At 38.1% G+C, this 144,179-nt stretch overlaps 2 protein-coding genes, 1 non-coding gene and 2 pseudogenes across 4 annotated transcripts; 2 read left to right on the top strand and 3 right to left on the bottom strand.

Annotated features, from left to right (window-relative positions):
- Window positions 1–24,189: 24,189 nt before the first annotated feature.
- On the bottom strand, window positions 24,190–24,261 carry Trnae-uuc (transfer RNA glutamic acid (anticodon UUC)). Its single transcript has one exon. It is a non-coding gene; the product is annotated as a tRNA-Glu (tRNA).
- An 11,344-nt stretch (window positions 24,262–35,605) lies between these two features.
- LOC124986008 (uncharacterized) lies at window positions 35,606–35,696 on the bottom strand (annotated as a pseudogene).
- A 14,768-nt stretch (window positions 35,697–50,464) lies between these two features.
- On the top strand, window positions 50,465–51,971 carry LOC124985573 (60S ribosomal protein L10a-like; annotated as a pseudogene).
- Window positions 51,972–53,995: 2,024 nt separating this feature from the next.
- Nufip1 (nuclear FMR1 interacting protein 1) lies at window positions 53,996–94,374 on the bottom strand. The gene is made up of 10 exons (XM_047554601.1): window positions 93,939–94,374; window positions 91,679–91,761; window positions 90,262–90,360; window positions 89,009–89,071; window positions 88,267–88,343; window positions 78,141–78,233; window positions 70,184–70,377; window positions 62,081–62,197; window positions 56,254–56,486; window positions 53,996–54,606 (listed from the first exon to the last, which is right to left on the bottom strand). The coding sequence occupies exons 1-10, from the start codon at window positions 94,351–94,353 to the stop codon at window positions 54,490–54,492; spliced, it is 1,491 nt and encodes a 496-aa protein (XP_047410557.1). The 5' UTR covers window positions 94,354–94,374; the 3' UTR covers window positions 53,996–54,489.
- A 104-nt stretch (window positions 94,375–94,478) lies between these two features.
- Window positions 94,479–124,202, top strand: Gpalpp1 (GPALPP motifs containing 1). 2 transcript variants are annotated; one of them, XM_047553139.1, is made up of 9 exons: window positions 94,479–94,662; window positions 103,741–103,873; window positions 104,668–104,775; window positions 108,082–108,187; window positions 110,019–110,150; window positions 110,699–110,863; window positions 115,458–115,556; window positions 120,489–120,707; window positions 121,320–124,202. In XM_047553139.1, the coding sequence occupies exons 1-8, from the start codon at window positions 94,575–94,577 to the stop codon at window positions 120,705–120,707; spliced, it is 1,050 nt and encodes a 349-aa protein (XP_047409095.1). In that variant the 5' UTR covers window positions 94,479–94,574; the 3' UTR covers window positions 121,320–124,202. The 2 variants fall into 2 exon arrangements, with proteins under 2 accessions (XP_047409095.1, XP_047409094.1); XM_047553138.1 differs by lacking the exon at window positions 121,320–124,202 and having other exon boundaries at window positions 120,489–120,838.
- Window positions 124,203–144,179: the final 19,977 nt, after the last annotated feature.

The raw sequence follows: 144,179 nt of genomic DNA, 5'->3' as shown, positions 1-144,179 counted from the left end.
TTGAGCTGTGTTCCCTGCGGACAGAGAAGGGGGCGGGACTGTGTCACCTGAGTCTTGATAGAAATGTTAATTAAAAATGCATGCCCAGTCTGAAGAAGGACACCTAGTGAATTAGTGATGGTTCTTGATGTCATCTACGTTGCAGGGTTGACAGGAATCTAACAGGAGGCAGACAGTAGGGTATAAGCAGGGCCCTGCCAGGGAACAGCATAAACAGAGAGCCCAGCTAAGAGTCCCTCTCCAGCTGACTTTGGGCACAGTCATGGCACAACAGCCTCCAGTATTAGGTGTACAGGTAGGGGCAGAAGCTGCAGCTGCCACACACCAGGCCTTCTGTCCCAGAGTCTGCTGGATCCTGCAGAAAACAGCAATACCACCAAGGCCAAAACAGGGAGGCCTGAGCAGGAGGGGGTACCCTGCAGAGATGACAGCATGGCCTGTCACTCCCACCAGAACCAGTGACCTCTGTGACTCAGTGACCAGTGACCACTCTATGGAGTGGGTGCACAGCTGCTGTCCAGTTGTGTTCTTCTGTCTTGAGTCCTCAAAGCCAGTCTCTAATGGATCCTCACACCTTAAGAACTGGAAACCCAGCTGAGCTGCAAGGCACTGGCCTGAGCTTCGTGGTGAAGGTGGCTGGAGAGCTTGAAAAGAAAACCCCTAGGGAGTAGCCAGGGCACATAGTCTCTTGCTTCTCCTGCCCCTACCATGTTCCAGGTAGGTCCCCCAGGTCCCCGCCACACCTGTCCGCATACTCCATGTGGAAATATGGCCCGGGGATGCCGAAAACCACCAAGATTCCCCCCTCTGCTCAAGTCCTGGACTTATAGGAAAGTCAAGCTGGGTAAGGACAGATTACTCTGGTCACCCTGGTCAGATTGACAAGTCAGCCCTAAGCAACGGAGAGAGGAGGGAGTCGAGGGACAATTTGGCAAGAGGAGAGACATGTCAGATGACTCCCAGCTGGCAAGATGTTTGGGGGTATCCTGCCAGTTGGTGGACAGAGGGCTTCATAGATTGTGGGGTCATGAGTAAGAAGAGAGAGTAGGAACTTTGAGGGTGGAGGAGCTTGTACAGCAGGAGTCTGTCGACTGGGAAGAAGAACAACATCATTCTACAATGTCTTTTGCTGAGAGGCTGTGTTTCCTGGGCTGGGTCACTTTTAGGTTATTGGGAAATGCAATAGCACTAAGGACTGTCATATATAAAGTGTACAAAAATTTTAAATTCAATCAGAAGTCACTCCTCAGCATCTTCCAAGCTGTTATGTGCTAGAAAATCTTCTCTGACTCCTCCAGGCAGAAAAAGCATCCTTCATACCCTCCACTCGTCTTTTCTCTATTACATCCAGAGGGTCTTCATCTGCTTTGCTTTATTATGTACCCTAAGTGCCAAGAACAGTCTCTGGCACATGAGTAAATGAAAGAATGAATGGTTTGATCATGGCTTCCTACTAACTAGTAGCCCTATCTAAAATTTATTTCCATATCCCGATACCAATGCCTGACACACAGTAGGTGCTAAGTACATGGGGTATTTTTGGTTTGTTTGTTTGTTTTGTGTTTAGTTTTTTTTTTTTTTTTAATGAGGCAAAAGTTTCCAACACCAACTGCAAGCAGTGTTTGCTCTCTGGCTGCCCCAGAAATCATTTGCTCCCACCCAACACCCCCACTCCACCCCCTCATCCCTCGCCTAAAATCTAGATGAATTTCTGAGTTGTTCTCTTAACAAGCAATACATTCACTTCTTTCTCCTCCAAAAACATGTGTGCAAATCATTTGTTTTGGCTAAAGATCAAGCCAGGCAAATGTCTAGCCCCTTCCAACAGCAGAAAAATAAACACAGGATGGAGTAGGGACATGGCCTAAAGAAGGAGAAAATGTCTACCTCCTTGAGTTCATTTGAGGAGCTTATTTTATAAAAAAATGTGTATTTGTAGAATCATAAATGAGAACTTCCAGACCTCCCAGGCTCCCTCCTAATCCCCTCTGGAGGACATGGCTCACAGGACAGCACCTCCACCACCAAATCTGCATAATAGACATAATTACTATTATTAGGGTGATTGACAGCAACACTGCCATTAAAAATGTTGCGTAATCTTACTCTCTTGTTTTTGCCTATGGTAAATTAAGATCATTTCCATGTCCTCTTGAAAGGATTCAGCTGTCCAGTTTCTCTTTCTCTTCCCGTCACCCTCCCTCCCTCCCCTCTGTTCCACTCCCCCTTTCTCCCCACCCCTTCTCCTTCCAATTTCCACACCAATTATCCCTCCACTCCCAATATTTTTATTTGGGATTTAAGCAAAAGTCTCCCCCTTGCCCTTTTAATTTGGGGTCATGACATCTAAGACATGGTCACTACCCTTTATTTAGGAGATCCTATTATTCATCACCATTCCCCCCAGAGGGCTTCCAACTCTCTTGCCTTGTCTTGGGGTGACTGCCTTCACCCCAAGGTGAAGGAAACCTGCTGGTCTCATTGCATACAACTCTTTGATGCTTGGGAACTGAGCTTTAAGCGGCCATGTTTCAAGTCCATCCAGTGGTGGAGAAGCCTGGGCCAAATGCTAACTGTTTTGTTCTGAGAAGCAGGGGATCTGAGTGGGAAATAGTAAGCCCAGGTGTTAGTAAAAACCTACAGGTAAATATAAAATCACCACTGTATTCATTTCTTAGGGCTACGATCACTACAAACCACAACCTGAGTAGCTTAAAATAACAGAAATTTTTTCTACTACTACTAGAAATTTATTCTACTATAGATATGAAGGAGGTTTAAAGTCTGAAATCAAGGTGCTGCTCACTCAGAAGCACCGAGGGGAGGATCCTTCCCTGCCTCTTAGCTTCCAGAGGTTTCTGGCAATCCCTGCTGTCCTTTGGTTTTTCAAAGTGTCATTCCAGTCCTTGCCTACCTCCTCTCACAGCATCCCTCCTGGTGTGTTTCTGCGCGTTCTCACCCCTTTTAAGGACACCAATCATTGTGTAGGGCCCATTCTAATCTATATGATCTCATCTTGACTAATCACATCTGCAAAGACCCTACCTCTAAACCTGAGGTTCTAAGTGGACATGATTTGGGGAAGATCACCATTCAACCTGGTCCAAATTTTAAGAAACACAGGAAGATAAAGAGATTTTGAAAAAACATTCCTCTGGATTTCTTCATGTTTGCTTGTATAACTTTCAAATATCACCTGGGAGAGAAGGGTAACAATGAAAGAATGTAGTATATTTGAGGGGCAGTTTTCTTGTTTAATCCAAAAGTATCTAGAAAGCTAACTTAAATTTAGGGGCTTCAAAATTTTTTTTCAAAGCAATCCTCAAAGTTACTCTCAGCTCAGGGTACACATCTCAGCAGAAGAGGATCCTTTCCTTCTGGGTGTCCCATCTCTCACACCCAGGGACTGCCTTAGGGTGCTTCCCCACCTGAGAAAAGGAGGGTTTACCATGAGGACAGCAAAAAGTTCAGAGTCTGGGTAGGCGTGGTGACACACGCCTGTAATGCCAGTGACTTAGGAGGCTGAGGCAGGAGGATCACAAGTTCAAGGCCTAGAAAATCTCTTTAAAGCCACACATTGATCATGTTTCTCTCCTGCTCAAATGGCTACATGCTATCTTTGAGAATTTGAGCCTTTTGACCTTTCAGACCCTTACTCAAAAAAATAAATAAATAAATAAATAAATAAATAAATATGGGCTGGGGATGTAGCTCAGTGGTAGAGCCTCCAGGTTCAATGACCAGTACTGCAAAACAAACAAACAAACAAACACACAACCAAAAAACAGTCCAGCGACTGAAGTGTGTAGGAAAATCACTGAGGACTTTCAAAGTCTCATTTTAGAGTGACGTGAAGCCCTTTTGTATAAATTTCAAATAGACTTGTCTTAAACCGGAGTCCAGTAATAGTAACTAAAACTAAGGTTTCCTTCCTAACACATAAAAGAAATTTGCCATTTCCTGTGTCCACACAATCATAGTGAAAGGAGGCAAGTCAATTCTTAAGATGTTTCAGGTCCCAAAACCCATCTTTAAAAATAAACTGAATAAATTTATTTTTTAAAAAAATAACACACTGGTTCTCTGTCAGAAGCAATTCACCCACATTGGGCCACATCTGGAGACATTTTTAGTTGTCATGCCTCAGTGTGTGCTGCTGGCATGTGGAGAGCAGAGATGCGGCTCATCCTAAGTACACAGGATGGTCCTTCTCAGCAGAGACTTGTCTGTCCAGCCCCAAACACTAAGAGTGCCAGGGCCAAGGAGCTCCTGTCTAGCACCTAGAAAATCTCTTTAAAGCCACACATTGATCATGTTTCTCTCCTGCTCAAATGGCTACACATTATCTTTGAGAATTTGAGCTCTTTGGCCTTTCAGACCTTCTAGAACTTTCCCCAAGCTTCCCTTTCCAGCCTTCTCTCTTACTATTCCCCAACACAACCTGCCTATCCCCACCCTGGGCCTGCACACACATCACTCAAGGCCTTCACAGCTCTCCCGACTTTAAAAATGTCCCTACCAGTCTCATCTCTCAACCTCAGGCCTTCTCTGTCCTCCAAGGACTGGCCGAGCGCTACCTCCTTGCTACGACAGGGCCCAGTCCTCTCACCTTCTCTGTTCCGTCACACGTCCACCCCTCTCTACCTCAGTACACTCCAGGACTCCGGTCTCCTCACTGTCCCACAAAGGCACCAGCTCTTTTCCACCTCTTTCCCCCTGGTTCCTCGTGGGTCCAGCTGTACCTTAATCTTAGGTTTCAGCTTAAATATCATCACTTCAGAAGGGATCTTAGGATGTCCCATTCACTCGCTAAGGTCTCCGTCACCACTGGTTGATTGCTAGTACTAACTGTCTCGTAGAGCATCCTATCTACTTGTATCCTGCATTTTTTCTCCCGCTAGAATATTCCCACTGATGACAGGAACTTTTTAGCTTGTTCTTCAATATGTTCCAGCCCCTGAGTCAGATTCAAGGTAAGATTTCTATACTTATTTGTTAGATGAATGAATGAGCACTCTAACTCATACACAGGTGTTTGTTCCTGAACTCCTGGGGTACCTCTCAATCTCAAGAGCAGAGGTGCTCTGTCCTGGAGGACAGCATCCTGCATTGGGTGAATAAGTGTCTGCCACACTTTAATATCTACAGAGTTTCTTTGTATTTTATTTTATTTATTTATTTTTTGGGTACCAGGGATTCAACTCAAGAGAACTCGACTACTAAGCCACATCCCCAGACCTATCTGTATTTTATTTAGAGACAGAGTCTCACTGAGTAACTTAGCACCTCACTGTCGCTGAGGCTGGCTTTCAATTTGGAATCCTCCTGCTTCGGCCTCCTGAGCTGCTGGGATTGGGGTGCATCACCACACCTGGATTTTCCTTGTATTTTACATTGAGACTCCACAATAAGCTTGCTTCACAGATATTTCTAGATTGTTGATGGTGGAAGCAGGAAGCAGTATTCTGATTGGTTAGTAAAGTAACCTGCAGGTGCTATATTCTGGCGAAGATTTCAAAATTGCTCCATTTCTACTATTTGATAGCACTGCTAGACCTCACTCGTTATCACTGGGCTTTTATGCTCTTTCTGGGGATAAGTTTCCATTGGTCTGTTTATCACACTCTACCCAGTTCCTTGCTCTGCAAAAATGTGGCCAACAACTCTCCACGGCCATTGGGTTTTCCTCCCTGGGGCAGATGTAAAAGAGAACACATCCCCTAACTTCCTCCAGTCACCTATGGTAGAGAGGCCATCTTCTTCCATGGTGGTAGAATTTTCAGTGGGAGAGACCACTTAACTTAAAGATCACTTCTCCCAAACTCCTTTGCACTCAGGTATGGCCGTGAGACAAAGTTCTGGATCATGGGAAGCCAACAGAAGCTATGTGTGCAGTTTCTTCATGGTACACTTGCAAGATGAGTGCCTTCCCTTTCCCTCTCCTGGCTCAAATGTAGACATGGCAGCGCCGGTCTTGCAGATGAGGGCATTGTCCAATGATGGCAGAACAGTGAGATTAAAGGTGACTAGATCAACATCATAGCTGCCCTGATGAGGGGTCAAGAGAGTTCCATGCTTTTCTACCTTTTCCACTAAGAAAATCAGCAGCACCATTTTGCCAAACTGAGGTAAAGGAGTATGTGCATATTGTTCAATAAAACCAGGAGAAATTCCGGATGTAGAGCCCATATGTCCAGTATGTTCCTCAGCTAACTCTGCTGTCCAGGCTTCTCTTCTTTGACCTTCACTGGCCTTCCAACTTTTTTTTTTTTTTAGTACCACGGATTGAACCCAGGGGTACTCAACCACTGAGCCACATTCCCAACCCTTTTTATGTTTGTTTTTGTTTTTGTTTTTGTTTTTGTTTTGAGACAGAGTCTTGCTTAGGGTCTCACTAAGTTGCTGAGGCTGACTTTGAACTTGTGATCCTCCTGCCTCAGCCACCTGAGTCGCTGGGATTACAGGTATGTGCCACCACGCCTGGCTGGCCTTCCAACTTTGACCTTGTCCACAGGCAATGCTGAACGCGCACAAAATTATCTGAGTATCTTGATATCTTGAGAGGCCCTGAGCAGGCTTGTCTTCCACCAGTAGTGCTTTTTACATTCCCAGATGAAATTTATCCTTCCTTTTTCTCAGTTTTCCCTGAGGTTTCATTTACTGCAGCAAGACAAAAGTAGTTCCCTTGGTCCAGCCTTAGAGATGCCCCAAAACATGTGCTCTGAACTTGCTACTGAGGATTGTTTTCAGGTTATTAGACACCCCTCAAATATTAAAATTTTGGTGGGGGACTAGGATTGAACTCAGGGTCACTCAACCACTGAGCCACATCCCCAGCCCTATTTTGTGTTTTATCTAGAGAGAGAGTCTCACTGAGTTGCTTATCGCCTCACTTTTGCTGAGGCTGGCTTTGAACTCACTCTCCTCCCGCTTAGGCCTCCCAAGCCACTGGAATTAGAGGTGTGTGCCACTGCGCTCAAATATTAACACTCTTTATTCATAGGAGGGTGCTTTACCTCCTCCCATTCACCACTTGTTAAAAATAGATGATCAGGACTGGGAATGTCACTCAGTGGTAGAGCACTTGCGTAGCATGCCCTGGTCTGGGGTTTGATCCCCAAGAATGCAAAAAATAAAATAAAGTTGCATATGACTTCCATGAGGCAAGTGAGGGCTAACTAGTCCAGCCTGATGATGAAGAAGGAAAAGGAGGAGAAGAGAAGGGAGAAAACAGATGATTACCATGTCCCTAAGCAGTCTAAATGGAAGCAGCAATATAGGCAGGGAGTCAACTTATCCATGCAACAGATGTGAGGCACCTGCTCAGGTACTATCCTGGGCACCAAGGATACATTAGTGAATGGACAGATTAGGATTCAGAGATCCCATTTTACTTGGAGGAAGACAGACAAGGAAGAAACTGAGGAAGGAAAGAAGGTGGAGAAGAAAAGGGAGAACAGGAAGAAGAAAAATTGAGCCATTTCAAATTTTGATAAGGGCACTATGAAGAAAATATAGTGAGTCAGAGACTCTGAGCTAAGCAGAGGCTTCAGTGACACCAGGTCAGTCACAGGGATGATGGTCTGGGGAAGGAGGCAGCAGAGGCCAGTGCCCTGGAGTGGGAACACTAGGTGTGCTCAGGGGCCAGCAGAAAACACTTCGCTACAGTCACATGAATGGGGGGCGGGACATAAAATGGTTCCACTCATTCTCCTCCCAGCCCCTCAAAAGTCCACTCCTAGAGATGGGAAGATCAAGAAAACAGGAAACGGGAAGCCCACTTTTAACCAGTGTTCCTCCCAACAAGAAGAGAGGAAATGGAGGAATCTCTGGAAATCTGGGTTCAGGTTCTGAATGCCAGTGTGTCACTGGCCTTCAGAGAGCACTTCGCCCGCCATGTATCTGCAAGGTCATTGTGATCACGACAGTAAGTGCAAACGATGAACAGCACAGCTGAGCTTCACTGTTCAATGTCTCTAAAACACGTACCTTCTAGCACATGTGAATTCTGAAGTTTCCTTTTACTAAATCTGCATGCTTGATGGACGGAACCAACCTGAAGGCAGGACTGAGCATCTTCAAACAGAAGATTCTTGCCTTGTTGCCCTGCATTTATGACATAAAGCCCAGACAGCCCCGACTCAACTTTGAGTGATCCCAAACCAAGGGTTCCAGTCAGGCCTCTGGAATGGAGGAGGTGGGCTCCTGGGACTCGCTTTATATCCTTGGACTTCAGATTTTTTTTTTTTATTTTTTTGCGGTGCTGGGGATTAGAACCCAGGGCCTTGTGCTATGCAAGGCAAGCACTCTACCAGCTGAGCTATATCCCCAGTCCCAGATTTACCTTTGAAATGAACATTGATATCTCAGAGCCTGCTGTCAGCCAGTTGGAATATAGATTCTTGAATTTACCTTTCTTCTTCTTTTTTTTTTTTTTTTTTTGTGTGTGTGTGTGTTAGTCAGATGATAACTTGTGCCTGTTTCTGTGGCATTCCTCCTACTGTCCTTAATTTCCCAGAAGTTGCTGCTGAAGGTCCTCGGTCAGTTATTGATTCATTGCCTGTGCCATCAATGGGGATACCATGATGGATAGGCAATGGTCCCTCCCTTGAAGGAGCTTACGTCTAGTGGGGAACACAGATACTGAGCAATGTATAAGTGCTATGGAGGACAAAGTCAGGTCCCTTTGGAAATAGCTATCTACAATGTCCGGCCGTGGCCCAGGAGCTCTTGAGAAATTAGTTCTATTCTTTGAAGATTGTTTTGCTTCATGGTGAGCACTGAGGCAATAACAGAAGCTGTCTCTCTAAGCCTGGCTTCACCTCATCTTTCTTACTCAGAATTAAAATGTGCTTTCGAGCGATGTTAACACAGAACATGGCGGGTGGTGGAGAGAGCCCAGCATTTGGCCTGAGATGATCTGGGCTCAAATCCCATCTTTGCCTCTGAGAACTCCCTACACTCTCTTAGGATAATAACCCCCATCCCCTCTCACAGGGTTATTGTGAGGATCAATGTGATCATTTACATGAAAATGCTTTGCAAACTATGGTGCATTATTCTCATGTCAGCTGCGGTTCCACGAGTTTTAGCATATTCTGGACTTCAGCTCTTCCTGACACTAATATACAGATTCCAGCTATTCTTTTGTGACACCCTTCATTACATGCCCCTCCTTCCATCTTTTGTTTGTGTTCATATGAAATCCCAGAGATGATGGCTTTCCCTCACAGCCACACTGTCCCCTTAAATGCCACTCTCTTTTTCCTTGTGATTTTCTGTAATGGTACAGAAAGAGTGTCATTTAAAGCTTCAACACCTTCCTGGGATCTTTCAGAGTCATCCTCAAACCCACATCTCACACACTTCTCTTCCATTTGAACAACCTAGAGAACCAGAAGGTTCCTTTTAATCCAGATAAAGATTGTCTCTCTCGGAGTAGGGTCGAGCCAAGATCATTCTGGCCCTCAGCCTTCTCACGAAGTCTGTCCCGTCTGGTGGTGGCTCTGGAGGAACTACGAGGAAGCCCTGGGTCAGAATTCCTTGCAGTGTCTGATACGATGTTCGGAGCCTTAGCAGCTCTTGGTCCTCACACTCCAAAGTTTCCAGAGCACCCCCAGACCTACCTCAAAATAGGCCTAGTCAACCCAAGAAAGCCTTGCTCAGCTTGGCTTTGCTGGCTGCCATGTGCCCCTTCCCTGCCCCGACCACGGACCTTGACCTCAGCCTCCCAGGCAGGTTGCAGCAGAATGACAGACACAGCAAGCTTGGAGCTGATTTACACCTGCCCCCAGAGGCAGGTCACTTCTCCAGGACTCACAGGAGACAACACAAACACAGATCTTCTTGGGCCAGGAAGGTCACCATTGACCCTGGTGGCTAGGGACCAGCAAATTTACCTCCCACTCTGTTCTGAACTACATAGAGGGCTTTGAATTGGAGCGCTTGGAGTTAGAGCCAGCGTGTCATGATCCTCCACTTGGCAGCTTCCACTGGTTGCCAGGTGAGTTCAAGGAGCAGAGTTGAAGAGAAGCCTTGAGACCAGCAAGCAGGCAAAGGCTGCGGGTTCATTGGGTGTTTAAGTACAAACAGGTGAAAGGTCAAGTGTACAAAAGGGAAATGAGCGTCCCTTTTTCCCACATCATTTTGAGAGGCTGCTGGGTAACTGCAGTCCAGATGCAACTCCTTCGTTAGACAGGCCTTGCTTCTGGTGACAGGAATAGGCAAGCCAGCGGGTGGGATGACAAAACGCCAGGTTGTTGAGGTAAGGCGAGGAGCTAGCATGGCCCCTCCAACTCTGGGCAAATAAACTGGGGACCCAGCACACCTTAGCCAGGGTCCTCATCCCAGAGTCCACAGCTTTCTTTCCTGGCCAAGGCGGGGTGATAAACACAGAGAAACATCCCCAGAACGTTAAAAAGGATGCCATCCTGTGTGACAGTCCAAAGCCCAGCAGAAGAGAGGCAGCACCCCAACTCTCAGTCTCTGACCTTTGCCTTACCAAGCTACAGTTCCTTTCTTTGGAGTGACTTATGAGGAATCCTGGGGGGTGTGCATGTGTTTTCAAAGACCCAGGAGCCACTTGGTTACTGCACAGGACCAAGTCTTTTCTTTCTTTCCTTTTCTTTAGCCTCATAAATTCAATCTACCCATCCTCCACAGTCATTACCAAATGTCACCAAATCCCCCATGCCAGACAGAAAGTACTATTGTTTGCTTGGAACACAGGTTCGTTCATATGCTGGAATAGGACACATCTTACAAACAGCAAATCAAGAAGCATTCTGAAAAATAAACACTGGCAAGAGGAAAAAAATGTAACTTTATATTGTCCAAAACACTCCTGGGGGAAATACCACCATTTTCCATTGCTGCAATGGACTTCATCTTTCCAATTCTTGAGTATTTGTTTAAAATGTGTGTCCCTTTAGGTTCTGACAATGAAAGCCTGAGATCTTTTTGTGTTTTTGGTCATGATTTCAGAAGTGTTTAAGGATTTTCTTGGGCTTATTTAAGAAAGTGTACCTTTCTCTCTCTCTCTCTCTCTCTCTCTCTCTCTCTCTCTCTCTCTCCTTTTTTTTTTTTTTTTTTTTTGGTTTTGGTTTTATGGAAATGTTGACCCATCAGGATTTACTTAAATCCTCCTTGGTTATGGGCCTCCAAAGACAAAGCCATATCCATGGCAACCACAGGCCGCCAGCAGAAGAGAGCGACACATCCAGACACAGAGTATAATAGCTCTGTTTACTGATGACTAAGATCTTGAAAGCTCTACTGTACATTCCAACTGGCAGCTCAGGCCTAGCTCCAGGCTGTCCTCATCCTCCAGGTCCAGCATCTATAATCAGCCACAGAAAGAGACAGAAGCCCTTTTTCCCAGCCCTGGGGGCAAGGGATGTGCCACTTTTCCTAAGTTCTGGATGGTTCTGCAGGAAGTAGTAGGCCAAACTGAGAGGCAGGCTGGAAGAGGGCACCTCTGGGGACTTCTTGGTCAGGGGGGTTTCCTAACCTAGCTGCAGCTGGGGGTAGCTGTCTTCTGAGACCAAACCCTGTCCAGAGATAGGCCCTCAGGTCTTAGAGGCCCAGACAGCAGGAACAGGCCCACTAGGGTTCACTGGCAAGTGTTTGGCCTTTTACTCCGACCCTCTTCTTGTTCTAGTACATCTCACTCATTAGTCTTTTCCATGTGGCAATAAAAACCTGGGAAACACACCAACCCTAGGAAAGTACTGTGCACACCAAATGCCTCCCGACTTTCTGACACACAGGCACAAAACAAGTAAACACACAGTTCTCACCTCAAATAGCTCATTGTGATATGTTGGACTTGTATTTGACCAAATTTATGTGGGAACAATCGGTTTGGAAAAAGTACTGTTAATTCCATTTTAGTGCATATATCAGAACAATTTCCTCTTAACTAATATGATGCTCTGACTTTTGGTTTTAGAAATATCCAGGGACAAACTCTTCAGTTACATACATCTGAGACAAACAGTCCTAACTTTTTTTCCTGAAATAAATCCGCACAGCTCAGAAGTCTGTATGGTGGGAAAGGTCCTAGTGTGCAGTCTCAGCCACCCCTAGACACAGGATATTTCAGAGATGTCAACCTCCTATTAGCCTTCGTGTGTTGCTTTCGCCTTTAAATGTGGATGGTTGGGTTGATTCTTGAGTGGCAGGGCTGGCTATGAATGAAGGAACAAGGCTCTAGGCAAGTACCAAACCCCTTCCCCCAATGCAGGGAGAGGTGGGGGGGCTATCTTCTCAGTCTGAAAAAAACCTGGGTGTGCTGGGTCTTGTCACTTTAGCAGTCGGTGATATTATTTTACTTAATTGACATTGTTAACCATTCACAAAATGCTCTTCTCTAGAGTTTGAAGGTCGGTAAGTATACAATCTAGATCCTATTAGATCTTTCTCAACTGCATAAACACCACCCCTGGTCAGAGTGCTGCCTGCCCTTATTATTCTTTTGCAAACACAAATCAAGGTGGTTTAAAAAAATCTTGGAAGGTGAAGTTTTGATTTGCTCCCCTTTAGCTGAGTATGGAAGGCCCCAGGGAGACTTATGAAAAAGAAATTTCCATATTAAGAATCACAATCATTTGAGTTCTTATTTAAGGGTTAGCAGAAACAACTGGTACTTTCACATGCTAGAAGGAGACGAATGTCAGATAAGACAGACAAAACAATAAAAAGGGAAAATGAACGTCATTCCATATTAGACTCAGCTAAAACTAAAAGCATAATGAAAAGCTTGAATATTTAGAGAGAGCTTTGTACCTTCTAAACATGATCTTTGGACAGGGGATGTGGCACAATGGTAGAGTGCTTGCCTAGCACGTATGAGGTCTTGGGTTCAATCCCTATTATCAATCACTCAATAAATAATATGATCTTCTAGGGACAAGATATAAATATGAATGTGTATAATAATTTTGCTCCCAAGTAAATCAGACCCCAGGACTTTGTAACTGTCTAGTCTCCAATTCAATTCCTCTTTTCCTGAGGTTAGGTCCCTCATAAGGGACACAGACCCATAGAAAAGTCCACACCTCTTCTTTCAGGAACATTATTAAAATTTAAGTGTTTTGTGAGTCTATAATTCATTCAATATAGAAAATAAAGGAAAAGTTAAGTGAGAACAGTAAACATAAGGAGCCTAATGGATTATGTACATTCAGTCTGCCAACTACAGTTTGCCAGCATACCTAAGAGCACATGATGCACAGTGAAGTGAGATGGCTGATGAAGGAGAGGACAACTGGCTCTGGATAGGTAGATAGAGAGCACTTGGAAGGCCCGGAAGAGTCACTAGGATTCCATGACTCCATCAGCAGTTAGTGGAAGCAACAGTTTATTTCCTTGGTTGCTTAGTTTTAAGGGTTCAGGTGTAGACTCATTCCTCTGGTACCATGGTTGGATTGCAGTGTAGACACCTGGCCCTTGGATCCTTTTCTTCGCCACGGATTGGCTTACTTGTTTCTCCCAAGGCTAAGTTGGGTGAAACAAGTTCGACAAGCCTTGGGGATGTTCTGAGGGATCAAGTGTGCAGCCAATACAAGCTTCTTTTTTGAAGTTCCTGTCTTGAATTCATTCTCCAGCTTCTGTGTGGGCCATTAGCCACTGGCGAGTGAACTGAGCTCAATGCCAAGCAGAAGGCGTGGCTCTGAGGTCATGGTTCCTCCTCTGATTCTGCCCACCCTTGACGCTTCAGCTAAACCCAACCTTCTCCAGCAAGATGCCCGGCCAAGTCGAGATCCTTGGCTACCTCCACTAGTCTTGAGCACAAAAGCCAGTCCCTCTTTATAAGCGGTTGCCCAGCACACGGCTCTGAATAGAGCCCTTGGCAAATCCTTCTTGCTTGGCCTTGTAACATGAGCTCACACTCCTTTTCTGGCAAGGACAGTGTGGAAAATTCCCTGTACATAGAGAGCTGGCTGCATTTCCTAGCAATTCTACGAAGTTACCTCTGTGCTGGTAAAAAATGGAACACCCAAACCATCCCCAAGCACCAGGATCTAAAACAAAGAGCTCCTCTGGCACTGACAACAAGAAATAGGTCCCACTTTACAGCATGGGACTTTGCTGAGAATTTAGAATAAATCCGGCTGTGAGTCTAAGTCACAGTGCCTGCTGTAACTTGGAGCCTACCGGGACCTTACCAGGCCCCAGAGATTTCCAACGTCTTGGCAAAACTGTTGAGCCCATGTTACCTTTCTTCATGTCACCATTATCATTATCTGTAATTATAAGCAAACTACTTATTTTATAGAGAAATAAATCTGGGGAGGGTGCTGGGGGAAATCAGTTCAACCGGGGAGCAGCATCCACTTTGACACTCAACTTGGGATGACTGTCAACATGTGACCTTAGGAGAAATTCTGTATTTTCTTCGAATCCCACTTTCTTCACTTAAAAAAAAAGTAATGAATTATTTCAAAAAAATAGAAAACAAAATGCCTACCAGTTAAGGTCAACATGAGAATGATTCAATGAGTAATGTATATGCCTGCTTCACAGTAGGCATGCAGATATTCTTACCTTCCCTTGCTCTTCTCTTCCCATCCCCTTTTCTTTCCTCAAGCAGTGATTTTCAGACTCTTTTAATTGTTAGAACTTTTAAAAAATTCAAATAAATACATATGTTAAAGACAGAGATAAAAAGTAGATTACAAACGAAAGTGGTTATTGAATATGGAAAGAGAAAAATCCCAAAGTAGAGTGGGCTGAGAAAAGAGAACAAAAAAGAATGCCATCCATTGATAGTTTTTATGTCTTTCAAGATAAATCCTTTTCAAATGCTGGCCACTGGTGGAGGAAAAGTGTTTTATCAAACCTAGAATGATAGTCTTCTAGGAAATACTTATCTCTTCCAAGATAAATCCTCTCCAGATGCTGGCCACAGACCCCCATCCCCAAAATCCATACTCTTAAGTGCCCAAACTGTCACACTCACTAAATCATCTCTCATTATAATTTATATAAGCCCAAACTCCTCCTCTGGCCAATTGCTCATTTTCTACCAAGAAAGTGGGTCCATCAGAACCATGACTCTATTCCTGAATAAAGGCTTTTGATTGATCCATGAAGTTTGCGTGCTGCCTGGTCTTTTTTGTGCTAACAGCTACAAATGAAGCACCTAGTGTTGTCCCTTCTTCCTTGATAGTGGCTTCCAGAACTTAAACCATAGGGACAGCCTTCTCATTCACTGGGAAACCCTGGAGTGCAGGCATATGGCTGCTCCCACCTTCCCCTGCCACTTCCTACCTTCCTAGACCTGAGCAACTGAAATCTTCCCAGAGGGGACTCTGGTGTGTTTAGGATTGAAGTAGAAACCCTTTAGACCAGAGTTCTCTCCATTCTGGCGTTTTCTCTGATGAATTCACTTTCCAAAGGAACAACTGGGATAGCAGCCCGAGAGCTCTTCCCAAGCCCAAGACTCGATTGTTCTTGTTGAACAGTTGGATCAATTGAACAATTTGCCTCTCAGATACTCAATTGAAAAATTTGTTCCCAGATACTTGTACTAAAACATGATTACAAACACAATTACATACTCATTTCTCAAAAGCTGGAAAATTAAGTATAAGGAGGAGAAATTATACCACTTGTTTTCAACTTTCTGTAAATAGCCATTGTTGATATTTTGGTCCATTTTTCACTGCTTTTATGTAAATGTGCACTATTTACATAAACATATCAATAGGTAATACAAAGTTGGACTCAAACTATACATAAAGTTTGGGATTCTGCTTTATTCCATGTCATTAAATAATCTTGGATATAAATAATGCTAGCTATAAAATATTCTATTATATAGAAGCAAAATTTATTCATTCTCCTATTGCAGTTTATTTTGATCATTTTGAGCATTTTTAACTAAAATGATGCTATATGGAAAAGCATCTTTATCTTTGTCCTACTTTGATGCTTGATGTATCAAAGATATAGGTTCTAGCTGGGTGTGGTGACACACACCTGTAATCCCAGCAACTCAGGAGGCTAAGGTATGAGGATCACAAGTGGTAAGAGTACCCCTGGGTTCAATACCCAGTACCAAAAATAAAAATAAAAATATATAGATTCTAGAAGCAAGAAACACGTATATAGCTCTTGATATGCATTATATGATAGTTGTCCATGAAACTTGTATCAGTTCATCTTCCCAAAAGAGTAGACAAGAATCTATGTACACAAGAATTTATCATTCACCAAGAGTGTGCAAGAATCCATGTGCCAATATCAAACGCCCACTTGACAAAATTATCACTGAGTCTTTAGTGAGTCAGAATTTTTGACAGATTCCTCACATGATACAGCAATATCAAAAGGGATTGTAAAATTTGCAGGCTTTATTGATCAAGACTTATAAAAATGAAATAGCCTAACAAGCAGCCCAGAGCCCCTGTTGGCTCATAGGGCGCTTTTGCACAAATTAGAAAAAGTCACATCTTCTTCATGACATTTTCCTGCCATCTGCCTGAAAATGATCACAATAAAGATCAAATCTGCCTTAAGCATGACAGGATTGGGGACCTTTTCAGCCCTGTGGTACTCTAAGATGTCTGCCACTGCAGGTCTAGAGGTCATTATTCAAAAAGTTGCCTCTGCTCCCGCAGACCAGACGCACTAGGGAACCTCTCAACGCCTACCAGGTGTCCTCTCCACGCAGTCCCTCTCCACTACCCACGACTCGCTGCTTGCAACAGCCGGGCACTGCTCAGTTAGAAAACCCCTAAACCTCCTGTTTGCCTGGAAATTGCGACCGCCTCTGTAGGTGTCTGCTTTCACAGGTGTTCCAGCCTGTATTTCCTGTCCTCTTAGTTGCTCCATTTAGATATCCCAGCAGTGCCTCAATTTTGTCAGTGGAGACAAATCTCATTCTCTCTGCCCCACTTCTCTGCTCTCTGGGGATGCTTATCATCTTGGGGTTGTCAACAAATCCCTTCACGCCACACCACCATGCTGTTGCCAAATTCTGATTATTCCTCCTTCACTTCCCTTAGCACGTCACTCTCTCCACCTCCCTTGAATCCATTAACCCCAGGCAGGACATTAACAAGCACAGGTTATGGAAAATTACTCCAGCTCCTGATAACTGTCAGATTCTGGACTCAATGAACACATTCGATGCTTACAGAATCTCCTGCTTTGCTCCACAGCCCAAACTCCCTTTATTAAAGTTTAGAATGGAAAACAGCACAGGATACAGAGGTATCCAGAGGCAAGAAATGAATGCTGGGCTACTGCCTTTGCCAAATAGATTTGCTGAGCTTATGCACAGTGAGAGTCAGGGTAGAAGGAGATGGAACGGGACTGGTTGCAGGAGACTAGCCAATGTAGCTAAATCCACTGAGGGGGATCGTAATGACAAGGTAAGTTCCCCAGGTCTGCTGTCAAGTGCTGCAAGATCCAGAGAAAATTCTGACAGGCTTCCATGCACTGTACACACCAACATTCCAGTTCTGCAACTTCGCTTTTGAGCACCCACTGGAAATCCTATTGCAGGTGCCATCCCTTAAACTAGTCCACAATTCTGATGGGGCAAAAATTCCCAGCTGCAGACACACCCCAAGAATCAATTGTTTCCATTTGAATTTTTTTTTTTTTTTTTTTTTTTTTTTTTTTGTGAGGGGACTTCTTAGGATGTCTGGAAAAAAGATGGGAGCAAGGCAAAAGAAGCCAGAATGTCTGAATTGTCCCTTGAGCTGATCTCCTGAGCACTTACCGACCTATTTATCAACAGCTTATGGTCATAACTGACCCTTTCACCTCTGTCTCCATTGAGAAGAAATGATAACTGGAAGTAAAGACTTTGACCTTGCTCAAAGAATTTGGGCTTTGTCCTTGTTTTCTGGGAAGTCATCCCTGTGCTTCCTGGAAGAAGTATGCACCTTTCTTTAGGACAGGGACTGATGATACCAGATCTTAAGATAGGACTGGCCAAAATGATGTTGTTATGTCGTGTGCATGTACGATTATGTAGCAACAGATCCCATCATTATGTACAACTATTGTGCACCAGTTAAATAAAATGTTGAGAAAAAAGAAAGATGGGACTGGCCACACCCTATGGGTATTAGGGTGAGAGGTAGCCAGGCCAGAAAGAACAACATAAGATTTGAGGGAGCGGGGGTTGAACCAATGGGATCAGTCTACTTGGAAACTGAGTTCAATCACTTGAATTATCAATTATGCCTACATAATGAAGCACCAATAAAAACCTCTGGACAACAACGTTCAGGTAAGCGTTCCTGATGGGCAACAAAAACCTTGTCACTCATCTGTACCAGAAAGGGAACATGTTGTGACTCCATAAGGAGAGACACCAGACTTTTTGCATTTGAAACCTTCCCAGCCTCTGCCTTAAATGTTTCTTCCTTTGACTGATTTCAATCTGCATCTTTTCCCTGTAATAAGCCATAACTGTGAGTTCTACAGCTTTCAGGGAATTCTGTGAGTACTGCGAGCACATCATCAACCCTGAGGGTGGTTGTGGGAAGCCTCTTACAATTGTGGCTGGTGTCAGAAGTGAAGACAGTTTTGGGACTGTGCCCTTAAACTTTGCAGTTTGACTAACTCTGGGCAAATGGGCTGAGAGCAGAGTGTAATGTGATCTAGGTTAGTCCACAAGGAAACCTTTCTTTTACTACCAAGTTGCCAAATTTTGAAAATGAGGTTATGGAATCCTTCTCAAGAGACTTGCTAAAACAGTCTCATCTTCCTACAAAAGTGTGGTTTATGTTGCCCACAGCAGAGGACCAGCCAAGAACTCCAAAGACCATGGAGTTCAGGGCTGGAACTGGGGACAGAACCCTCGCTGCACTTAAATCTCCAGAGGTTTCCCATCACATTTAGGAAGAAATTTAAATTTCCTACCCTATTTATGTGTTTTGGGGAGTACAGTCCCCCACTATAATGTGAATTTAGATCAGTGCCAATACATAACAGGTACACTATAAATGTTTGCTAAATAAACCAATAGCCCAAGCCTAAAGAATCTAAAAATGTCTATTTGCCAAGATGATTTTAGCTCTGGCTTAATTTTCAAATAATTTTGTTGAGATGCAATTCATATACTGTAAATTTTAGTCATTTATAACTCAGAGGTTTTTAGTGCAACATTGTAAACATATTAAATCACCACTACATATGTGAAATCACCACTATTTAATTGTTCTGACTTTCTTTTAACTCCAGCTCCTCCTTCCTCTCTACATGTGATTCTGTTTTTTGTTTGTTTGTTTGTTTTTTTGGTACTGGGGATTGAACTCAGGGGCACTCGACCACTGAGCCACATCCCCAGCCCTATTTTGTATTTTATTTAGAGACAGGGTTTCGTTGAGTTGCTTAGCACCTCACTTTTGGCTGAGATCGGCTGTGAATCTACATGTGATTCTAAAGGAGTTGCCAATCGTATTACCCAGTAGGCATCAGTTGGGAGGGTACAGGGTCCAGCAAGGATTCATTCCTTTCTAGCACCTCCCAAGAGAAACTAAGGAAAGGAAGATCTTCTATCAGGTGGGGAAGCCACAAGGAATGAGTCCCCAGTTGCCAGTGCCCAGATCCCTTGCAGTATGGAAGCAACTAGACCATAAAAACTGAGGCTAAATCTGACCACAGAGAGTGAGGGGGAACACTGGCTCTGGTTGTCCCCAGGACCAGCCACACTACTTCCCACAGTTTGGTTATATAAACCAATAATTCTCTCTTGGGCTTGAACTGAAGTCCTTGTTCTGCTTACACGTTCCCTCACCACGGGTTTATAAAGTATCTCCTGTGTGCAGGGCACTGACCTTGGAACGTACCACCTAGCTGGACTGTGGCAAGCGCGGTAAATGCCATGAGAGGGAACGTGCAGACCTGAGCATCTCACCTACTGTCCAGGGCAGGAGGAACTTTAGGAAGAAATGACTTCAAAGACCTAAGCTTAGGGCTGGAGTTGTGGCTCAGTGGTAGAGCGCTTGCCTGACATGTATGAGGCCCTGGGTTCAATACTCAGCACCACATATAAAAAAAGATAAAATAAAAGATCCATTGACAACTAAAAATGTATTAAAAAAAAAAAAAAAAAAGACCTAAGCTTAGAAAGGAATAAGTATCAGAAGAGATCCCCAAGATGCTAAGATAAATCAGAAGAGATCACCATCAGTGGGAGAAGTGAGGGAAGCTACGTGAAGGATGTGACATTTAAATTGTGTTTTAAAGGCTGGATAAGATGCAGATCTTCAGAGAAAGGGCAAAAGAGCATTTGGGGGTTGAGGAAAAAATTGAGCAAAAGCCAGATAGAAAAAGCAGTGTGAAATTAACCAGAACTTAGGGTATGTGAAGGAAAGAGGCTGCAATTAGGTTGCAAAGGGACCTTGGGAGCACTCAGCAAGTCAAAGGCCTAAAGATTTAGAGCAGGAAGCAGCATGCTCAGCTCTGTGCTGTAACAGGCAGTGGAATATGAGATAGAAAAGATGGGTGAGATGGGGTCAGGGAAGTCAGTGTGGTGCCCATTACAAAAGCCCAGGGAACAAGAGTGTAAATCAGCACAACAACTGAGGAGACAGATATGTCAGTGCCATTGAAGAGGTAGCAATAAGATGCAATGCTAATGCCAGCAATCCCAGCAGCTGGGAGGCTGAGACAGGAGGATCTCGAGTCCAAAGCCAGTCCCAGCAATTTAGCAGGAGCCTAAGCAACTCAGCAAGAACCTGTCTCTAAATAAAATACAAAAAAGGATGTGGTTCAGTGGTTAAGTGCCCCTGAGTTCAATCCCCAGTATCACAAAAAAAAAAAAAAAGTAATGATATGATTAGATGAGGGAGTAGTAGAAAGAGGTGGAAGAGGAAGATGGTGGTGGCAGCCGCAATCAGCATTCCTTGACCTTAAACTGGACCAACACTTTAAACACATAGTCTCAATCTTCACAATCCTATAAGACATGTCCTATTATTTGCCCTACTTTAAACCTGAGGAAACTGAGGAACAGAGAGTCAAAATAACTTGCACCAAAAGAACTTCAATGACACTTAAGAAAATAAGGACGGGAGCAGAGGAGACTCAGAAAGGAGGAAGGGGTCGCTTCTGCACCTGAGTTTGAGCTGCCCACTTTCATGGAGCTGAGCCCCCACTGCAGTTTGAATGTGTCCCTGACAAACGGGAATGGTCTTACCTAACGTTTTCTTAATGAGTACACCAAAAGGGACAAGATCCCAGACTTTCGTAACTCAGGATAGATTATCTTGACCGCTCCCCCATCCACCATGCCTGTCACTCTGTGACAAAAGGAAATTAGATTTATCTGATAAGCTTTGTTTTTCACAAAATAATGTGGGATGATTACCCAGTACCCTGTGGTCTTCTAGGTGTTTGCAAATTGATTTTTTGATTATTTGTTCCAGTGATTTTCCAGGTATTCAGTGTTTTTCCAAGTTAGATTTACAATGTGGGTGAGCTAAAATTCATACTTGCCTTCCCTTTTTTGTGTGAATATGAATCTTTAAGGTTATTTAGGATATTTTCATGCAGCATCAGACATACTCTAAGGGAATATACATACAGACCTATGTGATATAAGTCCACTTTTGAGGGACATAAAGCAATCTTCCTGCAAAATCCCTCAGAGTTTATAATACATGCAAAACCAGAAATGTATTGAGAAATATGGTTGATTCAAAAACCCCAAATAAATTCAGTTCACTGCTCTCTAGAAATGTTTATATGATGAATTTTTTAAAATCTTCAAACAGAATGATTAACATGTTCATGTAGCTATTTTGTGAACACTGACCAAAAGCAAGATACAAAAGAATTTTATAATTTACCTTCTGTACACTCGGTGCCTCTCCCTGAAGCTAGGACTTGGAGTGGGTGGTGGTTTACTAGCTCAGAAATTCCATTTTTTTGTGGATACAATCTGCTATGGTTTTGGATATTATTTGAGTGTGTTCCCCAAGGGTTCCTAGACTGAAATTTAACCCACATTGGGAGGTACTAAGAGGGTAGAAATTTAATCCAACCGTGATGTTTAGAGGTGGGGCCTTCTTGGGGTAATGAGGGTTATGTAAGGTCATCAGGGTGGAGACCCCAGGATGAAGACTGGTGGCTTTAGAAGAAGAGGGAAACCAGAGACACATGGGTCCTCCGTCTCACGACATCATGCCCTGCGTCACCTTTGGACTCTGCCAACAAGGAGTCCATTAGGGCCTCTCCAAATGGATATGGCTACCCCATCAGGGAATTGCAGCCTCCAAAACTGTGAGTTAAATAAACCTATTTTCTTTATTTCATTCTGGTAACAACAACAACAACAACAAAACAAAACAAAAACAAAAACAAAACAAAACAAAAAAAACCAGACTAATACAAAATCTAAAGTTCAATACTAGAGAATTGGAGGAATAAAATCTGAGAATAAACCTTCCTTGGGTAAAATGAGGGCTCTATTAAAGACCACAAAGGATCCTTTCAGCTCAAATAGTCAGAATCTAAAGACTGGTTTTGAGGATGTTTAATGAAAATTATGGCAAAAGGCCATGAAGATTTTAACTATAACTTAAGTAACCATTTCCCTGCAACGTTAAACCTTGCAAACATATAAAAGATCACAGAGTACTGGGGAATCACCCAGTCTGCAAAATTAAGAACTTGTCCTTAGACATCAACTATGCTCTGAGTCCCTGAAATACTACAGACATCTAGAGAAAGCATTTGTCAAATCTGTGAGACTAAAAAATGCATCTTACGAAAATGAATGATTAATAAGATGAGGCGATCTGACAGTCTTCATATGAATGGAACTCACCTGCTGTCTCAGGGCAAAATTTAAAAGAAAAAGACAGGTAGACCTTGCCCTCGGATGGCCTGCCTGCCCTTGCCTCTTAAGAGCCAGAAGGCCTAAGGACTGCCTTATTCTTTGTTGTTTTCCTAACAAAAAACCCCTAAATAGCCCCTTTATTAAACATTTTGTTAGGCATGCATCATCAGTTGCCTACAGGGCCCCTGCCTGAAGGAGATTAACAATACTATCTAACAATAAAGTAAGGACTAAATCGAGAAAGTGTGTAAAATATTTAACCTTATTCATAATAAGTGCTCAATAAATATTACCTGTTATTATTATTATTATTAGGATTTTTATTTTCCAATTAATTCTGCTTCTTTCAAGAAATACAAATTATCTGCTGACCAGTTTCTCCTCTAAGCTAATAGAAATTTTAAATAAGCATATATTTTACCGACTATTTTTCTCATGAAGGATGACATTTGTTTTGTGTCCCTTAAACTCCCAAAGGAGTTTAAAAAGAGAACACACTGCCTGGCATTTTCACAGTAATTTCTCAGTGTTAACAGCATTCTGGGAACAAATCGGGGAAGCTTCAAAGAAGTCGGCATGAGTGGGAGAGAAACGTGGCCTCTGAACGCCTTGGAGTTTTTCCTATTAGCAAATGTTTGGAGAGGTAAGATGAACCACCACAGCAGAGGATGCACTTATTTGGGTAATACTGGGAAACTATCTGGTCACACGACAATACCAAGATTTCTAATTGTAGTTGAGTATATTTTGAATGTAGAAAGATTAAAAAAAGGAAAAAAAAAGTGTCATATGTCAGTGAGTGAAAACAAAGTGTTTTTTGCCATCACCTCGCTCCTCAGTATTTCTAATAACCTAATTTTCATTTTTCCCTCTTTCCTATCCTAAACAACTGGCTCAGTGAGTTGAATCCCAGACTGAATTGCACACTGAATTGTATTGCCCTTAATATCCTTTCTGGAAATCTTGCAGCCCTCAAAGGAATGGCTTAGGCAACTTAAGAGCCCTATTATGTTCCACAATTGCATCTTTTCTTTTCAAAAAAGAGCACTTTTGGGTCATTTGCAACATATTCACAGTGCAAGGAGAAATTATGGCAGAGAAAGTACTGGAAATATTATACATTTTAGCACTGCGACCTGAAGATCTGATTCCCTGCACCTGGGGCCCAATCCCTTATTTCAAAAGCGAACCTCTCACTTTCGGGAGCTCTTCCCTTTCGGCATCGGATTCCCGGTCCCAGTTCTGTTGACTTTGACCTGATTCGCTTCAGCCCCACTCTGCCCTGGACTGCTCTGAGTAGGGATTATAACTTTTACTAAAAACACATTTTTCCTGATTGCTTGTAGTACGCGTAAATTAGCTTTATTAAAAAGCTGACGTTCCCACACCGGGAGTCGAACCCGGGCCGCCTGGGTGAAAACCAGGAATCCTAACCGCTAGACCATGTGGGAGACGACGTGAGCGCTTGTGAGCTCAGACAAATTGAGTCTCTTCACCCGGTTTCCGCCAGCCCCGCCCTGGTCCGCCCCGCCTTCTTCAGGCCCGAATTGTCCTCTGCGCCTGCGCGAGTCCTGCAGCTCCTTAACCCGCTCTGGCCCACATTCAGTTCCTTCTTAGAGATCCTCAGAATCTTTCAGTTGTCTGCCCTCGCGCCTTTTGTGTTTTCATCCTGGTACCATGTCGACGGCGACGTGGACATTGGAGTGGATGAACCGTGGTTCATAATCCCTCTCTAGAACTCCCACACAGCACACACGGAGCTGCGTTCCAAGGTTAGAGCCTCGTGAAGAAGCGACCACCAGAGGGGTCATAAACCCACCGCCCGGGGCCCACCGGGACCGGCCGGCCCCCGAGCTCATCAGGCCACCAACCTCCAGTGCCTGGACCCTGCGTCTGCGCCGCTCCTCTTTTTCTGGTCAAGGCTGGCCACAGGCACCATCCTGTCCCCAGAAAGTTTATCTTTTCCCCTGAAGAAACAGAAACAGGAATGAGGACTGCCTGGAAGCCTGGAACATTCCAGATTCTGTTGACCCAGTGGCTGAAGGCGAGATTTGTGTCACTGAAAGCAGGCTTGGCGGTCTGGAGAAAGGCCCCAACTGCAAGCCTTCAGGATGGGTGGAAACTCCTTGTGGTTTCCAAACCTCTTCTCGATTTGAAGCAGCATTTCATGGGGAGCAGTTTGTGCTTCAGCGTAACTTTATGTTTGGATTAGAGCAGTACAAAGAGTCATTTATAAGGAAGGGCCAGGGTGGGAGAGCCATGGCTCTGGCGTCCTTGTGGCTTAAGCTACACACAGTTGTTTTATTAACAGTGGACTCTTTGGAGCCTCTGAAGGCTAAGATCCCTCTTGCTCCCCACCTGCTTCAGGACCTGAGAAGGTCCTTGCTGCCTCTCTGACGGAGGCTCCGTAATGGTTTCAGTTGTGACACTTCTCATCAAGAGGGGAGGCTTGGGACAGACAGGAAGTAGAAACTTAGGCTTTGCACTCATTTCCACGGCAACAAGCTCCCTGGCCAGGAGTGAACACAGTCCAACATAATTAAAAGTTAAGGTAGCTCTGAAGAAAAACTAGAAGCATTGACTGCAAGCCAATTATGCATATTAGACATCTTCAAATGTGTTTGCTCCCTGATTCTTACAATATAACTATGAGGTGGATCTTACCCACATTTTAGGTGGCTTTTCTTGTTCTGTCTTTGAATAGTTTCATTGCTGCTTTTTTTCTGTGGACATCTACTTTAGAACACCTAAGAATCCTCTCCAAAACCAACCTCAACTACAGAATACCCTGCATCCATGCTTTTCTTTTCGGATGCCCAGAGATTTATTGTACTGAAACTTTGCAGTTTTGTATTTCCATGTGATGATAAGTCTTTTTGAAAGGTACCTTACCAGTTTTAAAGATAAAATTTCTCAGTGTTACCATCCACAGACTATGACCCAAATGCAAGTTTAACTTTTGTCTCTCACTATCCCTAAGCTGAAATTTAGTCCATTTTTCTTTTGAACGCTGAATGAAAACAGTAACAGAAAGCCTTATGGTCACTTGAAGTAATATAACACAAAGATAATATGCCATTTGATAACTCAGTCTTCTAGATAGTTTTTCTCCCACTCCATCCCATCCCCAGCAAGATTTCAGGTTAGAAGCAGTGGTTTGCTGGGTCTGGCTTATATTGGTTCACAAGAGCCAACTGTGGGCTTCCTAACTCTGTGTTCAGTGACATTGCACTGGTGATCTGAGCTGAGAGTATTTACACCACGGAAATCCACAAGTGATATGAGGCCAGGGCTTCTTTCCTTGGCAAGCTGGCAAGATTGTTAAAAAATGGTGGTGTGTCAGTTAAATATTTATCATATGAGGTATGATCCACTTTCTTTGGCCTTTCTCCCTTGGAGGCTCCAGGGCTCTCCAAGATTGAAGTGTAGGGAGGGGAGGAGAAAGAAAAGACTGAAGTTCCTACTCAGCTGCTGGTCAGTCACCTTCCTGCTCTCTGAACCTGCACTAGTTTTAGGGCTCTTTTTCTCAACCTATTCAATGGGTTCCTCATAGGCTTCCCTGCCTGGGTCCCTTGGTCAGTATCTCACTGGGAAGCCAGCAGTGTTTGGTCTCAGACTAGTGGTACCAATATTACTAGTGACTTTTAATTCAGATTCCCAGCCCTGCCCACCCGGGAGACTTTCAGGGAGTGAGGCCTGGGAATCTGAATCTTAACAAGCACCTTCCTATAAATGATTCTGATACCACTAGATTTCAAGAAACACTGAACCACAAAGACTTCAATCTATAAAAGCCCATTATCCCAAATCCCAGTATCTCTGATTGGTTTCCATCATTCCCCTTTCCTGCTCAAAAGCCTGTAAAATATGGCTTCTGGCTGTCTGCTGTGTAAAAATCTAAATTCCCTGGCCAGGCCTTCCCAGCTTTCCATACGCTAGCCCTAGCACACCTGCTGACATTATCCTCTGGTGCCCTTCTTCAGGAAGGCCATATCAACTTGTCTGCCTGCTCTGCCTCACCTGTTCTTTTTCTCTGCCTGGTTCTTTCCTCATCTGACCCCAATGCCAAGGCCAGCTCAGCCCCTCAGCTCCTTCCAATCACAAAGGCATTCCATTTCCTCTGAATTCTAAATCACCAGCCTTTAAAAACTGGTGATGGAAGTTTATGCCTTGCCACCCTTATTAGTTATTTAACAGGAAGGTCTATGAATAAAAATCAGATTCCATAATCCCCCTGGGAACCTAGTCTTGCACTCAATCATTCTTGCCAAGTAGTCCTTCCTTTTATCTAACTTAAATACTTCCTGTTGTACTTCTATGTGAAAGCTGCCACCTTTTAACCAGCAGCATGAACAAAATGTTCCTGGGAGGTGGGGTGAGGGGGACCACGAATTTTTGAAGTTTAGCCAGACCAGAAGTGAGCTGCATTTCTTTAGACACACACACACACACACACACACACACACACACACACACACTTCTTGTTGACACAAGGAACAGTTATTCCTGTTCCCATGCATCTAAGACTGATTCTCTCTGGGCAGCTCTCCCATTTTATTCACCATTCGGTACTGGGGGAAAAGGCCTCTAACATATTGTACTTGCCAGACATCTACATTAGCCAAAGTGATGTGGGTGTGATTGAAGCCTGTGTTTGCCAGCCGTTTAGGACTAAGGAAGGTTTCCATTGCAGCGGGGCCAAGAGTCATCATTTATAAGGACATCAAAATAAGGACCAATTAAATTCCACTCTCCCCAGGAGAGCTCTGGTCAGCACAGAGTCTCAGTCTATGGCACAAAGTTAGGCTCAACACTCTTCTGGGTAATAGCACCTGCCCTGCTGACCAGGCAGGGTGAGTTAATCTTCATGGCCCAACCCTAGGATCAGTTTCTAAAATTGGGTCTGATCTCAAGGGGCCACTGGGCTGATAGAGCTTCCTCAAGAACTTATTTAAATCATATAACTCTGCTCCTCACCTCCATCCCATACCTAGAGTGATGGGCTGACAGATCTGGCTCCATGAGAATGTTATAGGCCAGACTCTAAGGGAAATGACTAAAAAGACTCCATTTTGCTCTGAGACTCTATATTATGTAGTTAATAAGCTTCTCCCATGAGAACACCCCACCTCTGTACCCATCATCAGTTACTTTGTGTGTATGTTTAACAACACAGAATGACAATTCCTATGTAAAGAAAAATTGCTCTCTTCTGATTCCTATTGCTCCTAAACAACGTACCATGTGAATAGTGATTGTGTGGATGTTAGTAGCCATTCTTTAGTTTGTACCTAGGTAAGGGTCGTTTTGACCCACTTCCCTCTTTGTCGATGATCTCATGATGTTAATGTGTAATTTCGAATCATAGCCACAGACATTTATGATTAATGTAATTTTTGGTATAAAAACCCCTACAACCCTTGGTCGGGGCTGTTCTCCCAATAGCCATTTTTGGGGGGCATTGTGTGAGACAGTCAACAGGCCGGCTTAATAAAGACTCTCAACTTTGGACTTCTCCGTGGTGACCGGTCTGTTCTTAAGTTGCGCCCCATAACACTAGCAGCTCCTATCTGTCCTGTGACTAAGGGCAAACATCCTGAAGCCCTCACACTGGGTCAGGTGCTTATTCTGTGCACCCCCACTGTCCACCAGGCTGGGCCTATTTCCCTGCTTCCCTCCCCATGGGAGACTGCATGCTCCTTGATCATAGAGTCCAGCTCTGTGGTACCCCAGCTTCTAGCACAGTGCTTAGCACACTTAATTACTTAATGAATCAATGTCAAAATGCCTTTATTTCTTTGAGGACTTTCCTATAAAGTTCACTTTTTTCCTTGAATCAGCACATAACAAGAGGAAACTATTCCTCAGCTAGGTAAATATTTCCACAGCATCTTTCTTGACATATGGTCACTACTAACTGTATGTTTGAGTAATTGATCATTTGATTCATTCACTTTTTTTTTTTTTTTAACTGGAGATTGAACCCTGGAGCACTTAACCACTGAGCCATATCCCCATTGCCTTCTATTTTTTATTTTGAGACAGGGTCTCTAAGTTGCTTAAGGCCTTGCTAAGTTGCTGAGGCTGGCTTTGAACCTGCGATCCTCCTGCCTCAGCCTCCCAAGTTGCTAGGATCACAGGTGTGGGCTACTGCTCCCAGCTCACTCCCTTGATCAATCTCAGAGGAATAGTCTTGGTTTCTACTTAGCACCTACGTGGCACAGCAACTAATTGAGAGTCTCAGGGCCATGATTTTAAGATTTGAGTACTACAACATGAAACAAGAAACCACATCTGTGTCTCCTAATGTCCCTCACACACACTTTCTCCCATACCTTCTCTTCATTGGTAGGGTAACACAAGACATTGCCAGACCATTGGGGTGCACATACCCATCTGTTTGTTCCTACCAGGGCTCAGGCCTGGCATAGATGTGCTTTTCTTGTTTTTTTCTGCAACCACTTTGGGGAATGGTGAGTCTTTTTACTGGCATCTTGAAATTTGCCCACCACGGTAGCTTCTTTTTCCAATTTGCTCAAATATTGAAATCTTGGTGCTCTGAGACTCTCAATTAATTTGTTTTGTTCCCCAGATGCTAGGAAGAAATCAATTTGGGCCTTTTATGAAAGGTTAAAATTATTTGTTTCCTTTTAGGACTTCCCACCAGTACTTCCAAGTTGAATGAGTTTTCTAAACTCATTTTCTTCTTTCCCTGTGAGAAAATCAATCTCAATTATGATCAATAATAGATCCATAGATAGGGATTGTGTCAACTTCAGTGTTCATCATGGCATCCAGCGTATATTCACCCAGTATATATTTGACAGTGCTTGGCATAAAAGTAATAGCTATCACATATAGGATTCACTATGTGCCAGAAAATTCCGAACGTTTTAATTTATTTAATATAATAATTTATTTTAATATAATAATTTTATATTTATTTATTTTAATATAATAATTAATTTGTTTATCTTAATATAATGATTTATTTTTCTCATAGTGTCCTAGTAAGATAGGTACAAATATTATTCTAATTTTACAAATAAAAATATTGAAACACAATGTTGGCCAAATTATATTGTTATATTGTGTACATGTACACATATGTAACAATCAATCCCACCAAGATGTAAAATTCTAATGCACCAATGAAAAATACAGAAGACGATATACAGGCGATTAACAAATATATGAAAAAGTGTTCAACATCTCTAGTAATTAGAGAAATGCAAATTAAAACAACTCTAAGATTTCATCTTACTCCAATTAGAATGGCTATTATTAAGAACACAAGCAGTAACAGGTGTTGGTGTGGATGTGGGGGAAAAGGCACACTTGTACTTTGCTGATGGAGTTGCAAATTGAAGCAGCTACGCTGGAAAGCAGTGTGGAGAATCCTTAGAAAACTTGGAATGGACCTACCTTTTGACTCAGTTATCCCACTCCTCGGTTTATACTCAAAGGACTTAAAATTAGCATGCTACTATAACACAGTCACATCAATGTTTATAGCAGCTCAATTCACAATAGCTATATTGTGGAACCAACCTAGGTGCCCTTCAACAGATAAATGAATAAAGAAACTGTGGTATAATCGACAAATGGGCTAAGGAAATGAATAGACACTTCACAGAAGAAGATCTACAAGCAATCAACAAACATATGGAAAAATGCTCAATATCTCTAGTAATAAGAGAAATGCAAATCAAAACCACCCTAAGATTCCATCTCACCCCAATTAGAATGGCGATTATCAAGAATACAAGCAACAACAGGTGTTGGCGAGGATGTGGGGAGAAAGGTACACTCATACATTGCTGGTGGGGCTGCATATTAGTGCAGCCACTCTGGAAAGCAGTGTGGAGACTCCTTAGAAAACTTGGAATGGAACCACCATTTGACCCAGCTATCCCACTCCTTGGCCTATACCCAAAGGACTTAAAATCAGCATATTACAGAGATACAGTCACATCAATGTTCATAGCTGCTCAGTTCACAATAGCCAGATTGTGGAACCAACCTAGATGTCCTTCAATTGATGAATGGATAAAGAAAATGTGGTATATATATACAATGGAATATTACTCAGCCATAAAGAATGATAAAATTATGGCATTTGCAGGCAAATGGATGAAACTGGAGAATATCATGCTAAGTGAGATAAGCCAATCTCAAAAAACCAATGGACGAATGATATCGCTAATAAGTGGATGATGACACATAATGGGGGGTGGGAGGGGTTAGTGTTAGGGTTAGAGTTAGGGTTAGGGAGGGGGGCAAGAATGGAGGAAGGAAGGACTGTATAGAGGGAAAAGAGGGGTGGGAGGGGTGGGGGGGAAGGGGAAAAAATAACAGAATGAATCAAACAACATTACCCTATGTAAATTTATGATTACACAAATGGTATGCCTTTACGCCATGTACAAACAGAGAAACATCATGTATCCCATTTGTTTACAAAAAAAAAAAAAAAGAAACTGTGGTATATATACACAATGGAAATCATTCAGTCATAAATAAGAATAAAATTATGGCATTTGCAGGTAAATGGATGGAACTGGAGAATATCATGCTAAGTGAAATAAGTCAATCCCAAAAAAACCAAAGGCAGAATGTTTTCCCTGATAAGTGGATGATGATACATAATGGGGGTGGGGGAGTGAGGTAAGAGAAGAATGGAGGAACTTTAGATTATGTAGAGGGAAATGAGGGGGGGTATGAAAGATGGTGAACTGAGACAGACATCATTACCCTATGTACATGTATGATTATATGAATGGTGTGAATCTATATCGAGTACAACCATAAAAATGAAAAGTTATACCCCATTTGTGTACAATGAATCAAAATGCAATCTGTAAAACTTCCTGAGACTCACAAAAAAAAAAAAAAGCGAAAATAAAGTTGAAACACAGGATGTTATGTAACTTACTTAAAGTCTGACACTTAAAAAAGTCATCAATGCAAGATTCAAATCTAGGCATTTTGTTCTGGGACCTGAACTCTTAATATATCTTCATATTTATTAATCAGCCTGTCTCTACTACTATGAATACATTGCATAAAATAGGGAACTGTCATTAATAATGCCTTCAGCAACAATAACAGCAAATATTCTGAAGCCTGATGACATTTTCCCAAGAGAATGAGGAAGATGTTATGGGCTTTTCTAAATCCAGTGAAAATAAACATTTTGCATTCTAAGACTTCCTTATTATTGACTCAGAGAAGTCATCTGCCCCTGTCCCTCTTACTTATCTACCCATTTCAAAAGTATTACCTCCTTTGTGACTACTTAAAAATAATATTACCCTCTCTCAACCCAGCCTAGCCAAACAAATCTCATTCCCCCCAACCCTACCCCAGTCTCTACTGTCAGAGAAAACTTAGTTGGTGTTCACTGATTGATGGATTGATTGATTCATTCAGCCAACAAACCAGGTCAAAGGTGTATAAGGCATTAGACATTCTATCCTTCCAAAGCTACACTCTACTTGACATCTGCACCAGTCCCTCAGGAAACCCTCTTAGCTTTACCATGAAAATTTATCCAGAATTTGATCAGTTCTCCCCATGCTATGACCAAGCCACCATTATCTCTTATGTAGATTACTAAAAGTCTAACTCCTGCTCCTCCCCATCCCTGAAGCCTATTCTCAACCCTGCAGGCAAAGGGAATCTTTTAAAACAAAGTAGATCATGTCTTCTCTCCCGTGGTTTCCCATCTTGCTCAGAATAAAAATCAAAGTCCCAAATGTGACAACCCCCACTTCCCATTCACTATCCTCCCTGGTGTGCATGAACTTTGCTCCGGCTACACTACTCTCCTTGCCATTTTTCAAATCCTCTAGATATGTACCCACCTCAGGGCTTTTGCCCTAGTGTGGGGAGGAAAGAGCTTTCCAGAATGAGGGACCATCCTTACCCCTTGCTTCCTCACCTTCCGCAGGTCCTTTAGAAGTCATCTCAGTGAGAGCTTCCCCATCCACTCTAGCTATAATTTCAATAAACTGCATTTTCCTGCTCTATGTTTCCTCTTTAAAACTGACATTTGACATATTATGTGTCTTACATATTGATCCTGCCTACCTGCTGTCTTTTCTACCGTGTGCACGGTTTGCTATTTTGCTTACTGCTCTATCCCATCTTGAATGACACTTGATATTCAATAAATATTGGTTGAACAAATGAGTGAGCAAAGATGGTTACACAGGTGACTGCTTTCAAGAGCACTCTAAGTGGAATCAACAATGACCACTGAGAGAATTAAGAGGCGAAGGATCACTTCTGGTAAGGGTCATCATAGAAATATCAAAGAAGAGGTAGGATCTGAGATGGGCTTTTGACAATAAGAAACCTTTGGGTAGGCGTAATGGAGGAGAGAATGCAGCACCCCCAGGAAGAGGTCACTGTGAGACATGCTGTTGGGAGGTGGCGTGGAGATTCCCAGAGAAGGTGATGTGGAAGCTTTAGGGCTGGGGACTGAGGAAACTTCGCATGAAACCCAAGGAGCTTGGGCTTTGTGGATCAGTGTTCCACTCTGAGTCTTGATTCCTGCTTGATCTGTACATCCCATAACCAGAGTATTCGAAAACCACAGAGTATCAAATACCTAATGTGATGGCAGGGAGGGCACAAGGAAAGTAAATACCAGAATTTCTCATCAGTTACACAGTTATATTGACTGACCACTTGCTATTCACAGAACCTGTGTTATCAGCAAACTTATTGTTTACCAAGAACGGAAAGGCAACTTTGATCCCATATCTGGAGGCCAGGACTTCAAGCAATGCACATAATGAAGTTGTAAAAAGAAAACTCAAGGATGCATTGGAATTCCTCTTACAGTCAGGATATTATGACTTCCCTTATACTACTGTTAGGTTTATACAACTGGGACTTGTCAAATTAGAAAGCAAGCTAAGTGGATAGGACCCTGAACCTTTAAGCTAATGTGATTTGAGAGAGGGACCATTCATTAGAACATGTAGTTAACTTCTAAGAAGCTGATATTCAATTCCCTCCCACTGGAAACTGTTGAACAACAATGTCTGTCTTTGGAGCTGTTCTCTGGAAAATAGCATTGTAGAGATGGGGATGTACTAATGAGCACAGAGCAAGTCAACTATTGATTACTGGTCCCAAAAGAGTTGAATATCTTCTGAGCAATCTTTAAAATCAAAAGTTCCCATACCACATCAGAACAGTGTTCTCTCCCATTGCCTTTCTTTTGGAGCCTGTGTTCTTGCCACTGTACTTAGGAAACAAGCAACAGCATTTCCTAGTGACCCTCAAAAAGCAGACACCCATCTGCATTGCTGTTAATCCATCCATCTTTTCCCACTATTTCCTGGGTAAAATGCCAAGCAAGGGATACACAGTACTTGTTAAAGCAGAAGCAGAAATGCAAGAGTGAAGCTGTGCAGCAGATGGATCTGAACTAGCAGCTACAATATCCCTGTGGAAACCTACAAAGAATGGCCAAATGAGAAAGCAAAGGCTATTCTTTTTTTTTTTTTTTACAGCCTCTAAGTCATCATTTATTGATTTATAGAGCACCCATCACATGATTGATGTGCTTTACAATACAGTAAACATCACAACAGAACTTACATAGTTAAATACAATCAACAAATTACAGAACTAAAAAAACAAACAAAAAAACTGGAATGAAGCAATATTATGTCAAATTTCAAAGATGTTGAGAAGTGGCAGTACAAAAAAGGTAATTCTACTAGAGACCAGACAGGCAAAGATACACAGGCTTCACAACCTGAGGTGGGCTGATTTGTAGAGGGTGAGTGACCATATAAAATAAAAATTTCACAACCGGGAATGAAGGCCATTAAAGATACTATGACATCCAAGTGATCACAGAACCAGACGAATGACCTCACAAACATATTACCTTATAATGACAAGAAAATCAATTGCATATGGATCTTAAACTCAAAGAGTCCAGAAAGCCACTGAAATCATCCCTTTCCATTATGAACACAGGCTAAAATCTACAAGCCTCTCAAAAACTTGGGATAAATTTAGTAAAGAGCCAACAGTTCTATACCCAAAGGACTATGCAGACATTGATGATTGGCACGAGGTTGTGGGTGGGGGATCCTTTTCCTAAAGCAGAGAAGCAAAGGCTATTCTTTTGCTTACTCCCCATTTCCTGTCCAGGTACTGGGGATTGGACCCAGTGGTGAAAGAAGCGCACAGAGCCACAGTCCAAAGCTAATCACTGGAAAAGTCCCCTTTTATTTTAAAAATGCACACACTTATATAGGGCTGGGAAGAAGCTGATTGGTTGGGGCATGAAATGGGGTGAGAGTTGATTGGGAGAGCCTTGTTGCTGGGGGTCTGGGCAGGGTGTCGAGCTCTGATTGGGTGCGAGTTCACGTAGGCGGGAAGAAGTTATGAGGAGTAAAATCAGGAAGAGAAGCTCAGCCAGCACCATGTTGGCACCTAAGCCGGTCAAGTTGACCTTATAAGTGGTGCTTTACCACTAAGCTACATCCACAACCCCCTTTTTTGTTGTTGTCTTCCCCCACTTTTTATTGGTGCATTATAGTTGTATATACTGATGGGATTTGTTGTTACATATTAGTGCATGCACACGACATATAATCTAACAATGTGATTTGGTCAATATCACTCCACAGCACTTTCCCCCTCCCTCCTCACCTCTCACCCCTTGGTCCCTATCCCTTGTTGATCTCCCTTTGATTTTCATGGATTCTCCTCCATCTTTCTTTTCCTTTTTCCTCCTTAGCTTCCACATATGAGAGAAAACATAAAAATATGAAACACTTCACAAATTTGCATGTCATCTTTGCACATCTCTGTGTCATTTCAATTTTAGTGTAGGTGCTGCCAAAGTGAGCACACATAGCCCCTTTTATTTTTTTATTTTGAGACAGGGTCTGGCTAAATTGTCCCAATTGGCTTTAACCTTGCAATCCTCTTTCCTCAGCTTGCCAAGTCACTGGGATTAGAGGTTTGTGCCACCACGCCTGACAGCAAAGGCTGTTCTTTCAGAGCTAGTTATGGAGGGAGTCAGTTACTATCTCCTGCATTTGAGAAGGACTCAAAGGCATCAGAGGAGTGGGAAAATCAGAGAGTAGAAAGCAGGGAAGGTTTTGGGCTTTGTCCCACAGGGTGCTGTTGGAATGGGAAGCTGAGGTGAGCTACCTAGAAGGGGACATCCTATGGCGTTGGTTTGGGATGTGTGCTTGGCTTTCTCTGGTTGGTCCTAAGGTGGAGGTGAGGACAAACTTTGGGAAACTCAGTTATTAATCAAGTACTGGACATTTGGGGCTATTACAGACATCACTGTTTAGATTTCTGGATTGTTACTAGAGCCGTGAGTATGACTTAGAGCAGGCTGGCTTGCTGGGCTGTTGGTTAGAGGTAAAGGGTTTGGTTTCCTGGGCAGGTGGCTACAGTGTGGGTCACAGTTCTATTTTGGTGCATGGTCTGGCCATCATCCACATGAACACTCAGATTTTCCTTCCCTTATTCAAAGCTCTTTGCCCCTTCAAAGTTCTTCTTCAGGACAGCACACTCTAGCTTCTCCCCATTCCTTGCTTCCATCTGTCAGGCAGGCCCCTCACTGAAGGCCCAGCAACGCTGAAGCCTTCCTTCACTTTTTCCCTCACTGTAACAGCCTTCCTACCTTATTTATCTATTTGAGCAAGCCCTCTCCTCTCCATTTAAAGCCACTTAAAAATCGCCTCCAGGCAGTTATAGATGGCACGCCACCTCAAATGCTCCAGTCCCCCTTCTCTTTCTACAGTGTTTACGTGCTATTTATTTATTTACAAGTGCACTATGTATCATATGACATCAATATAAATGACAGTGACAATGCCCATTCCAAGACTGGGGAGGGTAGTGCCACATATGGAGAGGTGTTTGTAAATGGTTCAGAATGACTGACAATGAAGAGATGCCCGAGCAAAACAAAGCAATTCCAGCAGGTGACCTAGTGTCTCTGCTCATTTTTTTTTTTTATATAAAAAGTGGCAAAGTCTCTCTCTCTCTCTCTCTCTCTCTATATATATATATATATATATATATATAACTTATTTTTACATATATTATATATATTTATATATACACACACAAAATATATTCAGAAAAAACTTCCTCTGTACTAAACAGGTAGGCACTTTTGTCATTATTCTCTAAATAATACATTCTATTCTATTATATATCACCTAATATATGTTATATAATGCAATTATATATGTTTATTATACATAATTATGTTACATAATCTATTATATATAATCTATGATATTAGGTGTTATAAGTAATCTAGAGATTAAAGTATATTGGAGGATGTACATAGTTTATATGCAAATACTATACTGTTTCATATAAGAGACATGAGCATCAGATTTGGGTATCCATGGAAGACACCCTCAGATACTAAGGGATGTGTGTGTGTGTGTGTGCATAAAATATACACATGTATTTTATCTGGGTACTGATTTAATAAAATTATCACTTATGATAACTATTATACTAAAATCCCCATGGCAATTGCAAGAATGAAGTAAGGCTTCTACATTCACATTCAGAACTACAAAATAACCTGGGAAGGTATAATAAAGGCTAATAATACAACAGCATCCCATAATGATATAATAAATATATCATGAAGATCCAGATCATCTTCTGGAATACCTCAGTTCTTACAATTATATGTCATGAAAGCCTGATGTGGCCCAAGTCGTTGACCAATACCCCAGGATCACCACTATAATTAAGATGCACTCAAGTAAAATAAATGTTTTTTTTTTTTTTTAAGTTGTCCGTTATAAAACCTTCAAATACTTATATGGTTAAAGTCAGTTATTGCTATTTTAAAATGGCAACAACACACAGGTTAGTGTTTTGTTGATATTTTTGTCCAGTTTATCTGGGCCTGAATTCTGGATGCAAAAAGAATGGTCAGGAGGACAGTTACTGACAAAATCTTAAGAGTGTAACCACTACTCTGTTAATTTTACAAGTTCTGGGTTTTGCTCTTTGTTCTCTTTCTCTCCTCTAAGATCCTCTCTTGAACACAGAAACCCATCACTGCTCTGGAACTTAGCCAAGGACCAAAGGAAATACAAATAATAAACACCACTGCTCATTTGCATCAGGATTTATAGCCTATAAATCAGCTCATATACTGAAGTCATGTGGGCCTCAAATCATGCATGAGATATAATCAAACATCTGTCATATTCTCTCTCTTAAAAGGTATCAGTCACCATCAAGGTGTGGTGCAGACTCAGGAATCTGTACACACTCTATGAAAGCCCATAAAATTGTATGCAATCTAATAAAGCTGCCAATGGACCTATCTCCCTGGGTTATAACAGCATGCTTCTTTCTGCCTCTTCCAGGACACCTTGTAAAACAGGTCAGGTAATCACCTGTGGTGCTGAGTAATAATGCAGGATTTCCAACTCAGTCATTTCTGGCTACTTCTTTCCCTAACCCAAGAAAGATATTAAGTTCAAGTTTAATGCTGGAGACCTTTCAGGCAACTGCCCACCTACTTCCCAGGTCATGAATCCTTCCTCCTACTTCCTAACCTCTAGTCAAACAGACTTTTTAAATCCTTGCTGGTTGTTAATGTCTTCCATAATGCTGGGGTGGGACTTTAGTCCATGCCAATAGGGGGCACTAGAGGAAGAGTGAGAAGCTGTTGGATTCCTGTTCTTGAGAGTGTGACTTATGACCATAGTATCTCATTCTAGCAGCAGTGGATGGCTCAACCACCAGCAGTTACTTACAGTTTTTCCACCAATTCCAAAACCAGCCTCATCCCTGCCTCCCCTCACTCTCTCCCTGCTCAGAGACCCCCACACTAACTAGCCAGCATGCCCTCCTGAGAGGTCTGAGTTCCAGCTCCACAGTCTCCCTGTGATGGTCCTAAGGAACCAGGGCCAGACAAACAGGACCTCCCCCAACCTAGAGCTCTGGGTCTAGCCCTACAGGGCTGCGTTCCCTGCTGCTAAGTGTCAAAAAATCCTAGCTTCTTGATTTTGTTATCCCAGGCCTAGAAGTGATTAACATTTCCTGTCATTCTTGTTTCTGTGACACCTGAGTGATCCCCTTTGTCATTTCTTTTTCCTAATACCTGATTAACAGTTCTTTGTAAAAGTTCTCTGATAAATACTTGTGATTTCTGTCTCCTAACTGTACTCAGTACAAGTCCAATAAAGGAACTCTTTCTACCTTGTTTCATATCAACAATTTTTTTTTTTTGGTGCTGGGAATCGAACCCAGGGCCTTGTGCTTGCAAGGCAAGCACTCTACCGACTGAGCTATCTCCCCAGCCCCTCATATCAACAATTCTTTAAGAACACAGGGGCTGGTTGTTGTATTCCAGGAAGTCTTTAATTTTCTCTATTAAATCATGCTCCAAGAATGGGTCTTCAAATTGCTAAGCTCAGAAATTGACTATGTCATCATATTAGAGGCAAATTTGTCCCTCGGAGCACTGCCATGAAGGAGACATGAGTCTGCATGACCACAAGTTATTCTGCCAGTTTCATAAATACTAGAAGACACAAGATCTCTGGGTCAGAAACAGAGGGCTTATTTTAGTCAGCAAGTCTGCATTTACACTGGTTCCTTAAGCCCCAATTTGTACTTGACAATGTGAAAAGGGTTAGGTGATATCTGCACATGCAGTGGGCTGAGTCACAGCAAAGAACTCCTGATCTTGGGGAACCTAGATCTTTTATAATGGGCAGTACACATGCCTGCCCTAATCTCCACAATGGCCGCTTATTCTCTTTTCCAAAGACATTTGCTATATGAACATCCTTGAAAAGATAGCCCAGAGCAAAGGAAACACAGGGGAAACTGTCTGCCAGCATTCATCTGAGCTTGCATGTGAACTTAGAGCAATTAATTATCCAAATTAATTGGATAATTCCGTTGCTTGTGTTTATATACCAGGGGTCTCTATAGGACCTAGGGTAGTTTTAGTGCCATTGTGTCTCTCTAAATATAGATATTTCTAAATTACAGGATATCAGTTCATTTTTTCATTGACATATATATAGTTTAGATATACAACTATTGTTAGCCCAGTCTTGCTCTGGCCAATAACTAAACTATCCTGTGTGTGCATTTTCAAAATATTGCCACTTATGAGATTTAGAGGACAGTTGTATCTAGTAATTGAACATTATCTTGCTATCCTTCAGCACCATCTATCCTCGATGCTAAAGATCTACCTTAGAGATCTAGTCTGAGCGTAAACTTCCTTCCTGTTTTTCTGTAATATGAAACTAAGGAAATACATCTTCTATATCTATAGTATACATCAGTTTTTAGAATCTTAACAAAAAAGATTGCCCTAGACATTGGTAGACCAAGATGAGTGACCTCCTAGATCAATGTTAATGTGAGATTAGAGCTGATGCCTGAGATATATAGCAAGCACTCAATAAACAGTTGTTGAATTGGCAGATAACAGAAATGAATTTGAGTACAGTTGTATAAAATAGATAATTTACTGTAAGAATGACATAGTGTCTCCTAGAACACGAATAGAAATATGAACAATTTTGGAATACCTACCACTATGGTTTGGATGTCATTAAGTGTGTCTCCCAATGCTTCAAGTGTTGAAAGTTTGATCTCTACTGTGGCAATGTTAAGAGGTAGTGGAATCTTTAGAAACTGGGGCTGGGTAGGAAATTATTAAAATGTCCTGCTGGGGGTATAACCCACAGAAGAGATTTAGTTCTTACAGAATCCTGAGTTAATTATTGTCAAAGAGCTGTTACAAAGAAATACACTAGCCACTTCCCAGAGCCTCTGGCTTCCAGTCTCACTGTGTGAGCTCACCCTCTCATACATGTTCTCTCCATGACACCATCTGCTACAGTGTCCTCACCAAGCTGAACCAATGCTGATGCCATGCTCTTGAACCCCAAAACTGGGCTATATAAACTTTTTAAATTTATAAGTTATCCTACTTCAGGTATTTTGTTATAGTAACAGAAAACTAACACACCAGCCCTGCCCTTGCTACTCTGTTTGTAAAATATGGCACCATTTACTGCTGCTCATTCTAGTACTATATGCCAGGCACAGTGCTTGAGACTGGAACACAACAGGAAACACAAACAGATAACAGGTTTTTTTTCCCTTTTTTCCTTATTTTTAACATCATAAGGCACAGAACCTACAGTCTAGTAGAGAGAGAAAAATCAAAATATCACATAAATAAATATAATCTGAAATGGTGGTAACTACTTAGAAGGGCAGGTGAGGTGCGGAGTATGAATAAAGAGGACCTGACCCATTTAGGAAAGGCTTTCCCAAGGAAGTGATGATTGAGCAGAGACCCAGACTTAAAGAGACAACAGAGAAAAGGAAATAGCTTTCTAAGCATGAAGAGCAAACACCTCCTGGCAGGGAAGTAGAGTGAGGAACCATAGCTGGAGCTCAGAAAGATTAGGTGACCTGCCCAAGGTCACAATAAAACCAAGGTTAAAGAACACGGATTTTAACCCAAATCTACACAACTCCTAGGCTACTTTCATTATACTGTCAATCTCCTCCACCAGTAAATATCACCTTCATTCCACTCAAACCTTCCATCAGAGATCTATTCATTAACACTCCCTCCAGACGAAAATAAAATCACACAGAACATGAAAAAAAAAATGCAAAGGCTTGCATCATGGAAACTAAAAACCTTACAATGGAATTCAGTTTCCTATTTCTTTGTTGAGTGTGGCCAGGAGTCTTGGGAATGGTCTATGCCAGTGGTTTTCAGTGTGGTCCCTGGACCGCCATCCTCAGTATCTCCTGGGAACTTCTCAGACCAGCAATTTCTCAGGCCCTGCTCAAAACTCATGAATCGGAAACTTGGGAAGAGACTTCTGCCATATACAGTGTCCTACATCAGGGTTTCCCAAATCTGTCTGATCATCCTAATCACCTGGGGATCTTATTAAAAATCACTAGGCTACACTCTCATATCTACGAAAACCAGGTATAAGTTCCTGGGATTATCAGACTGGTTTTGGAACCACTGGTGTACATTGAAATAATATTGTGTCTGACATAGTAAGCAATTAACTTCTAAATACCATTTGTCCTTACTGGGTAATTAAAAGTAGTAAGTATTTCAGGTTCTACAAATAGACTGATAGTTTGATTGATATCATACACCTTCTTAGCCCTCGGATTTTAAAACAATATCTTTCAGAATTTTCCTATTTTGACACTTACTGATAAATGTCTCCTTGTCTAACAGACTCATGTCATCATATCTACCACAAACGGTATGATATCGAACAAATGCTGACCAAATGTAAGTCTTGTTATTGTAGCCCCAATCTAAAAATCTGTTCTTCAAAACATCCCCAAGATTTACAATATCAAAAAGAAAAGTGTTCATTCTTATAATACCAACACTCGGGTCAGAATTTTCTCTTTTTCCTGTTTCTGGAAGTATATTTTCTATCATAGTAAGTTAGCATTGATTTAAATAAACAAATAAATAAGGGAGGTATAATGTTTATTTGTTTTTATTTTTTGACATAGGGTCTCAATGTGTTGCCAATGCTGACCTCCAATTCCTGGGCTCAAGTAATCCTCCCATCTCTGTCTCCAATTAGCTGGTGTACTACAAGGCACATGCCAACCACACCCAGTCAACATTATGTTGTAAAAAACCAAATAAAGGCTGGTGAGATAGCTCAGTTGGTAGAGTGCTTGTCTTGCAAGCACAAGGCCCTGGATTAGTCAATCCCCAGCACCACAAAAAAAAAAAAAAAAACCCTTTCAGAGCTGAAAGAAAAGGTGCTATCCTAGATTCATTTTCAAGAATTTTCCTGTCTTAGAATTTTTGTGGATTTGTGCAGCTCATATGCAAATAGTATAGACTGGTCTCTCATAAGTAATTTTACATTTCTTAGGAATTCTTAAGAAAAATAACAACGACAGACTTACTTCCATCAGGATAAAAGAGGGTCACAGACCCAAGGAGAAGAGAGAAAAAAAAATGAGTGGTTACTTTAACTTTTTTTTTAATAGGTCTAATTATTGGTTTGAATGTCTTCAGACAGTTTGGTGGTTAGGGCCAGCAATCTTGATTATGTAAAATCTGAGTTTGTGAAGTGGCTGCTGATACCACTCCAATAAAACAAGTAAGCATTTTCAGTAGTTCTAAGAACATGGAAAAGAGCAGAGGAAAAAAAAGGTAGCCTTGATTAAGTTATTCTGCCCTTGAAGATATCAAGATATCGCTTAGCTGCAAAACTGCAAAATAATGGTTTATTTCCTATGGTAGGGTGTCAACATCTTCAAAGAAAAGCAGAACACCAGAAATCCTTCAGTAGAGCACAAAACCTAGAAGGCAGTATTAAGAAGATAAACCATTTTACCTGTAGAAATAAGCGATTAGACCAAAAAAAAAAAAAAAAAAAAAAAAAAATGCCTTAGGCCCTCTTCTGTAAATAGGGAACTTAAAAAAGGGTAAGATTCCTATCTCATGCCATATGCAAAACAGATTGAAGACTGAAATTCAATATTACAAAAGTGTTAGGAGGAAAAGAATAATGTATTTGGGGATGACACCAAGATTCAAATCCATCAAAGAAACAAACAGATTCAACCTCCCCAGAAGTTAAAATACTAGCAAGAGATGAAAATATTTCACAAAAGATTGAAATCCATAACAAAATGAATAAATCAAAAAGACAAGCAACCCAAAGGAAAATAAAGGATTAGAACTGACAATTGACAGAATAAAATGACTAATAATAGTGATAATATGAAAAAAAAATGCATGGTCTTATTCCTATCAGGGAAATGAAAAAAAAAAAAAAAAAAAAAGCCCTTCTTCCACCTGACAGAGTAGCATCATTACTTCATTTGCTGTTGCAGGATGTTCTCATCCCTCAGTAGAATCATCTAAATATAACCAGTGTTAAATTTAGGAAGTCCAACACTGCAGAGTTTTCCCAGGTCAACCCCTAATAAACGGAGGAAATATTTAAATGCTACACACTGACGTACTTCACGCAGCAGCAAAGCCAGTTAGATCTGTCATGCATTGTTAAGAGCATGGGCAAAAAGATATTCTCATGCACTTGTCAAAGAATAATTTTCAAAAAGTCAGAAGTATAAAGTATGAACAGGTCAAAAGATTTATTTAAATTATTACTAAAGGACTTTCCCAGATGACAAAAAATGACACCACACAAGGCTGCTGGAATATTATGAAGTAAGATGTTGATGTGGTTAACACCCTAACCACAAGGCTAAAACACTGTAGCCTCTTTTGTACCAGAGAAAAATAACAGATAAGTATTTGAAGATTATCAATATTGTACAAGTTAACATGTAGCTTTACAGAGTCTGGTCCTGGACTGACAGCAAATCACAGTCAAAAAGTGTCAGTTAATCATTGGGTGGGTTTGTTGGATACAGCTCTAGAATATGGTTTCCTCAAACATTTTGGTTTCAGAACTCCTTCATGCTCTTTGAGATCATTGCCGATATCTAATCCTAAAGCTTCTGTTATGTAGGTTAAAATTCAATCAGGGTAAAAAGCATTAGAAATTAAAATTTAAAAATGAAACATAAATTCACTTAAAAACACAATAAGCCCATTTATATATTAACATAACATTTAACAGAAAATTCTGCTTTACAATACAAGAAATATTTTTGATATCATATTAGGATTTTTCAAATCACTGGGATTTCTAAATAACACTTATTAATGACAACAATCACAGAGTTGACAGAGACTATAGCAAGGATAATCAATCATGAATGTGTTTGACAGGTTTTTGTTGCTGTGACTAAAATATCTAACAAGAACAACTTTAAGGAGGAAAAATTTATTTTGGCTCATGGTTTCAATTGTTAGCAGGCTCCCTTGCTGTGGGCCTGAAGTGAAGTAGAATGTAATGGCAGAAGGGCATAGTGGAAGAAAGCTGCTCTACTCATGGTAGCCAGGAAGGAGAAAGAAAAGAGAGAGAGAGGTGGAGTGGCAGAGGAGTACCAAGGGCACACTCCCACTGACTTACTTTCTCCAAGTATGCCCCACCTGCCTAGTTTCCACCACCTCTCAGTAGGCCATTCAAATTATTGATCCATCAAGTGGATTAATTCACTGATAAGGTTAGAGCCCTCATGGTCCAATCATTTAAAGGCCCCACCTCTGAAAGTTGCTGCATTGGGGAACGATCCATCAACACATAAGACTCTGGGGCACATTACAGATCCAAACCATAATGGGCTAGTAAGAGTACAATAAAAGCACTGAGTGTCTCTGTCTCTGTCTCTCTCTGTCTCACACACACATTCTTACTCTACCACTTCAGAAAATTCTAGAAAATGTAATAATGAAGGACACTTTCCATTAGCTATTATTGTGATGACATCATAGTTTATGCAGCCTTTAGAAAACTCTATTGTGCACTCATAAAACAATGAGATTGAGGGGCTGGAATTATGGCTCTGGTAGAGTGCTTGCCTGGCATGTGTGAGGCCCTGGGTTCGATATTCAGCACCACATATAAATAAATAAAACAGAAGATCCACTAACTAAGAAAAATTTTAAAAAGAATGAGATTGAAAAAGGCAACTAATGCCTTAGAATGATGAAAATGGGTTTAATTTCACAGATCCCATAAAAAGTCAGGTCCCCATAAAAAGTCAGGTCCCTGGACCACACTTGGAGAACTATTATTCTAGAGTGACATTGAAAGGACATGCAGTAACCCATTTTCTGTATTTCAAGTTTTGATGAGCTTTTAAAATATATTTTTAATGAGAGTGTAATCCAATATAGCCTTTTAAAAGTCACTTGACTTTTGATCCTAAGACTCTCCTACAGAAATACACACACAGCATTTCACTGTACATTCAGCAGTGGTCACTGTAGTATAGTTAATACTGAAGAAAAACCCGGAACTAATTTCTCCATGGGGGAAGATTTAAAAAGTAAAAGCATATACATACATACAATGCATATATGCCATTATGGTTTAGATATGAGGTGTCCCCCAAAAGCTTGTGTATGAGACAATGCAAGGAAGTAGAGGTGAAATGATTGGGTTCTGAGAGTCTTAGCCTCTTCAGTGCATGAATATGCTGATCAGGATTAACTGGGTGGTAACTGTAGGCAGAGAGGGTATGGCTAGAGAAAGAGGGTGCCTTGGGAGTATATATTTTGTCCTTGTCAATCAGAGCTTCCTGGTGCCATGTTCTGCCTCACCTTGGGCCCCAAAGAATATGTCAGCCACCTTTGAAACCATGAGTCCAAAACTTTTCTTCCTCCAATTGTTCTTGTCAGGTTTCTTGGTCACAGCAGTGAAAAAGTTGCCTAAAACATGCACACACATACACATTTATGTACACACATACACATTTATGTACACATCCATATTCATGGAATATTGTCAAGTGAAAAAATTTATAAAGCAGTATCTGATGATTAGCCTTGTTAAAAACAAAATTTATATGCACATATTTAGACACTTATAAATACCTTTTAAAAGTTAAACTGCTAGTAATAGTATCTCTGAGGAATATGATAGAAAGCAGTAAGAGAGGGCGAGACAAATTTCACTTTTTCTTATACACTACTGGATTCTTTGAGTTTTTACAAAGAGCATATTATTTTTGTCATAAAAACACCTGAACTAAAAACAAATGTTATGGTTTGAATAGGAGGTGTTCCCCAAAAGTTTGGCAGGAATAGCCAAAGTGAAATGATTAGATTATGAGAGCTCTAACCTAATTAGTCCATCCTAGTTGGATGGACTAACTGGGTAGTAACTGCAGGCAGGTAGGACGTGGCTGGAGGAGGTTGGTTTCTGGGGGCATGCTCTGGAAGGTTGCCTCTTCGCTGTGGCCCCTTCCCCTTTGTTTCTGTCATGCCCTTCCTCCATGATATTCTGCCTCACTTGGATCCAAAGCAATGGAGTCCACAACCATGGACTTCATCTCTGAAACCATGAGCCAAAATAAACTCTCTCTTCTCTAATTTGATCTTGTCAGGTATTTTGATCACAGTGACACAAAGTTGACACAACAAAGAATTAAGAGACATAATGACTGGATGCAATATATTATGTTACACTGAATCATCACAAAGGGTGATCAGCCTTAAAAACTACAATGAGATTTCATCTCGCTCTAGTCAGAATGGCAATTATCAAGAGTACAAGTAACAATAAATGTTGGCAAGGATGTAGGGAAAAAGGTTCACTCATACATTGCTGGTGGGACTGCAAATTAGTGCAACCACTTGGAAAGCAGTACAGAGATTCCTCAGAAAACTTGGAATGGAACCACCATTTGACCCAGTTATCCCACTCCTCAGCATATACCCAAAGGACTTAAAATCAGCATACTGTAGCCACATGGCCACATCTGTGTTTATGGCAGCTCAATTCACAATAGCTAAATTGTGGAACCAACCTAGGTGCCCTTCAACAGATGAATGGACAAAGAAAATGTGGTACATACACTATGGAATATTACTCAGCCATAAAGAATGAAATTATGGCATTTGCTGGTAAATGGATGGAACTAGAGACTATCATTCTAAGGAAATAGGCCAACCCCCAAAAACCAAAGGTCAAATATTCTATCTGATACGTAGATGCTGACTACAATAAGCCAAAGGGGGGTGGGGGGAAGAGAGAGGGATGGGAATAGGAAAAAACAGTAGAATGAATCAGATAAAACTTTCCTATGTTCATATATGAATACACAACCAGTGTACCTCCACATCATATACAATCACAAAATGGGAAATTATACTCCATGTACATATGTCAAAATACAATCTACTGTCATGTATAACTGAAAAGAACAAATTTTTAAAAACTAGATGAAAACAGAAAAATAATCAGAAAAACATATAGATACTAAACCGCAGCAACATGTTGTGACCCAGAAAATAGTGGCATTACCCACTAGCAGCCAGGGATGAGGACTGGCAGAAACTGGAATCTGGAAATCTTTACACAACCCACAAGTGAAGTGAAGGCAGTATAGTTCCTTCTAGGTCTGGATAAAGGCCGATTTACGTTGAATAGGTACAGAAGATAAATAGAGACACTACTTGATTTTTGAGATGATCCAAAAAAGTGCTCCAAACATTAGCCACAAATGGGAATAGGATGCATCAATGCTGGGCACAGTCCATGGCAACAGCTATAAACAGAATTCTAATTTGGGGTCTTTCCCCAGAGGTTGTCTGTACATTTGTAGTATTTATCTTATTCCATTTTCTGATTTTCTTCTCTCAGTTTTGAGGAAGCTATAATCATTAGTCTCTTGTTTCACTGCTCACTAGAAGCCTCCAGCTATGCTGAAGGAGACTGTTCCAGAGTAAATCAGGCCCCTGAAGCAGTTGCTATTTCTGCAGTTTGGTGCCTTGGCTCCCACAGGGACCAATCTATCCATTCCAGCTTTGCTTATCAGAACAAAGGGATGAAATAGAGTTATTTTCAAAAGCTAATCTGAAGAATGAGCTGTGGAGATTTAAATCCCATCACAAGAAAAACTGCCCTCGCCTTGTCCATCAGCATGGCTGTTCCTGTTGTCCACCTTCACCAGGACTTGCTGGGCTTGGCAAAGCCAGTGAACACTTCAGCGCTTGTCACCAGCACTTTCTCATTTAAATCAAAATACCTCACCCAACTTCTCATTCTGTTTCAGAATTTAGATATGTATTTTTAATGGAAAAAGAAGAAAGTGACAACGTTTGTAAATGTAGTGAATGAGATGTCCTTTAAATGTGTCCAAAATATAGTTTTCTGATATGACTCTTCTGATACATAAAACAAGGTACAAAATAAAATATTATAGGATGATCTTAACGATATTATCTTAAAAAGTTGTAAGAATTTAACTCGTTTGAATAGTTGATAGTATTAAGCAAATATAAATTCTTAAAGATATATTCCTTCAAAAAAAAGTTCTGATCTTCTGGAGCTATATACTAAAATAATTTGATGTCTGGGCGTTCGCTTCTAAATTGTCTCAGGGGTTAGGGTTGTTAGGTCAGGGGTAGAGCACATGCCTACAAAAAAAAATCATGTCAAGCAGGACAGAGCAGGTGAGAAGGAATGAGTGAACAGCATGTAAGTGAAAGCAAAACTGGTTACAGATTGATAGAAGTATTGAAGTTAAGTGTTGATTGGGAAGAGGGATATTATATTACTTTATATACATTTACATGTTTGAAATTTTCCAAAATAAAATGCTTCTGTAAAAAGGAGAAAAAAAATGTAAACAAAGATGCTTGTTTCAAAAATTCAGGAGTACTTGTATTACAAATGAAGAGATTCAGTCTGGATTAAAAGAATCCACTACCCTTCTCCTTTTGCACCAGGTCCCTTGCAGTGGTATATTTTAAAAGAACTAAAGAGCAGGGGCAATAGTGCATGCCTATAATGTCAGCTTCCCAGGAAGCTGAGGCAGGAGAATCTCAAATTCAAGGACAGCCTGGAAAATTTAATGGTGGGACTATAAGCGTGATTAGAATACCTGTACTGTTGAGAAACTTCTATAATTTTCTCAAAGTGGTTCTCAAAATGTGGTCCTCCAGAGAACTGCATCAGGATCAACTGGAAACTTGTTAGAAATTTGAATTCTTGGGCCATATCCTAAGGACTCTGGATTCCATGGCTCTGGGGGCAGGGCCTTGCAATCTAGGTTTGCGCAAGCCCTCCCAGAGGTTCAGATGCACAGGAAAGTTTATAGACCCCAGTAAAACTGATGGGACTGACAAGAAACAAGAGGGGAGAGGGTCAGGCCACACTAGCCCTGCAGACAATTTAAAAAGTCAAAGCAGTCCAGGGACACTCAGAGCTCAGTCAATAAATGACTGAAAGCTGGAGACCTATAGTTGAGTCAAGCCCTAATCTGCCCCACCTTCAAAACCAAGCGGTGGGTGGGAGTGGAACATAGCCCTGCCAAGAAGAGCTCCATCCTCAGAATAAAGCCCTTCATATTTTGGCAAAGATAAAGGAATGCAGGTGAGACCAGAGCTAAATCTCTGCCAACTCCGCATCTGGTTCTCCAAAAAGTCTGCCAGTTAACAAGCCCCCTTCTTAGTCAGAGCTAATATCTTTAGGAGAAATGCTGGGAAAATGCACATCAACTACCACTGTCAATCAAGTGAATCCTGGCTAACAGGGGACAACAGCCAGCAGTAAAGTTAATTAGTAAGTTGAGCAACCAACACTTGACAACATGGGAAAATAAATAATTCAAGGAATAGAAAATAATTTGAAAATTCTGATTGATATCTTGAGATGTAAGGATTCTACATTCATGAAAAAAGAACAGGAAAGCAATCTTGAATATTTAAAACAAATTCCTAAACTTAAAACAGAATAGACAAACTGCATAATAATGTAATAGCTATGTCTAAAAAGTTAATTAGTGATCTAGAAGATAACATCTGAAAAAATATTCCAGAACAGAGCAAAAAGAGCAGACCAAAAAACAACAAAAGCGGAGCGACAAAAGATCAAGTTAGGAGGTCTCACATTTATATGCAGAAAAATGGAAGATAAAACAAGAAAATGAAAAAATAATTTTTTCACATTGCTCTTAGCTTAAGAATGATATAATTCTTTAGGTGAAATGACCGAGGGGTGGGTAAGCAGAATGAATGGTAAACATCCCACATACTAGACACATGTTGGTGAAATAGGATTCTAAGCATGAAAAAGAAAATCCTAAAAGTTTATTGACAGAAAAACAGGTTAGTTATCAATAAATAAAGAGAAAGATAACCAGGTTGGCATATGACCTTAATCAGCAATTCTGGACACTAGCACACTAATCTGTTATAGCTTCAACATTCTGAAGGGAAATGATTTTGAGCTTAAATACCTAAACTAAAAAATAAATTTCAAATTCAGGATTCAAAATTTAATTGCTTGAAGATATGTTATAGCAAGCCAGAAAATTAATCCTGGGTTGCAAGAAAAAGCAAGTAGGAAACTGTAAACTCATAGTTGTATAATAAATATTTAAACAGAACATTAAAATATACACACACACACACACACACACACACACACACACACCTCTCAAGACAATAGATTGATTTGAAATTAAAATCCCACATGATTTCACTAGAAGAAAAGGTCTAGGTAGGGAAGTGAAAGAATGCTAGGGTTACTAGCTTAACTGGGAGATGGGTAGAAGTCATAGCAACCGAAAAACTCTAAATATAAACAAAAAGGATGACCACTAAAGGAATAGCAAAAGGTTATTTCCAAAGCACAAGAAGGAAAATGAGGGAAAAAAAAAAAGTCCAATCAAACAATTAAATGCTGAAATAAAAAGAAGCAGTAGTTATTACAGCACAAGGCACCACAGGCAGCGAAGTGTCTCTCAGCCCTGTACGAAGCTGTGCAAGAAGTCCTGCTTGGAACCAGCACAAGTACCAGAAGACTTTGGAAACAGTGGAGTTGCAAATCAGCCTGAAGAACTATGACCCTCAGAAGGACAAACACTCCTGGGTCACCAGATGGCTGAAGTCCACTCCCCACCCCAAGTTCTCTATGTGTGTTCTGGGGCCCAGCAGCATGTGATGAAGCCTAGGCTGTGAACACCCCCATGTGTACAATAACAAGACTCTGATCAGATATCACTTTTTTGTTTTCCTTGAAAGTGTGTGTATCTTAAGAACATAATATCATGATTAGGGTGGATAGGGAGACTGGAGAAGCCATTTTTCTTTGAAGATAAAAAGCATTCTGTATGTTATATAATAAAATGATTTTTTTTTTTTTTTTTTTTATAAAAAAAAAAAAAAAGAAGTGTCATGCCTTTCTGGCCTCAGAGCCTCTGATCAAGCAGATCCCATGAATCCTGGGCACATAAGGCTGGCCAAGTCCAAAACATTGAGGCCAATGATGGTGGATGAGGCAAAGTGCACCATCAAGTTCAGATGAAGAGTTCTCTCTGGTCATGGCTGATGGTCACGTAAAGATGAAGGACAGTAAACTTGTGTATGACATCCACACAACTTCCTCGTGTCACGTGAACTTCCTAGTCACTGCTCAAGAAGAGTTGGCAGGACATCTGGGCTTTCCACATGAAGAGCACTGTACAGGGAAAGCCCCGGTGCCTGCATTAAGGCACATCCTAGTAAATCCTACTGCTACCAAATAAACAACTAACCGAACAAAAAACAAACACAATCTATATGAAATAGAAAATAACAGAAATTATTATAATCCAAACATTTTAAGAATTTCAATATAAAGGACTGAATTCCTCAGAGATTCTTACATTGAACTGTCCAAAAGTTGTTTTGACTACATTAATTATGGGAAATTGGGGTTAAAGAAGATATTGAAAATAAAGGAAAGTATTTCATAGTTATAAAAGGCACAGCTCACCAACATGAGATATAATTTCATATCTCAGAAATCAATTGGTTAAATGAGCATTAAGATATGAATACAGAAAGTTTAAAAAATTAATAAGCTAAATCCAAAATACCTTCTATCCAAAACCAGGCACAGTATCCTCTACCCTCTAAAACACAGGATATTTACAAATATTGATCATCTATTCCATAGAGACATACCCGACTATACTGTATCCACTTGAAAATTTTAAACACTTTAAAATAATTCCTCGGTTAAATATAAAGAAAACTGAATCTAATTACTCATTAGAAGCAAACAATATTCTACACAGTCAGAGTGTCAGCTATAGCCAAGGCAGTAGGATTCAGGAGCATTTTCAGTCTTAAATACATTTATTAGAAAACAAAAAGTTAAACATAAAATTATCTATAGAATATACCTTAAAGTAGTGTTTGTCAACATCGAGAGAGAGAGAGAGAGAGAGGGGGGGGGGGGTTTCATGAAAATAGTTCAAGAGTCTGTGACTTCATTTGTCAACTCTAAGCCTATGGAATTTGCAAGTTAACCAGGGATAAAACTACAGACTGCATCACAATTTAGAATATCAACTCGGTTTGTAACATTAGTAGGTCATTCTGATGGGATGAATTGGGCTGGGAATCACATCACTGAATATATCAAAATGAAACTGAAGCCAGGGGTGGTGGCACAGGCCTGTAATCCCATGGGCTTGAGGGGTAGAGGCAAGAGGACTGTAAGTACAAATTTGGCAAGTTGGCAAGGCCCTAAACAACTTGGTTAGCTCCTGTCCCAAAACAAAAAACAAAAAGGGCTGGGGAATGTAGGCTTAATGATAAAATGCCCCTGGGTTAAATCCCCAGTAATACCCTCACCTCCCAAAAAACCAAAGTGAAACTGAGTTTCCAGAAGTCAGGCAAGGCCATTATTCACTTTTATACCTTTAATGCCCACATGGTGGGGCACATAAGTAAGTAGAAAATAGTGTTAAAAGAACTGAATTATGTACCAGGCAGATAATTTTCCAAAATACATGGGCTTCATTGGAGGAGTAGGGTGAGACAGATTAAAAGTTCTGCAGAGTGGTTACAGGACTGGGAAACAATGACTAAACATGAATCTTAATCTCAGGTCTGTAACGTCACTGTGTTCCATGTTCCAGGAGTCTATAGAGAACTGCATAATAAAAAGGAGCCTGCCTGAAGGCTGTTTTCAGCATTCTTAGTTTTTTTGTTTGTTTTGTTTTTTTCTGGCAGCAGGACTCATGAACTTCAATAATCACAATGCCAGATAAAATTAATTTTCAACTATAACAACAGACTAGTTTTTAAAATTCTAGCCCCTTTTAGCTATACGTCCAAAGGGTAGAATCCAGCTATAGCTAGCACAAAGTTAGAACATAAGATCAAATTCCCTGGTATTACAGGAGACAAAACGATCTCAGCTTTCACTTACTTAAAAAAAATTAAAGGATTCAATTACTTCCTTCATAGGAAAAATTTTAATTAAACCTTAAAATTGAGATGATTATCAAATTACCTCACAAACCACTCTTTCTGATACACAAAAACAAGTTGAACCTCATCAATTATTATACTTTACATATTTTTGGGGGGGAAGAGAAAGAAAGGGCCTGAATTTGAACCACACTTTAAAAAATACTTCAATTAAATCTATTCATATTCTGAAGACATTTATATTTCAAACATCTAATATATGAGCTATGTAAGTAAAGCTAGTATATACAAAGAATTTAAATTTCGAGACATTCTGGTTGTATTAATAGGATCTGGTTTATTTTTTTAAATGTCCCTTGTTACAGTTAAAGAACAAAGAACAACTCTGCATCTTCTGCATTAAAAACAAAACATATTTCTCTGCCTAATTTTGCTTACCTGAATTAAGCATTTTAAAAGTTTTCTTCTTTGCTATTAAACGAGTATCCTTAGTTCTTAACTGGCCCAATAGTAGTCTTACTTACATGATATAAATACATAAAAATAAATACAAATTAAAATTCCCCCAACAAGTACTATATATTATTCCAATAATACAGACACAATCTTAAAAAATTAACCTTGTATTTATTTGCACAGAATCAAAGGAAAGACTTGAAATTCCAACATAATATTCTATGAGACTTATATTTTACTAATTTAGTTTTGAAAAAAAAATGGTTTGGGTTTTCCTCCATTACCTTGAGGGTGGTATTATTTTACATATTTTATATGCATTAGTTACGTGTGCTGAAACATTATACATCTATACATCTTCAGTTTTCACAGAATTAGTATTAAGTCCGAAAAAGTCTTTTTTGATGATGTATCGAACACACTGAAGAATCACATTTCTTTCATGTCGAATGTCTGGAGCTAGAAGCTAAAAAAAACAATTAAAAAATTTAAAAAAAGATTAAGGTAAAAAACATACCTGGGAAGCAACAATTTAAAATATAAAGTGTGCCTTCCTCATAAAAAAATACAGAATAATAGTTGTGATTAAATTTACTGATTATTTTGCTAAAAAAAATGCAAAAACATTTGCTTTTCCTTTTAACTTACAACAAGATTATCTGGTTTTTTAAACAGCACAACTTCACACTTGGGATCCTCTTTAGGAATATTTACCAAAGGACAAGAAAACAGATCAAAGTGTACAATTATTTAATGTAAAAATGTGAAAGAGGATTCCCTCAATAGGGCACAGTGATGCCTGCGTATGATACCAGTTACTTGGGAGGCTGAAACAGGAGGATCACTTAAGCCTAGGAGTTCAGAGTCAACCTAAGCAACAAAGTGAGGCTCTGTCTATCTCTTAAAATCTATAAATGATGTAGAAACTGCTAAGTATATGTGTTAAATACAGTAACACTGAAAGTAGTGGTAAAAAAGTCTCAACATTCCTTGACTTTCCTAACTTCCCATTTTTATTCTTATTATAAATAAAAGAAAGTTAAAAATCCCTGATATTTTGAAGAAGTACATAACCAAAAAATCGTATGTGATTTTGCCAAGAAGATTTATTTTCTATTTATTTTCTGATGTCATTAATAGCTTCAGAAACATCACATGGGGACCATCAATGGAAAGATGATCTAACTTACCACTTATAAGGCAAAATTTTTTTTTTTTTTTTTGTGGTACTGGGGATTGAACTCAGGGCCTTGTGCTTGTGAGGCAAGCACTCTACCAGCTGAGTTATCTCCCCAGCCCTAAGGCAAACATTTTTAAAATGCAATTTAATATATAGAGAATAAAGAGCAGATTACTGATTCATTTTAATAAGCAACTGTATCTACATCTAACAGCACAAGGTATGGTCATGGAACACATGAGTTACACTTATTTGATGTCAAAAATGGACCTTTCACAGAACAACAATAGTTTCAAAACTTCACTAAAAAAATGTGAAATATTTCTATTACTCTTAAATAGGAAAATCTCTGATCTTTGTACAGCTCCATTTCTATTACTGAGAATCAAGAGGATATGTCATGTCCTCTCTAAATCTGAAACAAGTTTTGAGCAACTAATGCCAAAAAAAAAAAAAAAAAAAAAAAGCCAACAATGCACAAAATAAATGAAGGTATAGAAAAAGAAAAAGTAAAGACAGTTCTCAAAGACAGGAAATGGGGATTTTTAGAAAACCTTAGGTATTTTCTTTCCATTACTTTGTTTTTCAAGAAATATTCACATTAAATAAATAAAACCTTTCTTCCCCTTCAGCCTCCCATTGTATTTTGGTGTGCTTTCAAAGAGAACTTAGCCTTAATACATTTTTCCTTATTAACCAGTCAAACCTACATTCTTTGATTTTAAGCACTCTTGAAAACTGTAATTATATCACATTTACTAACAACAGCTATACACCAAATGCAGCTTTAGAATTAAGATACACAAATAGGTCTTCAACAACCATATACCTCTGGTAAACTGAAAACATACACACATGAGCAACAAAACCCCAGTAGCCCTACCTTAGTGATTTGAGGACACAAACGTGACAGTGCAAAGAAAAATCACTTACCATTTCCAAGAGATAAGGATGGTGTGTTCTTGGCTGAAATAATTTTTCATAGTTGGGACAGTCTTTTTTCCTTTTAGGATTTGTCTTTGTAAAACCTTTCTTTCGGTTCTCATACTTGGCTCCTGAGAAATTTCTAACAGCTGCTTTAACATCTTGTTTTGGACTCTTGGGAGGACTGCTATGAGCAACCTGTTTTTCTGCCAGAGCTTCTGTTTCAGTCTTGATAGGAGTTGCTAAGTGTGATGAAAAACAAACACAAAAATAAAAAAACAAACAAAAAACAGGTAAAACTTTCAAAAATAATGAAAAGTCATAATAATCATCATCCCAGCAATACTACTATCTACTTAATAACTTATAAATTATGAAAGGTTTTGCAAGGCATTTACAATGTATACTAGTACTTTTCAAATTGGGAACTATCACTGCCAAGAATTGAGGAGACTACTATGAAGAACTACAGAAAGTGATCTATATGAAGGAAGTAAGACCAGATGGAAACTTGAATCTACACAAAGGAATGATGAGTACTAGAAACAATAAGTATATAGATAAACACAAAACCTTTTTTCTTACTTGAAATAAATTTAAAAGGTAACTATTTCAAAAGAAAACTAAAGTGGAAAATAATAACAGTGATTGTTACACTGAATAATAGAATTTGTAATATCTATAGAAATAAAATCTATAACAATAGCACAAAGGAGAGGGAAGAAAACATTAGGTATATTACTGTAAAATTCTTAAATTATATGTAAAGTGAATAATATAATTTTAAAGTACACTGTGATAAGTTAAATTTGGATACTATAAATCCTAGAACAACTGCTAAAAAATAAAACAAAGAGTAACAGCTTCTAAACCAATAGCTTCACTAACCTAAACATATAAGATTAATCCAAAATAAGGCTGGGAAAAATGGAACAGATGAGACAAATAGAAACAAACCATATCAGCAAATACATCATATGTATGTAATGTAAGTTTAAACACCTCACTTAGAAAGCAGAGATGGTTAGACTAGAACTGAACTGAAACATAAGCATTCCTTGCCTTACTTACATAGTTAAAACTGAAATTAAGTCTCAGTTTCCAAGGAACCATACAAAGTAAGGACTGAAGATGACAATCACTAAAAAGCTGGAGTGGCCATATCAATATCAGACCAAAAAAGACACTTCAGAACGAGGAATATCATCAGCAATGAAGGAGGACAGGCTTCACACATAAGAACACAAAACAAGAACATCTAATAAGATTTTCAATACACATTCACAAAAACTCATGGAACCAAAAGAAGAAAAGGAGAAATCCATTATTAAGGCCAGAGACAAGAGCACTCTGATCTAGGGTAACTGAAAACAATTAGAAAATAAATGAATACAGAAGACCTGAACACCCCTAACAACTCAAATTGACAAAGAATACTCAACCTCAATATATATTCGTGTCAACTCAAAAGATATGTCCTATACATATATCCACTGGTATTCTTTGTAATATCTTTTATAATTTAATAAATTAGTAAATTTAAGTAAATATTTCTTTGAGTTGTGAGCTGCTTGCCAACTTAATCAAATGCAAGGAATGCGTATGTGGGAATACTGACTTATAGCCAGTCAGTCAGAAGCATAGGTAAAACAACTCAGGACTTGCAACTGGCATCTGGTGGGGGTGGGGAGAAGCCTTAGAGACTGAGACCTCAACCTTTGAGATCTGACACCACCTCCAGATAGCATCAGAACTGAATTAGTTGTTGTCTACTGCCAACTGATAGCTTGCTTGGTGTGTGGGCAAAACAATCCCTACATGTTTGGTCACAGAGGCCTTCTGTGTTGGTTGCTAAATAAGAGTACAGTAGAAAATGAATTTGATTTTTTTCCTAAATCTTCAAAATTACCCAAACATTAATTACCCATTACATTAAGAAACAGGTCACAAGAGAAATTAGGAGATATTTTTAAAATATATAAAAATGAAAACATAGCATGTCAATTTGGGGAATGCAGCTAAAGCAGCACATCAAGGCAATTTGACACCTTTGAATGCTATTAATTAGAAATGAAGAAAAGTCTAAAATCAATTTTTTAAGCTGCTATGGTAACAAGGTAGAGTGAGAAAAAAAGGAATAAAGAATAAAAAAACAATAAATTTGTGTGAATATCAATAAAAAATAGTAGACAGAAAAATCAATGAAGGCAGAAGTTGGTTCCTTAAAAAGATTAATACCTAGTAAGACTAATCAAGACAAAAAGGGGAAAAAAATCAACTAATGAAAAAAAAGAGAAGATATCATTATAATATCAGAGTTTTATGACCAAACATATGCCAATAAATTCAATAACTTAGAAGAAACAGAAAATCTCATCTGTTTGATACCTATTAAAGACATTTAATTCATAATTTAAAACCTTCCCCCAAAGAAAATGGTAGGTTCAGATGTCTTCACCACTGAATTCTACAAACAAGGAAAAAAAAAAAAAAATCAAAAGGTAGAAACCCTATAGAAGGGAACCAGATCCCAATCCATTACAATAAAAGTAAACCAATGTCTCAAAGCCCTCATGAGCATGCATGCAAACATCCTTAATAAAACACTAGCAAATCAAATCTCTCAATGTATTAAAGTGGCAATACACCATAACCAAATAGATTTTATCATAGGAATGCAAGTTCATTTGAGATTTGAAAAATCACTCAATATATGTCATCATATTTTGAGAATAATGAAGACAAAACATAAAACAGCTAAAAATTTACAAGTTTTAAGATAGGGATCTCCACCCCTACTCCCAAATGGGTATTCTATGTATTTATTTACCATGAATCAAAGTGATGTGACATGAAGAATTCTATCTTAGAAGTTGAGAGACTGAGTTCATTACTTAGGTTAAGAGTTGGGGAATCTAATCATATTTCTTAAAACCCTCCAAACTCAAGTATTACATAAGACTGAATGCAGAAATTACATTTCAAAGAAAGTATGGGTAAATGTCAAAAGCACAGACTCTGGTGCCAGACTGGTGGGTTCAAGTCTTGTTCCATTGCTTACTAGCTATGTAACCTGGGGGCAAACTACTAATGTCTGCCTAAATTTCCTCATTTATACAATAGAGATAAATAACGGCACCTAGTTCATGAGGTTGTTGCAATAAGTGAAAGAGTAAAGCACATAAAACAGTGCCTGGCACCCAGTAAGCACTATATGAGAATCTGCTGCAATGATACCTGTGATAATGTTTCTGCAAAGCGATGAGAAAAATAAAGAGAAATACAGCTATAAAAGAGTAATGCTAAGAATCCCTAAAGCAGTTTTAGGGCTGGAAACTGTACAAATAATAATTTAAAGGCAAAAAAGAAAATCCATGGCACACTTCCTATCATTCCCTTCCTCTTTAAGTATTAATCACTTGACCTAAGAACAAAAATGTCAAATGAGGACTGGGGAGATAGCTCAGCTGGTAGAGTGCTTGCCTTGCAATCACAAGGCCCTGAGTTCCATCCCCAGTACCGCAAAAAAAAAAAAAAAAAAAAGGTCAAATGAATCGGGGTTTGTATTGTCAATTTTCTGCTAAGGAATGAGGACCTAGGATCATTTACATTTTTCTCTTTCTTGAGATATACATTTCGTAGCTAAGTTGTGCTCATCAATTCAAATAAAACTTAAATACAGCATTTAGTTCTTTCAAACTGAAGTCACTCTTGAGGCCTTCAGAATTAGTTTTGAGCTTGGTGGTTTCCTCATCAATAGCTGAACCAGTTTAAAGACACAGGAGAGCAAACCAACCCATTTGGAAATAGTTCTCATGGAAATTTTCTTTCTTATTTGTGTATTAATGATTCTGACAGCCCCAGACCTGAGCATATCCTCTTCCTTTGCTTCAGTCTTGCTTGGGGACCCTTTCCTGCTTATCCCATCCTAGAACACAGAATTAAAACTGAAAGCTAGAGATTGCTACTGACTAGATGGCTTAATAAAGCAATTTGAACTACATAAAATAATTCTTAAGACTTAGAAATATGCTGTAAAGGCTTTTTCCTTAAAGCAAAACATTTTAAATAAAAGTAATTCATACAAAATCAAATATATATTTTATTAGATATTATCCTTTGTTATCTATGAAAGAAAAGGTCACGTGTTACTATTTAGGAAGACAGCAAATGCCACATGGAGAAAGGCTATAAAGAAGCAACATAGCTAGCTTCTTTAAGATTTTTAAGTCCCTAAACCTAAATTTTACACCAGCTGCACCACATACTAGTGTAGCAAATTTATCCTAAGCTTGAAGTATAAAAACAAAGGCCTGAGAGCACAAAGATCCCTTCCAGTTTCCTTTCTTTCAATTTAAAAATGGTAGCTAAAAATGGTGGCAGTCTCAAAAATGAAGACAGAAGTATAAAAGTATCAGATGTTTCATCTTAAGTGAGAAAAAAGGCATCAGTTAACCTTGTTTTTATGGGATTCAGTAATTTGGTAACAGCTTTCTTTCTTATCACCTGTCATAAATACAACTGAGAGGTGGGAATATAATATGTGTTTAAAGAACAACTCCACCTTCATATCAGTATATTGGAAACAAGAGTAAAAGATAAATGTTGTTTTTCTTAAAATTAAAATTAAGAAGAGGCAACCATCTGTTATGGAATCCTCTGATAAAGCCAAAGTAGCTTATATTTCAAAATATGAGTAGCTTTCAACAAGGTACCAGAATAAGCCACAGCCCATTAAAAAAAGAAGAAAAAATCCCCATGTTACAGATAGATATAAACACCAAGTTGCTTACTAAAGCCCAACTCTTCCTTAGTCAACATCCTCCAAATGCACACATGCTGATTATCTTTAGTCAACAAAAGTGTTGCCACCTATATCCAATGATGTTTAACTCTTCATTCTACAGCAACATTTTCAGAACCTGTATTCTCATCCTCGGTACAGTTACTATTTTGATTACACACCTTCTCCTGAGATACATACACAGGAATTCTCTCATGGTTTGCAAAGTCTAAATAAAATTATCATACAGATACAGGTTTCCATAATTGTAGGATCTTGGATTGTTCACTAAACATATGCTAGGTTATTGATATAAACACTGGATTAAAACTTGCCATACTTTATCAGATCAATACCCTACTCATAGCTCTTGCATGTGGCCCTAAAACAAATGCTACACGAGATTAAATTGGCTTATCATAATAAATTCCCAAATAAGGGCCCACACACCATCATCTGTGACATCACTTTTATTAAAAGTAAGTCATGTATCCTGAACATCACTGACCTCTCAGAAGACTCTTGAGGGAATTCCATTTCTTCCAACCTTTAAATCACATAGGCTAATAACATGCAACCACAAATATAGGGTTTCTGTGTTTTCCTAATAAGATAATTTATGTAAATGTGCTTATAAAAAGCAATACCCTACACACATTAAAATTTTTCCAATATCCTCTTTATCATCAAGGGCTTCTCTCTACCTATCAAAGGTGGATATAAACATGTTTTGACAAGAGTTCTTGATAGCAGAGAATAAATTCATTTTCTTTTCACTATTTCTTTTATTTCATTAGCGGATATTTTCTCTTTCCTTTTCTTTCATTATATTGTAATCACTTTGCCTTTTTCTTACAAGTAGCAATACATTTCTCTACTACTACAGTTTTTCTTTATCCCATGTTAATTTCACTTATGAATCAAAGGAAAAAGGAACTTGAAGATCAAATAAAGAATATGAATCTTGGACGCTATTAATGCACAGTGTGCACCAAAGGCAAAGGGCAACAAAATAAAACACACCTCACTGTAGTAACAGAGGCCATGACTTACCATCTGGCTCACTCTCTGACCCTGAGAGACTGCCATAGCTGCTCATTAGTGAACACAAGGCTGGTGTCACTTCCTTAGGTACAACTGTATGCTGTGGTTTCTCCTCCTTATCAGACTCTGAAATAAGAGGGGAAAGAACAAAGATTCAAATAGTGTACCCCAAAACATCTACCACTATAAAAAAGAGAAAGCTGATTGCCTTCCAGTCTTTCATGGTAAAAACAAATGAATTTCTGCTAGGTGTGGTGGTGCACACCCGTAATCCCAGAGGCTAGGGAGGCTGAGGCAGAAGAATGGTGAATTCAAAGCCAGGCTCAGTAACTAAGCAAGGCCCTAAGCAACTCAGCAAGACCCTGTATCTAACTAAAATACAATAAGTGGATGTGGCTCAGTGGTTAAGTGTCCCTCCGTTCAATCCCAGCTCTATCAAAAAAAAAAAATTTTTTTTTCTGATAATTTCCTTAATCTTCCCAAAAACAAAGTGCAAGAGACCTGAAAGTGTTCTCCTTAGTTTAAATCTTGAGCAAAGAAGTTATGTGCTACAGGGGGAAGAGAGGAACTAATGAAATTTGTAAACAACTCAGTTAACTTACTATGCTTCACAGGTTATGGAATCCAGGCCTTTCCTAAATTAACTGAATTACACAGGTTTTACTATTAATTTACAGGTAGTGGGAAGACCAAAAATTTATTTAACTTTAGGGATGAAGATCATTAACTCTGAAAATTCAATTTAGGAATTAAAAAATATCATCCCCTTTTGTTGACCCTTTTGTTGTTTTCAAGACTGGTTTTCAGGACCCAAAATAATATGTAAACCATATTAATAATATGTAATAATACATTAATAATTAATAATATGTAATAATATGTAATAATATATAAACCATATTAATAATATGTAAACCATATAAGTTTAGTGAAAAAGTTTTAATGAAATGAACCTACCCTAAAGATTTTATTATTTAGAACTTCTAAGAATTTATGTCGATAGGCCAACCATGAGAATTTAGCAAACACTACAGAGCCTGCCAAAGGTAAAGTGTTTGATCAGAGCCCAGCAATCCTAGCTGTAGCCCCAGGACACCACCCATTACATTTACTTTTGGCAGCTCTAAAAAACACATTAACTGTTGTAGACAACCAATAAAAATAAAACCTGACTGAAGACAATAAGTGGCTTGTCCATTTAATGAACCAGCTCAACCTACAACCAATATGAAATGTCTCAAGAGGAGCACTTAATGTTCACCAAGACAGTCCAAGGGAAACTAAAATCTGCCACTAGGAAGTGTCAGTAACCTCTTATGTGAATGCTGACCTAGCCACCCACACTACCAGCACCACATCCCCTAAAACTGCTCATATTTTAGGTTAGATTATTACCTTTTCTCTTGGATTAATAAAGGAAAAGAAAAATATGGAATTTATATGAGAAGAAATCTATCACAATATTAGTACAAAAACTATTTATCCATTGTTTGAATGACCAAAGACAAAACAGTAGTATTTCCTTCCAAGACCTAAAGAAAGCACACCCTTGTTTAATCCTTATGCGGCATCCTATGACTTTCACTATCAGTTACAGGTGACTAAACCAAAATTCAAAAGAATTAAAAGTAAATTTCTTTCGGGTAACTTTTATAAAAATGGTTAGGTCAATTTTAAATCTTGGCTACCAGACTCCAAAGCCCAATTTTTAAACTCGTGTGCCATGTCTCCTACAGATTATACAGTCTTCTTAAAATGAAGCCACTGTATCAAAACATATTTATGGTCAATGATAGTGTTAACGTCTTTTTTCAGCCCATTCCATTGCTTTATTTCCCTTTTATGGCAAAACTCTAAACAGCTACTTGATAAAATTCACCACAGAAATATGGGTCCAAAATATCCTCCAGTCCACTACTCCAATTTGTCTCTGAGTACCACGACACCAGAGAAACCTTTTCTTTTCCCAAGTACACTTGGGTCCTCTGTGTTGCCAAATCAAAAGGTAGTTTCTCAGTTCTCCTCTTATTTAACTTACCAACAGTACATAGCCATGTTCTATTTTTTAAAACCTTCTCTTGACTTCCAGAACCCCTTCACTTGGCAGTCTTTTCCCAGTCTCCCTTCTGAACTCTCCTCACTAACAAACTTCCAAAATTATGAAGCGACCCTGGATCCAATTCTGACAGAACTTTCTCTGTGTTTCCCCTTCCCTAGATGATCTGATGTTCCCTAAAATCTTAAAACATTATTTATATACTTGTAAATCAGAATTTTGTGCCTGCAACCTTTTTTCCCCCTTAACTCTAGAATAATCCTAACTGTTCACCAAACATCTCTACTTAAATGTCAAACAATTATCTCAGCTGTGTCCAAAAACAAACATTTGATTTCTACTTGGAACACGCCCTACAGTACTATCTCCCCCTCAATGAATATCAACTCTTTCTTCTTAAGGGTTAAGACCAAAATGTAGCAATTATTCATGAATCTTCTTTCTTTCTCATACCTTATCTATGCAATTAACAACTGCCAAAGTTATTTAAAAAACAAATCTAGCATCATACTCCTTTCTCACTACAACCTAAGGTAACATTTCTTACATGGACAATTCTAACAGCCTCCTAAAAAATACCCTGGATAGGACTCTGCCCACTTCTCCTTATAGTCTATTCTCCACCCAAACACATAAATCACATCACCTCTCTGCTCAACTTGGGAATAAAATCCCAAGACCTCCACTGGCCCACATAGCCAGCCCAACTTGACCCGACCTTGCACATGTCTTGTAACAAATCCGCTTTCTTCTGGCTTACGCCACTGCCTCCCGACTGCTCCCTCAGCACGCAAGGCAGTTCTTCCCTGGGGTGTCTGCACTTGCTGCTCCCTGTGCTGGGAATGCTGTAAGTATTCAGCACTTGGATGTCTTTTTTCATGTCGCATCTGAGTGCCTTCACTGATCACTCCACATAAAACAACAGAATTCCTCCAAACACCTTCTCCCATCCTTTACTCAGCTTCATGATGCTTATCCACACATCATGCAGTGGATTTGTTTATCGACTCCTTGTTATGGTTTGGATGTGAAGTGCCCCCAAAAGCTCACGGGTGAGACATGCTGTAGGAAGGTTTAGAGGAGAAATGATTGGGTCATGAAAGCCTTAACCCAACCAGTGAATTGATCCCCTGATGGGATTAACCACATGGTAACTGAAGGGGGGTGGGGTGTGGCTGGAGGAGGTGGGTCCCTGGGGTGTGACTTTAGAGTCTCTCTTTGTGACCTGATCATGATGTGAGCTGCTTCCCTCCACCACGCTCTTCTGCCACGATGTTCCTCCTCACCTACACCCCGAGGAATGGAGCCGACTGTCTGTGCACTGAGACCTCTGAAACCAAGAGCCTCCAAATAAACTTTTCCTCCTCTAAAATTGTTCTTGTCAGGTCTTTTAGCCACAGCAGCGAAAAAGCTGACTAAAATACGCCCCCCAAACCAGAAGTTACAGGACAGATGGGGTTTTGCTGTATTCTCAGATCCTAGAATAGTACAAAGGTATTCAACAAATACCTGAAGAACAAACTGTTGCATGAATTAGACAGGGTTAGTTAGCATGAATCAGAGTGCTAGTAAAAAATAGAGCCAGGATAGAAAACTACATTTGCATGGATCTGAAGTATATATAACATGATTCCATTTTTATTTTTAAAAATCACATGAATGTGCACAGGAAAAACACTGGAAGGATACACAAAAACATGTGAGCAGTGGCCCTATTTTTAAGTTAAGAAAGCAAGTTTTTGAAAAATATTTTATGCTTTTAATCTTTTCCCTCATTTTCTCTATTACTTTTATAGTTGAAAAAAATAGAAAATGACAAAGGGAAATAAACCCTTGGAAAACAGTGTTCTTCATAATTCAGTTCATAAGCACAGGGCAAGGCTTTAATTGGCTTACAGAGTCTCCTGTCCTCCTCCCTTTTTATTTTGAAACAATTTTGGAGTTACCTAAGTATTACAAAGCACAGGAGTTTCCATATACACTTCACCCTACTTCCCTAATGTTATCATCTCACATAACAAAGGTCATTTATCATAGCTAACAAATTAACACCAGTGCCATCCTACCACCTAAGCTATAGCTGTATTGTCATTTCCTCAGTTTTTCCATTCCAATTTACCATTCCATACTGGATTTAGTTGTCATGACTCCTTAGTCTTCTCCAAATGTGTGACAGTTTTTCAGTCTTTCCTTGTCTACCAGGAACTTTACACTTTTGAAGACTGTAGATCAGGTAACAGTAGATGTCCCTCAGTTTGGGTTTGTCTGACATTTCTTATATTAGACTAATGCTATGGATTTTGGGGAAGAACACTACAGAGGAGATGGAGTCATCTCATCACAACATAACCCACAACATCAATATGATTTATTACTGGTGATGTTCACCTTGATTACTTGGTACTCTGCTGATTTCTCTACTTTAATAAAGTTACTATTTTTCTCTTTCATTATTCATTCCCTGAAATGAGTTATTAAGTCTAGCCTACATTCAAGGGGAGGAGAATTAATCTCCAACTCAAGGTAAGGAGCATCAAAGAATTCTTGACATGTTAAAATCACCACAGTAATTAATAAATGTTTTGGGAAGAGATATTTTGAGGCTATGCAGATACTGTTTTGCCTTAAAATTTGGCCACAATTCTGCCATTCCTCAGTGGATCTTGCCTAAAATAATTATTACTAGGGTGTTTCAATGGTGATCTCCTATATCTCTTATCTACATGTATCCACTGGAATTCTTTTGTAAAGAAAGATTCATCCCTCTTCACTCATATTTATTTATTCAAGCCCTTATTTAAATCAGTATGAATGCTTGCATATTTACTTGTGGGACAGAGATTATAATTTATTATTTATTTTGTGGCTCCATTTGTTCCAACTTTGGCCATTGAGAATTCGTTGTAGTACCCTTCTGTCATACCAACATTGTTACATTTTTTGAAAACTTTCTGGAACTATGAGATGCTCTAGGCTCACCTTATATTTTCTCTGTCCCAACTCCGGAACCAGTCATTTCTCTAAGAAGCCCTGGTTTCATTAGAGTATGGCCTTGGGAATCCACAATCTGGGAGTGGGTATACTTGTTCCTAGGAGGACCACTAAGTTCACTAAACTTGACAGCCGCCCCAAAGGGAAGAGTTAGGAGTTTCTACATATGAACAACTCTTTCCATATGAACAACTCTTCCCCTCTCCATTATATATTTAAGGGACCCACAACAGGTAATAGCACTTTAAGCATCATTTTGGCATTTTAAGTCACCTCAAACAATGACTTCTCATCTCACACACCCCTAAAGGCTATTCCCAAAGTTGCTGGGATCTACCTAACAGTTGTTAATACCTATCCTAGAAAGACTGTGCTGAATGCACTGACAAATGGCTGACAAAATAGTACCTGAGAAACTTCACTCACTCTGTTTAAATGTGAATGGTTCTTTTTAGAAGAATGAGTTTCTGATATTTGCCGGGAAATGGGATGGATTTGGAGACTACCATGCTAAGTGAAATAAACCAATCCCCCAAAACCAAAGGTCTAATGTTTGTAATGTTTTCACTCACCTTATTTTAAATAGCTAAAACATCTCTCTGAACTAAAATACCAGTAAAAACAGAAATAAAAACAATGGGCTGGGGTTGTGGCTCAGTGGCAGAGCACTTGCCTACCACGTGTTAGGCACTAGCTTTGATTCTCAGCACCACATACAAATAAATTAAAATAAATAAATAAATAAAGGTCCACCGACAACTAAAAAAATACATTAAAAAAATGGTGAAATTGAACTTTAGAATTATTAAGTACCAACTCAATTTCTCTTACTGTGAAAAACTTAGTGACACTTTTATAAAGTAAATGATAAGCTACTATAATTTAATTATTGGCATTTTGATTTTCTTGCAGAATAATATAAAATTTTTAATAATTACTTATATTAACTAAATTTTAATAATTCTAAATTCATAGCCTACACATATGGTTTTTATTATAGTCAAGACTTATATCCTCATTTCTGACCCTTAAAACAAGTATGTTCCCATCCTTGGCTCTCAATATGGGGAAAGTTTCAACATCTAAACCAAAATAAAATTATGGAAGATCTTTCATGTAACTGCTTCTGGAAATCTAACTTAATTCTTCCTATAAATGAAGATGAGAGGTATTTAACCACTCTTTATCATGTCTAAGTTCTGTGGACTTAAATAAAAGCTTAAATAGAAGCAAGATACAATCACCTTTTAGTTGGCATTTTAACATAGTGACAAATACTGAAATAATTCTTTAAAAAACAAAAATAACAAGAGCTGGAGATATAGCTCAGTGGTGGAGCTTTGGCCTACATGTGTGAAGTCCTGGGTTAGATCTCCAGCATGGCAAAACAAAACAAAACAAGATCAAACAGGGGTTGGAGGTATAGCTCAGTGTTAGAATGATGGCCTAGCATGTGCAAGGCCCTGGGTTCAATCCCCAGCACTGCAGAAACCAAACAACCATCAAGCAGAATTAACTTCATCTATCAAAACCAAGAGGAAAGACAGAAACAAAAGCAACAAACACTATTAAATATGGGTGTGGTCTTCTGAAAAATTTTCAGGGGGGAAAAAAATCAGTATCCAAGAGTAAACTCAGAACTGGCTCAAAATATCATCTGCCTTTTCCGTGCTCTCATCAAGGATAAGAAGGTGCCTTCTGTAAACTCTCTCCCACATGTCAAATATCCTAGACTCATACAAAACAATTTAAACAAATTTAGACTTCACATTTAGAGGGCATGTAGGGTATTAGTGGAGTCAAACTCTTAAGTTCAAATTCTGGCTCTGCCACTAACTACAGTATGATTAAGGCAAGGTTGTTCCTGATTTCTTTTTTCTTTTTTTTTTTTTTATGTTGCTGGGGATCGAACTCACAGTCTTGTGCTTGCAAAGCAAGCTCTCTACCAAACAAGCTATCTCCCTAGCCCTGTTCCTGATTTCTAAAAGGGAGTCATGACAGCACCTATGTAAAAGGTTGTTGTAATGAAAAGAGTTAACATACACAAAGCATATGGAGCATAGTGCATATGGAGTATAGTGAGTACCTTATTCAGAAAGTGTTAGTTGGTGTTAAGATAATTTATGGTTATTACTATTTCTACCAAATTTTATCTTGCTAAACCTAACTCAACATTCCATTGTGCCAAGATCCTTTTCCATCCTAATTCTGTCAATACATTCCTGCCACCTTTAAATTCAATAATTTCCCATGTAATTATCGTGAAAGCAAGTGTCATCCAAGCTGAACAGAGATTGTAACCAAACCTATGACAAAACATCACTGCACTCACTAATCATCTTTGGAAATTTCTCTGCAGTAGGAAGTATATGCAATTAAATAAAAGCCTCACAATGTTACTGGAGGGGAAGGTCATATAAATGTTTACACATACATTTTCATTTATCTGAAGGGAACAATGGAGGCTAAGGAGCTAAGAGATATCTGTGTGTGATAGCAATATTTGGGGACATTCAATTTTTGGCTTAAACAAGAGTCAACTTGTCCTATTAATTATAGAAGGAATTTAAGAATAAACTATAAACATATGAAAATATATTCTACATTCTGAGGAAGAATACTACTATGCAAATTAATGAATTAATATAATTTGCCTATAGAGACCATGCTTGTGCTTGATAGTATACATACTGGCTTCCAAAGAATTACTGCTTTATAAGCAAGAGAAAAAAAATCATGTAAAAAGGCCAATTTGTGTCTATGGAAACTCAAAACAATCTTAAAAAAAATTCCCAAGATTATATCAAACTTTGAAAATTACCCAAGAAATCTTTCTCCCATAGCCTGCCTGCCCCATGAATTCCCACCCAAGACTCAGAAAAGATGTTCTGAAATGAGACTTTTCCACAAGATACTTCTCTTAAAAACAAAAACAAACAAAAAAAAGGCATCATTCTAGATTTTTATGATGTGTCATCTAGTTTTCCACAAAAGAGGCTATAAGTAACCAACTTCAACATCATTGTATATACACTTATAAACACATTATTTTCCTTTTAACTTACCAGAATCACTATTTATCAAAGCACCAAGAGGATCTGCATTTGCCTTAGGTGGACCTACAGGCTTTGAACCAGGGAGGTGATTTTCTGATCCAGTAACACCTCTCTGTCTGGCACCACCATTTTTCCATTTGTGATGTCTTCTAGGACTTCTGATCTTGGCCATCTGTGAATTTCTGGACATTCCCTTCATTTTGCTGGAATAAGAAAAATACAATTCAAGGAAAAGTTGAAAAAGACTACTGAATGCAAAAGAAACCTAGATGTTAAACTGATCATTTGTAGCCTAGTACATTAAATAGACCAAAATAAAATAAAGTCAGTGGTTCCCAAAGAGAGAGAGATCTTAGTAGAACTTTAAAAGATGACACTCTACAATATACCACCTTATTCGTCCTCAGCCTCACACTGCTACCCATATTTTTGCCCATCTGAAATTGAACTATGTTGTGCAATCACTGGCAGATCAATTTAACTAGAAGCATTCTTTCATTCCTGTTCTACACAAAAAAGATTAAGAGTTTATAAAGTACATTCACTCTTGTCTACTCAGTTTTAAGGAGCTTTAAAGTTTCTCAAGCATTTACAAACATGGTGCCTTGTTTGACCTTCATGACAACACCTGGAAGCAGACTGTAGCTGTACCACTTTCTCTAGTTAATAGGAAGATCACAGGCCCAGCACAATTCTAAGTGCTCTCTCAACCACTTAAATTACTTCTTTTAGGAAGAAAACAAGCACTTAGGAGAGCATTTTCTAATTTAAGTCAATTTAAGAACAACAAAAAAGTTCATTAAAAATACATTCTACATAAACAATAATACGAAGTGTCTTCTGATAAACTGAATTTCCTCAAAGATATGCATGCTATTCCAATTTGCCATTTTGGGGGCAAAACTAATTTTTTTTTCATTAATAATGGGGGATGGTAGATAGGAGTACAGAATTAGAAATTGAGTCCAAATTTCAATTTTGCCTGTGTTTCTTGGAAAATATTTATATCCTGAGCCTGTTTACTCTTTTACTTGTAGAATGGGAATCAAGGACATAGAATTAAGTAGGACAATACAAAGTACTTCACTTAGAGCAAGGTAATATCTTGACCCCTTAACGTTACCATAACATTTTCTAAATAATTTGCTGAACCAATACATTCAGTTAACATCTGCAATCCAAGGGCTCATAATCCTTTCAGGGTCACCATAACTCTTCCAGAATCTCATTCCAAAACTTTATATACATAAACTCCAAATTTTTCAGAAAGCCAAAATTATCATGGACCAATTTCTAATATCCATCCACTGGGGTCTATGAACTCAACAGCATCATTGCAGGCAAAACAGGCAGTTTGGCTGCTTTGCCTCTGATATCCTCTGGCTCTAGTCCCACAAGGATAATGAAGAGATGCCACTTTTCTTGGGCTCCCACTCAGATACCTTCCCTGCATCCAGCTCCTACAGCATCTGACCACAGTTGATTTTCGATTATTTGTCTTTAAGGTATTCACTAATATGTAATGAATTAGGATGATCCTTAACTGACAAGATCAATAAGACTTTATTAAAAAACTAGTATACCTGGTATCTGTACTTTACCCCTCATCTGAGGTTGTAATTCTATCACTTCACTGCTTGAGAAGCATTTGAGAAAGGAAAAGTTCATTTAATCAATACTTTAAAACAGTTACAAAAGGTATAAATAAAAATGCAGATGTATATAAAATGGACTAAGGAATAATTTTAACTAAAAAGCTAATAGAAATGACAAGAGAATTAAAAAAAAAAAAAAGCTCAATCCAAAAAAGCAAGGAAGTAACAAGGAATATGACAAATTAAAAAATAAAACTAGAAAAACAAATAGAATGATGGTGAATGAAAACTATATTAGGAATTACACTACATATATTATGTACACACACACACACACACACACACACATATATATACATGTACATATACACACATATATGAACTAAGGACTATTTAAAGATAAAGGTTTTCAGTCTAATTTTTTTTGGAGGAGGTGGGGTGGTACCAAGGACCAAACTCAAGACCACGCACATGGTAGGTAAGTGCTCTTTCACTGAGATACACTCCCTGCCTTCGGAATGGATTATTTAAAAGAAAAAAAAGTCCAAATTATATATTATGGAAGAGATACACAAAACATTTAAAAGCAATAGGCTGTTGAAAACACTGTCCTCTCCACACTGCCTTATACTTGCCATCCTTATCATAAGTCATAAGTCAGGTGATTGTTTATCAATGAATCTGTTTATGTCCTTATTCTGTTCTATGGATCTGCCTATCTTTGGCCAATATCACATTATCTACATTATTCTAATTTAGCTCTTCTAGAACATTTTCATACAATTTTAAAGCTTATCGGTCTCCCTAACCCCTGCTAAAAATATTTTTAAAACTTGTTAAGATTTTGATTGTGATCAACTTATGTAGATATATAATTATACTGTCTTCAGTCTATAAATACTATATATTTATTCATTTATTGAAGTGTTTAATTTTTATAGTTTTCAGCATAGAGGTTCTGCAAATCCTTTGTTAGATTTATTTCTAGATATTTGGTATTTCTGAGGTGAATGCAAGTGGCATTTAAAAAAATTTACTCTTTGTTGCTAGTTTACAGAAACAATTGATTTTTAAAATGCTGATGTTAGATGTATTTGGCTGAATTCATTTATGAACATGGTTAACAACAGCCATTCATGTCTTGGTCCCAATCTCAGGGAAAACGTGACCTGTATTTCACCATTAAGTATGATTTGTGGTTATAAGGTATTGGTAGACTTCCTATTCCTCATTTCCTGAGAGAATTTTTAAGAACAGATGTTGAATTTTACCACATATTTTTCCTTATGCATTAAGTTAATATCATTTTACTCCTTCATTATGTTAATATGATAAATAACATTTGATTTTCAATTATCAAACTCCTAAAATAAATCTCATTTGGTCATGATGTATGTCCTTTTTTCATATTGCCAGATCAGATTTGTTAAGACTTTGTTTAGGATTTTTGTTTATTTAGTCAAGAGATATTTGCTTCTTATTTTCCATTACTGTAATGTCCTTGTGAGGTCTGGGTATCAAGATTATATATACAGTTATATTATAAATACCTCTTGTTCTGTTTTTGTTTTTTTATGGGGCTGGGAATCAAATCCAGAGCCTTGCACATGGTAAGCAAGCACTCTATCACTGCACTACACCCTCACCCTATACTGGACTCTTAAAATGGAACGCTGAGTTTTGTAAGATTGGTATTTGTTGTGTCTGTAAATGCTTCAAAGAATTTGAGTGAAGCCATCAAGACCTAAAAATCTTTTTTTTTTCCCAGAAAAGTTCTTAATTATGGATTCAGTTTTCCTAACAGGCAACTACCAGAGAAAGTCTGATGTTTAACTTCTTGAGTCAGTTTTAGTAGTTTATATTTTAAATGTATTGCTAAATTTCCATGCATTTAGGGTTTTTCTAGTTGTCTTTCAATTTCTGGTGGAATTTCACTTGGTTGTGTGATTTCACTCATTTGACATTTATTTCAAGAGCTTTTTGGTAAAATGTACATTCTTTAGTTGTTGGATATAGTAATATTCTATATTAGGTTAGTTGTGTTCAAATCTACTCTAATATTATAGATTATTTCATAACAGTCACAGACAAAAGTGTCTTAAAAATCGACTTGGAATTTATCTAGTTCTCCTTTAAAGCACTCAATATTTTGTCCTTTAAAGTTATAAAGTTATGTTGTCAGATAACAGACAGCTTTTAATTTTTCTTTCTTTTTTTGTTTTTTGGTATTTTTTGTGTGTGTATGTGTAGGGCTAGGGATTGAACCCAGGAGTGCTCTACCACTGAGCTACATCCCCAGTCCTTTTTATATTTTATTTACAGGGTCTAGAGAAGTGGCCCAGGCTGGCCTCAAACTTGCGCTCTTCCTGTTTCAGCCTTCTGAGTAGCTGGTATTACAGTTGTGCATTACCATGCCCAGCTCCACTGACCTTTTCGACATTATGAAATATTCCTATTATCTCTAATAACCTCATGCTTTAACATCTGTTTAGTCTGGTATTAATAATGTTATACCAGGTTACTTTTGGTTGGTGTTTACCTAGTAAAACAATTAAAACCAGACTGACTGAAACTCGCAGTGGGAAATTTTTAGAAAGGGACCTCAATCCCTATACTATATATAATAGTTAATTCTAGACATAAATGAGAAAAGCAGAGCAACAAATCTTCCTATAAAAACAGAGGAATAGCTTCATGACTTTCAGATAGGCCTTCAGATAGAAAGGTTTCTTAAGCAGAACATAACTAGTATTGACCATAAAAATAAAACACAGATAAATTAGACTGGGTGAAAATTATGAATTTTCACTTATCACATGGCAGCATTAGGAACTTCCATTCTGGCCAAAAGAAAGCAACACAAACCATATTTTTCCTCCTATCTCAGACAACCAAAAAACCAGGCAAAATGCAGAAACAAGGGTTTCTATGACACAGGCTATCAAGTAACAAGAATACTGATCTCTGAGAGATGGGAAATAAATGAGCAGTGAGCCCTACAACTGCCAAGCTTACTGCCTGAGAGTTTCCAGATTGCTAGGAAGAGGGGGACACCCAGATGGAACTTGGTAGACTCCCAACTTGGGGAGTTGGAGCTGGGGTTCCAGAGAAAAAGACTTCTGCAGTTTTCAGGAATTCACTGAGGGGAAAAAGTTGTAGAAAGAGAGAAAACTAAATTATTTAGCAGAGGACTGATCAGCCCATACATGCAAGGAAACTACACAAGGGCCAAGAAAGAACCACCCAAAGGATCAGAGGTAGTAGTACCTACATCTTCATATGGGGTCATGAATACGGTACCTGTTTTCACCTAACACCTTTGGGTAGAATACCCAGAACATTCATTCCACAGTAATGAGGAAGAGTTAATTCCAAACTAAATACTGTTCTGGTCACACCCAACAATTCTTGAAGGCAAGACCCAAAAAGATCAGATGGCTGTTAAGTGACTTCATTATGTACCCTTCCCCTTCCCCACCAAATTTTTAAGAACATTTAGAGGAATGTAAAAATATCTAGCACCCAATGAAGTAGAATTTTCTTTTATCCTGTAAAAAATTATCAGACATGCATATATAGGATATATGGGAAAACGTAACCCACAATGAGGAGAAAAATTACAAATTGATCCAGAAATGACACAAATATTAGAATTAGCAGAGAAAAAGTTCAAATCAGTTATGATAACTGTATTCCTCATGTTCAAAAAGTAATGTCTGAGATAAAAAATGCAAAATATAATTGAGACAAAAAATATGAAGATTAATGCAAGATTAGTCACTGCACAGGAAAGAATAATGAACATAATGGTATAACAATAGAAACTAGTATGTAACAGAGAAAAAAAATGAAGAGCCTCAGTGACTTATGGGACAATTTCAAGCAGCCTAATATACACATATAACTGAAGTCTCTGAAAGGGAGAAGGAGGTGAAGAAAAAATACGTTGAAGAAATAATGGGCAAATTTTTTTCAGGTTTGATTTAAAACAAAAGAAAAAACCCATAAACTCATAATTCAAGAAGCTCAACAGACCTCAAGCACAAGAAACATGAAGAAAACTATGCCAAGGTACATCTTAATCAAATTGTTCAAAACCAGTAATTAAGAAAAAAATCTGAAAAAGGGGTCACAGGAAAAAAGGCACTTACATAGATAAATAGCAGATCTTTTCCACTGGAAACAATGCTAATGAGAAGCCAAGAGAGCAACACCTTTATAGGACTATGAATTTTAAAAAAACTGTCAACTCAGAATTACATATCCAGCAAAAATATCCTCTAAAAAAGGAAAGCAAGAAAAGATTTTTTTTTCAGACACACAACTGCATGGAGTGATCTTCAGCAGACTTTCAGCACACTATAAGAAATATTAAAGGAAATTCTACAAGCTCAAGGAAATTAGCATCAGATGGATCTACACCAAAGAATGAAGAGCATCAAAATAGTAACTGCATTGGTATCTTAGCCATCAGTCAACCAAACCCCAGCTGTGACCAAACCTTTTCAGCAGATGTGCCTGGCTTCCATCTGACCCAGATGTCTGAGTAATTATTTATGGTTATAAAAAAATAAATAAATAACATACATGCCATTCAAATGCATATCTAAGTAAATAACTCCTACAAATCAAGAAAAGCAGTCCCAATTAAAAACTGGTCAAAGACTTGAACTGGTACTTCACAAGAGAGTATTAAAACAGGCAATAAGCATATGATACAATGCTCAATACCATTAGGAGGGAGCTGGTATGACATGGAAGAAAGATGCAACATCACCAAGTGCTGACTAATGTAACAGAGAAATTACATACCACTAGCAGAAGTGTGCATTAATTCAATCACTTGGGCAAACTGTTTGGCCCTAGCCATTGAAGCTAAACATACAGCTACCCTATGACCTAGCACATGTATTTGACCAATGAGTATTAATATCACAAAATACTGTAGAATATATGCAAAAGAAAGTTTATAGCAGCTTTATTCACAAAAGCCCAACCCAAATGCCCCAAAACAGAATATTAAAATTACATACACAGTCTCAAAATTGAGTTCAGTACAGCAATAAGAACAAAACAATTTTCAACTACATATAATATGGATAGATCTCACAAAATAATTTTCAGCCCTAGAAATCACATAACTAAGACTACAGACAGTATAATTTCATTACTATAAAGTCCTAAGAACAGGCAAAGTAAATTTATGATGATAGAAATCAGAAAAGGGGTCATCACTAGGGAAGCACTGAAGGGAAAACTTAAAAGCTTTGTGAGGTAAAGATGTTCTGTATATTAATCTGTGTGGAGATTACACAGATGTGCTGGAATCTGTGTGCATGCATGTTTATGTATGTAAAACCTCATCAAGTTTTGCATTTAAGATTTACATACTGTAATTATATTACAAAGTCAATAAAAAGTAAACAAAATGAAAAATTTGAAAAAAAAATTAATGAAAGTGAAAGGCAGAGTAGTGGAAAGAGTATCTCATACACTGCCAATGAGAGAGCAGACTGGTCCAGTTTTTATGACAGATGTTTGGCAGCATCTATCAATATTATAAACACTCATACTCTTTAACTCAGCAAATCCATTTTGAGGAATCCATCCTTAGAAATATTTGTATAAAATATTTTATGTACAAAGGCAATAATGGTCACTTGTTACAAGCTAAGGATTCATAAAAATTTAAATATTTGTCATTAAAAAATTGGTTAAAACAAAAAACAAAAGGACTGGGACATCAGTAACCTTCCCTATACATCTTTAAAGAATGAAGTTTGTGATCAGGATGGTGGCTCATGCCTGTAATCCCAGTTCTTTGAGAGCCTGAGGCAAGAAGACTGTAAGTTCAAGGCCAGACTGGACCCTGTCTCAAAACAAAAAAATAAAAAGGGCTTGGGTGTGGCTCAGTGGCAGAGTGCTTGAGCAAGTCCCTGGGTTTAATCTCTAATACTACATAGAATAATAATAATAATAATAATAATAAAGAGATTTGTTATGTATTAATATTGGATGATCTCCAAGTAAAATTTTTAATATGTTTAAAAAAAAATGCAATAGTGTCAAAAATGGAATTAAAAAAAAAAACCTTATCTTTCATTTATGTCCTATACAAACAGAGGCTCTCTGGAAAAATAAACTGCATTGCCTCTGAGAAAAAGATTAGCTGGGAGACAAAAATTAAAAGGACTTGTTCACTATATCATCATCATATCTTTTATAAAAAGTAAAAAAAAGTTACTAAAGCAAAGATTTCAGAATTGGGAATGTAGAGATTTTAAGAGTTTGGTTTTTGCTCCTTTGTATAACTTACACATATTCTCAGTTAAAATGAGCACTGAGAGTGCAAACAATATTAAAGAACTTACCCATACTGTGTCGTTGTCAATACTTCTCCTCTCTTTTCCCTTTCAAGTTTTAACTTTTTCTTCCTTTCAATATTAGCCAGAGTTGGGTAATTTCTAGAAAATAAAAGAAGTTAATTATAAAAGTGGTTTTTGAGTACAACTTTAAGCAACTAAGTAATACTAAATTTAGAAATTTTTAATGACTAAAAGTAAATCAACATAAATCTTCAATTGCTTCTAGAATTTTTTAGAGGGAAGAATGTAAACTATAACAATGTTACTCAAAGTGTAGACCAGTTGCTGCTTCTACAACTTGGTAAGTAGTTTATGATAGAATTTTTTAAAAAATATATAATGTGCTTGAACTGATCTAATTATGTCTATCTGGCATGTACCTACAATTATTCTAAGAAAAAAATTTAAGTCTATTCAGTTACTTATGCAAATATATGCTAGATACTCTCAAAGTTACCAAAATAAGTAAGAGACAGTTCTCAAAAAACTATCTCTCAGGAAGAACAGGAAAAGCTCGAGAACAGCTGTAACATTAAAGATTTGGTGGGTGGGAAGGAAAGATTATATCAAATGGAGAAATTCAGGAAGAAAGGAATTTGAAGGAAATTGGTCTTATGCTGTGAACAGACAGCAACCATAAGGGAAAGCTTCAGAGTGTTCTAAGTAGAGCAAACAAAATAAACAAACCAAGACCTCAGAAAGTCCAAGAGATACCCAGGGAATAACTTTCTATGAAACTTAAAATAGTTACAGGCAATCAGACTGGAAAGGGAGATCCAGGCCAAAGTTTATATTTAAGACAGCAGGTGATGAGAAGCCACAGAAAGTTATGAACAGGGAGAGATATGTATGAGGCTGTGATTAAGATGCAATCTGACAGCAATATGCAAGATGAATTGCTATTCTTTGTTTCTTGGCACAGCTGTGTGGAGATATAGGCCCCAAACTCTGATATGGAAGGAGATACAGCATTGCAGTATAAAAAACACAAAAGAAGGGGAACACACACCGCTCTCACCACTCAGCCTGGCTGCTCATCAGGGTAAATTTTGAGAAATATCAACAAATTGTGTTCTGCTATTGTTTCTAGGATACTTCTCCACCTTTTTCTTCTGAACAGCTGCATGACTAACTTGAGTAGCACAGACAATACAATACAAAGCCTATGGGTTAGCCACACTGGAAGAGAGGAATGGAAACAGCACTGGTAAGTGGTGAAGTAATCAGAAAAAAAGGTGATGAATTTCAATAAGGACAGTGCGAAGCAATACATCCAGCCAAGAAAAATAACTTCCATAAATAAAAGATGATGAATGTCCAGGCTATAAATAAACCTAAAAGGAAAAGATCAAGGTCACAGGAGATAAAAATCTAATAGCAAGTCAGCATTATACGACCATACTTTTAGAAAGCACATATAATCTAAGGTTATATGAAGTGGAATCTGGTTCTTGTTCAAGAGTGAGCTCTTCTTCCCATGTTACTCAAAAACGGTTAGTATTCTCAAGGCACCGTGTCAGTTCAGTTGAAAAGGAATGCTGAGGAAAAATAAAACTTGGAAGAGATTCAGAAGAGACTCCAAGATGATTAAGAGGGTGAAAAATAAAACCTCTGAAGAAAGATGAAAGGAATTATTTGCAGTCTCTAAGAGATGAAAAGTGACAATAAAATAGTCTTACAGGGAGGATGGCAGCCAGCTGTTCTCAAACTGAAGATAGAATATGCAGAAGCAGAGATGATGAGAAAAAATAGTGATGATTTTCACAGGTCCCACAGTGGTTGGACAGGGAACTCAGAGATCCTCAATCTTGCCACAATTCTCAAGTTCTCTTATTTGTCCTTATGGTGTTTCCTTAGTTATTTTTATCGGAAGTGCTGTAGATGCTTAACACGATGGGCCACACAGTAAACAATACAATTTGTATTACAATGCATCTTGTACAGGTAAGCGGATGCTAAGTATGTGCTTATCAATGGTAAAGAATTTAAACATTTGCTATAGAAAGTGGATTTTTAAGATATAAGAATTACCTAAATGAGGGCTGGGGTTGTAGCTCAGTGGTAGAGCACTTGCTTCACATGTGTGAGAAACTGGGTTCAATTCTCAGCACCGCATATAAATAATAAAATAAAAATCCATTGACAACTAAGAAATATTTTAATAAAAAAAAAAATTACCTAAATGAGACATTAAAGATGCTATGGAAACTTGCTGGTAGAAGGCTTTTAAAATTTGTTCTGGCAGATTAAAGTATCATATTTCTAAAGCTAAGGAATCTTTTAAATATCCCTTACAAAGTTATAAGATTCTCTTTTTCAGTGCTGAAATTAATCAAATTCTCTTCCAAAATTTATATCATTCTTATTTACAAAGAACCCAGAGCTAAAAACTAAAGAATACAAAGATACTAAAAAACAAAATTATCCCAAAAGAAGGGACACCAGAAACACAAGAGCCACTCACACGCACCAACAACAACCAAGAAGCCCTGGTCCACCAAACAGATAAAAGAATAAGGGAAAGTAAAGAGCTCGGTAAAGGATACAGTTCAAATGCCTGAAGAACACAAAATAGCAAAAACAGTACTAAAAATCATAAATTATGTCTTACATTGCATAATTATATACAGATAAAAATTGCTCCAATATCTCCTGTTAGAGAAGAATGCTATGAAGTTATAAAGATGTGACAAGGGATATTTCCAGTTTCCCTATATTTTTATCTACTTAAATAACTAGTTCTCCCTCAACTCCTATCTTTCTTCAATATCCCAAGAATTGGTCTTGACACCAAATGCTCCTCTTCTTTTTCCCTCTTTCATTTCTTACCTCCTCTTTGCCATCCCCTTGCCTATACCTTAAGTACTACAGAGCTCATAAACAGGCAAAACTGCACCAACCATTATTTCAGCATTTATCATTCTAGTCACACTATTTTCTCCAACTTTTTCCTCATTCTCAAATTACTAACCACTCATTGACTTTTCTCCTAGGCTTCTCTGAAAAACAAGATCCCTCTTTACCCTCACTGAAACACGCTGCCTCAACATCAGGATATACTATTGCATTTCTATTTCAAAGACTTTCTGAACTCCAGAAAGATGGAGCTTTGTTAAAGAGCAGAACGCCTCTGTTGGAATTCTGCATGAACTAGGAACACAAAAGGATCTCCTGGGTCACAGTGAGTACTGAAATAAAATTACACAACTACTCCACCTAGTGGACTCCCTATGAAGTATGTGACACTGTTTCCAAAAGCAAGGTTTTGGAAACATTATCTCTACTACTCATTACCTAATGCCAAATCATGTAGCTTTTGTATCTCATAAGTCAGGAATTAAGAAAGAATCACCTTTTCCCAAAAAGGCATATATTATTTTGTGTTTTTCAAGCTATTAAATGAAAGTTTTGTGGTTTTTAAACACAGTGGGCCACTGAGTTGGCTAATTTGAAAAAAAAATGATGGATAAAAGACAAAAACATGTGTTTTTTAAAGATAAAGAGGCAATAAACAAAGCAAACTTTTACAGAGTTTTTCCAACTTTAAAATTTTTATTCTGGGAAATATTTTGCAAGTTTTTTCTAACACAGCAACTACATGAAGACTTTATCTTTTCTGCATGTCAAAGAGTACAGTGCGTTCCTCACAAAGAATGTTGTTCTTCACAAGAAAGATAAAGTTCTAAGAAACAGAATTATTCTGAAATGCCAATGTGGAATTCACTCTTTGTAGAAGTTCAAGTAACATTTTTTTAGAAACTGAAAATATTAGAAACCTAGAAAGTATGTATTCATAATAGATTTTTTTTTTTAAATAGGTGGGTGTGGTGGTACATGCCAGTAATCCCAGGAACTGAGAACACCGAGGCAGGAGGAACACCAGTTTGAGTACAGTTTGAGTACAGAAACTTGGCGAGAGATCTTGTCTCAAAATAAAAACTAATAAAGGGTTGGGGATATAGCTCAGTGGTAAAGCACCCCAGGGTTCAATTCCTAGTACCAGAAACAAAAAACAAATAAAACTGCTGGTGGGGAGAGCATTTTTGAGAAATCTATCAATCATACCAAAAGAAGAGAAATATTTTCCATATTTTCTATTAATGAAACAACATAAACACTTCAGAATATGTTAAGAGCAAAAATTTGGGAAAGAAGATATGGAGGAAGCTTAAATGAATTCACCAAGTGTAAAAAGATATTATCAGAGCACTTTTTTTTTTTTGGTACCATGGATGGAACCCAGGGGCTTAACCACTGAGTCACATCCCCAGTCCTTTTTTGTGTTTTATTTAGAGACAAGGTCTCCCTGAATTGCTCAGGGCCTTGCTAAGTTCCTGAGGCTGGCTTTGAATTCACGATCCTCCTGAGCCTCTGGGATTACAGGCATGCACCACTGTACCAGAGCACCTACTAACAAGGCTACATCACAGGTACAAATAAACCTCATCCAAAATTGTCATCCTCACGCCAATTTCCTCATTCTCTTTAAGCACCTATAAAATTCACAATTCTGTAATTCTACTTTTCACTAAATATACTGCCCATTCCTTTTCCAAGGCATTTCTGATTCTGTCACAGTGTGCCCTTAGTCCACACTCTGGAAGCTAGAGCTAGATATCTCCTCAAGTCCACACTCTGGAAGCTAGAGCTAGATATCTCCTCAAGTCCACACTCTGGAAGCTAGAGCTAGATATCTCCTCAAGTCCACACTCCGGAAGTTAGAGCTAGGTATCTCCTCAACCTCCATCTATCTTTCCTTCATGAAAAGAATCACTAATAAGTATGGTAAACACTTGCTCAAATCACTCCTTTATTCAGAATTTGCTTCCAGAGTTCACTTACAGTTTTGAAATTCAACAAGCTTCAAACTATGCCACCAAGCTCCAAGGCAAACACTGACAACAGCATGTTCTTCTCTCTTCCTTAACCATTTTGTCTGGGGACATTCCATCAACTCCACTGCCACAGAAGGTGGCAAAGCATCCTACTTGTAGTCAGTGAAATCTACATAGAAATCTCCTAGTTAGAGTTAAAAACAAATCTATTGCTTTCCCAATGAAAAGGGGAAAACTGGGCTGTATCCTTTTGCCTCTTTCTTCTTTCTGCCTAAAATGTGGGTTTAACATGTGGATAGGTAGGAAGCTTCTGCTGGGCAAGATAAAAACAAACAAACAAACCTATTAAAGAACAATGAGAGAGCCTATGCCCAACAGCAACAACAGCAGCCCTGCTTTTTTGGGGGCAGGGGGTGAGAGGATAAGGAGACCTCTCTGCACTACACCATGGTTGTAAGGTTCCATTTCCTGGATCATGATCCTAAATGACGCAAGCACCACTACACCCAGCTATTCCCTTTAGTCTGAATACTTCTCATGCTCAAAAGGCATTTCTTAGCCTAAAATCCCTCCCACTAAAAGATTTGGCAGTTTCTTTTAAAGGTAAACACATATTTACGCTCTGATGAGCCATTCTACTCTCAGGTATTTATCCAAGTCAAATAAAAACATATATTTGAAACAAAAATTATGTATGAATGTTTATAAAGGCATTATAAAGGTCAAATACTGGCATCAACCCCCAATTAGGAAAAAGATGAATAAACTGATACAACCAAACAATGAAACAAAAAACTTTTTTTTCCTACATCTCCCATTGGAGTAATAGTCTTAAAGGCAAGAGCCCACTCCTGTTTGTTTTTGGTGACCTTGATCATAAATAGCAAAATCTTTGCTCTTTCAAATACAGAATATTTACCTCAAATTTCAAGCTAAAATACTGTCAAGAAGTTATTCAAGGATTCAATAATTTCCATTAACACATATTCAAAGGTTGCCCAGATCTCTTGCTAACATTAGAAAATCAAACTAGTCTTCTACAAGGGACTGTCATATAAATACACGCTACCGAAGCTAGTTTTTGCCTTCAAATAATAATCTCAAGTTTTTCAAGTCAGTGGAAATTTTTTCCTTTTAGCACATGTTGCATAAAACCACAAGGGGGCACAGTTTACATTCAGACTGGGAAAAGCTACTTAAAGCAATGCATTCAAAGAGATCAACTTGGTTTTTTTCAGTGGTCTGTTCTGTGTTGAGAATTTAATGCTAAAAACTCCAGCATTTTAAGTGCTATTAGTCACATTACTGTCTTACAACCATAATAACTATTAACACATTTTTGCCCTACTTCTCTAAAAACAATCTATTGTTCAAAATGACTTAAAAAACACAAATTTCAGCAAGATTTCTCTAATAACCTACTTATATGTAACAAAATAGAATTACAATCAAAATAAAATAATTTAAAACCCCATTTAAATTTATTAATATTTATAAGCATCCCTTATATCTCCATACTCTGGAACATTAAAAGTCATGTAAAAGATATTATTATCTTTCTAATTCTTACAATTTATTCAAGGATGAAAAATAAATGCCAAAAGTTTGCCAACAGGGCAGTAAGAGACATCTATGTTAAGTGGGCAGAGAGGGACACCACACTGAAAGAAAAGGAAGACATTCCTTTGGAAAGTGAGGGGGGGGAAATATTCCCCAACATGGCAAGATTTCTGCTGGGCTAAGAGCAGTGATGAGAACGTCAAAGGTTCAAAAGATAAAATTTTCTAGAAGCATTTGCAAAACTAAGAGGTCAAGGACTAGGGATGTAGCACGGAAGAGTAGTTCCCTAGCATGACTGAGGCCCAGGGTTTGATCCCCAGTATGAAAAAAAAAAAAGAGAGAAAGAAAACTGAGAGGTTAAAAAGTCTAAAAAACCTGTATGAGATATGGTAAGTAGCAAGTTTGGTTGAGACCCAAAGTTTCTGTAAGTAATAATGTGACAACAATAAAAAAATGACAAGTTAGCTCACATTATAGAATCCCGAGTACCAATTTTAAGGAGCTTTGATTTCATTGTTATTTTAGCTTGAGAAGATAAATTCATTTAACAAAAATTTTAATTTATATTACACAGTCACCTGTATAAAGGCACATACACATAATGAACATTTAATTTTCTACCACAAAAGAACAAATACAAAGAAAAAAACAAAACTTCTCATTGTCAAGTTAAGTTCCTTAAGTCAGCTAACACTGATGGGCATTCACTTGCAGAGTACATTTTAATTGTGTGGTTCTCTGGAACAGGATATAGAAAGTCCTTACACTGAGCCAAGGCCAAGATTGCTAGGTGAGTGAGATAAAGGACAATAGATAATGTTACTTAAGGGAGTTGAGACACCAACAAGAGTGGCTGAAGTGAGCTCTGTTGGGTAAGGCAGTGAAGAGAGAAAAGGAGTGCAAGAAAGAAGATAAAAAATATTTAAGGGATGGGAAGACTCAACTAGTCCAAACCCAGGCAGAGGGTAGCAGTGAGAGCTGGGTAGATGGGTGAGAAGGGACAATCAAAAAGGAGTACGTCCAACTTGAAAATGCAGTGGGTGGCTATAAAGGTTAAGTGGCTGAAACTGCATAGTGGTGAAGAACACTGGAAATCTGAAGGTTAAAAGGTGGCGAATGAGTTCAAACTATACATACTACCTTTGCAGCATCTATCATGCCAAGAGTAGGTGGAAAAGACAACCTCTCTTGTTAAGAATTACTGGGGGTGGATGTTAGAATCGAAGAGAGACAGATGGCAGGAAGCTCACAGAAGGACCAAGGAGTAATCATCTGGAATCCCTGTCAAGGAGGCTGAACATACGTCACAAAATCAACTGTCACTTTTTGTTCTTGTTTTATTTGACCTTTCTGTAGCAATCTGAATTGGTAATCAAATCTCTCTTCTTGAAATTCTCTCTTCCACTGGTTTCCATGATAGGAAGTCCTATTTCTTATGCCTGTCTGGCTCTCACTCAGCAGACTTATTGGTCTCTATTAGACCTTTAAATGTTGGAAAGGCTCAAGATTCACTGTTAGGCTACCTTCTCTTTCTCTCTCTCCTCCTTCCCTCCCCTCCCACCATCCTCATCTATTCCAATTCACAGCTCCATTATTCAAAATGGAGCCCACCAAGTATTAACGCCTACTCAACATCTTCAAGCACAGTAGATTTCTTTACATTTGTTAAACTGATTTCATCTTAGCCAGCTAAAATAACAATGAAATCAAAGTGTTCAAAACGAACCCTGTCCCCTTCCAGTGTACCACCTTTCACTGAAGTGCTCAGACCAGAAACTTGGAAGTCCCCTCAAAACCTCTCTCCTTCTCAACCTCATAACCATTCAATCACCAAGTACTGTCTATTTTCATCTCCCAAATGTTCTGAACCCACCAGTTCTCTGCATTCCTGCAATGGACCTTTTTAAAGCCTCTATCATCTCTTATCTATACTTACAGTTCCTTGAACGTGCCAATCTCTGGTCACTACTCCCTGCCTACTCCTTCTCTTTTCCTAGTTCTGAGTTTAGTTCAACCTCCTTTGGTCATGGAAAACCCTAATCTTCTAGACTAGATGAGGTCCTCTTCCTCTTAAATGCCGAAAGGGAAGAAAAGTGGGGGACTGTGGGAAAGGGCAATAGTCATGTAGTAGAAGTTGTTTACCATTAATTTAATAGTGGTTCCATGTTTCCCCATTTATGTGAAAATTTAATTTATACAACCACTGAACTAAAAGAATCAAAGGTGGCAAATCTGGAGTTCATTTCCAGCTTTCCTTAGGTAAGCCTGAAACTTGAGAGACCCAATAAGAATTTAATAACTTCAGTTGCTTTATAATCCTTGCTGATTAGTAACCATTTCATTTCCCTCAAAAGAATTAAACATTTATAAAAGGAGAAAGCACCACTTAACTGTACTGTCCTCCAACTGATCAAGTCAGAGATAAACATCAAGGGGGAAAAAAAAAAAAACCCTAGTGTCTTAATACGCCCCTTCCACCCAACTAGCAGGACACAATCTTCAACACCATCATTGTCAGCTGGTTTCCCTAAGAATTACCTCTGAAGTCTTAAAAAGCAATAACTAACTTCTTCACAGAATCTAATGCTTAAAATTGGTCATAGATAGCAAAATCTTCTCAAATTTCAAGCTAAACTGTCAAGATAAAACTCAAGGATCTCATCATTTCCATTAACATGCATTCAAAGGTTGCTGAGATTTCTAGCTAACATTAGAAAATCAAACTAGAAACCAGCTGGTAACATCTGGCACATTACTACCTATAAAAGTGGATTTAAACTAAAAGCTTCTAAATTACAAAGGGCAAATGGAACTTGCTAGTCCAAAGAGTTTTAAGTATCTTTCTTGAACTTTAAAAATAACTTCTCTCTTTTTCATCTTAGGCTCTCATTTTTTAATTCCATGAAAATAGCATTTGACTTTAAAAGTACACTGATCATTAGAATAGTTGAGCCTTAGTCGTCTGCTTCAGGATGAAGTATCTGAAAAGAGTAAAACAGAACCCTGATGGGATTTTTCATAAATATATTCTAGCTAGACATCAACTAAACTTTCTTCCCTTATAAGTATAAAACCACAAGCCACATCAGTTCAGTTCAAATTTCTTAAACTTTAATTACAGAAATGAATTTCTGGTCTTTTTATAGTTAAGGGCAAATACATGTATACCTTATTCATTGCTGTATCCCCTTGGCCTAGCACATAGCAATCATTCAAAAATTCTGTAGTGAATAATCAAAAGAATAAACGTAGCAAAGTATTATACACTTTAAAAATAAGAGCGTCACCCATTACTGTCTCAGTCACTGAACATCTAATAGGTGGCTTATAGTAGCTCCCTCTCAAAGAGTACAGTCCAATTATGAAATATTTGTTATCTACACAGAATTCTTATTAAGTCTCCCCAAGCAAACTACATTCAGTAATAATCTCATATAATACTAGCTTATAGTCCTGCTCCCTAGCACTATTATTATAAAGGAATTCAATGAATTTAACTACACTTATAAAAATTACATGCCTATTTTTAAATCAAATAACAATATTCTCAAAGTCACTGTGTACCAACTCTGAACAACAAAATCAGAACTAGTCATTTTCAGCTGAATATTTATAATGTTATATAAGACCAAAATTCCTTTTACAAGTTATTAAGTTCAGACTGGTCATTATTTTGAAGAACCCAGTCTTGCCAAGTACAAGAAAGTTATTTCACAAGTTCTGAACTCTTTACTCACTTTCTTCTTTCTTCCCTCCATCTTGCAATCTCCTCCGGGGTGTCTAACTTGATCTTCTTCATACCAGGAGCATGCATCTAGGGGCAAAAAGCCTGCTGAACACCAGGAAGCATATTGTGTGCTTTTGACTAATTGGGAAACTTTGTATCAAACATAAATTTATAAGCAGAAATAAACTAGAAACTAAGTTAAGAAGGCTTTATCCATCCTTATTATGACTTCTCCTTTAAAGGAAAAGGAATGATTTCTCATGTATTTAAATTAATGTTATTGATAGGGAAAAAAAGGAGTAACATAACTATAGTTATAAAGCCAATGTATAATCTATTTTCTCAGTTGATGTTAAATATCCAAATAAATAATATACCAAGCAAAATTGAGGGTGGCAAAAATGAGTAGATATAATGAGTAAATATAAAAATTTTAAGTACCAAGTTATAGGAAAACCAGCACAGAATTTAGACTCAAGGAACTCCAACGCAAGTATCTTAGGCAAATTATGTATTCAGTCTGTTATATTAGGCCAATACTTACTTACTTCACACAGTAGTTTGTGAGGATAAAATTAAGAGATGTAAAACTCCCTTACAAAGTAAAGTACTTCATAAGTATTAACAAAGTAAAATACTCCATAAATATTATTTCTTATTAGACCAAGTGAATAAAAAGCTGTGAAAAGAACAGCTTTATAAAACAAGAAGAGCATGTATCCAAAAAAAAGGTTAAAAACACAAAAACTTACATTTCTCCAATGAAACTGGACAATCTTCTCATGTGCAGTAAAAGAGCAATCTACTTCAGGACACTGTAACAGTTTTTTAAAAAGACTATTTAATGTTTTCCACACTAAATTTATCCTACATAAAGAGATATATTCTGATCATGTTATATACTTATCTATCTATATGGCACTATCACTTTGTTCTTATGTCAATAGCAAAACAGAGATCACTCTAAAGCACAACTATATTTAAAAAGAAAAGATGGTAAGGTGCAGTGGCACATGCCTGTAATCCCAGCAACTCAGGAGACTGAGGCAGGAAGATCACAAGTTGGAGGCCAGTCTGGGCAATGTAGCAAGACCTCATCTCAAAATAAAAATAGCTCAATAGTATAGTAACCCCTGGGCTAAATCCCTAGTAGCTCAAGGTAGAGCACCCCTGGGTTAAATCACTAATACCACGAAAACAGAAAAAGAGGAGAGAGAGGGGGAAGAGGGGAGAGGAAGAGAGAGAGAGAGAAGGGAGGGAGGGAGGGAGGGAGGGAGGAAGGGAGAAAGGGAGGGAGGGAGGGAGGGAGGGAGGGAGGAAGGAAGGAAGGAAGGAAAGAAAGAAAGAAAGAAGGAAGGAAGAAAGGGAAAGGGAAGGAAAGGAAAGGAAAGGGAACATTCTCAAAGTACTTAGCACAGTACCATATTTCATTTACTTCTCTTATCTACTTGGGTAAAAAACATGATATTAGCAATGCTATAAAATGTGCTAAAGTTGAAAGGTATTTCTATAAATGAAGAGAGAACTTTTTCAAACTAAGAACTTTCTTTTTTTTAAAACATTCTGGATAAAATTTTTCAAAAAATACTTAAGATCCAGAGCATCTTCATAGGGTGGTGAGCTAAGGTAAATTATAATGCAGTTAAATAATCAAGGTCATCCTTAACTTTGACCTTGAGCCTTAACCTCTTTAAGGGAAAAGGACCCAGAAAGATACACAGGTAAATGAGAGGGGAGAACTTAGCCTTTTAACAAGCAGTGGAGGTGCTCATATTCAAAGAGCTGCCACCCCTTTCTTATGAAGTGCCATCTTACTATCCCTGAAGCAGCAGGCATCCCACTCTCAAACCACAAATTCCAGTGCCACTATCTCCATTCATCAAGTCATCAAAGAACATTTCTACAACTACAAACTTTTAAGGAACACAGGCTCCAAACTTCTACCAAAAATATAAATAAAAGGCCATTTTGCTACATAAATTTCAGAACAACCAAGGAAACCTACTTTTGTATGTTCAGACATGTGTTTGTCATACTTTTCTTGATTTTTAAAGCCACGGTCACAAGTATCACAAAAAAAGTGAAAAACTGGTTCCTTTCTTTTCTGTAAACAAAAACAAAGAGGGATTAGGATTTTGGGGAAAAATCTTAAGTCAATAATAAAAATGTAATTATATCCACCTAGTAATATATATTTGCAAGATGTAACTAGATGTAAATCTAACTAGAGCTAATGTAAACTATAAGTCAATTTTGAATTGGCAATCTAATTAAGACTCAGTACAGCATGTCGAAGGATCTAAAAATAAATACTTAAGGCAAAATCAGCATTTCATCTTTTAGATAAAACACTATTTCATGAATTTTTAAAAAATCACCGGAAGGGGAAAGAATCATTTAGGTCACTGTGTTCTGATTCATAATTTGCTATTTTCATACTTAAATGTAACAAAAAGCTTATTATAATGATAGCATATATAGAAATGGAACTCAATTCTTTAATGCTGGGATTACATTTTGTTAATATAAGCCACAAAGTATTCATGTCAAAATGAAGGACACTAATTTCATGCTATAGACAGGATTCAACTCATGCTAAACTAATGCCATTATTTATAGATTTTAAATTTGAAAAATAAGATCTGTAAGCTATATTAGAATAAAGGAAGCCTATCTTAATATATCATTATGCTTCTGAAATATAACCAAGAGTCACTGCTCACTTTTTAAAATGACATTTTCATAGAAATGATAGATACCCACTTTTGAAAAAACTGAAATATTAAAATGAATTAAAATGAATATAAATAACAGTTATAGCACAAAAATCCTATTGAATTTCAGAAGATACTTGATACATACAAGATAACTAAATATAAACTATTCTAAGTTGTAAACATTAAATTAACCTGATTTTAATGCAAGACAAACAGAAGGTATTGCTTTTTTATTATATTATAGAGATATACATTCCTAAAAGATGTATGTTAAAAAACATTGTGAAAACAAAAGGTTTGTGTCATTATAATGTGTTTTTAAATACATACTTTCAACTTTATCAGAATAAATTTGGACTTCCAATCTCCCAAAATTCCACCCCTCATTTCTCAATCTGCTCGTTTTTAAATTATCAAATTTTAATAACATTTACAGTATTTGTACTTACAATTCTCAATTATTTTTACTCCTAATATTGTATTGAAATATTCAATGTTTTCTTTTTCTATAATTTCTCCATTTATTTTTCAAAACAACTTTGCATTAAGGGTTTACTTACAGCTAAGATCCTTAAAAATCCTTTTGGAGCAAAGCTCTACTCTGTCAGTAATGAACGCAAAAGGTTGAAATAGATATTTCAGAAACAAAAGATGAAGCAGTAACAGAGGAACCAAAGTGTTACATTCAAGAAATCTTAGAAATACCTTTCTTTTCTGTTTTTTACCAGGAGAGAAGTTAACGCTAGTGCATTTTGCATCATATTTTGGTGGAAAATAAGAATGTTTAACTGAAAAACAAAAAGATCGATTAATGTTTGCAACTGTACAATTATTTACAATTTACTATTTAATGTACATCACAGATAGTTGAGTAAAAACACTGGAAAACTACCCATTTTAAGAAGAATCATAGTTCAAACAAATTATAAAAGATTATCACTAGTTAATGATTTTTTCCGACACACAAATACTGGTGAGTTTACATGTCCATATACGTGTTAGGCACCTAAGTATAGGAATGAACACTCTAAAACTGATGCAATCCTTTTGAGTTATTTTAAATATTAGAAATGTAACCAGTGAAACCCCTAATCCCCATCCTCCAGCATCAATTTCACACCAGGCAAACAAAAAGTTGTGAAATACATCTCCTTTCAAATCCCACCCTTTCTAATCCCTTCCATTCTCATTATCAAGACATGATTCAGAAAACCTGATCTTTCACCTAGGTTACTCTGCCAGCTTCCTAGATTATCTTCCAGTTCCTAACCCCTCTCTTTCAACAGACCTTACATTTTGATATCACAAAAATATTTCTCCAATCATATCAAATGGGTCAAAAATATGCAAATAAGGGGGGATATAGCTCAGTGGCATAGTATTTGCCTAGTATGTGTAACGCCCTGGGTTCATTCCCAACACTGCCACCCACCAAGATCCCAAATGTGCAAATGGCTTCCTAAAGTGAGAATCCAGTTTATTTTCTCATCCCAACCTTTCCCCACAATTTCCACATACTCTGCTTCAGTCATACCACAACACTACAATCTCCAAAACTCATATTATACCGACACCTCTTTGACTCCACCAAAGAAGTATCTCTTCCCAAATTCTACACATCTCCCAAGACTTCTGAAAACTTCCCCCAATTTTCTCTGCACTCTAAAACTACCTTTTAATATGCCTCTATCATCCAACATACTGTGCTGTGATTTATACTTATGAACCTCAAATTTGACTTAGCAAAATCATATTCCTACATCCAGCATACAGTAAACACTGATTGTTTGGATTCAATTTAATGTATACTGGGTTTAATAATGAATTGGATGATGATTTTAAGTGAACAATCATGTGTCTTTAGATATAATCCACATGCTGATGATACCCAAATTTACAACTCCAGCCATAAGTTTGTCCCTGAAAGTACAGACTAATTGCAAACAGTTATTCAGTATCTCTCTTTAACACAAATATATTATAAGCTCAATTCCTGGTCTTCTAAATCTACTTCAGTTAATAGCAACTATTAACTATATCAGTTAATAGCAACTCCATCCTTCCAGTCGTTTGGAAAAAACTCTCTCATACACATCCTATCTTTCAGCAAATCATCTTGATCCTTGCTTTAAAATATATCTAGAATCTGACTATTTCTCATCACCCCCAGATCTCCACCCTGATCCAAGTCCCCAATATCTCTTGGAACAACTGCAATAACTTTCTAACCATCTTTCTTTCAGTCAATTCCCATCAACAGCCACAGTGATCCTCTTAAAACACAAATCAGACCATGTCACTCCCTGCACTACCAATCTCACAATAATAAAAGCCAAAGTCTCATCATCTACAAGAACCTACCAAGTCTGCCCTCAAGTTCTGTCCTCCACAAGGACCTACCAAGTTTGTTCTTCTCCCAATTCTTCTACAATTATATTCCAGGCTCAGTCTTCTATAACCACAGAAGTTTCCATTCAGATGTACAACTACTGCCTGAAAGCCTTCGCCATTAACTTTCCTTGTGCCTGAATTCCTACTCAGAAGTATGCCCAGTTCTGATCTCTCACCTCCCCGAAATCTGCTCCAATGTCCTCATCCTTATGAGTGCCAATGATATTTAAAATTGCACTATTATTCTTTCTCTCTCTTCACATCACTCATTACCTTCTAATACACATTTGTTTATTGTCTGTCTTCCTACACTAGGGAGATATTAAGTTCCACGAAGACAAGATTTTTGTTTTCTTCACTGCTATGTTCTCAGCTCCAGTTCTATGTTACTTAATAAATAGAGCTAAATTGAATGAACAGGCAGGGGATTCATTCCATTAGGGCATATATTTTAAGACATTAATTACCAGAGTCCAAGAGTAGAGGGCAGAGTGAAAAAGGGAAAGATGGAAATGGGATAGGATGGAAAAGAAAGCGGGATCAAGGGGCGGTACCGCGAGGAATCACAGCCTACCTGGAGGGTGGCGGGAGTTCTGATGCTGAGGGAAAACACCAGGAGACTGCCCCCAGGACCAAGATGTCGAAGCTTGGAAATTCCAGGCAGGCTGGCCACTGAGCTGAGGCTGAGAATCGAGAGGGGACTGGGCGTCGAAGGGGGGCTGTGCCCCGGGCAGAATCTGGGCATCAAAGGGGGGTGGCGCCCCGGAGAGAGACTGGACCTTCATGCGGGACTGCGCCTCCAAGGAATGCTCTGACCTGGCCGCGGGCGGCAACGAAGAAGGAGGCGGCGGTGGTGGTGGCAGCATTGCCCAGAACACCCAGTTGTCTCGCGGAGGGGCGGTGTCGCTCATGGGCCCCAACCTGGGAGTCAGTTCCGGGGCTGTAAGCCACCTTGTAGGACTCACGAAATCACTAGCTGGCTCTGCCATGCCACCCTCTTCCAAGCTGGGAGCCCAGCATGCGCCTCGGTAGCACGCCTTATACGTCACTTCCGTTACTGCGAATTTCACGGCTCAGCCAACCACAGGCTGGTACGTCATTGGTTGGCGCCGGAAGACTTCTAAGATCCGCGGAGCAGCCGGGGCTGCCTTTGGGGTAGATCTGACGCGAACCGATAAACTTGACTGGTGATCAGTGTCCGCCGCCGCGGATGGCCAGGGACCTCATCGGACCGGCGCTGCCGCCTGGTTTCAAGACCCGCGGAACAGCAGAGGACGAGGAGCGGGACCCAAGCCCGGGTAAGCGGCGGCGAGTCCTCTGCCCGCCGGGCCCATCTCTCCCTCTCTGACCCAACCCTGCTGTCTGAGAAAAGGTCTGGGGCATAGGAGGGCGGAGGAGTGGGGTGTGGGTGCCGGCCGCCGCGAGTTTATTCTCCTTCTCAAGCCTTACCAGTGAACAGTGGGAAGGAGGCGCCTCAGAAACTGAGCTTTGGCCTGATTATCAACGACGATGCATTCCCACTTGGTGCATCATATGCCCGATGCAGTGCTAATTGATCAATACACGTTCAGTCATTCAATCCTCCCAGCTACTGTATAAGGAAAAGATTATTATTCCCGTGTTACAAGTGGGGACACCGACAAGTGAAGCCAAGACATGCCCAGTTCACCCAGTTAGTCAGTGGTGGAGTCCATATTAGAACGGGGCTGGCCCCCTAGCTTCTTCCCAAGGTTGCTTTCTGACGTACAAGACCTTTGCAGAGGATCATATACCCTCTAACCCCGGATCTGCCTGCGTAGCCTCTCATTCTGTCCTTCCTTCTGACACACACATTTCAGTGCTCATACTAGTCTGAGTTTCTGCACAGTTCCTCAACGCTGTGCTTTCTTCTGGCCTTAGGTTGAACTTACGAGACATCTTGACAATCTCCTACCTATCCTTGAAGGCCTAACTTAAGTGTCAGCGAAATCTTTCCTAACTCTCCCACGCAGTACAATGCCTTCCTCTTTATCCTTAGGGATTTTCCTTGAGTAAGGTTGAAGAAAATGTAGGTGAATTCCACTGAGTGAATGTTCTGCAATTTATTTATCCATTTTATCATTGATGAACTTTGAATAGTTTCCATTTTTTGCCTGAACAAAAAGTTCTCCTGTGCATTGTGTAAGCTCAGGGGCACGGTTAGCGGCCAAATAAAATCCGACAGAAAGCGGCGGAAGCAAGCTTTATTGGAATTTGGCTCTCGGGCGAAATTCCCAGCCCCCGGGGCTACAGGTCAGGGTAGGGAGCTGGAGAAAATCGCTCGTGGCCCTGGCTGCTCAGGGTCTTTATAGGTCGGAATGGGCGGGGGTCTTGCTGAGTGACAGGTGGAGTTAAGGGTCAACAGGTGGATTTAAGGGTCAACAGGTGGAGTTAAGGGTCAGTGGAGTTTTCTTGTCCGTTTGATTGGTCACCGTTTGGCGCGCTGCCCTTGGTCTTAGTTGCTCCGCTCTCTCTCCTACAGTCGCCCAAATTCCGACCTACCACATTGTATTACATGTCTTATGGCAGACACTTCTAACTTCAAAGTACTATACCAATTTACCAAGCTTCTTTCTCAGTATTCTATGAGAATTCTCTGAGAATTCTAGTTGTCTCAAGTTCTCCATAATAGTTTTTTGTCCTTTTAATCTGATTTTTTTTTTTTTTTTTTTAGCAAAAATCTCATGGTAGTGTTAATTGACCACCTTTTCTTGTGTGTGTGTGGGGGGGGGGGGTTGTTTGTTGACCGTTTGGACATATGTACAGTCATTTGCTCATTTTTTCCATTGAGCTATTTGTCTTATAGATTTGTAGAGTTCTTTCTATAGTCTACATGTCACTTTTCAGATTATTTGTATTACAGTGGATAGAAATATACTCTTTCTATAGCTGCATTTTCACTCTCTCATTGGTATGTTTTGATGAACAGAAATTGTTAATTTTAACATATTCCAATTCACAATTTTTTTTCTTTTTTATAAGAGGACTTTCTGTATTCTGTTTCAGAATTTTTTTTCCTTCTCCAAGGTTAAAACGTTACTCTATGTGTTCTTCTAAAAGCTTTATTGTTTCAGCTTCCATGTTTGTTTTAACAGTACATCTGTAATTGATGTTTGCTTATGGTACAAGGTAGGGATGAAGTTTTTTCCTCCCCTGGGTCACTACTTGGCCTGGCCCATTTTTTGAACTAACTGTTCCTTTTCTGCTGCACTATAGTGTCATCACCTTCCTTAGAGTAACCAATATATGTGAATCTAGGTTGTTGTTGTTCTAGTAAAATATATGTAATCTGAAGTATATCACATTAACCATTTTTAAGCACTCAGTTCAATGGCATTAGATACATTTGTACTATTGTGTAACCATCACCATCATTCATCTCTAGAACTTTTCTCATTTTGCAACACTGAAACCTGTATCACTAAACAAAAACTCCCCATTTGTCCATCCCCCAGTCCATAGCAATCATCATTCTACTTTCTTTTTTTTTATGAAATTGTCATAATTATCTCATGTAAGTGGAATTAAGCATTATTATTTGTTACCGTTTCATAACTGTCTCATTTCACTTATCAAATTGTCCTCAAGTTTCATCCATGTAGCACATATCAGAATTTCCTTCAAGTGAGGATTCTTGAACCCAGTCTGATATCTGCCCTGTATTCCTCACACTCAGATAGCTTAGGGGAAAAAAAAAAATCACTGATAAGGGAGACCAGTTCAGAAAGGGAAGGAGACCACAGGTCTGAGTTGGAATGAGTACACTTTATTCAGATATATATTCTGGAAATTGACTGTTTGGAAATTTCCCCCAAGATCATGTCATGTAAAAACACTGGGGTACAAATATTTTCTTAAAGCCAATTCACATGTCCCAGATGCTCCTCTGCAAACCTAAGTGAAGCCTTGGCCATTTTGATACTAACTCTAATTCCTTATCTGCAGTGACTTTTACCTCCACTAATTTCAGCTGCATTTATAGTCACACTCTGGACCCTGTCTTACCACCAAAAACTTAAATTCAGATCTCATTGTCAAGCAACAACTCCTTATTCACCCATCATCCTCACTCAGTCACTCCCATTTCATTTGTCTTTTGTTTTTTAACCTCATTCAGCTGACCAGTCTGTCTTTGTATATTCTCCCTTAAATTATTTCTGTCCCTGATCCACTTAGACTCTAGGACCCTTCCACTTCCTTATTTCATTAAGTATTCTGGTAAACCCATCCAGCAGAAAAGAAACCCAGCCCTGGATCATTACAAATGTTAACTTCAGTAAGCCTATGTCTAGGCTGCCAAACGCTGCTAAGAGAAACTTCACACCTCCATAGACTATAGACTAATTAGACTAATGATACTAAAATTATAGTTTCTTCCCTAACTGTATTTTTAAGTCTGCCCAGGAATCATCATAGGTTTAGCTTAGCTCTCTTCACATAGCAACACTGGCTGCTGATGCTGCTTCTTTTTTTTTTTTTTTTTTTTTTTGTGTGTGTGTGTGTGTATGTGTGGTTCTGGAGATTGAACCCAGGGCCTTGCACATGCTGGGCAAGCATCCTACCACTGAGCTACATTCCCAGCCCACAACAATGACTTTTTAGTACCTTCTTTTTCTTTTCTTAAACTTTGTATCTCTCCCTGTGCTTCATTGAAATGATACAGGAGGATTACAACTTCCCAGATATTGGTTACAATAACTAAAAATGTTCCTGAATTTATTTTTGTCTTCCTTTGATAACAATGGAAGATATATACTATGTCCTTCTAAAGCAAATCCTTCCTTTTTACTCTGAATCCCTTCCTTGTTTTCAGGGCTGCACACCCTTAACATTTTACCAAAATGCTCGAATTTTTCCCATCTTTTAAGAAAATTCTACTTCATATCTCCCACTAGCTACTCTTCTTTTTCTCTTACTGTCTCTGGACGCTCCATTTTATCCTAACCCACTGTATCCTGGCTTCTGCTCTTGCCAGGCCACTGAGACTGCCCTCGTCTATTTCTCTGTAGAAATAAACATCACTTATTGCTAAATTCAAGACTACTTTTCATCCCTAATCTTGCTTGACCTCACAGCAGCACTTAACTCACTGATCCTTCTTTCCTCTCTTGGTCTCAGCCATCCCAAACACCTTTCTATTTTCTGGGAACTAGGCTCTTTTGCTTTCAGGGCTTGGCAGATACATTTCCTTCCGATTGGACAACTTTTCACTCAGTCCCCACCCACTTTACCCAGCTAACTCTGCCTTGTTTGGGGGCTTTCACTCAACCATCACTTCTTTTAGGAAACATTTTCTGACATTTCCATGCAAAGACTGGGTTTGGGACTCCTTGATATTTCTGTAACTTAATCATGTTATGGGGTTAGCACTTATCCTGTAAAGGACCAGATAGTAAATATATTTGGCTTTGCAAATTGACATGTATATAACAAGAGAAAACAAATGTTTACAGTTTTTTTTTTTTTTTTCCAGTACTGAGGATTGAACACAGGGGCACATTCCCACTAAGCTACATTCCCAACCCTTTTTATGTTTTATTTTGAGGAAGGATCTTGCTAAATTTCCCAGATTAGTAAACCTCCTGTGTCAGTCTCCCAAGTAGCTGGGATTATAGGCATGTGCCATTGCACCCAGCTCAAATTTCTACAAGTTTTTGTTGCATAACATAACATAACATAACATAGCATAATGGAATACATTTTTTACAAGTCTACTAATGAGAAGAATAGCATTGCTTTTAGGGGTGTAACATTTCATTTCATTGGGATTCAGAGTTGATGTCCCCAAACATCAAAATCAATTGCAAAAAAAGCCAATTGCAAATGTTCATGTGTTAATGCTGATTGTAATGAGATTTTATGTATTATACTGAGTCCATTTTTGTATGCATAATTCTGTGTGATAGCTGTTGCAAGGGAGATATAATGAAACCTTAAGCATGACCCCTATTCTCATGAAACTTGTAATGTTGTAAAATTACCATTGCAGAGGAATAACTTCTTAATCATAAGTGTCACTGCTTTAGAAAGGGTATGAAAGAGTTCATTATATGTACCTCAGATAATCTTTTAGACAATTTATATAGTTCAGAAGATAGATATTCATAAAAAAAGTGAAGCCAGGAATGTCCTTAATGTTATTTGGAAGTCAGTAATGTGGATTCATTTGTACTTTTAATATTCTTCTTTTTCTTTATTTTATATTTCTTTTTCTTTACTTTACCATCTTTTAGTAAGCTGCTGTTTCTTTATATAATAGTTATTTCTTTTGATTCAGCTCAAATAGAAATTAATGATTTGGCACATGTCTGTAATTCCAGCAACTGGGGAGGCTGAGGCAGGAGGATCACATGTTTGAGGCCAGCCTCAGCAACTTAGCAAGACCCTGTCTCAAAATTTAAAATAAAAAGTACTGGGGATGTAGCTTCATGGTAGAGCAGCCCTGGGTTCAATTTCTAGTGCCAATGAAATAAAATAGGAATTGATTTTATGTACGAATGTCACTTTTATGCATTATCATTTTTAAAAATAAGGACATATGTTCTTCTTGGATGAGTTTTATCTTTATCTGCCTATTCTGTTGTTGTTGTTGACACAGGTTCTCACTTAAATTGCTTAGGGCCTTGGTAAATTGCTGAGGCCAGCTTCAAATTTGCAATTCTCCTGCCTTAGCCTCCCAAGCCACTGGGATTATTCTTTTTTATAAACTTATATTCTACTTTTAAAATTCAAGGTAAACTTATCTGTTAGTTATATCAAGGACAGCACATACTTAGACCATATTAAGCTCTCTAATCACTTGAACTATATGGAAGGATAATAAAATTTCTTTTTGATACAAACGAATCTAAAACTTTCCAATAGTGTCCACTTGATGTTACATTGATAGCACCCACATATAAGAAAAGAAAAAAGTAAAAGAGATAAAAACTTCCCTCTTTAATATTTAAAATCAAGGACAAGATGGAAAGAACTAATCACTATGAGAGCAAAATACAGTTCCCCAATCTTCTAACAGGACACATTATCATTGAGGTCAGAGGTCAGATATAATCACCACTTATAGTTGGGAGACATTTGCATACTGAGACATTAAATTTTCAATAAATCCTAAACAGAAGGTATAGGTGTGAATTTGGTTCTCAATTTTTAATGTTTTCCTCATTTTGCTGCTTTATTGTTATAAGGCATGCAATACTGAAAGTTAAGCATTTGTTTTCTAAAATTCTTCCCTTTAATGATACAAAAAATGAAAAAAAAAATGTCAAATTTTTAAATATTTAATTTTGGATTTTTAAGTCTATTGAGTATAAGTACTTGTTCTATCTGTCTTCAGAGTTTTTGCTTTAACATCTAAAAAAGATTCATTATCTTATTTCAAATCATTAAGTGTCCTGGGTGAGACGAATCACTCATCTGCCTCTGACCTTTTAGGAAAGTTGTTTTGTTGAAATGCTGTACCTATACTTAACCTAAATTTGAGTGGACTATCCTTTAGTGTATACAAATGATGAGTTCAGTTTCTGGAATTAAAATTTTTATTTGTAATTTTCAAAAAAAAACAAGTATTTATTCTATAGTACTACTCCAGGAGAGATAGAGGGAAAAAAAAAAAAAATTTAGAACTAGGCCAGTAGTCCCAAAACTAACCTGAGGTTTATACTGGTATGCCCAAGTACCACCTGTGAAAAAAAAGAAACCTTGAGTCTTTCCCCTAAACCTCTTCTCTAAGAAGTCCCCGCTGTATGAGAGAATAGCATTGCCATCCACCTGGCTGGACAGTCGGGCCAGAAGCATAAGACTCATCCTCAGTCCCTTGTTTGATTTTTTTCCCCCCTTCATTTCCTACATCCACATCATTAGCAAATCCTTTGTTCTTCCTCCAAAGTACATTGCAGATCAAACCATTTCTTATCAACTTTCTAATATATTTTCCCTACTCTTGATATCTCATCTATTGTCTAAAAGCAGTTTTGTTTTTTTAATTTCAGGTAATTCAGATCTCTTCTGACTGAAGAACCTCTTTATAACTGCCTGTTATAATTATAATCCAAACTCCTTGTCATAGCCTATACTCACATTTACTAAGCACTTATTACACTAGATACTATTTTAGGTTCTTTGCATGTATTAACTGATGTTGTCTTCACAACTATCCAGTAGAATTGAAACTATTGCTAACCTCATTTTTACAAAGCAAGACTGTAACACAGGAAGGTTAAGTAACTTTTCCAAGTCACACAGCTAATAAGTGCCTGGGCTGTAATTCAGAGTCAGTGAATCTGACTTCAGCCCACAGAATCTGGTCCCTTCATGCCACCCAGCTTCATCTTGTCATTTTGCTTATTTCACTTTAGCCCTGCTGGGCTTTTTTCTTCCTGGAATGCATAAAGCCTGTTCCCTCTGCAGGACTTCCTCTGCCCCCACAGGCTCTTCCTCTATCTAAAATGCTGATTGATTGGTGAGTTGATCGATTTACATATACTAGGGATTGAACCCAAGGGTGCTTTACCACTGAGCTATAGCCCCAGTCCTTTTTGTTTTTTTTAACACTTTTTTAGTTGTCTATGGACCTTCATTTTATTTTTTTATATGCGGTGCTGAGAACTGAACCCAGTGCCTCACAAAAACTAGGCAAGTGCCCTACCACTGAGCTACAATCCCAGTTCCCCCTGTCCTTTTTATTTATTTATTTTTATTTTGAGACAGGGTCTCACTAAGTTGCTGAGGCTGGCCTCAAACTTGCAATCCTCCTGCCTCAGCTTCCTGAGTCATTGGGATTATAGGTGTGCATCACTACATCTGGCTAGAATGTTTTTCTTTTAGATCATTACTTGACCAGTCATCTCATTACTTAAGTTCATCTAAAGACCTTAGAGAGGTGTTCCTGACCACTTTGAAACTTCTCACGTGCCAGGTGTGGTGGCATATTCCTGTAATCTCAGCTACTCAGGAGGCTAAGGCAGGAGGTTCAAAATTCAAGGCTAGTCTAGACAACTTGGCAAGAACCTATCTCAAAAATAAAATTTAAAAAAATTGCTCTCCCATATATTTTTCCTGTTTTGTAGCAGCACTTTAACTCTCTGAATTGATCTTCTTTCTTTTTATATTTGTTTCTGTAGCTGTATTTGTTCAATAAATATTTGTTGGATGGGTGGGTGGATGTTGACTCTGTAGACTATTGGTCAGTAGAGTAGTCAAGGAAATAGGCTCTGAAATCACATTGGTGGGTCATATCCCAGCTCCACTGTTTAGTTGTGTGAAGTTGAGCAAGTTGCTTAATCTTTCTGTGCCTCGGTTCCTCATGTGCAAAATAGAAATAAGAATAATACCTCCCTAATAAAGTTGTTGTCTGAATTAAATAAGTTAATGAATATAAATCTCTTTAAACAGTAACCAGAACATAAGAACTCGAAACATGTTATTTGTCATTTAAGTGTCACTTCTTTTTTAGATTTCTTTATGGTTAATATAGAATGAATGTCATACTCAGAATGCTATTTGGAAAATCACATTTTCAGGCCTTCTTTCAGGCCAACTGAATCATAATCTCTGAGAAAAGGGCTCAGGATTTTTTGGGGGGAGTGGGTAATGTTTTAACTAGTCTGATAAACATCCAATTTGGGGAATTAATACAGTACACTTGTGGCATTGCCACTGAGGATCAGCATGGACAGTTGTGTCTGTGTGACATCATGCAGTGACACCATGCAGAAATTTTTAATTTTGCTGAGCAAAGTGCTCTAGTAAGTTGTCCTGGAAGACCCTCACCCTCTCCCCAGCATCTCTGCCACAGTGTAGCCTCGTTCTCTTTTCTTTTTCTCTACTATCAAGCAGTAAAAATGAGAGTTACTAATTTTGTTTGTACTTGAAAAATCAGCTTAAAAACAAAACAGAAATATGGTGATGCCAGTAGAGATTTTTTTTTTAAAGTGGTAACTGTTAGAAACTAGAATGAATCATTTTTGATTTCTGATACTTTATAGTATGGAGTGACAAGTTTGTTGGTTGGTTAGCTCCATGACATAAATGTTGCCTACCATATGCTGACTATAATCAGAAACCATATTGGCAGGCATACCAACCAATGCAAAAATTGCCTATTATCAGCAAAATTGTGTTATTGTTATAAGTTTAGGTATTAAAGATTTTGGACTTTCATAAAAGAAGTGGTGTAAGATATGATTTCAACCTGGAAATGGAAAGACAAAATATAGGAGGGATTGAGATTCAAGTCCATAATAAATGATAGGCAGCCAGTGCTGTGAAGTTCAGAAAAAAAAGTGAAAAATGTCAGCTAGGAGGGCTCGGTGAAACAGTCGAGGCTAGTGGTGATACACACAACAAATCTTATTTAGTTGCAGGACCAGCTCTGCCCCCTAATTATAAAAGCAGTAGTTCAGATTCATCAGACAGTGATGAGGACAGTAGTTCTTTGTCCGAAGAAGGAAATCAAGAATCTGAAGAAGATGATACTGGTCCAACTGCAAGGTAAGTCACTAAATTTAACAAACCAAGTTGCAGACTTAGTATAAGTTGACTGGAACTGATAGCTAGTGAGGGAATGTCATACCTGAATTATATAGTACAGGAAGAAATCATTTCATATGGCATTCCATCATAAACTAAACCTTTTACAAAGAAGTTTATTCTAGTAGTATATAGGTTCTGAGATATTTAGAATTTCAATGAAATTCTTATATAAAGAATTTTTCCTTAACGTATATTAACATGACTAAATATGCTAAATAAACCGTAGAATTTCTTTTTAAAATTGTATGTGCAGTGGATACTGTTTAAATAAATGAATAACATTCTTCTAATCTACCCTTATTCACCATGAGTCCATGTAAATAAGAAGTTGGATCTTTGTTTATTATTGGGTACCAAAGTATTTGATGCATTTAAAAAATTATGAGATAGAAAGAGCAAATTCTAACCCCTTCCTTAAGTGAGACTAAAGTCAAACTCATACTCTTTTCACTAAGAAACATCCAAGAAGACTATTCAAAATTTCATTTAGTGGAATCTTTAATACTACAGAAAATATAGAATAGTGATACAGCATTGCTTTAAAATATGACAATCTCTATTTTATACCAAAAATAAATTCCAGGAAAGGATTAATTAAAAACTATTGTATTGTCCATTTTTCTATTATTGGTAAAGTTAATTTATTGTTTTAGTGTTTACACAATTAAAGTTAATGCTTCCTTTAAAAATTAAAATTTCTCCATGTGAAAAAATTTTGACATATGCATTAAAATATATTACTGTGTTTTCAGAAAACAGAGGAGAAATCAGGATGATAATGATGATGATGATGATGATGATGGGTTTTTTGGACCAGCCCTTCCTCCTGGATTTAAAAAGCAGGATGATTCTCCTCCCAGGTGATAATGTGTAATATTTCAGGCCAGTCTTTTTTAATATTTCAGTGTCTGTTAATTTATTGAAGAGTTTTCCGAAATTATTTTTTAACATATATGTTTATAACATTTGAAATGGGTCATTAACAGGAAAAAGTAATTATTCCCTATAATAAATAATTATTTACATGTTTTTGACACTTGTATAAATTATAAAAAATGTCCATATCTCTTATTTGATAGTCACAAAAGTGTTTGATGATAGACTGGATGGAATATTATCCTCCTTCCTCCTTTAACACATAACAGTGGCAATAATAAGTGGTAGACCATGGACTTGGTCCTGGTGTTCTGACTTGTTATTCAGTTGTTTACTTAACTATTTATTGATAGAAGAAACAAACCCCTACATGTCAAATTAGTCAATTTCTTTGGACATCAAATTTGTCATATGTAAAGTACAATGACACATACCTTCCAAAATTATTACAATGGTTGAGACCTCCTGCTCTTCTACACATGTTTTTGTCTGTCCGTATCCTATATGGTGACTAGTCCAGAGTAAGTATATAGTAAATACTGATTCCTATTGTCTTATCAGAATTGCAAAATTTTAAAATACTGAACATAAAATTATACACTGAATTGTTTATAATTCATATCATAGATACCAGTATGCAAGACCAAGTAGAAAAGATGGTTATTCATTTTGTATTCAGAGTTTATAATCACAATTTAGCAAGTCCTAATATCCATGTAACCTTGTTCCTTTTAGATGAAACAAGGATAGGCAAATCCCACCTTTTTATTGGTATGGTCCCAAAACTACGAAATGATTTTTACATTCTTTTAATTATAAAAACAAAGACTCAGCAAACTAAATGTGGCCCTCCAACTTTAGAATTTACTGCCTAGCCAGGCATGGTGGCACATGCCTGTAATCCCAGTGGCTTAGGAGGCTGAGGCAGGAGAATTACAAGTTCAAAGCCAGCCTCAGCAACTTAGTGAGGCCCTACGCAACTTAGCAAGACCCTGTCTCAAAATAAAACATTAAACAGGCTGGGAGTATGGCTCAGTGGTTAAGTGCCCTGGGTTCAATCCCTGATACCAAAAAATTAAATAAAATAAATAAATAAATAAAATTTACTACCTAGCCCTTCCTAGAAAAGTTGCTGCCTCCTGGGATAAAGCATTCTTAAAAACACGTGCACACACACATTATACATGGACCATCTGTAATCTGAAAACCTGAAATTCAAAATGCTCCAAAATCTGAAACTTTTGAGCACTGTCATTACATCACAAATCTTATGGTTCAGTGTATACCTTGTTTCATGCACAAAATTATTTAAAATAGTGATATTGATCTAACCATCAGGTTATGAGTATGAGTTGTATATGAAACATAAATGAATTTCACATTTAGACTTGGGTTCCATCCCCAAGATATATCATTGTATTTATACGCAAATATCCCAAAATCTGAAAAAAAAAAATAAAGCAACGCCAAAAACAAAACAAAATATTTCAAAATCTGAAATTTGAAACACTTCTGGACCCAAGCATTTTGGCTAAGGACTCAACCTATATACTTAAATCTATCGCAGTTTCTTTCTTAAGAATTGCATTTTGGCAATATTAAAATCTATGTGTAAAATAAATAACTAATAGCATACACTAAAGTAAAAAAACTCATACACAGCAGTAGCATACCATGGTTATATTTACTATATTTTAAGATTTTATGTACCACTAATTTTATTTCAACAAACCCCCTGAGGCCAGAAAATTGAACTATAATTGCAGGCATAGCTCTGCTAAAAATTATACTCAGAAAAACCCATGCTGTACTTCCTTCTAGCTTATAAATGATAACTAATTGGATCCAACAGTGCCAAACTTCCCCGTCTTTCATCTGCAAATTGTTATGCTCAAAAAGGTTTTATGAACCAAGACAGGAGGTTATTTAGTGGTCAGATTCAGAACCGAGACTTTCTGGCTCTTGGTACTGTTTCTCCCCTGCCAGGAAGTCTGTCTGTGAGACTCTAATTGAGCACATTGCAACCTGGGGGATTCAGCTTTAGGACTTCAGTGCCATCTGTGTCATTAACACTGGCACAGCGACAACTGTGGAAAAAACATTGGTACAAAAGCAAGGGTGAAGAAACTGGTAAGTATTAACAGGAGAATGTATGTATTTTTTCCATTTTATTTTTTCCGTACATATAGTCTCAGAATTCAAGGAATTCTCTTTTTTGAACTAATGTCAGTTCCCTCAGAATGTGGCATTGGGGCAGCTCAAAAGAAAATGACTTTTGGTATCAAATAGGCCAGGGCTCGACCGTTTATTGTTTGTATTGACCTTGGGTGTTAAATTTGCCCAGAGTGAAGTGACTAGAAAGCAGAGTGACTTATACTGAGATCAGAGTTGTTTTTAAGGAAACAGGTGCACTGGTTGAAATGTGGTTTCAGCACTTTTTCCTTCCTTCAGTCACAATGAACTAACTGTATTTTACACTTACACATCTTTACTAGATTATTAGTGAGGCTGTGGTATAGATTTTTATATTGCCTTGGCTTTTTTGTTTTTGTTTTGTTTTGTTGTTGTTTGTTTGTTTTTTGATACTAGGAATTGAACCCAAGAGTACTTTAGCAGTGAGCCACAGCCCTAATCCTTTTTAAATTTTGAGATAGCTGGTAATTTATTGAGGCCCCTGCCAAGTTGCTGGGGTCCCCACTAAATTGCTGAGACCAGCCTCAAACCTGTAATCCTCCTGCTTCAGCCTCAGCTGAGATTATAGGCATCCACCACCATGCACAACTTACTATCTTGTATACCATAAGTTACTGACATCTACTGTATGTACATGCTATATTTTTCTTTAGGGAAAATCAATTTGTACTTTAATAGCCATAATTATAATGTCCTTAAAGTATTTTTCCATGGAAAGTGAATATCACAACTGAAAAAAAGCCAAGGCACTAAGTAGAAAAATGCCTGCACGAGTTTTATTCATCTAAGGCTTTTTAAAAAAATTATCATTTTTATTTAGTATAGTTTTTTAGGAAGTAGGGACACACTAGCATCACAAAGATTGAGAATTATTGGCTTATTATCTAATTGACTAACAAGTAGAAAGTTTAAAATGCCAAAATTAAGTTTTTTGAGACTCCTAGTAGAAAAATATTAGGTAATACTGGTGAAAATAATATGGTGAATGATTTTTTTATTTTCAATGTTTGTATCTAGTTTTATTATTTTTGTGAGCTTTTATTCTGAAAACTACTTTAAAGTTAGGGAGAATGATAAATGTATATTTTGTTTTTCAGGCCTATAATAGGTCCTGCATTGCCTCCTGGTTTCATTAAATCTGCACAGAAAAGTGACAAAGGCAGAGATGATCTAGGACAAGTATCATCATATTTCAACTCTGAGGTTTGAAAAGTTTCCATTTAAAGAAAAAGATGTAACAAAGTCAGAACTTTAGTGGTAACTATAATCATTTGACTCAAATGTAATATAAGAATCAGTTACATTCAGATTAATTTAAGATTGTAACATAGGTAGAACTTCAGGTAGCTGTTCACAAACCTGAAATTCTATAAGAAAAACTGCAAGATTGACAGAGTGAAGGGAGACTTTAAAGTATTAGAAAAATAGGAAATGATGAAAGTTTAAGAAATCATTATAATTTGACCTGAAGGAAAGAAAACAGGAGCATTAATAATAGACTTTACCTTAAAAATCACTCTGTCCTATTCAGTTCTGCTACCTGTATATGACAAAGATGCTGGTGATTAAGTAATTTCTTATGAAAAGATAGATCAAATGATTTTGGAGTAAAGTATGAAAGCTGTTTTTCTCTTGAAAATAACTGGAATTTATATAGCACTCTTCATTTTTAGTACATTTTCCCTATACATGGATCTTACTTTTATCTTTTCTACAGCTGCATAAAATGAACTTTATCCATTATCTTACAAATGTAAAAGACCAAAGAAATTGAATAATTTACCTAAATTTACACAATTTTTGCTTATTGAAGCCATGACTCAAACCCAATTCATGTGACTTTAAATCATATAGTCAGTATCTTATGCTTCAGTACCTTCCTACAAATGAATTCAGGTAATCAAGAGACTCCAGCCCATCTCCACTGAGAATTCACCACTAAGGTTACTCAAAGTAAACAGAGCCCAGCAATTACGATTGTGAACTTCAGGGTTACTCATCATTTCTACAAGTATTTCTACCCGTCCATGTGTCAGGCATAAGTTAAAGAAATCAGTCTGTCAACAAATGTTGTTCTTGCCTTCAGAAGACATCCAGAATCCAACCACTTCTTTACCTACCATGGTCCAAGTGACCTCACATTTCATCTATTTAATTGGTTAGTGGGGAAAATGAAAGCAATATAAATGATCTCCTGACCTTACTAGTTAAAACCTAAGAGGAAGAAGCTGTCTGTCATCTTAATAAATCTCCTGGGGGAGGGGCTGGGGTTATAGCTCAGTGGTGGAGCACTTGCCTCACACAAGTGAGGCCCTGGGTTCGATCCTCAGCACCACATAAAAACAAATAAATAAAATAAAGGTTAAATTCTTAAAAAATAAAAAATCTCCTGGAGGACAACCTGTAAGCATCTCATACATGAGGACATGAGTCTGAGGACAACAGACTCATACATGGAAACCATTTGTCAAAATGACTTAATAAGAACAAGTTGAATTCAATAACTATAATACTATTTTATCTTTGAAGTGAGTAAGGTGCTTTTGGAACTGAATTAACTCATTGGGTCAGAATTCTGTGAATTATTGCACAATATTTCTGTTCATGAAGGCTGATATAGCTCCCAAGAATGACCTGCTTATGTACATTTTATTCCAAAGAACTTTTTATATACGTGAATAAAATTAGCTTCAAATGTGTCACCTCTGACCAAGTGGTGATAAAAATCAGAAATATTATGTTGGAAAGAAGTCCAAGGCTACATCTATGTCTATCAGGAAGAGAGCTTCAATAGTTTACCGTGGACATAGGAAGAGAGGTGAAACAGTCCACATGCCATGAACTTACCATCTCCGTACAGTGCATTTGAGGAAGGCAAGGAAAAGGTTCTTATTGTTTGGTGATGATTCGTTACTTGCTTTTTTGTTTTATTATCTTTAGGTAATCCATTTCAGTTAAATTTAAGTAATTTAGAATTATTTCCTATAACTTGTAGCTCTGCTGTTGGATTAAAGATAATGTCTTATTTTCAAAGGAAACAGATAGCAGTGAAGATGAGAATATTGTTGGACCAATGCCTGCAAAAGGACCAGTTAATTATAGTGTAACAACAGAATTTGAAAAAAGGGCTCAGAGAATGAAAGAAAAACTAACTAAAGGAGATGATGTAAGTTTTAAAGATACTTTAATAAACTAAATAGATTAAAAATCCAGGGGCTAGGGCTGTAACTCAGTAGTAGAGCTCTTGCCTACCATGGGTGAGGCACTGGGTTCAATCCTCAGCACCACATAAAAATAAATAAAATAAAGGCATCCTTCTAAAACTACAAAAAAAATTTTAAATAAAAACAAAATGTTCAAATTAAACATTAATTGTGTGTGTGTGTATGTGTGTGTGTGCACAGTATATAATCCAGAAACTTTATTGGAAAAGATTGGCAAATTTTTTCTACTAAAAATATTCTGTATGGCAAGATATAGTCAAAAGAATAACGAATTGGATGAAAATATTTGGAACATGGCAAAAGTATGTGACAGAAACATCAAACCTTTCTATTAAAGTCTGTCAGTAAATTTAAAACTTCAGTTGAGAAACACAAAAACAACAGTATTTTTATACACCCACACCACAATCATGTGCACACGCACACGCACACACCCACACACACATACTTTGCATGCTACTTTTTCTTTAACTTTTAATTTCTCATAAAGGATTCATCTAAACCAATAACAAGAGAGTCATGGATGACTGAACTTCCTCCAGAAATGAAAGACTTTGGTTTGGGGCCAAGGGCCTTTAAGAGAAGAGCTGATGACAAATCCGGAGATCGATCAATCTGGACAGATACTCCAGCTGATAGAGAAAGGAAAGCTAAGGTGAGTTGTTTTGTTTTGTTTTGTTTTTCAATTTATTTTTATTGTAAACAAATGGGATACATCTTGTTTCTCTATTTGTACATGAAGTAGAGGCATACCATTTGTGTAATCATACATTTACATAAGGTAATGGTGTTTGATTCATTCTGTTATTTTTTCCTTCCCCCCCACCTCTCCCACCCCTCTTTTCCCTCTATACAGTCCTTCCTTCCTCCATTCTTGCATCTCTCCCATCCCTCATTATGTGTCATCATCTGCTTATCAGCAAGATCATTCATCCTTTGGTTTTTTGAGATTGGCTTATTTCACTTAGCATGATATTTTCCAATTTCATCCATTTGCCTGCAAATGCCATAATTTTATTATTCTTTATGGCTGAGTAATATTCTACTGTGTGTGTGTATATATATATATATATCACAGTTTCTTTATCCATTCATCAATTGAAGGGCATCTAGGTTGGTTCCACAATCTGGCTATTGTGAACTGAGCAGCTATGAACATTGATGTGTATCACTGTGAACATCACTGTAGTATACCGATTTTAAGTCCTTTGGGTATAGGCCAAGGAGAGGGATAGCTGGGTGAAATGGTGTTTCCATTCCAAGTTCTAAGGAATCTCCACACTGCTTTCCAGAGTGGCTGTACTAATTTGCAGCCCCACCAGCAATGTATGAGTGTTCCTTTTTATTTATGTGTTTCTGTCCATGATGGCTCAATATTGAAAAGATATAATGCAAAATTATTTAAGGTTACTACTTCTTGAAATTATGATCCAAAGGGAAAATATTTCTTCCCTGAAGAGAAGTTATGAAGAAGGAAAGTCATACTGTTTATTATTTTTCAATAAACTGCCTCATTTAAACCCCAAGAAAACCGTGAGACATAGGTTTATTGACTTCATGCTATAGAGGGAGAAACTAACCTCTGTGGTGCAGCTTTTCACTGAGCTAGGAAATGTTGAGGAGAAAGTCCATTTTATGTTGGCAAGGATGTCAGGAAAAGGTACATTCATACATTACTAGTGAGATGGCAACTTTTTGCTACCATTATGGAAAGCAGTATGGAGATTCCTCAGAAAACTTGGAATGGAACCACCATTTGACCCAGCTATCTCACTCCTGCATTTATACCCAAAGGACTTAAAATCAGCATACTACAGTAACAGGGCCACATCAATGTTTATAGCAGCTCAGTTGACAAAAGCTAAATTATGGAACCAACCTAGGTGCTCTTCAACAGATAAATGGACAAAGAAAATGTGATATATATACACAAGGGAATATTACTCAGCCTTAAAGAAGAATGAAATGATGGCATTTGCAGGTAAATGGAACTGGAGAATATCGTGTTAAATGAAATAAGCTAGTTCCAAAAAGACCAAAGGCTGAATGTTTTCTCTAATATGTGGATGCTAATTCATAATAAGGGGTGGAGGGGCTAGGGAAGAATAGAGGTACTTTGGATTAGGCAGAGGGGAGTGAAGGGAGGGAAGGGGATACGGCGTAGGAAAAGTTCATTTTAGGTGTTTTTAACTCCGTATTCCCTGGTCTTTATATATCACACTTTCTACATGAAAACATATCTTTTAAAATATATTGAAAAAAATACTTGCATATTAAACTAGAAAATTAAAATTTAGTATATAGTACCACTATATACTAACTATATCAGATCACAAAGCTGTTCATTTTCTGGTATATTTGTTTCTGTGTAAAGTTCATGACTAATTTTTGTCACAAATCTTGGTCATATTTCCTTCTTGATAGGTTCTCTCCAGTCTGTTCATGTTACTTTTTATGTTTGATTTCACAGTGTACATACATCTCCATACCTCTAATGCTCTTATGTTCCACTTAGCCAGCATGGCCTAAAAGAAAGGATTGCTCTTTAGAAAGAAATGAAAAAGTCATGCATAAGTTGATTAAATGACATCTGTTACCTCTTCACATCCCAGTCTTGAGATCTAAAAGTTTCTTATTAAGATCAGGTTTTCATCTCCATTTGAACATAACATCACTTCTCTCTTAATATTTACAAGTAAAAGCCTCTACTTTCTGAAGAAAATTTAATGGAAAAAATAAGAAATGTGCTATTCCTATGTTTTTAATGTACTTTATTTAAAATATGTTGTTTTAATTCATTACTAAGGTAAAAAATATAATGAGGGCCTCCTTGGTTTTACTAAGCAAATAACATGAAAATATATGTTGAGAACAATGGTTTTCAGTCATTTTTATGTGTGTCTTCCTTATTCCTGGTTGGGAGTATATTCCATAGAAAATCATAGTAACATTTTTTCTAACTATAGCTTGTTAAAAGTTTATCTAAGTACTCCATTTATGCATGTATGCTATTATAAATGGAATTTTTGTTTTGTTCCAAATTCCAGTTATCTAATGTTGTTATATTCTATATATTGACCGTGTGTTATACAACTTTGCCGTGCTTGCTTATTAGTTTGGAGAGGTTTTCTGGTAGATTTGGGGGTGTTGTGTATACAGTCATACTCTGTGAATAAAGATAGTTGTCTTTATTTTTTTATTAATATATACACCTTTTTCTTTTTGCTGTTTTTAAAAACATCATGGAGAGTTTGTTTCTAAGCCTTATTTTACTCCTATATTTCATCATTATTTATTATTTACCACGGGGGCTCGTGTAATGGGGGGTAAAGGGCGCAGTGTCGATAACCACACAGACACCAGGAGCCAAGTAAGAGCAGGCGAGCTTGTAGCTGCTGACTCATTTATTGCGGAAGCTTCTTCTTTTATTGAGTACCTATCCAATCAGCGCATCAGTCAGTGTGTCACACCACTCGAAGCCACCAATCATTTAGTCTCCTAGAACCACCAATCATTTGTGGGTTTTGTATTTTGCACCAATGGGGATACATGACTCCACATTTCCCCCTTTTTCTTTTCTTTTCTTTTCTTTTTTTTTTTTTTTTTTGTGCATTGTTAAGTGTCCTCTGGCCAGGAGTAACACTATAACACCACCAGGTGGCCAACCTGCGTGGACACTGCAGGAGATGGGCGGCTGTGCCTGTCTTAGGTCGTCTCCCTCTGGAGATCTTACCCGTCATTGACTACCAGCCATCGTCAGTCCCGAGTGTATAGCACATACTATAAAGGTAACATGTTGATGTAGGGGCTTTTGGGCGTCCTGTTTTTTTATGATTTTGTCCTTTTTGATGCTTGGTGTCTTGGAGATCTTCATCGGAAAGTTCTTCTGGTTCCTGTAGACAAACATATTGTGGCTTGGTGCTTACCAACATTGCCATCGATTTGCTGATGTTGTCGATTTGAACCTGTAATGAATTTCCTTAACAGCATAGCAAGGTATATCATTAGAAGTATTTTAGTCAAGCACAGGTTTGACATTCCTCGCAGGTACCCACACCGGAGTTTTGCTGGTTTCTGGAAAGACACAAGCATAACCCCTACCTTGAGAGAGAGGGGGATGGGGCCCAGGCCACTGAGATGATATGGGGTCTTTCGACCTAACTAAAGGCAGAGGAGAATGACCTGGTAAGGAGTCCCGTAGGTGAAACAGCAAAAGCGACTGGGTGAGAGGCAGACTGCAGAAAAGCAGATAAGCATTCCATGGATGCAGCAAGAGCAGAGATTGGGGCAGAAAAGGAGAGACCCGGGTCAGAAGGAGGGAGCGGAGGAACTTCTCTGGCGGCTCCAATCCATTTAGCTATAGGTTTGGCAGAAAGGAGCAATGGCATTTTTAACAGCGGTAGTGGCTCCCTCCCAAACAGGTTGTTTAAGAAGAATATCCTTAATGAGCTCATCAGAAATAGTGTGATCAACAGCAGTCTGAACACGTGTGAGGAGGTCCAGAAACCATTCATGAGGGCCTTGAATGAGGTGGGGGGTGGGAGGGGTTAGCGTTAGGGTTAGGGTTAGGGTTAAGGGGGGGGCAAGAATGGAGGAAGGAAGGACTGTATAGAGGGAAAAGAGGGATGGTTCAGTGTTTAGGCATGATGGGCCCCCGAATTAAACACCCCGGACCAATCGAGAGTGTTGCAGCTCAATGAAACTAGGGACAAACAAGACAAACAAAAATGGGGAAAAAGAAGGAGCCTATCTTACCCTATAGGTTCTGTATAACACAAAACATAGAATAAAACCCTGAGAGACACATATAGTGTCAATAGGGACCCTTACCCGAGAGTCGAAGAAAGGGGCCCACCAGCATCAATGGTCCCACGTTGGGTGCCAGATATATTATTTACCACGGGGGCTCATGTAATGGGGGGTGAAGGGCACAGTGTCAATAATTATTAGTCAAAACTCGTCCTTAGTTTGATAAATACATGAGTTCTTACAGTTAATTGATTAAATAAGGTTTTGTATTGGTTGCTTTTTGGGTTTTGTTTTTTTCTGTTTTTTCTTGTTTTCAGAAAGATCATAGAACACTAACAGATCCCTTATTACATATATAAATACTTCTAAATGAAAGGAATTCAAGAAGCCTGGCATAGTTTAGTTTCTTGTTACTTAATCTAAATAAAAAGAATATATTTCTTTGTTGTTTTATCTTAATGATGTGGCTCTATAAAGTGTTATTTGTGTGCATTCCTCAGGAACCACAAGAAGCAAGAAAGTTGTCCAGTAAGAAGGATGAGGAATATATATTATCAGGAAGAGATAAGAGATTGGCTGAGCAGGTATCTTCATACAATGTAAGTAAGAAAATTAAACATATAATCTTCTATTTTTCTTTCAGTGCTCTTCTCATTTTTTTCTTTTTCTTGTTTCTTTTATATGATTGCCTCTTTGCCTTCCTGAAATATTTTTAATTTGTACTTTACCTAAGTCATATATCAGAAATTTAATTACTAGAGATAGGTAGCCCTTGATCAGCAGTCAAGAGTCCTTCATAGACATCCTGAGTTCATAAGTCTTTAAATTATAAGCAAATTTGGAGTATTTTATGGAAAGACTTAAATATGGGAGAAAATGTTTCCGAAGTAAAATTCAGTGTAAATTTCTACACTAAGATCTTATTCATTTGGCATACATAATTTTTTGTTGTTCTCTTTTCCCTCTTAAAACCTAGTGAGTATTCCAGTTCAAATAATAAATGTAAATCTCAGAAATGATTGGTCTCTGAAAAGTCTGTAGGTATTTAGTAAAATTATATTATGTTCCCTGCATTTTAGTTAATGTAAAGTTCTATTAAAATTGATTTATTGGACATATGTTGACCAGTTTTGGAAACAGACTAAAACCCAACCCATTTGAAACATGTATTAAAACTGATAACTCAAAAGTCAAGTCTCAAAAAAACTGAAAGAATAACTGTCATTCAGAACATGTTCTTTGACCACAAGAAATCTAAGTTAAAATTCATAATAACTTAAATGCCATATATAACTGGAAATTAGAAAAATTCAAAGTTTAAATTTTGCATTTAAGTGGAAATGATAATGGAAGTTAGAAAATACCTAGACCTGAATGATAACAAGAATGCAACATATCAAAATGTGGAGAATGCACTGTGGTGCTTAGAGCCAAATTTATAGCATAATAGTTTATGTTAGGAAAGAAGAATACTTAAAATGAATAAACCAGGCCTTCTTTCAAAGTGGCATTTCTTACAAAATTGCACTCTCACTTACCCTATGACAACACAGTTCCACTCTTGGGTCTTTAGTTAAGACACATGAAAACATGTTTACAAAAAGAGTAGAACATGCTTTCTTTATAGTGGCCTCAAAAAGACTTATTCAAGAATATTCATAGAAGCTTATTCATAATAGCTGTGTGCTATAAACAGCCCAGGTATCCATCAATAAGAGAAAGAAAAATCAAACTATAGTATAAAATGAAACCCTACTCAGCAATAAAAAGTAACACATTACAAATAAATGCAGCATCTGTATGAATCAGTCATTGTGCTGAGTGCAAGAAGTCAAAGGAGCAAGTATATACTATTTATATGAAGATTTATAATATGCAAAATGATCTGGTGCAAAAAATCAGAATAGTAATATTGGATATGGTTGTGGGATTTGTCTAGGAAGCAGCACACAACTTTCTGGAGTGACAGGAAAGTTCTAGATCTTGATTGGAGTTTGAATTATAAAGCTTAGTGAATGTACACTTAATATTTGTAAACTTCATTGTATATAAATTTATTTTTAAAGAAAAAATTATGAATAAATATTGAACTCTCATTAATGAATGCATTCTGAAGTTTTTAGGGAGTGTGTAATGAGGTCTGTAGGTTTACCTAAAAATGCAAGAAGTTAGCATTTTAAACTTATGTTGAAATTTTGGTTACTTATTGTGAGATTGACTCTTCAAACTATTAATGTAGTCTCTTAACACTAAATCATTCTTTAACCCCAAACCTCAGCATTTTTAAATTGAGGACTCTTTAAAATATTATCATGGAGACAAAATTCAAATCAGTCAATTAGAAATTAAGCATGAGCTTTTTTAACCATTTCAGTCAAAATAAATTGCTTTAAATATTATAAATTAGTATAAAACAAAAACATTTTTGTTAAATGATTGAATGTGATGATTCAGCAGACTGATCATTTAGCAAATTGATTTCTACGTGAATTGGCTTTCAACTCATTATTTCACTGAAGCAACTGCTTCTAGGTATTTTTATAAATTTTTTTTATAGTTTAGCACTAGTTTGGTCCTGTGTATCACATGTACAGATTATACTAACCTAGAGCAACTGATATGAAAGCAACAACTAATATAAAAACTCATTTCTTTTATTATCATAAATTTGAGCACTTGGATTGTTTAAATTGATTATAATAGTCCAGTAGTTTAAGGTATTCCCCCATCTATTTATGTTTGGTTTACTAATATAGGATATCAGTACATTGAAAACTTCCATCTTTATTTATTTGCTTTTTGTTAACTTTTATACAGTTTTGCTCATTAATATAAATCACTTTCCTCCATAGTGGCTTTAGGTAAAATAATAGGCCCTTCCCATTCTGTTCTTTATTACATCTGCTTCAAACTTTGCTTTTTTTTTTTTTTGTAGTGCTGGGGATTTGAACCCAGGGCCTTGTGCTTGTAAGGCAAACACTCTACCAACTGAGCTATATCCCTAGCCCATAAACTTTGTTCTCTGTTTCCTCTGGTTTTTTCATCTTCAGGCCTTCTCCTTCCAACTCTAATTATTAACCTATTGCCCTCCCTCATTTTATTACCTTATTAAAGAGTTATTTTCTCTTTAGCAGGGAAAGACATGGATGCAGGAAAAGGAAGGAAAAAATATCAAGTTTTTATAGTGCAACTTTTTTTTTTTTTTTTTTTTTTTTGGCGGTGCTGGGGATTGAACTCAGGGCCTTGTGCTTGAGAGGCGAGCACTCTACCAACTGAGCTATCTCCCCAGCCCCTATAGTGCAACTTTTTAACATTTAGATGTACATCATTATACTTACATTACACGTGTGGTTTCATACCCTAAAATTAACCGTACACATCTCCTTTGGGTTGGTATCCTCTCTTCTATTAATACCAAACTAGTAGAAAGATTGATCTACATCACAGGTTCTACATCCAGTGGATCACCTATCTCAGGATATGGATGGTAAAGCACACATTTCTGCCCCCATTAGCAGTTTTGATTCACTGAATCTAAAATGGGACTCAGGAATTTATATGTCTTTTCTGCCAGTCAGGGATGTGGAGACCAGTAGTCTTCAAATATTTTTGTTAGGGATCCTCTAAAAGAAATTTGAAAAACTATATATTTTTACTTGACATCTAAAATTTTTTGTTATAAGTTTTAATAGTTGCCAAAGATGTAATTTATAGCATATTATCTTACTATTAAATTCTTCAAATAGAATCTTAAATTCCATACCTAGTATAATCCATTAAAAGACTATGAACAAACTCTTCCTTAACAATTTTATTTCTCCTTTTTTTGAAGTTCAATTTCACTTCTCTTCTGCTGCAGAATTCCATATCCTAGTAGATTCACTTTTGCACTTGAAAGCCATGATTTACAATTATCTTGGTAAATCATATTTCTCTGCAACAAAAATATGCACATAAATTGAAATTGAAGTTTTTTAATTTCCTGTGTCTAACTTTAAATGTTAACAGTAAACATTAAGAGTAATATTAATTTCTAAATTAAGTTGTAATTTCAGTTGATCAAAAACACATAAATAGCTAGGCATGGAAACACACCTATAATCCTAGCTACTTGGAAGGCTGAGGCAGGAAGATTGCAAATTTGAGGCCAGCCTGAGCAATTTAGCAAGACCCTGTCTCAAAATAAAAGATAAAAAAGGACTAGAGGTATAACTCAGTGGAAGAGCACTTGCATATTATGTGCAAGACCCTGGGTTCAATTCCCAGTTCTGTTTTTAAAAAAAAGTATAAATACATTATAAATTTTGATAAATATTAAACATAAAAATAAAATAAAAAATTAAAAGGGCTGGGGATGTAATTCAGTGCTACCCTAGTACCAAAAAAAGTAAAATTTAAATGTAATTTAATCTCTTAATGAAAGACTGTTTTTCCAGTTAGATCCTGGTCTTTGGATGAGTGCTACTTATTGCTAGAGTAAGGTTTTAGTCTCAGTTGTGTAAATGGTAATGGAACACATTTTGTTATAGTGATATATTCAATTATTTGATCAACTTAAGTGTTTTTTTTGGGGGGGTGCTGGGGATCGAACCCAAGGCCTTGTGCTTACAAGGCAAGCACTCTACCGACTGAGCTATCTCCCTAGCCCCAACTTAAGTGTTCTTAAACCTCATATTGGCCAATTAATAAAATTACTAATGATCTCTGAACTATCAACTTATTAGGAATTCATTTGATTTTTTTTTTCCACATTGGTCCCATAAATTTGTCCTTTCGTTTTTTTTCTTTACAAATCTGTACATCAGGAATAATAACATTCAATTTATAGAGATAGTAAAGATTACAGTAGAGTAAATGCAGTAAATCCAACACAGCATTTATTGAATGATTCTACATACCCATACCTGACACTGTATTAAATCCTCTGTATTCATTGGACCATTTAACTTCTATCTTGCCCAAATATTTACAAATTATTTTTTTTCCCCTTCTCTCCACACTGTTACCAACACTTATCTCCCGTCTTTTTAATAATATCTAGATCCCAACAGGCTCAGGATAGAATTTCATAGTATCTTTCTTTTTTTTACAAATTATTACCTTGACTGCTGCCATCTTACAGCTGAGAATATGAGGCTTAAATCATTTGCTAAAGGTTACCATTGTTGAAAGCAACAGCACTGTCCTTGCAATTTAGATTTTTCTAAATATGAAACTTGGTTCTTAACTATTTTTCCATACTATGTTTTGATAGCCTTTTTTTCTTTAGCAAAATTTAGTGATTTTTTTTAGCCTCCTTCAGTTTTGTTGAAAATAAAGAATTAGAAAGCATTTGATATGTGTTATCTTCATAGATGCTATCTTGGATTTGAAAAACCTGTTGAGTTTGCAAATAACCCTCCTTAATGTGTACTGTTGCTGTCTGTTCTAGTTCTTTGTAGGGTCCTCTATAAGTTTAGTCTGTTCATGATCATATTCTGTCAATGATTTATACAAGCTAAGTTTTGATCTCTGCTCTCATGTTTCCCCAGGAGTCAAAAAGATCAGAATCTCTTATGGACATTCATCATAAAAAATTAAAAAATAAGGCTGCTGATGATAAAAATAAGCCCCAAGAGAGAATACCATTTGACCGTGATAAAGATCTCAAGGTTAATCGGTTTGATGAAGCTCAGAAAAAAGCCCTAATTAAGAAATCTAGAGAACTAAACACCAGATTTTCACATGGCAAAGGCAATATGTTTTTATAAGTAAGTATTTTTCAGTGAAATGTATTTTCATACTGATGAATTTGAACTTTTCTGAATACTCTGTTCTCTATAATAATTATGTGCCAAGATCTATTTCCTTTTACAATAAAGTAGATTATAAGCCTACATTATTTTATATGTAAATAGTGATTTTTGAAAAGTCAACTTTATGGGAAAAAAAGTATGGTTTACTAAAAAATAGCCTTGCCCTCATAATAACCTAACCAGGCATTTCTATCAAAAATGCTAAAATAAAAGTTCCATTTATGAGAAATTGAGGCTTGAGTATGCATGCTTTATTAAGAATGAAAACAGGGAGATTTGCTGGTAGTTTTCATGTAAAACAAGATCACAGTTAGAAAATGTTCATTGCTTTGTAGGGTCCTCTATAAGTTTAGTTCAGACCATTTTACCATTCATCCATAGACCAACCTGAGAAGGGTTTGAAATGGTAATTAAGGAGTTGAAAAAGACTCCTTAAAGATTGCTTCTTAAAATCTTTATGATATTTAGTTTTATGAAATTTACATCAATAGTCAAATGTAATTTTAAGGGAAAATAAAAAGTTAGAAATGTTTTCCAACTTACTGAATTCTCTTGTTCTTACCTCAGGGGGATTTCCCTGTGCAATGAAGAAAAGTTGAAGAATACTCTTTTATCTGTCTCTTCACCTTTATATGTTGGTCTTGGGCTTCTTAAGATTAGAAATTACTTGAACCTCAAAAATCTTACAAGTTGTCCTTGTTTTGTGTCCTTGAGGTTATGTGGAATCATAAAATCAGTGTTTCTTATGTAGAATAGAATATTTTGTGTGTCTTTGACTTCTGAGGAAACCTGGGCTTTTCTTCATAATTAATTATTTCCCCTCCTTTCCCCAACTTGCTCTTACCACCCCCCAAACTTGTCCTACAAGTTTCCTCTAAGATCTGCTCAGGACTGTTTGCTGAAAATCTACAATAGCCTGGGCCTTTTTGACAAATATATTTAACCTGCCCTGGAGTAAGCATATCAGGTACTTGGTGGAAGTTCATGAATTTGGAATTGGTTGGTTTTTCCCTCCACACTGCAGCTAGAGTACACATTTACTAGAAAATAGAGAGGGTATGGATTTTGTCCCTTTCATTATCAATTTGTTGTTCTGGCACTCAGGGTTTTTATGTTGTTTGGAGTTTTTGACTTCTTTGTTTTTAAGCCAGAAAATGAGTACTCTAGGTTATCTTGTGTGCTGAGGAAAATCTACTTTGATTCTTTAACTTTAATAATAAATATTTCTGAGGGAGGCAGTCTGAGGGTGGTAACGCTGGTAAATGTTATCAGTGTGAAGTCTGTAAGACTCTCCTCCATGATCTCACCACAACTGTCTGAATCTTGGAACTTGGCTTTGGGATGATCTTATTTTTCTCATTTATATATTCAACAGTTTGTGGTAAATTTATTGGAACTGGATCTTTTATATCAATCATGGATAAATTTTATTTAAAAATCAAACTAATAATCACTGAATACAAAAAATGGAAAATCTATAATCATAACCATATTGGGAGGATAATAAGTTTGTGATGCTTTATATACTGCCTCTTAAGATGATAAACAGAAACTTGTAAATAGTTAACTGGAGCCTAAATGCAAATCTACAAATTATATTTTCTTGCAAACTAGTCCCAGTTGTTCTGCTAGTCCTATGTGAGGAAGCACAGGGTTTTAAAAATAAAGATTCTGATTCCCAGTTCATGTGAGCATTATGAAATTGAGTCAGCTATTCAAGTAGCAGTACATATTTTTTTATATCAGTGTAAACAGTGTCTTACTAAAGGACATTACATTTAAAAGGTAAATTATTCTCCTAAGTAAATTGAAAAGTCTTCTCATTTTAAGCAGAATTGGACAGAACTACCTTTTGACTAAAAGTCAAAAGTGGCTAGTATTATCTGAACACAAAACTTCATACAAGAGTATCCATTCCATTCATTTTATTATTTTTTCAATGAGAGGAAACATGGTTTTCTATTTCTACATCCCCACATACATTTTCATGAAATTTGATATTTTTTAAAGTAAAAATGTCATCTTTGGATACTTACTTTTGCTTTGCTGCCTCATCTGAAAGGGATGGGAATGTTTCTGTGTTATGTTTGCTGTTTCTCCCATAAACTTCAGAGTGTCTGTGACCTTGACCTAAGGGGCAGAACCTCTTCTTTCTAATACTTGCAGTAGGTACTTCCTCACTGGCACCCTGGAGCTAAGTTCTTTCCTGTCATCCTGAAGACAGTTTTAACAAAATGAAAGGCCACTTCCAGAGCTTTTGTTTTGTTTTGTTTTTTTGTTTTGCCCCAATACAACATAGACAATTAAAGATTGAAGTAGCTAGTACACAAAATGGAAAGATGTACTTCCTTTCATTCCTTCCTCTCTACCAAATGAAGCTGCAGAAGGCCTACTTGAATCAAATCTCCTGAAAATCTGTTGATATTTTCAAATAAGTTTTAATTTCCTACATTTCTCTGACCCCTTTTGAAGAAGAAGAAAAGAGCAACACTAACATTTAAGTTCATTGTATCTAAAATTATGTGATTTTATCCAGCTTTCTAAGTTGGCATCTCAGATAGACTTAGATGCTTCAAATAGTAACCTCATTCCTGGTAAGTAATTGGTGGGGTTATTGGGTTTAACAGGTGGGACAAAAGGGATGGGGAAACAAAAGGTGAGAAATGGTGCCTATACCCATTATAAGACTTTTATATTGGGCAAAATACAGTAAATTAAGTCCTGCTCTGAAAGCCATAGTCTTACTAATTTTTTTAATTTTATTTAGATGTAGTAACACTTGACATTTAGTTTATCATTCAGACATTTAATGATTCTTTGAATTAATGATTTTTTTAGAAATGAAGTTGAGATTTACATGGTATTAAGGCTTACATGATGCAGAATTAACAGTGATTATGTACATTCTTTGATTTCAAAACATTATCCTGAAATGTAGGATGATGAGGAGTAGCTTTTAAACTAGTTACAAGAGGCCCTTATCACTTTCATTTCCACTTTTTCCATAATAATATAGGTATTATTTTCAAAAGATCTCCATCGAGGTACCTAAAAGGAAGAATAAACATGGAGGGAAGTGGCTAGAGATAGTGCCCACGTAACAACATCCAGGTATTCTAGTTCAGAATATTAATTTATTATGTTGTTTTGGCTTTTGATGCCATCATGAGATTTAAGTCTGCAAGCACACACCTAATGCTGCTGTAGAAGAGGTAAATTTTTTGCAGCCTAGAATATTGTTTAATAGGGGCTGAGGAGGTAGCTCAGTAGTAAAGCACATGCTTTAGCACGTGAGAGGCCTTGGGCTTAATCCCCAGTGCCAAAAACAAAACTGTGTATGACTACGGTATGTACTAGATTACAAAGCTGTTCACTGCCCCTTTTAGTCTTTTCATTTTGAGCATGACAGTTAAAAGACTGTTTTTAGAAAAGAAAAATTCCTGAAGTGTTTTTTATGTGTAAATTTTTTATGTATAAATAAAGTTTCATCTAAATCTGTGAAGAAGTTGTCTTTATTTTTATTTTGTCTTAATATTACTAGCTTTTCTGAAGCAGGTGATATTGTTAAAAAGAATATTCTAAAGGCATATTCTGGCCAACCAGAATATTGTGAGTTGTTATTTAAAAAAAGAATCTTTCACCCAACTCTCTTGCCAGAATCATATGAGCTACAGATATTACTTGTTTATTTAGGAACACAAGAAAATGAACAAAATCCTCTTAACAGCCCCGTGACACAAGGGGGGCTTGTACTGGGTAGTGACCAGTATTCTGTTGTTCATCAGGTCACAGAATGTATAACAGAGGGTGAGTTTTTTCTGGGTTGATTGACTTTTAGTGGTTTTGTTTTGTTTGATCTCTCTACTTCCCAGATGGAAAGAGACCAAAAAGATATTTTGCAATATGAAAAATGATAGGAGTCTGATCTTATAGGGTCAAAGAAAGAATTTAATTTCTCAGATCATTTCCATATAATAAGGATTGCTTGAAGAATTTCTACTTTTTTTTCCATTTACTAAACATTTATTAAATGCCCCCATGTGTGCTTAGTGCCAAGAACACAATAGTGAACTAGGCAAGCTTGTCCTCCTGGAGAGGAGATCTTTACTGGTCACTACAAGTTATTCACCAATAAGTAAAGCAGATTCCCTGCCCCATGGTTTATATTCCAGTGGGAGAGCAGAAAAAGATCTAAGAAAAGAAGATCAAGTGATCAAATTGTGATAGGTGTTAGGAATGAAACAAGGTGACAGGGTGGTGAGAGACTAGAACAGGTAGTTGAAGATTGGAATCTCATTTAGGGAGGGTGATGAGGAAAGGCTTTGAAGAGACCAGGTGTGGTGATGCACACCTGTAATCACAGCTACAGGGAGGCCGATGCAGAAGGACTGCAAATCCGAAACCATCCTCAGCAACCTAGCAAGACTTTGTCTCACAAATAAAGCAATAAAGTAAAAGGGACTGGGGAGGAAGCTCAGTGGTAGAGCAGCCCTGGCTTCACTCCCTAAAAAAGAAAAGAAAAAGAAGGAAAGGTCTCTGAAGAGGTGGTATTTAGACTGAATCCTTAAAAAAAAAAAAAAAGGAAACAAATAGTGTGAAAAGTGAGCAACCACATTTGCAAAAACTCTCAACATTAGTTTTGTTTGAAGAACTGCAGTGTGGATGGTGTATCATAAGAAGCATGGTGGCTTAGGGTTGGACCTTGTCATTGACACTGCGAAGCCCACATAAGGGCATTTATCCCAACCCTGGAAGGTGAACAGGAGCCTCCCAATGGAATAGACTTCTTTTTTTGTTGTTGCTCTTTTTAGATACACAAGACAGTAGAGTGTATTTTGACATATCATACATACATGAAGTATAACTTCCCATTCTTGTGGTTGTCCATGATGTGGAGTTTCACTGGTGGTGTATTCATATATGAACATAGGAAAGTTATGTCCAATTCCTTCTACTGTCTTTGCTCTTTCCATCCTCTCTCCCTTCCCTTTGTCTTGGAGTAGACTTCTTAACCAAGTTATAAACATCTCATAGTCTGAATGGTTCCAAAGGATCTACCTACTGACCCTCCAGAATTACCCAGATATGTGATTTATACCTTATGACCTAGCATGAACATTTTCTAAATGTAACTCCAATGATAACTGTCCTAAGTTATTAGAATATTCATAGGTGAACTGAATATTGAACCTGTATTTTATCACCAAAACTGTAGTTATTTAAGAATAACTGCTTTCTTTTTCAGAACTTGTTATAAATTATTCATTTCCTCCTGGACCTTATTATTAAGGGTTGTATACATTCTTCTTAAGACCTAAATATCACCAGATGAATTTAGCAGATAACAGTTGAGTAATCAATCTTTAGGCTTCCAGGGCATAACAATCTTTCCCTTCAGAGACTAGAAAATGTAATAATGAGTCTGTTTCTTATTGCAATCTGTGAACTATTCTATCAGAATCACCTGGGCAGCTTGTTTAACTGCAGAGTCCCAGGCCCATTGCTACTGAATGAGATTCTTCAGGGTTAGAGTCAGAATCTCCATTTTTAACCATTATCCTAGGTGGTTCTTTATAAATTCCAGTTTGTGTCAATGCATTTATGTATGTTCCTACAAATCTTGTTTTTGTATATTCCACTTTCCTATGTTATATTCCTAAGTACCTAATTTAATCACTTTATAGCTATTACAAAGCTTCAACCACTAATCCCAACAACTCTTGCCTTGGAAGAGTGAATTATCACCTCTGCTTCATGAACTAGTTCCTAAAAGCTGCATTCTTCAAACATTTACCAGCAGTTACAGTGATCAAGTTTTCTGTCAAAATTCACTTTCATTAAACTTTACCTTTTGGGGGGGGCACATTTTAAAATAGAGAAGTCTCCTAAAAATAGTTAAGTTTAAAGGTCCTGGTGCCTGACTGGTTTGGGGCCCAACTGAATATCCAGAAATTACGGAATGTTGAAAGGGTGGGCAAAAGAAAAGATAAATTCGAAGGGGTGGTTTCTACCTTTTGACTATTTGGGGGATGGAGGTTAATCTTACTAGCACACTTTGAGATCTTAGATAACTTGTTTTTGGCAACTAAGGTATTGTTTTAGTCAAAGAACTTCAAAAGCAAACAAGTTTACCTTTAGATACCAGTTTCTGCATTTGTAACACAAGAAAGATACCAATAAGTAAAAGAATGTTAAAAAGTTGCAAAGGCACCACACTTTAAGAACTGAAAAATTTTCAAGGACCCATTCTAGAATATCGAAACATTTCATACTTCATTTTCCAAGTCTTTTGCTACTGCTCAGTCCTTTATAGAACTTGCCTTTAGTTTACCTAGGATGGGGTAATGTTGACCAAACAGTCCATATGAAAATATTTAGTACTAGACTTTTATCTTCATATAGTCAGAGCTCTGAGAGGGAAATAAACTTGCTCCTTTTATAAACAAAAGAAAAAATGGAGTTGTATATGTATGGAACCTGATGCTTTTTGTCTTTTTAGGTAATGACTGAAAGCACATTTTACTTACCAAGGATGACTAATTCTATAATGTTTAATTTACACTACACACTGAACCAGTTATTAGCCTAAGAGGGCTACTTAGAATAAATACAAGTATAATTAATTTGACATTAAAACAGCAATAAATCGAAAAATTGTAACCATTCTTCAATCTTCATTTTAACTGATTTTTATGATCTTTTAAATTAGTATTTATATATTGGTTAATAAAATAGTCATATTTGAAAACTGAGGTTCTTAGAGTTTTAAAGTATTTCAAACTATAGTTTATCATAAAGACAAAATTAAAACTCAGCCTAACAATTTATAAAATATCAGTTGATCCATTTTACTGTGTTGCCTCTGGGGAAATGACATGAAAAGATGGATTCAGAGTATTTCCTTTTACCATTAAATTACAAAAAGCTTTTTAAAATCACTTGTGTTGTCTTTTCACTGAGTGCATATCAACCCCCAGTAGGACTAAGTTCTATTCAACATTTACCAGAACTGAATAATTCCTAGGCTTAAGGAGATGGGAGATGATAGTTGAACATAATAGTGGACATATTTAGTCAACAAAACATCTAAGTCGGTGTTTTTCAAAACCCCTGGGCACTTATTACAGATATGGATACCCTGAGCTCATTATGAGAGATTTTGATTATATCAGTTAGTTTAAGTAAGGTTGGATCCAAGCTTCTATTTTTAGCAATTCTAATGTGCCCCAAAGTATGAGATCCAAACCAGTTTGGTTTAAGCATTACATCAAGATTTCTAGAATTAAAGATTTCAGACTGTGGTCCCTGAGCCTCTTGATTCAAAAGATAGAAGGCATGGACCAGGGATATAGCTCAATGGCAGAGTATGCGTTAAGAATGTGAAGCCCTCAATTCCACACCAAACACCACCAAATACAAAACAAGACCAAAAAAAGAAAAAGAAGGCAAAAACATTCTCCCAGGCTTCCTTGCTGCTGGAACACAGGTATGTGACCTAGATTCTGCCACTGATGTACCCAGGTATATACCTGGAATTCCCTGAGAAAGAAATAGGCATTCCCAGAACCATCTAGTGGGCATGGTGGTGAAGGTGGCCAGGTCTTCAACAACGGAGGTAGCACTTCTGACACCTGACACTCTGGTGCCAGGTGCCTTGTCTGTAAACCCATGGTGAAAAGTGGTGACATGGGAACTGCGCTGTAGGAGCACTGCAGTATAGTTGGACATATCCCTGCTTCTGTCCCTTCTGGACCCGCTTAAACTCACCAGAGTATATCACTTGGTTTGCAGCTAACACCCCTGTCTAAGAGAGTTCTATGCTAGCTAAGAGTATAAACTTAGAGAAAACAGCCTGAACTCAAACCTGGGCCCTGCCACTGACTGTGTAAACTTGAGAAAAATCTCTTATATACCTCAACTGTAATTTCTTTGTCTTTTAAATGAGGGACATAATATTCAACTCACAAAATGTTATAAGGATTCTTGAGAAGATATATTTTAAACAACTAGTCCAAAATCCAACAAAAAAAATTAAATGGTGGTTGTTATTATAGTTTCCTGAACAACAGATCTGCTCAGACCCACTGTATATGAACAGACTTATTTTTTAATACCTTAGAAAGCCCTGTATCAGGACTCTTGGCAACAAATGATAGAAACCCTACTCAAAATTATGAAAGATTTTTATTCTTTTGATAGGTTTAAGGTTGGACCTAGGCATCTATTTTTGGAAAGCTCCATATATAATTCTAATGTATCCCAAAGTATGAGATCCAAACTAGGTTGGTTCAAAACTGACATATTAGGATTTGTTGAATTGAAAGTATCAGATAGATGTGGCCACTGAGTCTTGATTCGAACAATAGAGGACTATCTTAAAAAAAAAAAAAGTATTCATTTATCTCAAGTAATCCATAGAGTAGCCCTGGTTGTAGGTGTAACTAGATCTGAATGCTCAGAATGTGTCATCAGGATTGTATCACTGTCCCATGGTCTGCTTTCCTTTATGTAGACTTCTTCCTTAGGTGGTCACAAACATGGGTAGAAGCACCACTCAACTGCCATCTTACCTGCTTGGCAACCCAATGAAAAGCTGCTCTTTCCCAGTGGTTCCAGCCAAAGTCGAAGAATGGATAATTAATTTTGTCAGCTTTGGACACTTGTTCAGCCCTAAATCATATGATTAGGAGGTACAGCACCCAGTAGCCCAGGCTGGTTCATGTACCCACTCATGGGACCAAGAGTGGGTCAAACCCTGTCTAAACCACATAGACTAAGGTCTTAGCAGAGGAGTTGCCTAAATGAAATGGAAATGCTTCCATAGAAAACAAAGGTAAAAAGACACAAACACCTATGCTTTCTATGGCCCCCATCTCATCTTTGATTCCCACCAGTTTTCTAAAAGTACCAGCATTTAATTTACCAAAAATGGGGTGTCATCCAAAAGCCGTCAGTTCACCTCAGATTGGCCAATCTTCATGCCTGGACATTGTGATTCGCCTTCTCATTAGGTATCTGCTAATCCAGGTTATTAGTCTTTGTAAGGAGGGAGAGGAAGCTTGCATACACCCACATGTTTTAGAGGTGACATAACAGGGTACATTCTGCCCAAGATGTATAGCTTCTGAAAAGACTTCTCATCCCCTCAATATTCACTTCCACCAAATTCTCTGGTATCAAGAAGTGTATTTACTACAAAAAAGGTCAATAAAAAAAATGAGGCCATCACAGTTTTTTCATCACATTTGGCTGTAATTAATAAATCACAATACAACTCAAAATGATTTAATTAGCCATTACATCTATGAATAAGACAAGAAAGAAAAATTTAAAAATATAAAGGATTGCCAGTTTCAACCCAATCAATAGTAAGGAAACTTGCCTGACTTTGGAAATTAATCATGTCTCTTGGATAGTAGTCCAGTGACTAAGGAGGCCCTAGAGAGAAGTTAGCCAAAGTAGGAGCCAGATTCAACCTCATTTCTTCAAGTCCAAGTTGGGCCTAGTGTTAGCAACTCCCAGTTAACCATCATTGTTGGTCAAGGGGACTAGTGGGTCACTGGATTCCTCAGTGCTCTGTAGATTTCTAGTCTCTGCACATTAATGGTTCCCTAAAATAAACAGGTATTGTTAAATTGATTTAGTCCATTTTTTCATTGCTGTGACTAAAAGACCTGATAAGAACAATGTAGAGGAGGAAAAGTTTATTTTGGTTCATGGTTTCAGAGGCTCAGCCCTGGTCAGACAACTCCATAGCTCTGGGCCCAAGATGAGGAAGTACATCATGGTAGAAGGGCATGGCAAAGGAAAACAGCTCAGGACATGGCAACCAAGAAGCAGAGAAAGTGAGTTCTCCTCAACAGGGACAAAATATAAACCCCAAAGTCATGACCCCAGTGACCCACCCCCTCCAGCCACACCATACCTGTCTACACTTACCGCCCAGTTAATCCATATCAGTGGATTAGGTTACACCTCTCATAATCTAATCATCTCACCTCTGAAAATTCTTGCATTGTCTCACAATGCATTGGCTTTGGGGGGACACCTCATATCTAAACCATAACAGTTACCAAAGGAAGGGGATATATTCTGGGCAGGCAAAATTTAAAAGAAGAAGGAAAAATATATAATATAATCAGTAAAAAACTGAACATGGATTAGATTGAAATGGCTTTTTTAAAGTATTGTCAAGTAGAGGTAGTTTTTAAATTAATAGTTGTTTAATGTTAGTAATTAAATATATTGTCATAGTGCTTCTGATCTCTTATATGTGGCAGTTAGATAATTTATAGATGTATTTTGCCAAAGATAAAAGATGGGTTTTTTTTCTTATATAGGTAATTATTTCTAAATGCCTGCAAGCAGTTGAGCTTCAGTGTGGGTAGTAATGTCATTAATTTAGGCATTAATAATGCAAATTATACTTATTAAAGTATGAGTTTTGAGTTCTCAGTTATAATGCAGAAAAAGTTTGAGGAGTCATTTAGACCAAGTTATTATGTAGGTATAGCCAAAAATGCTAGCAGAATATTGGATAACAGAAGTGAGAAAGAAGTACCAGAGAAAATGTGTGCTATACTTGGACATAGCTATGAAGTGTCTCCCTGAAAATCCTTTTTCTGATTTTGTGACATGGTTCTCTAGATTTGGGAAAGCTGATAAATTTACTAGGAAATTTATTAGCAAGGGATAGAAAGACAGTTCAGATGTGGGGATTCGATGGAGAAATGCTGGACCATTTGAAGGCTGGAAGGACAAGTAAACCTCAGATTACCCAGGAAGAATGAAGATGCTGCTGGCTTCAGGAGGCCCTGGAATCAGTCTTGAGCCTTGGGGCTCATTTTGCTCTAAATCTGTTCCCCTCTGAGTCTGCATGCCGTCAGTCTCAATCTCTGTAGGCTGACCTTTTCCATGTGGTCGTGGAGAACATGACGCTTAACAACTTTGAGCTTCGGGCTCCTTTTTTCCATTTCAGTATGAAAATTCCCAAGGACAACCTGGCACTCTGCAACTCTCCTTCCCGCCCTGGTTCTTTGTGCTGTTAACTCACTCTGGAAGCCCATTGTCTGTGCTGTGACTGTGGATCTTCTCAGCAGCACCATCTTCTCCCAGGGCCCAGTGGTCTTGGGTGAAGTGGAGGCGGCCTGCAGAGACATGCGGGGAAATTTGGCCGCTGAGAGATGAGGGTCTCCAGCAGCACCTCTACCACTATACGCTTTCCAATTCCATCTTCCCAGGGGGCTTTGCACTGTATCCCCAGTTGCCCACTGTGCCTCATCAGCAACTCCAGAGAGCGACCCCAAGGGTGCTTCAAATTTGAGTGAAAAAGACCTACGTAGCTGCTATGGGGGGTATGAAAACATTCTCCTGGGGTTCACCAACTCTCCTGCACACCTGGTCAGAAAAAAGGGTCTTGTGTCCTAAGGGTGAGCAGCAGACAGGAACAGAAGCCTTGCCTTCCTGGGAGCAGATAGGTAGAGCGTCTCGGCATGAACCCTGATATCTGGATCCTGCGATATGGGGCTCAGGATCTGTCCCTTCTAAGGTTCTACACTGGGAGGGACAGGGGACTCTGAATACACTCTCCTTGGAGACAAACTAAGGGCATTCCCCCCCATCCCCAGTCCTGAGTATACAAATGCTTTATAGTTGTATGCCGAAGTTTAAAAGCCTCCTCTCCTAAAAATAAGAAAGTATTCTCAGGGAGGACTCAGGCTGGGCTTGGGTCAGCTGTCCAGCCCTGGATCAATGGGCCATGCCTGGAATGGAGGAAGCACTCTTGTTCTAGTTTGTGTTTGGGGCCCACCAGGCTGGATTGAGAGGAGGATATCAATTCAAAACAACACAGCAGTTCCTTCAGTCAACATGGGGGTCGGGGGCAGTTCTAGAGAATAAGGGGTGTTGAATGATCAGCCCCACAGGTCCACCTACAGGCCATAAGACCTTTTTGTCAACCCACCCTTTAAAAACATGTTCTGCAAAACTGTCTTCTCTTTTTCAGCTCATTCTCCTGTGACTTTGCTTTTTCTGCAGATACTCTACAACTCTCTAAGCTGAATCTCTGGGCAGCTATCTCTCTTTACCTTCTTGATGGCCTTCTCCACTTGTATGCTCCATGGGCACTTCAAACACAACACAATCAGAAGATAATTTAATGTTTGCTTTAATTCAAAATATGCCTATAGAAGCAAAGAATATCCCTGGGGAAAAGCCCCACAAGAAACCAGTAAGTATAGCTGTTATATTCAAACTTCTTTTCCCTATTCTCTTTCCATGAATGGGAACTGCAGACAATAAAGTCACCTAATCCAGAGCTCAGGAGTCTTTCTTGAACTTGGTTATGAATACAAGGTTATGGAAAAGAACTTTGTAAAGTGCAAATTTGTTTATGTCATTCCCTTACTTAAATTCTGCTTATGACCCCAGAACCCTCAGATTAAAGCGTGTAACTAATTCACAAAGTCCTCTATGCTGAGTGGAGAGTGTCTCTATCTCCCTGCCATCCATCTAACCTCTGTTTGTACCACCCTCCTCACACCTCTCCTGCCCCTTCCAGGAGGTGCCTACCAAATGTCAGTCAAGGATGCTATACAGTATTTAATCAATATGGAAAGTTTCTCCATGGGACTTTCCACCAGCACCAAGTCTTTGAACCTACCTGCCTCTGACTGTAGATCTGTTTTGAAGGTAGCATGCATATGAACCCAGGTTAAGATGGGTGTTAACACATTTTATTCTCTGGTTTATTTCAATGACAGAATCGCCTTATTGATGAAATATTATTTTACCTTTCAACCTTGAGAAACAGAATCCTTGAACATTCACCTCAAAAAATATCCGATAGTTTGATGGCTCACTCAGCCTCCCCAGCCAGTGAGTCACACTGTTCCATCATTGTCCCATTGGCTTTTGAAACTATTACAAGTCCTCACCCCCACTTCCCATCCCATTCCCAGATTGTGAATTCTCTGAAAGCAGTAGCCTTTCTTTTTTATTAGTATTATTTCTGGAACCTAACTGAAATATAATAGATACTTAGTAAAGTTTGTGGAAGGGAGAGAGACAGGGAAGGATTGACAAATACATAAATGGAGAATGACTATTGTTATTGGTTCTTTTTAGTTATACATGACAATAGAATTCATTTTGACATAATTATAAAAACATGGAATATAATCGGTTCTAATTCAGTCCCCAGTACTTTCCCTTAGACCATTTTTAATTCCTAAAAAACAGCAGTAAAAACACTAGTTCTTTTCTAAGTGAGGTAGCGTTGATAATCTTAGCGAGACCACAAGGAGGCACTAGAATCCCACATGGGTTCCCTCTACCAAGAAAAGCCAGATCCAGCTAGAGTTTTGACCTGGGCTGGTACCTTGTAACAGATGCCTTGCTGAGCTCAGTGAGCCAAGAAAGATGGTTTGAAATGAGGACTGTGGGAGAAATTAATGCAAGCAGGCAGCCATACTGTATGGTAAAAAGACAAATGATCATTTTCAAGGGATTATAATATAAAGAAATTCCCCCTCCACCTCCGGATGACATCCCACCCCTGCCCCAGGGAGCCATACATGCAATCGACTGCCTATCGTTCCCTTCCCTAGGTATCTTTCTCCTCTAATTTAGCAAAATACTCAGGCTCATCATATTGGGTTACTAATCCACCAAGCAATATTTCCCCACTGAGTCCTCTCTTCTTCATTCCAGAATAGATTATAACTGTCACAAATATTATTGCCTTTTCTCCCTTTTCCTCCCAAGAGGTCACTAAAACTTTCATCCAAGATCTTTGAACCCTAGATTTCTGTGTAGGCAGGCAAGAAAAAAAGAAAAACCTTTTAAATTTCATATATATATCTAACTACTGCAAGGTACTGGGAATGTAACCATGGAAACCAGAGCATGAGTGTAACCATGGAGACCCATTTAAACCAGCTGAGCCATTGCCATCTAGACTCTGGTAGGCTTTAGCTGCTACAAGGACAGTTAGCCTTAGTTAATGTGGTCAAGTGATGTCAATTGCTTAGTGTTTTACAGACCTTGAAGTATTGTTTGCGTACTGCCAATACTTTTAAATGTGAGGAAGAAATCCTTTTCATAGAATTTTCTGTTATACCAAATTCAAAAGTCTCTCCTAAATCATTCTCTCTGCTCCCTAACCACACCTCAAGAGTCATTGCTTATTCATTCATTCATTCAGCAAACACACTCATCAGCTTGCTGTGCTGGGCACTCACTCCACTGATCCCACTCTTTCTATGTCCCAGATAATAAACATTATCTGCCCCACCAGCTTTAATGCTGAGGTTCATATATCACAAGTCTGCTTTACCAAAATATGACAGAATTTGGGTTTGTACTTCCAGTAAGTGAGATATTAATGAACCTTTCTCAATTTTGAAGGAAATTCAATTTTCCCATGTTTTAGCATGCTTTGCAAAGTCAGATCCTTCTTGCCATGTGTGCATTACCACTCCACCATCCCATCCACAACCATAGCTTCAGAGACCTTGGGACAGTTTGAATCGTAAGCTCATGAGCTGCCGTGTGCTGTGTTTTGAGTACCAGTGTGCTAAAAGGTGGAACATGGGGTCAAAACGCCTTTCACCCTAGCCAAGTTACTGGATCTCTCTGTACTTCAACTTTCCTTCTCTATAAAAGGAAAATAAAAATCCATTTCTTTAGGCAGTTCAGTGATAACTGCCCGCAAATGTGAGCATTTAGACTGCACTGAAATGTTATCTTCTGCCCCCACTATCACTCAGCAATCTTCTTTCATGTTATTAGTGCCTTCCCTTATTTTACTCAATAGCTGGTCCAAAGGTTTATAACTCCAACTGTGCTTCTGAAATCCTTGGCTCAGAGACAGTGGTGATGGTGAGGATGGTGACAGCCACCCCTGTTATATGATGCTTTAGCATGCACTAGGCACTGTCCTAAGCATCTCACATGTTTTAACTCATTTAATTCCTACAACCATCCATTGAATATTATTATCATCTCTGTTTTACAGATGAGGAAACAGAAGAACACATTGTATAGGTATACCTGCCAATCAAAAGCTCTAGAATGTCAGAAAGATAATTTGAACCCCAACAGCCTCCAAAATCTACCCTCTCTCTACCACTGCCTAATCATCTGCTTCTCCCAAGGGACGATTGAGAATAGAATCCAATAGTAGGAACTCTTCAGATGTCTCCACCCCCTTATTGGCCTGACCTGCCTGGTTCTTTCTACATACTCTCATCCCCAAAAATTATCCCTTTGTACTAGAATCATTTGGTCTCTTTCCCTTTCTATACTTACTTTACTTAAGGAAAAGTACTATTCATTATTATGCTTATATTTTCTGTCTCTCTCTATTGCCCACTAAAATGTCTTATCAATAGTAGATATCTACTAAATATTAGATATTACTATGTTGATGGCAGAGAAATATCCCTGGCAGCTGACACTTTCCATTCTCACCACCACCATTAAACATCAAAAAGCACATACCAAATGCTGATGGTAACAGAACAAAGAGACCTAAACATGTAGTTGCTCAGAGCCACAGGAGGGTATTAGTCAGCATACATCCCACGTGGATGACACACACCCATTGGCACACGGACCTTGCCAATGAACACCCCAGGTGAGAGCTGCGCCAGGTGAATTCTAATGTCTCTTCAAACTGATGACCTGTGAATGGTAGCATGAAACCAAGACATCCCATCTAATCAATCAACACATGCAGGCCCATGATGTGGAAGCTATTGCACTAAAAATGCTGAAAGGAATGAACACCAAGTATTTAGATCAAAGAGAGTAGCCATTCAATGAGCTCAACTAAATTTTGTGAGGACTCAGCAGTTGGCCAGGGTATATGCCAAGAAGCTGAAGCATTAAAATAAAAACTGTGTGGTCTCCTGGCCCAGCAAGGCAGACAGACACACAACCCTCCCACAAAAAGATCAGGGAATGAATTTGGCATGAAAGGTAGAGCAGAAGAGAGTACAGTTCTTAAGAAATTTTCCAGTTTTGATGTTTGATGTTTGGCCTGGCTCTGGAAGAGCTTTTTCAAGCATAGAAGGGAGAGCTTCTCACCAAGGGAACAGAGTAAACAGAAGCACAGGGTTTTAAGCAGAAGCACCTTGGAAACCATTGATTTTCTCCAGGTCACAAACAGCAACAGCTGAGCTACTACTCAGCACTCCACAAAAGAATATGGAATCCTGCACCTGACAGGCTATGTGTATGCAGTCTGAGGAATGATTAGCAGCCTTGGTTGACTGGAGCACTGAATGCAGGCTGGGAAAGCTAACTCACATCCATACTCAGATGTGAGGAAGGAAAAATAACTGTTTTAGTAAGTTTTTTTGTCACTGTGGTCAAAATATCCAACAAGAACAATTTAGAAGAGGGAAAGATTATTTAGGGCTCATGGTTTTAGAGGTCTCCATCCACAGACAGTCAAGTTCATTGCTCTGGGCTCAAGGCGGGCAGCACATCATGACCAGAGGGAAGGACAGTGGAAAGAGTCACAGATCAAAGCAGCAAGGAAGGCAGCAGGGTGGAGCATAGGGAAGATGCATCCTTCCAGGACACACCCCCAGTAACCCACTTCCTCCAGCCATGCAGTTACCACCCAGTTAGTTCATTCAAAATAGAATGGACTGATGAGGTTACAACTCTCACAATCCAATCATTTATTTCACCTCTGAATATTCCTGCATGGACACAGGAGATTTTGGGGGGACACCTCATATCCAAATCATAAGAATAACTTTTTTTAAGAGGCTATGTCTCTATGTTTCCCAGGCTAGCTCTGAACCCTCAGGATCAAGTGATCTTCCTGCCTCAGCATCCTGAGCAACTGGAACTATAGGTGAGTACCACTGTGCCTGGCTAATGATTTTTGTGTTTAATCTGTCAATGATCTAGCTTTCCTTGTCTACCCCTACCCACACTTTGCCAGGAACAGAAGTAACTATCTAATTCCACCATCCACCTAGGTAACTGATATCCACTGCATCTCTCAGGCAGCCCACACTGCTCTCTGCTTCTCTATGTTAGTGTTGGGAATTATCATCTTTATAACCTCAGGATGGTTGGGAAGAGTTGGGAGCTTCATGAACTGGGGGCAGGATCTCCTTTCTCTGGGTTGTCCCCTAAAATCATTTGAGGATGAAAGTGCCTGTCTCTCCCAGTCTAACCCAGCTGGATCCAGCCTAGTAGCAGCTCCTGGACTATGAGCCCTCACTGGGTCCACAAACACTGTGAGGTCTGTGACTTCAGATCAGCTGGGGTAGATGTATCTTACTGGCATGTGCCCTCACTTTTGTTCAAAGGAGGCTGGAAAAACAAGAATTTGGGACTTCCTTGTTCTATAGTGGGGGTAGGCAGTGCTCAAATAGAGAAGGTTCAAAGGTTGGACAGTCAGTGTGACCAGCATGCACTTCACCTCCTCACACACAGCTTAATATCCTACCACAGTCATCCCTCTGAATCTGAGAGGCATTGATTCCAGGACACCCAGTGAATACTAAAACCTGTGGATGCTAGTCTTTTCTTTAAAATGGCATAGTATTTGCATGTGACATTAAGCATACCCTGCTAAATACTTCAAATCATCTCTAAGTTTCTTATTGTACCTAACACAATGTGAATGCTCTGTAAGTGGTTGTTACATTGAACTGTTTAGGGAATAATGACAAGCAAAAATGTATATGTTCAATATAGATGTGCATTTTTCTGGATACTTTCTATCTGAGCTAGGTTAAATTCATGGATACAGAACCAGTATATCTAGAGGAATGACTGTACATAATGGTACTTAGCTGTGCTAACCAAGTTTGAAAAATAAAAATACAAAATGTTTTGTTACATTTGAATTGCAGATAAACAGTGATTTTTTTAGTATGTCCCAAGCAATAATTGGAACATACTTATACAAAAAAAATTATTTGTGGTTCATCTAAAATTTAAATATAACTGGGTTTTCCTATCTCTTATCTTGCATCCCTCCTAAAGGATATCTTTTCTAGCTATACTACACTAATATACACTGCCCCAGGTCTTGGTTTCTGGGTTTGCTACAGATGCTCATGTGCAAAATTCACATTCAAGATAATAGCATGACTGCCAAATCCTGATTTTGAATGTCCCAAATTGAAACCTACCCAGCCTCTCTCTCTGATTTCTCCCATACAAGATTTTTATCTCTACCAATCAGACATATGCCTAGAGCCAACCAAGGTAAAGGTTATATCCTTGGAAAAGCAGAGAACCACATTAAAATTTAAAAACCGATTACCCAGTTGCAATAGGAAAAAATAGAGTAAGCAGTGCAGAAAGATTTCATGAATTTTTTATACTGGACTCTCAAATTCTGGGACCTCAAGTTTACTATGACTCACACTTAACTGGGTTTTAATAGGAGGTAAAACTATAAAGTAATGAAACTGATTTCCATGTGTGTTGTATGGAAATGAAGCGCGATGAGTCAACAATTACTGGTGCTCTCACCTCCCACATCCCAGGGTGGGCTCATTAGCCAATTGCCAATCTGTTCCTTTGATGCAAAACGGTGAATTATTTTCAAAGTCACCTCATTTCAATGTATCATACACAAAAAATATAGTATTTCCTAAGGTTTCTTAAAATCATAAATAACACCAAAAAGGCATGTAACTTTGCTACATTTTTCTCAGGCAACATACTCAAAGACTTGTTTACATAGGTCTTGCATAAAGAATAATTAGACCTTCCCAAATCAATGTCAGCTTTCTCTGGGCTGCTAGACAAACCACAGTGGGATATTTCCAAGCCACAGAAAATAAATGGTGTCTTTTATATTGGCTCACATGTTGGAATATACCTTGTTAGTCAGCCTCAGGAATTTGGAAAGAGAATCAACTTACATATTTCTTTAAATTAAACCTTTTTTCAATTCCTCAGACCTGCCTTGTCCTTCCTGTTTTGGAGTCTTTGTGCACCGTTCCTTCTAGAACCTTCTGCCCTTCTTCTTTTGTTAACTCTTTTAGATGTCTGTTCAAAGTCATTTCTTCAGGAAAAAGTTAATTCCCTGAGCCTCCCCACCCTACCCTCCATGACTGGATTAGGATTAAGAATTCCTGTTTTATGCCTTTGGGGTTCATTCTACCATTCTTTCTTACCATTTTTTTATAAGAATATAATTATATGGTTTTTGAGTTAATGTCTGTTCCCTGTTAGTTTTGTTGTTGTTGTTTTGCTACTGGAGATTAAACTCAGGGGTGCTATACTACTGAGTTACATCTCCAGCCCTTTTTATATTTTATTTTGAGACAAGGTCTCCCAAAATTGCTAAGACTGGCCTTGAACTTGCAATCCTCCTGCTTCACTCCTGAGTCACTAGGATTATAGGTATACACCTGTAATCTTCGGTAACAGACATTTTGGCTGACTGAATGCCAACCAGAGACAATATTTCCCAGATTCCCTTGCAGCTAGATGGGGACATGTGAGTCTGGTCAATGGTATGCAGTCAATCTCTAAGTGTAGTTCTTAGAAGAAAAGGAGTATACTCTCCTTTCTTTCTCCAGTAGCTTGAAAGCTAAATGTGAAGGAGGTGAACTGAAAGGATGGGAAAGTAGAGGGAAAAAGGAATCTGGGTGTCTATCACCATCCAGTCACCAGATTAACCCAGCATTTGGATTGTTAACTCAGAAAGAACTACACTACTATGATATTTAAGTTCTTGTACTGAGTCTGATTAGAGCAGCCTATTTAAAGCAAATGTGGATTAGAACCCAGGGCCTCTTTACCCCACATTCTGAGCTCTGAACCACCACAGCATGTGCCTTTTTCACACCTCTTGTTTGGCCTACAGTTTACATCATATATCACAGATCATAACACAGACCACTTGGTGAAGGTGGATCTCCCTTCTGGATCTATTTCTGATCCCTTCATGAATACAATAGAGCATCCTTCAAGAGATTTTTCACTGTATTTTTTCACAGTCAGTTTTCATATATGTGTTTATATCTGAGAGTCTTCCATAAGGTCTTCAGGGAGGCTATTATGGTTTAGATGTGGCATCTCCCAAAAGATCACATGTAAGACAATGTAAGAAGATTTGGAGAAGAAATGATTGGGTTACAGCCTTAACTAATCGGTAAATTAATCCCTGTTGGGATTAACTGAGTGGTAACTGGAGGCAGGTGGGGTGTAGCTGGAGGAAGTGGTTCATTGGGGTCGTGGCTATGGGGTATATATTTGTATCTGGTGAGTGGCAATCTCTCTGCTTCCTGATCACCATGTGATTTGATTTCCTTCACCATACTCTTCCACCATGATGTTCGGCCTCACCTTGAGCCCTGAGAAATGGACCTGGATGTCTATGTTCTGAGACCTCTGAAGCTGTAAGCCTCCAAATAAACTTTTCCTCCTCTACAATTGTTCTGGTTGGGTCTTTCAGTCATAGTAACAAAATAGCTAACACAGAAGCACCTGCATTTCTATTTTAACAATTAAGTAATTTTGTTCTCAACACATCAGACAGCAGTCCCATACTGCTCCCACCAACCTCCCGCCCCATCACAGTCAGGAATAAAAGGAAGCTGACCATAATCAATTGTCATGATGTCTCTTAGAGGTCAATATTGCTTAAGACTCTCTTATCCCTTGGTCATTAACATGTACATTTCAGAGATGATGAAATCAAATCTAAATGGCAGCCACTTGGTTTGAAGAAGAAAGCAGTTAATTTGAGGAGCGAGCATCATTTTTTACTTAAATCTTTGGATCTGGAGGTGAAGTTCAGTGGTAGTGCATATGCTTAGCATGCGCAAAGCCCTGGGTTCAATCTCTGTCACCATAAAAGTTATTTTCCATATTACACATAATATTATGTGAATGCTCATTATGTGCTTTTGTTATTTTGTGCAATGCTTTTTTCTATTCCGCTTGTTTCCCTGCTTCCTTTCCTCCTCTTCTTCCTCCCTCCAATACCAGACATTGTCCATCAGCACACACACACAAGACAGGTCAACAGTCTAGTGTTCACTCTTCCATGGTTTGTCTCCATGTTCACAAAATAATGTGTGATTGGTGGTATTTTTGTTTATGGGGGTATTTTTGTTGTCATTTTTTGCTTTATAAAAGCAAGAACACAGCCAGGCATGGTGACATACACTATGAGGGTTTCTTGCCACAACCCGCATGGATGAGGAAAGGGTTAACTGCCAGAGGACAATGTTGGTTATAAATCAATCAATTACCCATAAACTTATCTAATCAACAAACACACAAGAGCCAATACTCTTTTTAAATGACAGGGAGCATGATGGGTCTGACCATACCAACTCTGGCCTCTAACATGGAGTAGCCCATCACTCCTTTATTTACAGCCACACAAGTAAAGGGACCTGGGCCAGGAGGGGTTTCTTCTGTAATGATTAGGATGGGGTGGAGTTAGGGGAGCCATTTACTCAGGGAAACTATCATAGAACCAGACAGTGCCCATACTGCCTGGAGATCTGGGACAGTCCTCTGTGGTAGTCAGTTCCGAGAAGTCAGCCCTCTGTGTCCCATGACTCAACCTGGTCTGATTCAGCTAGATAAGGATGGCTCCCTACAATGCACCTAAGATCCCAGGGACTTGGGGGGTTGGGGCAGGTGGATCGCAAGTTCAAGGCCAACTTCAGCAACTTAGCAAGACCCTGCCTCAAAATAAAATATAAAATGGGCTAGGAATGTAGCTCAGTGGTGAAGTACCACTGGGTTCAATCACCAGTACCAAAAAAAAAAAAAAAAAAAAAGTGAGAACATATCATATATGGTTCCTACATCTTTTTCTTCCCACTCAACAATACCTCATGGAAATCTTTCCAAGTCGGTTGGTTTAGCTTTCATTCATTCTTTTCAATGGCTGAATAATAATTCAAGATGTTGTTATGCCATCCATTATTAGCCATGGGCTTTGTTTTCTGCTTTTGTCACAGTGAGTACTGCTGCCCCAGCATCCATGTATGTGTGTCTGCATGAACTAGTGGTTTTATCTCTGGGGAATGAGCTTGCTGGGTCAAAAGTCATATGAATTTTTAATTTTAATAAATATTATCTTCAGTTATAATTGCTTACTTCCCTGGAGCTATTCTTTTCTTCCTTCTAACCTCCTAGAATTCTCTTTTCCTCACTTCTCCACTCTATTCCTTCCCTGCTCTATTTTCTATAATGCAAATGCAGATATGTTTATGTGAGGTCAAATATTAAAGTTAAACTATATGTTATTTGTGTTAATCTATGAAAATTCAATAAATATAACATTAAGAAACCCACATTGTTTTAAAAAACTCAGCAGGAAGAAATTAAGAATGTGACTACAGGTATGTAACATAATACCTATTTTTCCTCTCTTTCTGAATTTCATCAAGATATATGTTCACAAACTCCCAAGCACTATAGCAACTAAATATTATCAATAGCAAAATCATGCAGTCCTCTGCCAACGTTTCCTAGGTAATTCATCATAGGAGGTACTGCTTTCCTACTCTGTCCCCAAATTCTATCCGAGGACCATTTATTCACTTGATAAATATCTGTAGAATCGCTGACATGTGCTAGGTCCTGTATTAGATTTCAGGTAGAGAGTAGTGAATAAGATCTAGAAGGTCTCTGTGCAGGACTGACCTTCTAGCCAAAGGGAAAGAGATTAAACAGGTAATTACACACGTTTGGATTTTTGTTCACTTTTGTGATGGGGATTGAACCCAGGGCCTCAGATTTGCTAACCACACACTCTACCCCCAAGCTATACCCCATCTCCTCATAGTATATCTTTAGTTATAGTAAAATATTCATACACCTTCAGCATTTTTAACTGTATAGTTCAGTGGTATTTAGTAGTTCACATGGAAGTTCAGCCACCATCCCTTCCCTTTCTCCATCTCCAGACTGTGTTCAACCTTTAACTGAAACTCTCCACCCACTAAACAATAATCTTCCATTTCTCTCTCCCTTTACCCCTGGCAATCACCATTTTACTTCCTGTCTTTATGATTTTGATTACTCTGAATACCTGTATAAGTGGGATCATACATCATCTGTCTTTTGTGTCTGGCTTATTTTACTTAACATTCTTACTGTTCACCCGTGTTGATGTATCACAATTTTCTTCCTCTTTAAGGCTAAAAAGCATCCCATTGTAAATATATATGATATTTTTGTTTATTTGTTCATATGTCAATATACACTTGGGTTGCTTCTCCCTTTGGGATAATATTTTTAAACTATTTTTTTTCTTTTAAAGAGGTTTAATCTTCCACACTAGATATAGAGCCAGGGACTGGCAAATTATTTCTCCCACATAACTTCAACTACACATTCCCAGACAAAGTAAATATATGTTTGAACTACTATTTTAAAAATATTAAACCAGTGTTTTTTTCTTTCTAGCTA

The sequence above is a fragment of the Sciurus carolinensis genome, chromosome 5 (genome assembly GCF_902686445.1).
Source record: "Sciurus carolinensis chromosome 5, mSciCar1.2, whole genome shotgun sequence".
In the NCBI taxonomy this organism is placed as follows: domain Eukaryota; kingdom Metazoa; phylum Chordata; class Mammalia; order Rodentia; family Sciuridae; genus Sciurus; species Sciurus carolinensis.
Note: the sequence above shows the minus strand (reverse complement) of the source record. Positions and strands in the feature narration are given on the sequence as shown.

What these genes read in the sequence shown, in the direction of transcription:
- Gpalpp1 (XM_047553139.1), top strand. Translation starts at nt 94,575, where the DNA reads ATGGCCAGGGACCTCATCGGACCGGCGCTGCCGCCTGGTTTCAAGACC. An exon ending in AACTAACTAAAGGAGATGAT is followed by an intron (nt 110,151 to 110,698) that starts GTAAGTTTTAAA and finishes TTTCTCATAAAG; the next exon opens with GATTCATCTAAACCAATAAC. An exon ending in AGCAGGTATCTTCATACAAT is followed by an intron (nt 115,557 to 120,488) that starts GTAAGTAAGAAA and finishes ATGTTTCCCCAG; the next exon opens with GAGTCAAAAAGATCAGAATC.
- Nufip1 (XM_047554601.1), bottom strand. Translation starts at nt 94,353, where the DNA reads ATGGCAGAGCCAGCTAGTGATTTCGTGAGTCCTACAAGGTGGCTTACA. An exon ending in ACATGTCTGAACATACAAAA is followed by an intron (nt 89,072 to 90,261) that starts GTAGGTTTCCTT and finishes AAACTGTTACAG; the next exon opens with TGTCCTGAAGTAGATTGCTC. An exon ending in TCCAGTTTCATTGGAGAAAT is followed by an intron (nt 88,344 to 89,008) that starts GTAAGTTTTTGT and finishes TTTTGCCCCTAG; the next exon opens with ATGCATGCTCCTGGTATGAA.